Source organism: Humulus lupulus, chromosome 6 (genome assembly GCF_963169125.1).
Source record: "Humulus lupulus chromosome 6, drHumLupu1.1, whole genome shotgun sequence".
NCBI classification, from domain to species: Eukaryota; Viridiplantae; Streptophyta; class Magnoliopsida; order Rosales; family Cannabaceae; genus Humulus; species Humulus lupulus.
In genome coordinates, this window is record NC_084798.1 from 143,121,388 (window position 1) to 143,265,566 (window position 144,179).

At 40.0% G+C, this 144,179-nt stretch overlaps 2 protein-coding genes across 2 annotated transcripts; both read left to right on the plus strand.

Moving 5' to 3' along the window:
- Window positions 1–32,315: 32,315 nt before the first annotated feature.
- Window positions 32,316–54,321, plus strand: LOC133782573 (uncharacterized). The gene is made up of 6 exons (XM_062221902.1): window positions 32,316–32,336; window positions 48,187–48,238; window positions 49,366–49,434; window positions 53,317–53,707; window positions 53,791–54,114; window positions 54,200–54,321. Exons 4-5 carry the CDS (start codon window positions 53,321–53,323, stop codon window positions 54,064–54,066), a joined length of 663 nt encoding a protein of 220 aa, XP_062077886.1. The 5' UTR covers window positions 32,316–32,336; window positions 48,187–48,238; window positions 49,366–49,434; window positions 53,317–53,320; the 3' UTR covers window positions 54,067–54,114; window positions 54,200–54,321.
- Window positions 54,322–64,572: 10,251 nt separating this feature from the next.
- LOC133784221 (uncharacterized) lies at window positions 64,573–65,245 on the plus strand. Its single transcript, XM_062223663.1, has 3 exons — window positions 64,573–64,746; window positions 64,829–64,999; window positions 65,077–65,245. Exons 1-3 carry the CDS (start codon window positions 64,574–64,576, stop codon window positions 65,183–65,185), a joined length of 453 nt encoding a protein of 150 aa, XP_062079647.1. The 5' UTR covers window position 64,573; the 3' UTR covers window positions 65,186–65,245.
- The last annotated feature ends 78,934 nt before the right edge of the window (window positions 65,246–144,179 follow it).

The following is a 144,179-nucleotide window of genomic DNA, read 5'->3' on the forward strand; positions in this document are numbered from 1 at the left end:
GAGAATGAAAATGCTCATCCAAAAAGATCTTATACTCAGAAGCACAGAGTTAATTAATTGCGCCCTCCCCGCAAAAGATAGGTGACGACTCGCCCAAGTATGTAATTTCAACTGGATCTTTTTGATAATGATAGCACAGTCTCCAGCCTTCCATCTTGTTGTTCAAAGAAGAACTCCCAAATATTTTAGGGGGAAGGTTCCTTCAGAGAATCGGAGCCTCTCAAGCATTTGTTGAGTTTCTTTTTCAGCCACACCACCAAAATAGACCTGAGATTTGTCCATATTTGCAGCCAAACCAGAAGCACAACAGATCTCATTAAAACTATACCTTATAATCTGAACCGAGCTATTGACACCCTTGCAAAATATGACCAAATCGTCTGCAAAACAGAGATTGACAATCTTAAGGTGCTTGCATTTAGGATGAAACCGGAACCCCTTATCCATGGAAGCTTGACATAATAACCGGGTACAATACTCCATAGCTAGTACAAACAACAATGGAGAAATCGGGCCCCCTTGCCTAAGACCCTTCCGACCTCTAAACTCCCCTTGAACCTTCCCATTCATTAGTATCAAATAAGTTGGATCCTTCAAGCAAGCCATAACTCATTTGATGAATTTAGCCGGAAAACATAATTCAGTGAGAATGGCCTCCAAAAAATTCCAATCAAGCATATCATAGGCTTTGCTCAAATCAATTTTCAAAACACATCTAGGGGAAATTTTTTTCCTCTTATAACCTTTAATAATATCCTGAAGAATAAGAATATTATGCGCCAATAACCTATTTTTAACAAAGGCTCCTTGATTTTGATGAACAAGACTAGGAAGCACCATCGCCAATCTACCACAAAGCATTTTAGATATGCACTTGTAAATAGAATTGCAACACACAAAAGGCCAATAATCCGCTTCCCGAGTAGGAGTATCAGTCTTAGGAATCAAGGAAATAGTAGCCTTATTAACTTCCTCAGGCAGATTACCACACTCAAAGAAATCCATGATGGCTGCTGAGATTTCAGCCTCTAAATCACTCCACAATACTTTGAAAAAGCCTGAGCCAAACCCATCCGACCCCGGACTTTTAATAGAGTTAATGCTAAACAAAGCGTCTTTAACTTCCTTGGTAGTGAATGGCTTCACTAAACTAACCTGCTGGTCCAGAGTCAGTTTATGACCAAGACTAAAACAGGACCTCTGAATGGACCTTGAGGCCATGCTTTTGCTTCCCATAATTTCCTGGAAATGAGTCACAAAGTGATCTACAACATCATCAAATTTTTCAATACTCTTACCAGATTCAGTCACTACTGAAGTGATACAGTTAGAGGCTCTTCTTTGTTTTAAGCAAGCATGAAAATATGCCGTGTTGTCATCCCCATAATGCAGCCAGTCCACTTTACTTTTCTGTCTCAGGAAACTCTCATAAGTTCTGGCATGGTACTCAAACTTGCCACCTGCAGCAGCTTCTATTCTCTGAAGATCAACCAAGTGAGGATTACTCTGAAGGGATAACTGGGCAGCCTGAAACTTCTCCTTAGCCAACACATAATTCTGAGCAACATCGCCCATGATATGCTTATTGAAATTTCGAAGCACAATCTGAAGCCTGCTCAACTTTCTACAAATTCGATCCAGCCCAAACCCTTTGATAGGCTTGCACCAGCTTTGCAGGACAATAATCTTAAATTTTTCATGTTCTGTCCACATATTGAAGAACCTGAACAGTTTAACACCACAGTTCACAGTAGCTTCTGGTTTGATAATGCTGTAACAGTGGTCAGACAGCAATTGCCAGTTGAAAACAGCTTCAGATTGAGGAAAAATGTCCAACCAATCTTCATTCTTAAAAACTCTGTCCAATCTCGAGTAAATTCTTTCTTCATTTGCCTGTTTATTAGTCCAAGTAAAATGAGACCCTCTAGCACGCATCTCATCAACTAATCACAAGGCCCTCCAATTTTGAGCATCAGATAATTCAAGGGAAGAAATATCGCGACCACCAATTCTGTCCGCACCCTCAAAGATAGCATTAAAGTCCCCAGCTAACAGCCAAGGGGTAGCTGGGAAATAAAGACTAGACAGATCCCTCCAAAGAGGCACTCTTTCTTCAATCGAATTTCTACCATACACAAATGTCACACAAAATAATTTATTAGTCCTTAGACCATTAAAACAAACATGAAGTAACTGATCAGTCTCCTTAAGAACTTCTATAGACACCAAACTTTGCTGCTAATAAGCAGCAATCTACCTTCTGAAACTGAACCAGTAAAATAGTTCCAGCCTCTAAAAAAAGATTGCATCATATTCTTAATTTTATCACCACGAAGTTTAGTCTCCAACAAGGCACCTATAACAATTTTATTCACAAAACAAAAAGAACTCAGAGATTTCTGTTTCTCTCTCTTATTAATACCTCTAACATTCCAGCTAAGAATGTTGTGATTCTCCATGAAACAAACTTGTTGTTGTTAGTCCCAAGTTTGCAACCTCCATAACCTTATCTTGCAAAGCACTATAGGAATTCGTCAAAGTGTTCTTTGCCCTATGAGTAGCCTTCTTATTCCCTCCAACCCGTTTTGGGGTAACCCAGTCCAAATTACCTCTGTCATTGGACTTAGTATCTGGTGTAAGATTCTAGTTTACTGCAAATGACACTGGCTCAAGTTGCTTTGATATCTCCTGGGGCTTAGCCAACTCTTTAGTAACCACTTTATGAGTCTCAGCATCCATACTCCCATTCACTGCATCCTTGTCCTCTGAAAAAATCGTCTGAGCCACAGGGACTTGTCTAGCCTCATCCTCTCCAATCCGGCTTTTCTGTCTCCAAATCTCAGATGGCTTCTTATTACACATTCTGAGACCCTCTAGCACGAATTTTTACAGAAAAGAAAAATTGATCATCTTTTCCACACAAAAGATAAACTTTTCTCTCTAGCCTATAATCAAGAGTCTCATGTGTTGAGAATATTTTTTATTCACAAATATTGATTATTGTTCTCTATGTTCCCACCCACATCTTGAGGTGTAGAGAACGTCTTGGAAGATCTAGGTGTGAGTACTCTAGCATAGATAGGAAGATCGAAATATATACGAAAAGATCCAAGGATTCTAGATAGGCTATAAGAGGTAAATCATTTCGTATTATTTTTCCACATACATATTATATTGATTAATGTATTTCATATTAAAGGATCCTCATATAAAGTTGTTTATATGAAATTTTTTGTTGTATACAATACTACCATTACAGCAATTTTCGTTGCACACTAGGAACTATTCCTAATAATTGGTAGCAATGCCAGGTTTAATCCCTGCATGTGTTAAATACTGTGTGGGTATCATATGCATTTTTTATTATATGTGTAATATGTGAATGGATTGATGTTTATGTATGAATCGTTTATGTTCTCAAGGGGTTGTTTTCATGGTGTTTTTGAGTTACGAAAAGTTTTTAAATTTTCTAGATATACAAAAATTGTAAGCCATTTTGGGGCATAGGAATTTTGTAGTTTATTTTTTAAATTCTGGATAAATTTTTGTTGTGGCCTAAGCCCCGATCTCGAACCCTGAGGCCCGAGCCTGCACCGCGCACCAATGCGCTCCAGTGCGCCTGCACCCTCCGCCCATACGCCCCAGCGCACCTTCACCACCTCACTGCCTGCACCCCGCGCCCTTGCCAGCCACCCATGGCTTCCAGCTGCCACCCACCATTGACACACCCATTAGGGTTTGTGTCATACAAATCCTAATGGATGTGTAATTATCCATTTGGGAAATTCTAATCCCAATATAATTAAAAATGTTTTAATTATAATTTTTGAATTAATTATGGTGAGTCCAAATTCCAATTGGGCCTCAATAACTTGTTGAGTATTAAAATTTAAAGTTTGATTATTTTTAAATTGTTTAAAATAATTAAAAGGTTATTTATTTCATAATGGATAATTAAAACGGTAATGGCCCAAAGTCTAAAAGAGAAGGCCCAAGATCAAAGGAGTTTCTCTTAATTAGACCTTAGTTAGTTTAATTATTTTTAAGTTTTTTTTTTTTTTGCAAGTGTTGTAATTTTCTAGAAATACCCGAAGCACCCAACCCGCTTTTATTTATTTATTTATTTATTTGCTTGGACATGATTAAATTGTTTCATACTTTATCATGCATTATAAAATGTCATACATATTGCCCACACAGTACATATTAAGCAAGCATTTTTTTTAGAAACATGCTTAGGAAATTATGACAATAAGTTTCATGGTCTCCATTATTGGTTGAACACCGAGAGGCATAGGAAGGGTCTCGTGTCGCCTCCGTTTGCGGCCTCCCTAAGGAAAGGCTTCCGAATATGTTTATTTTATCTCAAGGTTGACTTATCATAAGAGAATGAGATCAATGATGCATTTCAAGTTTGACTGGCCCTAAGGCACACTCTTTAGTTAAGTCATTAATCGAAAAATAATGGGTTACACTCCGAAGATTTATCTAGGCTTTCGAGCACGACTAGTGCATCTTGACCAAATTAACGGTAATTCATAAGTCAAAAGCGAAAAGGAGTTTTTAAGGAGTTATGGAGTTGAGATCTTGTCTCAAGATTATTTGTTATTAGTCTAACATACCCTAAGGCGGTCCATTTATTTTCAAATTAATCTATCGTGGACTAGTAACTAATTTTTGTGTGTTATTTTATGTGTTGCATTCATGCATCATATTTAATATTCCAAATATAAATAGATATTTATAATATGCATTAATTCATTATATTTTATTTATTTAATTTTCAGCGATATGTTTAATTTAAACCCTGTAACTGCTTTACTTGCTAATGAGAAATTGACTGGTGATAACCACATGAAATGGAAATCAGACATGAACATTGTTTTGATATGAGAAAACCACGTGTTTGTCCTTAATGAGGAATGTCGTGAAGTTCCTGCTCTCACTACTGCCAAAACTACTAGAGAAAAGTATGACAATTGGATCTTAACTAACAATAAGTCCAAATGTTACATGCTTGCTAGTATGAGCGATGTGCTCAAAAAGAAGTTTGAAACTATTGAAACAGCCTATGAGATTCGGGAATCCCTACAGGGCATGCTTGGCCAGCAATCTGATATGTTCAGACATGATGCTACTAGAAGCTTCATGAATATGAAAATGAAGAAAAATGTTTATGTCAGAGAACATGTCCTAGACATGATCAACATATTGCATGATGCAGAAATCCATGGTTCGACCATTGATGAGAGAACTCAAGTAATTGTGATACTTGAATCTCTCACACCAGCTTTTGCAGCATTCACTACCAACTATGTTATGAACAAGTTGGAGTAAAACATGACCCAACTGTTAAATGAGTTGCAAACTTTTGAGTCTCTAAACAAAAGTTCCAGTAAGGTTGAGGAGGTAAATGTTTTTGAAACCAAGCCTTCCACTTAAAATTGTAATTCGAAGAAAAGGAAGGGTGGCCAAGGAAAGGACAAGAAAAGGGACAAACAACCAGAGAAGACCAACAAGTCTTCCAAGAAGAATAATTCTGCAAAGAAATCCAAAAAGAGGGCACCAAAAGGATCATGCTTTCATTGTGGGGTTGATGGTCATTGGAAAAGGAATTATCCTAAGTACCTAGCTGAACTGAAATACAAAAGCAATGGTAAATTTGATTCGCTTGTTTTAGAATCTTGTTTAGTTGAAGGTGATTTTTCATCTTGGATAGTTGATTATGGAGCAACTAATCATGTTTGTTTTTCTTCGCAAAGTCGTAGTACTTCGAGGAAGCTGGCTCATGGAGAGGTGACCATGAGAGGTTGAAGTGGACAGGAGATCTCGGTAGCTGAAGTTGGAAAAGCTCGCCTATTTTTTTATAATAATAACTTTATTGTATTGGAAAATATTTATTTTATTCCTGGATTTACAAGAAATTTGATTTACTTATCAAAACTGCATGAACAAGGTTTTAATATTTCTTTTAATAATAATTCGATTGTTATTTTGAAATATGATTTTGACATTTGTTCTGCAAAGTCTGAAGGTGGACTTTACAAGTTAGATTCCAACGTCGAGCATGATTACAATTCTGAATTATTTAAAACTGCAAATCCCAGATCTATTAAAAGACAAAAGACAGATTCTGATAGTGAAACATATCTGTGGCATTTGAGATTGTGACATATTGGTCTAGACAGAATTAACAGACTAACAAAGGATGTTCCATTAAGAGAAATATCTATTGGTTCTCTCCCAATATGTGAATCCTGGCTAGAAGGAAAAATGAGCAAGAGACCTTTCACTATTAAAGGTTCAAGAGCCACAGAACCACTTCAACTTGTACATACGGACGTTCGTGGTCCACTAAATGTCCAAGCTAGAGGAGGTTATGAATATTTTGTCATATTCATTGACGATTATTCAAGACACATGTGGATACCAAAAATCCACATTTTAAAAAAAATAAAATAAAATACATACACGATCCTGCATTGAGATGAGTAAGGGTTTACGAACATGAAGAAATTGACCCAACGAGCAACACAAGCTAAGTTATAGAGATCGGGCAAGCGTAGTGCCTAAGGCCTAAATGCTTACGTGAGGATAGGCCACGTTGCGCAAAATGACCTTTGTGGAAGCCAAAAGAAAACAAACCCAAGGTAGTCCCAAGAGGCCCCGGGTCAAATGATGGAACCTTCGATCCCTAAAATAATAGCTACATCCTAGACATGCCCATCTCGTGCAAATGCACCATGCCTCGCGAAGCCGCCCATGGACCTACTGGCCTTGCGCGGGTGCCATCTCATGTAGGCGCACCCACGGCCTCGCACCGCACACAGTCGCGGCCCCTGCCTCGCCTAGACATCGTCTCGCGCGCCTAGGGGCCTCGCCTGGGTGACATCTCGCGCAGGCACTCCAACAAGCCTCGCGCCCCACACAGCTGTGGCCCCTGCCTCACCCAGGCACCATCTCACGCACCTAGGGGCCTCGCGTGGGTGATGTCTCGCACAGGCGCTCCAACAGGCCTCGCTCAGGCGCCGTCTCACGCACCTAGGGGCCTCGCATGGATGACGCCTCACGGAGGCGCTACAACAGGCCTCGCTCCCCACGTAGCCACGACCCCTGCCTCGCCTGGGGGATGTCTTGCGCAGGCGCTCCAGCAGGCCTCGCGCCTCACGCAGCCACATCCCCTGCCTCGCCCAGGTGCCGTCTCGCGCACCAGTGATGCTAAGGGCCTCGGGGCCTCGCCTCGCGCACCAGCCACGACAAGGGCCTCGTGGCCTCAACTCACGCATCAACCATGCTAAGGGCCTAGTGGGCTCGCCTCGTGCACCGGCCACGCCAAGAGCCTCAAGGCTTCACCTCTCGCACCAGTCGCACCCTTAAGGGCCTCGCAAGACATAGCCTCCTCAAAGTGTCTCACGCCCTTAAGGGCCTCGCAAGACTTAGCCTCCTCGAAGTGTCTCGCGCCCTTAAGAGCCTCGCAAGACATAGCCCCCTCAAAGCGTCCCGTGCCCTTCGGGGCCTCGCGAGACATAGCCTCCACTAAACACCCCTCGGTCACATACCAAGGGCCTCGCGATGTGGGGCCTGCAAAGTGATGGTCTCGCAAGATGAGATCCTAATCTCATTCGTAGGCGTCATGTCTCATCACACACGCAGCAGGCCTCATTGAAGAGGCCTTACCATTCTTCCTGAGGTAAGTGCCACCAACGGGGCACCACTCCCCCTATGAGTCACATGAGATTAGGAGTCAAGGGTCTCTCGGACATGCAGTCGAGGAAAGTCAGAAGAGGCCTCACAATGATTTGACATGAAGTCAAGAGAGATACGGAATGAGCCAACAGACCAAGAAGAGTTAGAGTATAGATACAGTGTCCACGCCAGACGGGTAGTGGCAGTACAAGAATGGTACATGGTCAGGACTCCCTCAGCACGCTTATGAGGTCAGTACCCGACAAGTAGTGGAGGCATAATATGGTACCAAGACAAGAGCACTTTTGTAGGCCCCTGACACGTACTAGAGCAGACCACCACTCTTCCAACACCACTACCACCTGTACTGCTATCCTGACAGTGTACTCATGTACTATTTTGTCCTGAGGGACCACTATGTACAAAGGAGCCATTAGAGCTCCAATATAAATAGATGATCACCCTTCCAGAAAGGGGGTTGGAAAATTTATTGTATGCAGAGGCTATTAAGCAATATACATTTTTTACTCCATTTTTGATCTGTGTTTATCCTTCCATAAGTTCATTCCAAGTTCTTATCTAAACATCACCACACTTACCTTTGAGTTTTCCAATCTAATTTCATTGACGAGATTTCACCGCCAACAGTTTGGCGCCGTCTGTGGGAAGAACAAGCATCAAGACAGCGTTCTTCCATCACTTCCAACAAAGAAAGATGCTAAGACGTTCAAAACGCCTACGGCAAATATAAAAGGATGAGATACGCCGGGACGAAGTAGAGCGGAGGGCTTCCAAGAAAGACCCCCCTCCACCCAAGCATGGAGGTAGACCGGAAGAGCCTCTTCCCCCAAGGGAGGAGAAGGAAGCATCATCCCCGGCCATCTGGCCCGACGGCGGTCATTCAAAGCCGCCAGTTCATCCACTTCACTGTACCCCAGTGGCACCACGCTCAGGCCACCAAGACCCAGGTCCATGACGCACGGGCCAAGCAAGGGTCCTGGGGTACGCTCGGTAAGTTCCAGCTCAAGGACTCACTTCTACAGGGATGAGATTCAAGAGTTACATAAAAAGACTCAAAGGCTGGAAACCACGATAGAGAACATGCAGGAGGTCTTAAACAACTTACTGTAAGGAAAGTCGAGCACACCCCTTCCTAAGCGTAAAGAAAGGAGCATGAAAGAGGGGAAAACAATATCCCCATAGACGATGGGGGAACCCGACTCTCCATGAATAAAAGTTTCCCGACAAGGTCCCATGGGAAACCTAGGCCGACGAAATGCCCCCAGGAGCAAAGGCGGAAGGAAGACGATGGTCGCAAGAATGAAGCAGAAGTCACCTCAAAAGAAGCGCCCCCCGCGGTTCCCCCGAGGAGCACAACCAAAGCAAGGGTTCAGTCTGAGGACCTGCAAGACTCCTCAAGCAAAAAGAGGAGGGGACTAGACACTAAAATGCGAAGCCCTCGGGACAAGATTACCACTGCACTTGGGGGGCACAAAGATGATGAAGAATTTGACCATGATTCACCCTTCACAAGGGAGATCCAGGCTGAGCAAATGCCTACTGGCTTCAGAGAGCCTCGCATGACTCCATACAAGGGTACTACATACCCAAAATATCACTTAGACTCCTTCAATAACTTGATGAGGTTAAGAGGGGTCAACGACAGGGCAAAGTGCCATTGCTTTGTCGTTACGCTTAAAGGAGTGGCGTACAAGTGGTTCAAGAGGTTAAAGCCAGGAACAATCAAATCATGGCAGCAATTCTCTGATGAATTTCTTCAGCAACACCATGCAGCTTGTGATTACATCGTGCCAAGTACCAGCCTCGCTAACATAAAACAAGGCGAGGATGAAAGTCTGAAGAACTATATCCATAGGTTCAATATGGAAGCAACGAAGGTGGGAAGTTTAACCAAAGCAGAGCTCAAGATGGCTATTACAGCCGGAGTATGACCAGGAAGCAAGTTATGGGGTAACATGCTTAAAAGAGAAGTTTTGAATTTGGATGACTTCGAGAGAGAGCACAGAAGTACATACGTGTGGAAGAGGGCCATAAGAACTCCCATGTTGAAGAAAGCGAACCTTCCTCCAGTCGCCCTACTACCAATACGTCTAAAGATTCCATTTAGAAGGGGGCGTCGCGCTAGAGGGGTCGCTGGCCGAGTTTTAGATTGAACGAAGACCATCTAGCCATGAAAGTCCCGACTCGAGGGGAGATCACCTCAAAAATTGCAAAAAGGGTCTCAAAAGTAAACGCCTGTGAAAAAGGTCTCAAAATAGACGCCTGCAAAAAGGGTCTCCAAAGTAGACGCTTGCAAAAAGGGTCTCAAAAGAAGACCCTTGCATAAAGGGTCTCAAAACTAGGCGCCTCCAAAAAGGGTCTCAAAAGTAGACGCCTGCAAAAAAGGTCTCTAAAGTAGACGCTTGCAAAAAGGGTCTCAAAAGTAGACGCTAGCAAAAAGGGTCTCAAAGTAGACGCTTCCAAAAAGGGTCTCAAAGAAGACGCTTGCAAAAATAGTACTATGCCTAATGACGAGAAGGACGCTTCTTGCAAGAAATAATAAGTGGGCGCAAAAGTATGCAAAAGGATAACCAGAACCCAAGGGGTCAATATATCCTTATAGATACAATCGAGGTGCACCAAAGAGAGACCTATCGAACCCCCTTTCACGTGGGCTCCAAAGGACCTCAATCATAAAAATATATATGTAAAAAAAAATAAAAAGAAGGAGAAGAGTCTACAAAGACGTCTAAAGGTCTCCCTATAGACAGGGGGGCAAGTGTTGAAACCAAAAATCCACATTTAAAAAAAAAAATACATATACGATCCCGCATTGAGATGAGTAAGGGTTTGCGAACATGAAGAAATTGACCCAACGAGCAACACAAGATGAGATCCTAATCTCATTCGTAGGCGTCATGTCTCATCACACACGCAGCAGGCCTCGTTGAAGAGGCCTTACCATTCTTCCTGAGGTAAGTGCCACCAACGGGGCACCACTCCCCCTATGAGTCACATGAGATGAGGAGTCAAGGGTCTCTCGGACATGCAGTCGAGGAAAGTCAGAAGAGGCCTCACAATGATTTTACATGAAGTCAGGAGAGATACGGAATGAGCCAATAGACCAAGAAGAGTTAGAGTACGGATACAGTGTCCACGCCAGACGGGTAGTGGCAGTACAAGAATGGTACATGGTCAGGACTCCCTCAGCACGCTTATGATGTCAGTACCTGACAAGTAGTGGAGGCATAATATGATACCAAGACAAGAGCACTTTTGCAGGCCCCTGACACATAATAGAGCAGACCACCACTCTTCCAGCACCACTACCACCTGTACTGCTATCCTGACAAAGTACTCATATACTATTTTGTCCTGAGGGACCACTATGTGCAAAGGAGCCATTAGAGCTCCAATATAAATAGATGATCACCCCTCCAGAAAGGGGGTTGGAAATTCATTGTATGCAGAGGCTATTAAGCAATATACATTTTTTACTCCATTATTGATCTGTGTTTATCCTTCCATAAGTTCATTCTAAGTTCTTATCTAAACATCGCCACACTTACCTTTGAGTTTTCCAATCTAATTTCATTGATGAGATTTCACCGTCAACAATATGGGTACCTATACATAATGCAAAGGAAATCAGAAACCTATGGTATGTTTAAATAATTTCGAGCTGAAGCTTAAAAGCTATTAGGTAAATCACTAAAAGTACTTTCATCAAATCGAGGTGGAGAGTACATAGATTATGAATTTGAGGACTATTTACATGAGCATGGAATTCAATCCCAACTCACTGCACGTGGAACGCCACAACAAATTGGTGTTTCAAAAAGGCAGAACATAACCTTATTGGATATGGTTAGATTGATGATTAGTTTCTCATCATTTCCTTTGACATTATGAGGTTATGTAATAAAATGTGCTCTATACATACCCAATGTTGTTCCATCTAAACCTATTAAAAAAAAACCATAGGAATTACTGAATAGTACTAAACCTAGTTTACGCCATTTCTGTATATGGGTTGTCCTGCACACGTTCTTAAAGGAAAGACTGGGAAGTTGGAATCATCGACTGAAGTGTGCATGTTTGTAGGATATTCCAAAGAAATAAAAGGATGTATATTTTATATTCCTAAAGATAACAAAACGTTTGTATCTACAAATGCTACTTTTCTGGAGCATGCAATATAAATAACCACAAACCTCAAAGTAAAGTCATACTTGAGGGAATGGTCTCAAGTAAACAAGATCAATCACTAGCAGTGACAAATGAAAAATGGCTAGAGGATATCGCTAGTTCTAGTCAAAATAATAGAGAGCTACGTCGTAGTGGGAGGGTTGGTAAACAACGAGTATGCTATGAACATGAAGTTCAGATGCTTGTGTCTGACACAAACAAAGATGATCCATTGACATATAGAGATGTAATGGAAGATTTTGACGAAGAAAAATGGCCAAACGCCATGGACCTTGAAATGGAATCGATGTATTCCAATTCTGTTTGAACTCTTGAAGATCCACCTGAAAATGTTAAACTTATTGGTTGCAAATGGATATTCAAGAAGAAGAGAGGAGCATATGGGAAAGTAGAGACTTTCAAAGCAATACTAATGGCAAAAGGCTACACACTGAAAGAATGAATTGATTATGAAGAAAAAATTTCACATGTGGCCATGCTCAAATCTATCTACATACTCTTATCCATAATTGCTTGCATAAATTATTAGATTTGGCAAATGGGGTTAAAACAACTTTTCTGAATGGCTATCTTTACGAAACTATTTACATGTCTCAACCAAAAGGGTTCGAAGTTAAAGGTCAGGATCAAACAGTTTGCAAGCTTCTTAAGTCTATTTATGGAATTAAACAAGCTTCATGATCTTGGAATCTTAGATTTAATGAAACAATCAAAACGTTTGATTTTGAACAAAACGTTGATGAACCTTGTGTTTACAAAAAAATCAAAGATAAGATTGTGGTATTCCTCGTTCTTTATATTGATGATACTCTACTCATTGGGAATGGCATAGAAACATTATCAAAAGTAAAAAACGGTTAGCTAAGGAATTCCAAATGAAAGATTTGGGAGAAGCCAAATATGTTTTGAGAATTCAGATCTGTAGAGATCAAAAGAACAAAATTTTGGCACTATCTCAAGCAACTTATATTGATAAAGTGCTAGAATGCTTTGGCATGCAAAACTTTAAGAAAGGCACTATGCCTACCCGGTCAGGAGTTATATTGTCTAAAGAACAATGTCCCCAAACACCTCAGGAAGAGGAGGACATGAGACAATATCCCTATGCCTCTGCAGTAGGCAGTCTAATGTATCCAATGTTATGCACCAGACCTGACATCTGTTATGCAATAGGGATAGTCAGCCATCATCAATCTAATCTTGGATTGAGTCATTAGACAGCAGTAAAGAATACTCTCAATATCTCAGACATAATAGAGATTACATGCTTGTGTATTCAAATGGAGACCTGAACCTCACTGGATATACTGATTCTGATTTTCAATCAGACAAACATAGTCGAAAGTCGACATTTGGATAAGTTTTCACACTTGAAGGAGGTGTTGTAGTTTGGAGAAGTATTAAACAATCCAGTATTGCAGACTCCACCATGGAGACCGAATACATAACAGCTTGTGAAAGCTAAAAAGATTGTGTGGCTCAAGAAGTTCTATATTTATCTAGAAGTTGTTCCAAGCATGGATCAGCCACTTGTTCTGTACTGTGATAATAGTGGGGCCGTGGCTAACTCAAAGGAACCCAGAAGTCACAAGAGGGGAAAGCACATCGAGAGGAAATATCACTTAATCCGAGAGATAGTCAACCTAGGAGATGTTACTGTCTTGAAGATTACCTCTGAAGATAATCTTGCAGATCTGTTCACAAAGACATTATCTATTAAATCTTTTTAGGGTCATGTAAGAAGCATTGGGTTAAGGGAAATGCTTCATTTTCTTTAGGGCAAGTGGGAGATTGTTGGGATTTGTGCCCATAAAGCAATTGTAGTTGACAATGGTTTTAATGAAATAAATGAATGAATTGAATTATTGTATATATGTAGCGTATGTACTATATTATTGTAAATAATATTAAGTAAATATCATAAAATTCTCTAATTTCATCTATTTGGTCTCAATCTCATATTGTTATGAGAATATCAAGATTGAGATAATGGACTTAAATAGTTCGCAGTAAAATAAAGTTATGGAATCTTTAAATTAATTATTGTTAGTACGGTCCACTAGTATTGTAACATCCCAAATTCCCTAATATGGCTTAGTGCCTGAATTAGCGGGCCAGAAGGAAATAAGTGTTTTAATTGTGTTCTAATGTATTATGAGCATGTCATTATATGAGTTATATTATAATATAATTATGCTTTAATGTTTAGAAATATTAAATATGCGTGTGTGTGATTGATACAACATTATTATGTGGATATATTTGGGTTACTCGACGCAAGGCGATCCTGGTGAGCAAGTTAGCAGAAAAATCACAATAGGGTTAAATACCCGACTCTGGGTGAGCCTAGGAGTATTTTGGTACTTTAGTACATTACCGGGGTTTATCGGGTAATGGGAGATTAAATGGTTATTATTTTGAGATAGTTGGGGATTTAGAGGAACACTCGAGGATTTACAGGAAGTGGCAATTGACGGAATCGCCCTTGAGGTTGCTAGAGGATTTAAGTTAGTTGTAAAGGAATTTTGGAATTTTTGGCATAAAGGTTAAGTTGAGTCTTAGCTGAGACTTTAGAAACACTTAGAAGGAAGTAGAAGACTTTAGCACTCCCTCTCGATCTCACGGTTCTCTCTCTCCCTCTTCTTGAAGCTTGGAAGTTGTTGAATTCTGGGGAAATTCTAGGCCAAAGAATTGAAGAGTTAGACTTGTTGAACTTGGGGATTAGCTCAATGGTGAAAATATCTCAGAGGTAAGGATCTGAACTTGAATTTCTTTATGTCAATTCTGTTGTTTCTGTAGGAAGTTTAGAGTTTGCATGTGAGAGGGTTTAAAGATTGAATTTTTTATTTTGATGACTTTTCAATCATGTTGTGAGTTAGGTTTTATTGCTGGAGAGTTGTTAAATTGGTCATCGGAATTGAATTGAGGTTTTAGGTTTGTTTTGGAGTTGGGTTGGGTTTGGCTGAAGAGAAACCTTGTTCTTGGGGTGGCTCGGCCCTCTTGAACCCAGGGAGCCATTGAGGGCTCTATCGTGAGGGCGCGTCGCGGTGCCTGTTAAGCAGTGCTGCAACGCGTGTTTAGTAAAATGGGAGGTTGAGCCTCTGACTTAGGGTGGGCTGCAACGCAGGGGCATGGCGTCACAGCGCTTAAGGGGTTTTGGACCCCGATAGGGTTTTTGAGTGCGAGAACTCAACCCTAAGGGCTCGGGATCGATCTTACTACCTAGTTTAGTGGAATTCATGTCCCGGAGGCTAGGACTCGGTCCGGAAGCCTTTATTCACTCGTTTTGATGGGATTCTTTATCATAATTGTGACTAGGTCATCACTAGGTGCTCGGGTCAAGAATCGTACTCAAGGGTCGTTCATTGGTAGCTTTCACTTGGACCAAAGGTAAGAAAATTGCACCCAGAATATGATATACGTGATTAGGGCTTGGCCCGAATGCTAGACATATTCTTGAGTTAGGCATTGTCCATGTAAATGTGCATGATTATGATTATGCTTGCGTATATATGTTTTAATGTATTGCAATTCATTGTATCTATATGTGTGATAAAAATATTATGTGATTGTCTGCTATGGCTAGGAAGCTTCGTTTATAAGCCAAGGACCTGTTGTTGTATTTGGTTAAAGATTGACTTACTAGTTGAGGGCACACTTGCTTTGAGGGGCTCGACTTATAAGTCAAGGATCTCTGAGGCTCAACTTATAAGTCGAGGGTCTTTGAGGCTTGACTTATAAGTCGAGGATCTGCAAGACTCGGCTTATGAGCTGAGACCGACATTATGGGCGTTAAGCGCAGGCTATGGTTGGGCCACCTCGAGAATGCATTAAGCACTTGAGTGGCTCGGATGCCACATGAATATATTGAGAGTGCAACATGCACCTGAGCAACTCTATGGTTGCTGATCTGTATAGTGTTTATGCTTAGTTCCATGTATTAATGCTAAGTTTGCTGTACTATTCCGTGAATTGTCTCAAAATGTTTTCTTGCTGAGTCTTTTGGCTCATGGGTGCTTTGTGGTGCAGGTAAGGGTAACGAGAATCTTGGCCAGTCATGAGTTGGAGAGCGATAGCAGTAACGTGTACTTATGCAGTCTCTCGTCCGCCACGACCGAGATATTCAAGGAATCTAGGGTTGGACCCAGTTTTGCCTTTTGTAACCTCGGTGTTGTAAACGACTTTTAAACTTGTATCTTTGGGATCCCATGTAAAGACCAAAGTTTTTGTTTAATGAAAATTTTTATGACTTGACCAAATTTTTTAATACCTGAACCCTTAGTGGCTTAATCACATGTTTAGTCCAAATGACTCGTTTAGCGAGTCCATCACTAATTTTAAACACACTTGGTAATGGACCCTAATTAGCAGGGTTTACAAGTATTATGAATATATTTGATCTAGATCTGGGTTACTAGTGTATTAGGACACTTTAGTGGAGGTACTTTGCATGTTGAGAGTATGTAGAACTGGACCAGATGTGATTTCATAATACTTATTTAAATACAGTTTTATAGTATTATAAACCACATCAACTTATGATCATATACAAACTGATCTTAAGCCTGAAGTTACTATGAACTCATATATATGTCATTTGATCCTTTGATTCATGCGTTACTGTTTGTGAGAATGATCAGGCTAAGAACTATTTTTTTGGGGACTCAATGATGTATATGGCTGGGACATAGCTTAAAAGATATGGAATATATACCTTCTTATAAATTGAATGATGGTTCCTTATTGGGTTGGCTTTTGGAACTGAAAAGGTTATTGATGTCAAATTCATAATCAGATTATGAATTAACCTTCACTAGTAAAGTCAATGGTACACTAGGAATCAAGATATAATGAAAAGGGTAAAATGGTAATTTTATTCCCACTTAATTATGAATCATCAATAGATGATTAATTTGTATGTAATGATCATATCAATAGACACTTTATGGTTACAATAAAGTACTCAGTAAATATATGTCTTTAATTCTCAAGAGTGCAGTCTCATATTTATAGTGGAATAATCATGAGATTAATAAATATGATTATTGAATCAAAGAGTTTTGGTTAATAATCTTTTATTTAATGAAGCTTGGAATTATTGGTCCATAGGTCCACAGGGGGGCTCTATCAACACTATTCATGGTAAGAGTTAATATAAGAGTCAAACTATGAATGGGCTATTTAAGACAATATGTATTCTTCGGGATAAATATGAAATATTTTGATAATTGAAGTTGCACAATTTATTATTCCAATTGTGCAATTTTTTAAATTGTGTAGAAATAAAATAAATGGATTTTAATCAATTATTTTAAGTGTGAAAGGATAAATATGGATAGTCAAAATTGGTTTTTATTTTTATATTTATTTAATATAATAATAATAGTCAAAACTAATAAATAAGATGATAATGGAAATTCAAATTTTGAATTTTGAAATTTAAGTTGTTATCTTTTCCTTTAAAAGATGATACCTTATTTGAATTTCTAATTATTAATTAATTAAAATAAAAATGCATGAAAAAAATCAAATCCCATTTTTCAAGGAAGTGCTACACGCATGGGGCTTCTTGGACTGCCCTATGTGTGTACCACTTCTGACGGTGATCAGTTATTGGTTTTTTATTTTATTTTATTTAATTAATTAATAAAATATTTTGAAAAGGGATTTAATATGGAATGTAAGACTTTGTCTCTAATTATCATTTATTTTATCATTTTTAAAGATGATCAATTTTATTATTATTATTATTATTATTATGATAATGTCTATATATTCTATATGAGAGAAAATAAGAGATTCACAGTTTTTAAAGAAAATAACAACTGGTTATCTTTTCCACACAAAATATAAACTTTTCTCATTAGCCTATAAACAAGAGTCTCATGTGTTGAGAATACTTTTGATTCACAAATATTGATTCTTGTTCTCTATGTGTCCACCCACATCTTGAGGTGTAGAGAACGTCTTGGAAGATCTAGGTGTGAGTACTCTAGCGAGGATAGGAGGATCGAAATATATACGAAAAGATTCAATGATTCTTGATAGGCTACAAGAGGTAAATTATTTCGTATTATTTTTCAATATACATATTATATTGATTAACATATTTCATATTAAAGGATCCTCATATAAAATTGTTTATATGGAAATTTTTTTGTATACAATACTACCATTACTGCAATTTCCGTTGCGAACTAGGAACTGTTCCTAACAGTGGTACCTTCCTGGCTCAAAATTGTAGCCACCAATTCTGATTGGCCTTCCTGAAGACAACAGTAGTGGCCCTTCTTCGAAAACAACCCCTTTCTCGGTAGTGGACGCATGGTCTTGTCCCTCCACCACCACGGGTGGCGGTCGGCGCTTCTCATGGTTGTGCATAAATTGATCAAGGCGACAAACCAAAGTGGCCATCCCCTATTTAAGCGTAGGTAAATTTTTCTATCATCTCTTCCACTACTTCTACACTAGACTCCATCTTGGTCCCAATCGTGCCTATGGCTACCATTCCCTCTCCCGAAATTCTATAGAGGGTCATTGAGGTTGCCTTAAGATCGGCTACGGATAGCTCCATCTTTTCAAGGGTGGACCTGAATAACAGTTTACGGAGCTCCCATTATCGATCAGTATCCTTCACACTCTTTGATTGGTGAGCTAAATTGTTATTGTGGATACAAAAAATCCACCAAGAAAAAAAAAGTATGGTCCCTTATTGAAGTAAGCGGCTAAGGGTCACCGAAGGCACCAAGTACGCAATAGAGTCAAGAGGTTATTACGTGCCACCAAGAGGCCACGTATTTGCAAGGCCCTAGGCCTCACAAAGTCATTCCATGCCAATGAGAGACAAGACTTCCACACTGGTAGAAGGTCCCGAGCAATCAAGTATAAAGCCCGATAAGGCCCACTCGCATTGCAAGACCCTCACACAAGGCATCAAGTGCCTTGCGCCTGGGTCTCATGAAGGTGCCTTGGTCACGCCCAGTGCCTCGCACCTGGTCCTTGTGAAGATGCCTCGGCCATGCCCAGCGCCTCACGCCTGGGTCTCGTGAAGGTGCCTCGGCCATACCCAGCGCCTCCCGCCCTGGGCCTCATGAAGGTTCCTCGGTCTCGTGCACCTTGTAGGCCCTCGTCAGGAGCCTCGCATTCCAGCACCTCGTGCGCCTAGTAGGCCATCCCCGCGTGCCAGCGCCCGCGCACCCAGTGAACCTCGCGTGCCAACACCTCGCGCACCCAGTGAGCCTCGCGTGCCAACGCCTCATGCGCCTAATAGGGCCTCGTCAGGAGCCTTGCGTGCCAGCACCTCGCGTACCCAGCAGACCCTCATCAGGAGCCTCGCATGCCAGCGCCTCATGCACTCAGCAGGCCCTCATCAGGAGCCTTGCGTGCCAGTGCCTCGCGCACCCAGCAGGCCCTCATCAGGAGCCTCGCGTGCCAGGCCCTTGATGTTTGCATGACATTCCCCAAGATGTTTCTTTTGGAACTTAGAGCATTGCGGGTATTCTACATAACCTGACTTATTGCCTCCATCATTTGTCTGTGCTCTTTTATCACCATTGGGAAGCTTATCATCTGGATGCCTTCTCTTCTGAACATTACTATTGCTATGCTGACGGTTGTTGTTGTGATTGTTCCGACCATTCTGAGGTTGACCCTGCTATTTAGGCTCAGGCTTACTAGCCTTCTCCTTACTAATATTCGCCTGAAGCCTTTCTACTTCTATTGTCGTTTCTAGAACATCGGCATAGGTAGTATTTCTTGGGTTTGCTAGCTTAACTCCTAGCTCAATCTTTGGTCTAAGTCCTCTAACGAACTTGGTCACCCTCAGAAAGTCAGTTGGAACCATATCTGGTGCAAACTTGGCTAATTTTTCGAACTGCCGAGCATATTCTACTTTCGTCAAGTTGCCCTGCTTCAAACTAGCGAACTCCTCAACCCTTGTAACGATGACTGCCGAGTTGTAATACTTCTTGTGGAACAGCTCCACAAATCTTGTCCATGTCATGGTGACGACATAGTTAGTCTGCTGAACTAAGTCCCACCATATTCTAGCATCCTTCTTAAGCAGAGACGAAATGCAAGAAATGTGGCTCGCGTTGCCGAGATTCATAAGCACTAGGATTAGCTCTACATTTTTGAGCCATTCTTCTGCCTCAAAGGGGTCTGTTGTCCCTTCAAAGTTTGGAGTGTGTTGCTTACGAAACCGCTCATAGATTGGCTCCATGTGGTGAGCTGGGTATGGGACATGGTTCGCCATTGGCCATCCCCCATAAGGACCTACTTGATGGGGGTACTTGAGCCATTTGCTGAGGCTATGGTTGCTGCGGAGGCGGAGGTGGAGGCGGAGGCTGAGTCTGTTGTCGTTGTTGCTATAGTAATTCCTCCATTTGTTTTCATAGTCTTGCAATTTCTGCGGTGTTGTCAACTGGCAGCGGCTGCGGTGCGCTTCGGTTGGAGGTAGAATGCACTACCCTTCTGGGAACTGGAGGGGCTTCATTGCTCTCAGGAGCGGCGTTGGAAGCATCGACATTCGTGCGTGCAGACCTTCTGAGCGACATCTTCAACAAAGTTCTAATAGTCGAGAAAATATATTAGAACTTACCCTAATAAGCTCTAAGGCAAAACTTATTCTAAGCAAACATAACTCGGACCTATTAATTATGACTTCTTATGAAAAGAATTATATAAGCCTTCTTTGTAATTAGGGTGTGTTTCTAAACCTTATAAAAATAAGCCATCTTTATTATTTTCTAAGTGTGTTTCTAATCATCCTATATGACTTAATCCTCAGGCTCGAAACTCATCGTTGTTCCAAAGTTAACCATAATGAGGGAGGGCTGGGATCATTAAAATCGTCCCCACTACTATGGCCCCCTATCTCTCAATATGGAACTCGGTCCATTGATTTGTATCCACCCTCGCTGAACTTGGTCATTATTTATTAAATTTATTATTTATTATGATTGTAAAAAAAATCAAACTCATACATGTCATTCAAAAATAACAATGATATTTATTTGGAAAAAGGTTTTCACTAAGTACAATCATAAATGCAAAATCAAACAATAAACAAATAAATAACAATAAACTAACATAACTAAAAAAAATCAAGCTATTAAAATAAACATAAACATAATAAACATAAACATGATAACTATAACATAAACACTTACATTGGCGCTTAGATTCGGAGCTTGAGCGTGTGTATCAAGGAGAACTTCATGGATATGAACCGTTGCTCTGATACCAACTGTAATGACCCAACTATTTCTAAGACCTTGGACCATTAAAACTACGAGACATAGCTACTATTTTGATACAAACATAAGAAATAACATGCCTTTATTGAAAACCCAAAATATAAGAAATAGCATGTCTTTATTAAAAATGTAACATAAAATGTGATATGGTATGGGATCCCACTGTTTACAAAACATAAAACATAGCTTTAAAAACAAGTTCAAAAAAAATTTGAATACGAAATTACAAAAGAGACATATTTCAAAAGACTAAAATAAACGTCATCCTCGATCGACACGCAGCCCATCCATTCCATTCATCCTCAACACACATGCCATGCTACCAAGAATCCTTTCACCTCTGTATCTAGTTTCCTGCATCACACTAAAAAAAATAAAGGAATGAGCCTAATGCCCATCAAGGAAAATATGCTAACAACAAAACATACATCGAAAACATAAGCATAAGACTACATCAAATACTATAAAAAAACATAAGACTATCTAAAACATATATCATATATCATAAGCATACACTATAAAACATATGGCTATAAAAACATATATCAAATAGGATTACAATATTAATGGTCATTAACTCATTAACATGGCATGTGATAAACCATCTAGGTCCCCTATCTAATATCTGAGGTAGGTTAGATCACATGGTAGTATACGATAACCCATCTAGGTCCCCTGTCTAATATCTGAGGTAGGGTAAACCATAACTCTAAACCATGAAAATGATAAACACTAGGGCTTGCTAGCTAAGCAACTATGAGCCCTTGAGAACATAAAAAAAACATAACATAACATATGATAACATAAACTTATCATAACATATTATACATAACATGACATATAAGCATATAGAAACTATCCTATTTTCCTTACTAAAACCAGGATATTTGAGAACAAATGTGGGACTTAGAACACTCCTAAAACCAACAATAAGAATGGTGAGTATTTCTAAAGAATAAGGAATGAATGTGGGAACTAAACCATCAAGAAGAAACTTACCAACAAAGAACTTAAGTTTCAAGAACCTAATCAAGAACCAATAACGAAAGTTAGGATCTGAATAAAAGAAACAAAGAAAACTAAACAGTTTTAAAGAACTGGACTTAAAGAATAAGAATACCTTAGTTAACCTTATGGATTGGTCTAACTCCAATACTGAAATACACTAAACCTCACTTCACAAAGTGTTTTATAAAGCTTAAGAATGGCAAAGCCTTTTTCCCAACCCAAGTGTTTATCACTCTTAAGGTCTCACTAGCACCTTGGAGTCTGATCACAGCTAAAGAGTGAGGAGAAGGGATGGGTTCTAAGTCCTATTTATAGAGTTTTAGGAATAAAAATCTTCTTTTTGGCTTTGAATAAAAATAATGAATTTAATTGAAAATATTTGAATATTCGTTAGTCAAAGGCTAAGGAGTCAAAGCTTGTTTTAAAAATTAAAAATTAAAATTAAAAAAATAGAATCATAACTTCTATCTTCCTAAATCTCGGAACTCTAAACTCACATGTAGTAAAATCAACATAACTGGAGTTTTAGAACTCCGATTTAGACTATCTTTATACCGTTAGAAATCTAATTCAATTATCTACAACTTTCTAGAAATACTATTTTTCGAAATTCATAATATAACTAGTTCAAAAATAGGTTGGAAGTTACAGTATCCTAAAGTTACGGGAAAATCTATTTAATTATCTAAATAACAACCTAATCCACAAATTTCTTAACTAACCATAAAATAACAAACTCTAATTCCCTAATAATCATGCTTATGACAAGTGTCATATTCATATTGGCTCTATCTAAACCTTAGGTTATAATAAATAATACACCTAGGACAAACAATATTAATCAAACCTTATGTTATAATTAATATTCTTAAACTATAGGTTAAACTTATAAAATTCATAACTATTGCTATGAGTTTCCAACTAAGTCCCGACTTGAACCAAAATCCACGGAATCTAACATACTACAAACTAATACTAACTACTACTACTACTTGTAATGCCCCGAATTCTCCGATGTGTTTAATGGCGGGAATAGTAGGCCGGGAGGGCCATACTTGTTTAATTATGCCATTAAATGAATAGATGCATGTTTATGAGAATTATATTATAATATGATGTTAAATGCATGTGTGTGGGTCCACATTTGTTTACAGGGGTATTTTGGTAATTTGGCCCGTTGAGGGCATAATTGTATATTTTTTTGCATGTCAATGATATATTGTGAGGCCACATTCTAATGTGGATTGGTTCGAGTTATTCGGCATGAGACGATCTTTAAATGCAATTTATCGGTTTGGTCATAACAGGCTTAAGCTCGGGGCTCGGGGTGAGTCTCGGGGTGGCTTTTAATGATTAGAGCGTTACCGGGAATTATAGGATAACAGGATAAGAATATTTGGTATTTGAGAATATTGAGATTAGTGGGAATTGGAAAGTGTTAATTATGATTAACAAGATAGGGGAAAATACTGATTTTACCCTTGAGATGACTTTAGAAACCTTAAATGACCTAGGGGCATTTAGGTCATTTGGTTTGGATTTATATGAGGCTTTAGTTGGCTGTAGAAAATAGAACAAAACAGAACAAAGAATTCTCCTTCCCGTACATCACCTTCTCTTTGCCTTCCTTTGGGGTTTTTGAGCTCAAAGTGAGGAATCAAGCTAGGAAATCAAGGAGCTGAGTTCATAGGGTTGGTTCATTCGTTGAAGGGGGTTTAATCTCAAGTTTGAGGTGATTTTCAGCCATTGATTTCTGGTTTTACTCTGTTTTGGCTTTAAGTTTTTAGCTTGTAATTTCCTTATGGATGGTTGGAATTAATGGAAGCTAGGTTGGTGTTTAACTTGGGTTTTGATGAGGGTGAGTTGTAGATAAAGTTTAGGGGTTGAATTGGGTGTTAGGTTGATGATTGGAATTGGTTTGAAGGGTTGGTTTCAAGGAGAACGCAGGGGAGAAATTCTGGTTCTTTGCTGTTTTACGTAATGAGCCGCTGCATGGCTATGGTGAGTTGCGGCCCACGATGCTTGGCAGGGAAGGGCCACCTCTGTCTGGGGGGCAAGCCGTGACGTGGCTAGGGAGGGTCGCGGCCCATAAGTGCATTTTTTACTAGAAATGAATTTTTAGCTTGGGGATTCAAGCCTTATGCCTCGGGATCGATCCTACTAACCGGTTTAGTAGGATTCGATGTCTCGGGGGCTAGGTTTTTGTTTGGGAACCTTTGTTTCTCATTTTCATTGATGAATCCTATATTTTGGTTATGACCAGGTGACCGTCAAGGAATTAAAAGATTGATCATTCTCAAGGGTCGTTCTTATATTAATTTTCACTCAAACCAGAGGTAAGAAAATCGCACCCTGAGTATATGTGACATGCGTGTTTGTATTGAGGCATGTTGATTGATAAATGTGGACATGGATTGTATATTGAATGCTAGCAAATATTGTTTATCTGTATATGGCACTGACTAGTCAGGGACACTGACCTAAGAGTCAGAAATGGCATAGCGTCATGAACGTCAAGCCAAATGAAGATTAGATCTAATCGATATCAGCATTGAATGGCTCTATGGCATTAATGCTGGACCGACACCAAGGTCGATGAACTTATAAGCGCTTGGCTAGTCTAAGACTAGTTTAAATAAAACATATCATTTCCTTTTTACTGATTTTTTCACCTTAACCTGATAATAACACTTAGATCACGTTTTTAACCAAAGGACTCGGGTAGCGGGTCAAATTTCCAGTTCACTGTAACTGTTCTGGGGTAACCAGGGCGTTACACTACTGCTGCTGCTGCTGCTACTATCTAGCTAGTTAAGTAAATATTCTGGGACTCTACAACCACCATGATGATTGTTGAGTTAAAACTTGTGTGAGAATTCAACCTAATTTGCTCTCAATGAAAGCACCAATCTGTTTATGCAGTTTTTCGGCAACAGTGGATTTAGAAATCTGATAATAGAGAGACTAGGCTTTTGATAAACCGAATATAAATAAATGACAAAAACCAAGAACACAAAATACTCACACAATTTTATGTGGTTCAATGGTTAAAATCCACCTAGTCCACAAATCACTCTTATTGATCTATTTAGGACTCTTGATGAATTTTTTTATGACAATTGTAGTAGAGTTTGGGCATATAGAAAGTCGATCCTTTTTTCTATTCATTCCCTTTGTATTTATAGGAGATTATCATGGACAATTTTGGGTATCCGTACATTAATATGGTAACTTACAAATTTTGGTAACTTCTCATTTACATAAATACATAATTGCATATTAATTCTATACTGGTTATATCAGGTAATAAATACATAATAAAATGTAGGCATTTATTAGGCATACAAGGAATCTCTGAGTCTTCTGGGATCCTTCATTGTGTGTTATAGTTTGGCGTCCGCGAGCTGAACACACTCCTCGAGCTGGGTGTTATAGGACCAATACGAACTGGCTTGGGTCATGTTTGGAGTTTCACGAGGGCGATCTGGGCGATGTGCACCTCGAACTAAGTTGATGGCGTAAGAGGCAATCTAGAGACTCTCTTGTTGTCATAGGCTATCAAGTGTGCTCGAGTTGTTCACTCCAGAGTTAACAAGATACTCTTCATATATACATTTTCTTCATACGCTTGTCTGATAGCAGTACCTCATGCTAAGTAATTCAACTCGTATTTTTATGGTACAACACATATTATCAAATCGTATAAAATATAATTTGTATAAAAATACATATATACTAACATATTCCTATATAAATATAAATATGGGTCATTTGGTAAAATGACCTATTTTTTAAAGTCATTTTACACTCTAGCCTAGTTTTAATAATTATTTGCAAAATGACCTCTTATAATTTAGACAGTTAGTCGAAAATTTAAATAGGTGGTCGAAAAATTCAAACAGTCAGTCGAAATTTTTAGACAGTTGGTTGAAAAATTTAAACAACTGGTCGAATTTTAGACAGAGATCATTTTGCAAAAAATTATCAAAAGTAGGCCAGAGTACAAAATCACTTAAAAAAAATATGTCAATTTTATGAAATGCTCTATAAATATATATTAACCAAATAAATACAGAATTTCGTCAAAGAACAAACCATATCTTGGAATCCTTATATGAATTATATATATATATATATATATATATATAATATATTTTGTCATCATATAAAACAAAAACTTAACCAAAGTGTTTATAACCATTTATATAAATACTAGTAAAAAGAGGCACGTACATTTTGCACGTGCTAGTATCATTTAAGTTCTATTTATATATTAATATTTTATACTTAAAATATATATAATAATATTTTGTAATTAAAATTTACATAAACTATTTGCTCAAATGAAATTTACCTAAATTATTATTGTTTTTGTAAAAAAAAAAAAACTTAATATATTTTAAGATATTAAATCAACAATCTCATATTTACTTTGTTATTGAAAAATAAAAATACAAGAAAAAATAATTAAAAGATGATAGAAAGCATATATTAAAAATATAAAACAATGAGATTAACATTCTATAAAAATGTCACATTGAATGTATTAAGGAAATTTTAGTACATATCCAAATACTATATGCCAAATTTAAACTTTTTACATATTAAATTATCAAATCTTTAATAAAAATACAAAAAAAATATCAGAAAGAAAAATATGAGTGAATGAATATTGTATTTAATATTACTTTATTAACTATCTAAATGTAAATAATTTAAAGTAACATTTTAGACTATGGGATGGAGTACAAAATAAAGCTGAATATTAAAGTTGATAATTTACCAATAAGTTAACAATTGATATGAAAAAAAAAAAAAACTAACATCTCATTAGACCCACTTGCCCATGTTAACAATCATAAAAAGAATAAGAATAATTATTTTATATTTTTAAAATTTTTATGTAATATGTATTTAGTTACATATATTATTTAAATAAATATGTACCAATTATATTTATAATTGTGTATATATTTGTCAATATATTTGAAATAATTAAATTTTCTTTGAGAGTTATTAAAATTATAAATTATGTGATTTTATTAATACATCAAGTTTATATTCAATTTTAATAGTAAATAGCAGAAAAAATATAGAAAAAAACATATAACCATCATTAATAAATCTACTTGAACAAAAATTACTTAATATTTCATATATATATATACATAAAAAGCTCTAATAAAAAAAATATTCATAAACATTATTTTTTATTATCATAAATATTTTTGTTCCAAAATATAAAAAAAAATCATAGCATATTAAGTGAAGTAAAATCATAGTATTTTTTAAGGTCTTAATTGTTAAATTAGCATCTTTTTATAGTATATCATATGAAGTCAAATCATTATTTATTAAGGTTTTAATTGTTTTTGAGCGTTATGTGATTTTTTACTTAAGCTGATTTGTTACGTAGTCAAATTGTAAGAGTTGTGAAAACTAAAATGAACAGAAAAGAGAAAGAATGGGAGAAAAAAATTTGAAAAATCACAAAAAAAAACAAAAAAATATAAGAATATAATTGGATCAATATATATTAAGAAAACCTTTTTTTTTTTTTTTTTTTTGCAATAAGAATGCTTATTATTAATTACCCGTAATTCACTTTTTTTGGTGGCAGGGATTAAAATGACACATGTAGAAGTAAGGAAAAAATTACACTAATTACAGAAAGACAAAACACAAAAAAAAAAGCTAACAAAATTACACAATTAATCCTATTAAAGTTTAAAACTATATTATCTTATTGAATTATGAAAAGTAAAATTTATAAAATAGTTAGTACAAAAATGGAAAAAAAATATTGGTTGAAGACCAGCTTTATCCATGCTTCTTATATATAGGTATAGATATAGTAGTGAATGTCACGTGCCAAAAGCACGTACCAACACAGTATATTCTAACAAAATATATTGTTCATATCACTCACATCATCTTGTTTTACACGGTATTTTTTTTTTAACTTTTTATAACATAATTGTAGTTCACAATTATAACTACAATATTTTAAAGCAATTTGTATTACAAAATTAATATTAAAATAAATTTATCTTCTAATTCATATTCTAAATATATTTTAGTCATTTCATTCACTTAAAATAATAATAATAATTTAAACCTATTATACCTTATTTCACTTATTTTGAAATAGAATAATAATATTTGACTCATTTATTTGTTGCATTAATTCCTCTAATTGTCTTCTTTAGTGAAATGAATTTTTGTTTCAAAGAGCATTCCCAATTAAAGAAGTAAAATGTCTATTTTTTTATAATATAGAGAAAAAAATAGTTAAATTGTATTATAATAGATAATGTAAACTTATATTTGTTTACCTAAATAATTAGTATTTCTTTATATGTAGCAAAACACTATTTATCAAGCTATAAAATATTTTTTTATTTTTTTATGTATATAAGTGTGATACTATTATATTTAATTATACACTACTACAAAACTGTACTTAGATGACACACATGAATGACGGTTTTAGTAAACCTGTCTTCTTATGTTAAAAATAAACATATGACGACGGACTCTTTAGAATTGTCATGCCATGCACAACAAAACTTACATTAGACAACAGTTTTTAGAAGAATGTCGTCACGTGTTTATTTTTAACACAATTAGACAGTTCTACTTAGACTGTTGTCTTATGTGCGTCGTCTTATTATTTTTATTTTTTAAGGCTTATTGAGATTTTTTCCCCCGAACTATTACCAATCCAAATCGTGCCCCCCGAATTTTTTAACTAATTAAAAATTCCCCCTTAATTATTCACGTTATTGAAATGTGGAACTTCCTTCCAATTTCGCTAATGGAATGGTGATGTGGCAGTTTTGTGGCTGATGTGGTATTGCCACGTCAATGCTTCGTTTATAATATAAATAATAAATAGGATTCTTGCCCCCGAACTATTACCACTACTAAATTGTGCCCCCTGATTTTAAAACTTTACAATTAAACAATCTTTTGAATATTAAAAAAAATTAAAAAATCATTAAAATTAAAAAAAAAAATTGATGGTGACAAAAAATTGACTTGGGTGTTGGGCATGCGTCAGAATGAGGGTAGTGACATCGTCGACAGACTGGGTTCATGCGGGTTCCTTAACTTTGGTGTCGCCTTAAGTTTTTATTTTGTATGATTTAATTTTTAAAAAAATGATTTTTTAGTTTAATGTTTTTAATATTTTCTTTTAAATATTCAAAATATTGTTTAAATGTTAAATTGTAGAATTCGATGGGCATAATTTGGTAACTGTAATAGTTTGGGGGGGGGGGGGGGGGGGGCTACACATAGCAATCCACATCAGCACTCTAGTGTCGCCATATCACTATTCTGTTAGCAAAATTGGACGGAAGTCCCGCATTTCAATAACATGAATAGTTTCGGGGGAATTTTTAACAGGCCAAAAAATTCAAGAGGCACGATTTGGTAGTCGTAATAGTCCGGAGAAAAATCCTAATTAGCCTTTTTTTTAAAAGGGTATTAATATATTTAATATTATTGGATCACATATATATTTTAATATTTATAAAAAATATTGTCTAGACATATCTATTAATACTTTAATTAGTTGTTAAATTTTTATATATAATATTGTACTTTTAATTAATTATATTATATTAATAATACTTAAAACTTAAATCAAATAAAATCATTATATGTCTAATATTAAGATATGTTACTCATGCATATGTTTCTTATTTTTTTTAAACTAAAAATAATTTATATAAAAAAAAATTTAATCCACTTGTAAAAAAAAGATTATTCCTTAAAAAAGAAAAAAAAATGTTTGCATGTTTAATATGTGACATAATTTTTTATTTGAAAGTAATGAGTGACATAAATTAATTGTGTATTATAAAACAAATGAGATTGAAATACACAGCCACTTAGCCCCAAATGAAATTAACAAAACAAGAAAAATCCCTAATCTTTTAATTCTACCAGTTGGCTACTCTGAAACTCACTCAAAATCAGCCTCTCAATCGTTTTTGTCTCACGCTCACCCGCTCGATCTATTCTCTCTCACACTTAGCCCTCTCGATTCATTCTCTCACTCAGCCTCTGCAAGAACTTAGCTCTCGTCTTTCTCTCCATAACGTCAAGCTGCTCTCTTTCACACTCAGCCTCGGCAAGAACCAGGCAACCCCGCCGACGCAAGAACCAGGCCACCATGGGGTAAACTAGGCAGACCTCCAATTGTTTATGAGGTAATTTTTTTTTAAGATTCAATTTAATATGGAGAAAATACTTTAAATATAGTCACTGTATTTTTTTGTGTTGGAATTATTTTTAATTAAGAGAATCACTCTTCAACCGAGAGTTTTATGTATACATAAATGATTGAAGTGCTGGTTCTTGTTGAGTTTTAAAGTACTTGTTTGAAGAGTTGTTGTTCTTAAATCTTTCCTGTGCATACCAGTTGTTTGTTTCATTGTTTGTACTGAGTTCGAGTGCATAAATGTTTATTATTGGTGCTAAGGTGTCATTACAGGATCTTGATATTGTGTAGGAATTATTTTTGGGTGTTCAAGGGGTCATTATAGCTGAGAGTTGTCTTCACAACACCAAGATTCCTTTTTTTCTTCACTGTTTTGGAACAAATGTTTTTTTTCAAAAATTCAGAGCAAAGGGATCAAAGCTGATACAATAAGAGAGACAAACTTGTTCTTTTTGGATTTTAAGGCATTTGTTTTTAGCTCATGATTATAGACCATAGAGACAACCTTTATTCCTTTTGCAACATTTTCCCAATGATCATTACCACCTTTCATTTTCCATAGCAATTCAAATTATGCACTTTCTTACTTCATGGTTATTCAAGCCCTTGCCATTTTCTTTTTTCAAGTGTGAATATGTGATTATATGAAGCATACATTAGCAAGAAGGATATTCATTTGTAATTGAACAACATAAGGTTATCAATATGGCAGTAAATGAAAGTTGCACGCTTTGTATGAAGAATGCATAAATGTGATTTATGAGCACATAATAATAGTTTATGCATAATGGCATAGAATAGTAAAAGTGAGAACCATGCCCTCAGCTCTGTGGGGTAATGCATAGTATGACCATTTCCCTTCTTTTGTTCCCTCCATTGAGATAAAAGGATTCTTCCTGCCTTTGTCTTTCCAAAATTTCAAAACAAAAGTTGTTTTATGTGATATTTGCTTGAATTGGTTTAGTGTTCTGTCTTCTTTGTCATGACAAAAGACATTGATATTGTGAAGAACTTGAAGCAAAGACTTTTGAAGTTTGACTTCTAATGTAAATTCCTTTGCGTGTGAAACTCAAGTAAAGCTAATTAACTTAATTATTGCTATTATGTCAAGCATTTCAATTATTTTGTTAGTCTCTCAATTAAAAATCAGCAAATATGTACACATATTACTATAATAAGTGTCGCCTAATACTTTGTATCATTAGGGCCAATGAAAACAGATCAGGATCATGATTCATTTATTGGAATCAAATCATTACCAAGAATCTGTAATCTTGTAATATTGGGGCAGCCACAAGCTTAAGGTTTTTAATTATTTTATTATTTGAGTTGTTTTCTTTCACCCTTTTCTCTACATGGAATATTTATGTTTTCTATGAATTTTGAACATAATAAAAACCTCACCACAAATATGTATCAGTAATAAAAACTTGGCTTTTGTTTAAATCATAAAAGGGTAATTTTCTTTTCATTAGCTAAATCATCACGATAGTTATATTAAGAGGAAAAAAAGACAAATTAAAGACAATACAATAGCTACATTACCGTCCTTTCAAATTTCTACATCACAAATTTGTGGAAATGAATCAATTAAATCTACAAAAATCTACCAATTTTTACATATAAATCATCTTTCTTTTTTCCTACTGTTATTTCTTGATTCAAAACTAATTGAAACCACATCATATTGAGTTAGAAAAAAATATACCTTTACATGGTATTCCTTTGGAAAAAAGTATTCCTTTGGAAAACAAATGAAGTTTAGCTGATTTTTTATGATAGACATTTTCCTTTTTTCTTTTTCTATTTTTTTTGTTTGCTATCTTTGATGCCTTTTGTTTTGTGTTACTTTATTTGGTTTGGTTGTAATGTGCTTTGTTTTTTGTCATGACAGCTACTATAGTTAATTCATTGACTGAGTTTCGTCTCCTCTGCTGCTACCCCAGGTTTGTATATGCATGAATATCCTTTTGCAATGGCATCTTTAAGAGACTAAAATTAGATTAGAAGTGAGTACCATATAAAAAAGTAAGAGAATGAGAGTTGGTTTAGTGTTCTGACTTTCCTTGTCTCTAAAAGTTGTTTTACTTAAATTTTGCTAGAATTTTTAATGGTTGTGAGTAGATTAATATGATTACCATTAACATATGTATTTACATTTTCTTTCTTCTCATTGCTACATTATTAATCTGGCAGGTTCCATGTTACATTTCTCAGTTGTTTCAAGTGACTTTTAGTTATTGTTCTAAGAAAAACTGTTAATCATTCACTAGCTCACTTGAATTTGTGTTCTAACTTAGGATATTTGTTCACATGAATTACATGCATGAAACACAATTACTTTATGTATATGTGTTGTTACTCCAAAATACATCTATATTACTTTTCATCTGTCCACCGTTTGGTGGTTCCCAACCTAACCAACTTTTCATTCTTATCTTTTATAGTCTTTTTTTTAGATGATGTTTTCTACAGTCTTGACTTGAGCTTTATTTAATTGATTGTGTTTACCGAGTTTTTCGGAAACGAATACAAACAGAATAATAAAAAGATAAGAACTGTAAAAGTGCTGAAATATAACTAAACAAACAGTGTTTTTACGTGGTTCGGGCGTTAACAATCCCTAGTCCACGAGTCGATGTTATTATACTTGGAAAGGACTACAGTAAGGTGGCTGGTGTACAAGAACTTCACACACTCACAGTGTTTCTCTCGGGTTCTCTTGAAGAAGATGAAGCTAGAGAGATTTTTGTAGAGTTTTTGCTATGTGATCTGTTGGCCCTCCCTCTTCTTGTAAAATGAAGGGGTCTTTATAGCTAGGGTTTCGGATTAGGGTTTTTTCTCTACGTACATGAGTCTTAATTACACCAGCCATAAATAGGGGATACAATTACCGTAGTAGCATGGCTACAAGACTCTATGTGGGTATATTTACGTGAAAGTATGGGGAACACACAAAGTCAGCCGTCTTTTCCAAGTTGTCAGCGGAACAGTAGGCGAAAAGGTACCCTTAGGCGTGCTGGGATGTGTGCGGCTTTGACCTGACGGGCGTGTCAGGCAGGATCCTGTGTCAGGCGGATATCATTCCAAATATGCCTCCTCCAGGACTCGACCGTTTGGTTTTGTTCCGTACGAGGCACGGAACTGTTTCCGCGGAGACCACTCGAAGAGCTTCTCCTGGAAGGGGCTTCCCCAAAGGATACCCCTTCGGGAGTCCAGGAGAGTTGACGAGTTTCCGTGTTGTGTTTGCTTGGAAGAGTAATCCGGACACTAAACGGGAGAGGCGAAGCCTTTCTGTCCATCCGCGAGCTCTGGTCACCTACCGTGAAAGACATCGATAATTCTGTTTCCCCGAGGACATCAATCTAAACGCTATCCAGAAATCTGGATAACATTTACCCCCCAAGGTCACGGAGCTTTGAGAGATCCGGGAGCTTGTACAGTCCTCCGGGTATTTCGGTCTCTTAGATTAGGCTAGGGGCCACCTTCTGTGTTCCCGGAAGGGTTCCTTTTTCCCGCCTGAGTGTTAGTATGAAAAAGAAAGGGAATTTCTTCTATTTGAACTCAAGTACTCAAGTGCGGCAAGGACCACGTGTCATTCTGGGAATGGTTCTGCGACCAAGACGTGTGCGTGAGGCGACTGGTTGAGTATGCGTGCGTCAGTCATCTGAGTAATGATTTGACGGATTTTAATGGTACTCCGGGCCCGAGGTGGTGTAATGATGGGAAATAAATACTTTATTCCCATCCGAGGAGTCATAAATAGGATCGTCGCTTCATCTCCAGCCGTTGAATCTGATGCACACGGAATGGGAAGATCGGGACCGTCCATTTGATGAATTCGAAACGACTTCTTCCCTGCTATAAAAACGAGGGAAATGACCTTTCTTCCTCTTTACGCTTTCAAATTCTCTATCTTTCGGATTTTCAGATTTCCAAACCTTCGAACTCTCAGGCTTCCCAGCTTCCGCTCCTCCGAACTTGCCACTTCTTTTGGTAAGGATCTGGAAACTTTTCTTTTGATTTGGCAGTGGGTTTATTCGCCGAAGTTCCTGGTTTGAATCGCCGTTCGTCTTTGCAGCTTTTACTTCTCGCGATCGTGCTGTGCAGTGATCCAGTTACTCCTTCAACCTCCAACTACCCGAATATCAGTAAGTATTTCTACTTTGCTCTTTCCTCCCAAACCTTAGGTTGTTGGTAGTTGTTAGAGTAGAGGTTTCTGCCATTATCGCTTATGTGCATGCGTGAATAGGGCTTTGGTAGGCATGTAATTGATGTGAGTCGATAAGTAGCCTTTTTTGCATGCTTTGGCGATTTGCGTTTGGAAAGTCGTTCCTTGTTTTGCTGTTTTAGGGCATAAGCATGAACGCCTTCAGGGTGTCTTTCTCTGGAAAAACACTTCTTTTGGTGGGCTTAGGCTCGGAGTCTGAGTCTGGTTCCTTGCTGCCCTTCGGGTGGCATGGTGCCAATCCCTCGGTAAGCTCGGTGGGAGCCTCTCCAAGCAGTTTTCGGGGAGGGTCTCCCCGACGCCTTTGATACCACTAGGGTATGACAAAGGTGCTGACTGCTTAGAGTGTTTTCTTCTTTCTTTCTTTTGTCCAGTGACGAACATCTCAAAGGAACAACTCCTTGCTGTGGGGGAGGCTGATTCTGCCAAGGAGAAGGGTTCCCCTGTCGCTGGTGCAAAGGGGAAAGGAAAGGCGAAAGTGGTCGCGGCTAGCCCACCGACTTCCAATAGTTCCATCTGGGAGATGGACCAAAAGCCGAACCTTTTCAGGAATTATGGCATGCTGGAGCTGTATTCCTCCGAGGCAGGCCTGAAGAACATCCCAGGTCTGATGTGGCACCGTCTGTCGGTGCTGGGCGAGTCGGCTAGCCAGAGTCACGAGGGCTTTGGTGCCTGGAGCTGGGCACACATAATGTGTGGGGCGCACTTGCCCCTAAGGAGTTATTTTGCCAATTTCTGTGTGAAGGCGGGGATTGCCCCCTTCCAGTTGATTCCTCCCTGCTACAAGCTCCTAGCGGGGTGGTTCATCTTTTGCAAGTCCCGGAAACTGGAAGCTCCTACCCCGGAGGAGGTGCTGTACTTCTACGGGTTGAAGTCTCAGCCTATGAGGGGTCATTCAGACAAGGTGGGGTTTTACAGGCTGGAAAGGCACCCGGACGTGATGTGCCCCACCTGTCATACCGCGAGGGTTCCAGACCTCCGGGAGTACTGGTTCCTGACGACTGGCTTTCCGCTGAAGAGGGTGCCAGCCCTATCTTTGGACTTCAAAATCCCTGGTAAGTGCTCCTTCCTCTCCTATTCAACTTTGTTTCTTTGCGTTTGATTTGCCTCTTGGTAGGATCTCTAACGCTCGTATTTGAATTTTGCAGAAGTCGTTCCGCGGACACCTCGCTGCGCGGAGATGATAAGGAGGTCCAAGTTCTACGAAGGGCTTTCTGAGGAAGAGTTGAAAGTGGAGGGACTTGTGACCTCCGAATCGTTGAGGGAGTATGGGCTACTCGCCTCTTTCCAAAACATCAAGCCAGTGAGTGGCAGGGGGCAAAGTCAGGTGTTAGCTGACATCCGGGAGCAGATTGCCCTGGAGCTGTCCAAGGTGATCACCCAAGCAGCCCGGGACGAAAATACTTTATCTCCTAGTTGGGCGGAGAGGTTCCCCGACCCCCAGCCGGAGGAAGAGGAGATCGAGGCTCGCCACACCGCGGCTTACCCTAACGAAGGGGCTCCGGGGGCTAGTACCTCCGGGAGAGGTAAGACTAGTTTTCGATTGATCCACACCCCCAGCCTGTCTGAGGTTTCCCGGACCTCTCAGATGGGGTTTGATCCCCGTTTCCTTAGGCTAGATCCGCGTAGGATACCCTTCGACAGATATTGCGATAGGGTAGATGAGCTCCTCGGGTGTCTGAGTGACGGTAGTCTGCCAGAAGGTGTCATCATGGTTGACCCTTCTTCCCTCAGCATGTCATTCCCGGACTTCAAGGAGTACGGGAGCTTCCTGGAGCAGGAAGCGGTGTTTTGTTTTGCTCGGGGAAGGCCATCCACGTTTCTCGTGCATGGTCGTCCCTTTCAAACTTTTCTTTTTCTTGTTTCTTGTTCCCTGCTGGCGGGCTTGCTTGTGCTTTTATGTTGTTGATTGTCTTGTCTTCTGCTTATCTTCTTTCTCATTGCTTGTTGGTTCGTTAACCTTGCTTTGTACGTTTCTTGCAGAGTATCCAGATGCCAAGATGTTGGGGAGGGTTACTTTGCTCATTAAGAAGGCTGCCACCAGCCAAGACCCGTCCAAGGGGAAAGGACGGAAGACCAAGGCTGGTAGGGGAGGTAAAGCTGCCTCCCCCAAGAAGACAAGTGGCGAGGCGCAAGCGTCTCCGGGGGTAGAGAAGTCTCCTGCTGACGGGCCTTCCGAGACTATGATGGTCTCGAGTAGCAGCAGCGACGGGGAAGGGCTTGTGTTCCCCGTGAAGACAACTGGGGTGAGCAAGCGTCCCGGAGAAGATGCTGAGGGCGCTAAGAAGAAATGCCTTAGACACTCTTCTCCTGGTCGAAGGCAATGACAGCAACCACAACTACAACAACAGCAGCAACAAGAACAACAGAGACAATCACCAACGTCACAGCAGCAGCAACAACAACATCCAAACCAGCAGCAGCAACAAGGGCAATTACTTCCGCTGCCGCAGCAGCAAACGCAACAGACCGGGGCCTTAATACCCCGTCTGCCTCCTCCTCCAGCCCAAAGGGGGTCCACCCTTCCGGGGTCTCCTTCTTCTCAGACAACCAACCTTCCTCTGCCTGGCCTGAAGTTCCACTTCCCGCGGAAGCCAACCAGTTTCCCCGCTGCCCTCCTGGAGGGTGTAAGACGGGCCGATAGTTTTTTGAAGAGGCGGTTAGAGGCGGAGAAGGCTATTACTCAGGGAAGGGCAGATAACTTGTCTGCCGTGAAGAGAGCTGAGCTGGCCGAGGGGGTGAGATCCCTTCACCCAGCCGGAGCGGTTTTGGATGGCCCAACCTTGGAGAAGAGGCTGGTGCCTAGGCTCAAACGTGCATTGGCGCCGTTCGGAGCTGAGATGATGGAGGACATGGACCTGAGCTTGTGCGAGCTCAATTCTGAGAAATGGGCCATCAGTAGCAGTAAGGATCCGCTGTTGCTGACACACGCTGTGAAGAAGCAACTGTCTGGGGTAAGCCGTCAGTTGTTGTGTTTTGGGATCATCTGTCTTTTGGTCCGGCTTAACTCATTCTGTTGTCTTTCCTTGCATGCCTTTATGATCGCGGAACGCTCGTTCCGGGAGGTTGGTGCAGTTCTGGTTCAGCTGGAGGAGAGCCAGCTGGCTCGCCAGGCCTTGGAGGCGGAGAAGCAGAAACTGGCCCAACAGGCCTTGGGGGCCTCGGAGAAGATTGATCAGGCCCGGCGCACGGCTGAGGAAGAGGCGGACAAGAAATATCTTGCCAAATATCAAGAGTACCGGGCTAAGGCAGAGAATGAGTTTAGACAGCGGTCGGATGGGATGAAGGCCGAAAACTCCAAGCTCCGGGAAGAGCTGTCCCAAGCCAGGGTGGAGAAGGAAACCTTGGAAGCTCGCTTGCAATCAAAAAATGATCTCCTCCTTAAGCAGCAAGAGGAATACTCCACTCTTTCGAGTAAGCTGCACGAGGAGGAGCAACTCCATAAGAGGAGCAGGGATCTCGTGTCTATGCTGCAGTTGGGGCTCGCTGAGAAGGATAAAGAGATCGGGGCCTTGCAATTCACTGCCAGGGGGCATGTGACTGAGAAGCAATCCGTGCTGAACCAAAATAGGGAGCAGCGCAAGGAGATTGATTCTCTTAAGGGGGAGCGGGATGCCTCCAAGGCCGAAATGGAAAAATTGAGGGCTCAACTAACTGTCGCGGAGGCACAGCTGGCAACCTCCGAGGCGGAGCGCTTGAAGGAGAAGGAGGATGCTGAGGTGATACTGAACAGGACGATTAATATATCGCATGTGGTCCTCATGCATCAACTCTGGAAAGTGAACCCGGAGGTATTAGGCTATCTGGGAGATGATGCCGAAGCCATGAGGGAGAAGCTACTCGTGTGGGATCAAGGCCCAGAGGCGTACGTCCAAACTTTCAACATTGACGAACGTGCTGGAGCCCCTGAGGCGGGAGATTCTGGAGAGGCGGGGACCTCTGAACCTTCCCGTGACAAAGTTCCGCCTTCCAATGAGCCGACTCCGCCAGCCTCAGTTGAAGCCGATGCCCCCGAAGCCGCGGTCGTGGAAGCTGCAGGTACCCCCAATGCTTGAAGGGGTTTTATCTTTAATTATTTTTCATTTTGAGTTTTTCATTGCGGACATATTTGCCATACTTATAGCATTCTCTTTTCTTTTCTGCCGAGTTCTTTATTTATCTTTGCACTTAGGGTAGACTTTTATACGGTAGAAACTGTTGTAGGGGCGCATGAGGTTTTGGTTCCAACGGCCAAAACCTATGCACTTCCCACTTGACGCTCTAATGGATGATGTCTTTTCCCACGTAGTTTCTAGGTTACGAAGGTTTCCTGGTTCCAACGGCCAGGCTCCTTTCACCGTATTTTAGCTTTCCTAAGGCAAATAGCCAATCCCGGGACTTGTAGTTATACTGTTCGCTGGGATTGCTACGGTGAGCCGTTCCATTGTTTGGAACGGGAGTTCTTTTGGTGAACGTCGCTAGACTTATGGTTAGATCTTTGCGAAGCAAAACTAACTGTTGTTGCGAACCTCATGGTGGCTGACTTCAGGGACCTGGCATGGAGCCCTGCGAGGCAAGGCTCGTTGCTGTCGGGGAAATCGCCACGCCCACCAGGTGTGATCCCGGAGCAGGGGCTTTGCGAAGCAAGGCCTGCTGTGAGTGGGGGATCGACCATGTCTGCTCCCGGAGCTGAAACATGCAATGGTCGAGGAACTCGCCATGCATTATTTTGTGAGATCCGGAGCTGGAGCCTGCGAAGCAAGGCTTACAACGGTCGCGGATCTTGCCATCTATCGCCTTGCGGGACCCGGAGCTAGAGCTTGCGAAGCAGAGCTCTACAGTGATCACGGATCTTGCCATTTTTCGCCTTGCGGGACCCGGAGCTGGAGTTTGCGAAGCAAAGCTTTACAGCGATCGCGGATCTTGCCATCTTTCGCCTTGCGGGACCCGGAGCTGGAGCTTGCGAAGCAGAGCTCTACAGCGATCGCGGAATATTCTGCAAAGGACTTGTCAGGGAGTTGGGGGTGTTTTGGCGTAGCTCTATGAACGTGCCTCAACCCCCAGTCCTGTCCATTGCTGGGCTACACAGGAGATAATTTTCATGATACATAATGGCAGGCATTTCCATGGCAATTTTCACATAAGCACATAATGCACATATGACACGTAATGCAAGCATGTTCATGGCAACAAATAAACCTAAGCTTAACAATTTAAACATTTCAAACAATTTAAAATTTTCAAATACAATGCTAGCACATAAGTGGTGTTCTGTGTACGTTTTGTTCAAGGGGCGTATGGCTATGCCTTAGCCATGTATACCCCCCCAAGTGAGCGTGTGGTCCAGACGTCTCCGGACCGCGTGGTCACTTTAATACGCAGCTTTGAACACAAGGATAAAAAGTGCAGTAAAAGCGGAGTAAATCTCTCCGTGTTTCATTAAATTAGCCTGCTAGGCGTGAGTTTACAACAGGGAGGATTATTTCCACATTTTTCACTTTTGCTAATTTCACCAAGGACTTCCGACTAGATGGTCCAGGGCCTACTGGTAGTAACGGCGGAGGTGCTCCGCGTTCCAGGTGCGCGGGACTTTAGATCCGTCGAGTCTCTTTAAGTGATACGTCCCATGGCCCACTTTTTCTTGGACTTCGTAGGGGCCTTCCCAGTTGGGTCCGAGGACTCCCACTCCCGGATCCTGCGTAGCAGGAAATACTCTCCGTAGGACAAGATCCCCAACTTCGAATGTACGGCTCTTGACTCTCGTGTTAAAGTGTCGGGCTATCTTGCCTTGGTACATTTTTAGTTGGACCTGCGACTGCTCCCGGAGCTCTTCGATCATGTCCAAGGACTCCTGGAGAAGGGCATGGTTCCGGGTAGGGTCGTAGGTATCTTGCCTGTGAGAGGGGATTATAGTTTCTACTCGGATGACGGCCTCGCAACCGAAGGTCATGGAATAAGGCGTGTGCCCCGTCGAAGTTCTCTCTGTTGTGCGATAGGCCCAAAGTACTCGCGGAAGTTCTTCCGGCCAGTGAGCCTTGCAGGCTTGGAGTTTTTTCTTCAACGTGGTCTTTAATATTTTGTTTACAGCCTCCACTTGCCCATTAGCCTGGGGTCTGGCGACTGCGGAAAAGCTTTTAATAATTCCATGCGAAGCACAGAAGTTCGTGAAGTGTTCACTGTCAAATTGCTTTCCGTTGTCGGACACAATTTTTCGTGGAAGCCCAAAACGACACACTATATTCCTGATGACAAAGTCCAGTGCTTTTTTAGATGTGACCGTGTTCATAGGTTCAGCTTCAGCCCATTTGGTGAAGTAGTCTATCGCGACTATGGCATACTTCACTCCACCCTTTCCAGTTAGGAGGGAACCTACTAGGTCAATTCCCCAAACGGCGAACGGCCAGGGGCTGGTCATTAGGGTAATTTCTGTAGGCGGCGCTCGCGGAACCTTGGCGTACCTCTGGCACTGCTCACATTTCCTGACATAATCCACACAATCCTTCTTCATGGTGGGCCAGAAGTATCCTTGTCGAAGGATCTTTTTGGAGAGGCTCAGCCCGGAGGTATGATCGCCACAGAATCCTCCGTGAACCTCATGGATGATGGTGCTGACTTCGGTTCCAGCAACACACCTAAGGAAGGGTATGGACAACCCCCTGCGGTAAAGCTTTCCATCCATAACCACGTATCGGGGAGCTTGATATTGGAGCTTCCTTGCGTCAGCTTTATCAGTGGGGAGCTATCCGGTGGTGAGAAATCTGAGAATGGGTCCTATCCAGGAGTGGGAATGGTCGATGATGGCGTTTATCCTTCGTGTCTCAGTACTGGGGGCTTCTAAGTGCCCGATGGGGACTAAGCCATACTGTTCAATCTCCGGGTCCGTTGCAAGCTTGGCCAGCGTGTCCGCGAGTGAGTTCTGGTCCCGGGTGACCTGGCGGATTTGGTAGCCTTTGAAATGCTGCAGTAGGTCACGGGAGAGAGACACGTAGGCAGCCATTCTTTCGCCTTTCGTCTGGTATTCCCCGGATATTTGGTTTACCACAAGTAGGGAGTCGCTGTATACTTCGATTTTTTGGGCTCCGACTTCTCTGGCCAGTCGTAATCCAGCTAACATGGCTTCGTGTTCTGCCTCGTTGTTGGATGCTGGGAACGCCAAACGGATGGCGCTCTGGAGCTGGTGCCCTTGGGGAGATATTAGGATGACCCCTGCTCCAGCTCCTTTTTCATTTGAGGCTCCGTCTACATAGACCTTCCAGATGGGAAGTTCCGGGACAGGATCTTCCGGGAGGTCATTCATTCCCGAGCATTCCACAATAAAGTCCGCGAGAGCTTGACCTTTTATGGAAACACGTGGTTGGTAGTGGACGTCGAACTGGCTCAGTTCCATGGCCCACTTAAGCAATCTGCCAGAAGACTCGGGCTTCTGCAAGACTTATCGGAGAGGGTGGTTGGTGAGTACTTTGATGGTGTGCGCCTCGAAATATGGCCTCAGCTTCCGTGAAGCAATTAGCAAGCAGAGGGAGAGTTTCTCGATCATTGAATATCTGGACTCGGCGTCCAATAACCTCTTGCTTACGTAATACACAGGGAGCTGGATACGGCCATCTTCCCGGACGAGAGCGGCACTCACTGCGTGCTCAGTCACAGCTAAGTATAAGAACAACGCCTCTCCTTCGACAGGTTTGGATAGAATGGGAGCTCGGGTTAAATGTTCTTTGAGGTGTTGGAAGGCTGCTTCGCATTCGGGGGTCCACTCGAACTTCTTGTTTCCTCGCAACACATTGAAGAAGGGGATACACTTGTCAGTGGCCTTGGATACGAAGCGGCTGAGAGCAGCTATCCTTCCGGTAACGCTCTGGACATCCTTATGTTTCCGGGGGGAAGGCATATCTATGAACGCCTTTATTTTCTCAGGGTTGGCTTCCACTCCACGGGAGCTGACCTTGAAGCCGAGGAACTTCCCAGACGAGACCCCGAAAGTACATTTCTTTGGATTCAGTTTCATCCCGTACTTTCGGATCACGGCGAAAGCTTCCTCAAGGTCGTCACTGTGGTCCCCGGAGGTCTTGGACTTTACCAACATGTCATCCACGTACACCTCCATGTTCCTCCCCAGTTGGTCCTTGAACATTCTGTTTACTAGACGCTGGTACGTCGCCCCAGCATTCTTCAAACCGAAAGGCATGACCACGTAACAGTAGACACCCTTGTCCGTGAGGAAGCTGGTGTGTTCCTGGTCCGCGACATGCATCTTGATCTGGTTGTATCCGGAGTACGCATCCATGAAGGATAAGAGTTCGTACCCGGAAGTAGCGTCTACCATCTGATCGATTCGCGGAAGAGGGAAACAATCTTTCGGGCAGGCCTTGTTTAGGTCCGTGAAGTCAATGCACATTCTCCAGGACCTATCGGGTTTCGGGACCAGAACTGGGTTGGCCAACCACACGGGATAGTGCGACTCCTGGAGAAAGCCTATGGACATCAACTTGTCCACTTCAGCTTTGACGGCTTCGGCCCTCACTGGGTCTAACGGCCTCCTCTTTTGGCGAATTGGAGTTGCAGATGGGTCTATGTTGAGTGCATGGCACGCAACATTAGGATTAATCCCCGTCATATCAGCGTGGCACCATGCCAGGACATCCTGATTATTCTTCACAGTGGCCACGATTTTATCTCGAATGGCCGATGGCAGGTTTTTCCCCACCTGAATGACTTTGGTGGGTTCTCCCGGGTTGAGGATCACCTCTTCGACTTCCTCCATCGGCTCTATTGCTTTCTCGATTCCCACTCTTGGGTCGAGTTCGTCAAAGTATGCCTCCTGAGCACCCCCAGTTTCTGGTAATTCTTCTGCCAAAGGAATGGCAGCAAACGTCTCCTGGACCGTGTAGACGGATCGGACGGAGACGTTATAACAGCTCCGTGCACTTCGTTGGTCTCCTCGGAGGGTGCCAATACGCCCATCGTCGCATGGAAACTTCAAGCATAAGTGGCGTATCGAGGTTATGGCCCCACAATCGATTAGGGCCGGTCGGCCTAAGATGGCATTATACGTCGTGGGGCAGTCGACCACCACGAATGTGCTGTGCTTGAAGGCACAAGCGTCGCTTTCTCCTCTGAGGGTGACTGGAAGTTGAATTTTGCCTAATGGCATGAGTGCGTCCCCATTGAACCCTTGAAGCTGGATGGGGCATGGGGCCAGGTCTGTCTCGGTTAATCCGATCGCGTGGAAGGCCGCTTTGAAGAGGATGTTTACGGAGCTTCCGTTATCGACCAAGATCCGTGAGACCTTCTTATTGGCAATCTGGGCTTCCACCACGAGGGGATCGTTGTGGGGGAAGTGCACATGTCGAGCGTCGTCCTCCATGAAGGTGATGGGGAGGTCCATCATTCGGGGACGTTGAGCAGGTGATTGAACCAAGGCGCACATCTCCCCGGTGTGTTCTAACTCCCTCAAGTACCTCTTCTGGGAGTTGCGGGTGCTTCCGGCAAGGTGCGGTCCTCCGGAAATGGTGGCTACGTGTCCGTCAACGGGTGGCGGAGCAAGGCCGGGCGGATATGGGTTGCCCGGTCCTGGAGCCAACAAGGCAATTGGTGCCGGAGCGGGTGGAGCAGGAAGCGCTGGGAACTGAGACCCAGGAGCTTGGGGGTGACCGGCTCCAGGAGCGCTAGCGGTCCCCCTCTGTCCCGGGGAATATGCAGCTCCGTGAACTACCCCCTGTCCGGGATAGATAATGGGTATCCTCACCCACTGACCGAGGTGTCCCGCTCTTGCCAGGGACTCGATCTCATCCTTCAGCTGAAGGCACTCGTTCGTGGTGTGCCCCACGTCTCCGTGGAACTCACACCTTTTATTGGAGTCTCGTGGACGCCTTCCTCCGTGAGACACTTTCGGGGGCTTCCTGTAGTTGACCATATTACAGGTCGCCCGATAGACATTCTCTCGTGAGTCTATCAAACTGGTATATTCCGTGAACTTGGGCTCATAGTCCTTCCGGGGCTTCTTTGAATGGTCTCCCCGGTTGGAGTTTCTTCCGCTTCGTTTGCTCCGCGATTGGCTCAAATTTCGTTATGGGGCTTCCGCTTGCGGCTGCGGCATGCCAGGAGCGATACTACATCCGGTTTGTACAGCTCCGTACCCAGAGAAATGGGTTTGACTCGGCGTCTGAGCAGACGCGGAAGGCCCATACACACTTGGAGTGAATTGGGCTCCTGGAAGCGTGAGGGCTAGTGCGGGAGCTTGCGAAGCAAAGCTCGGCGCAGTCACGGAAGGCGTTGGAGCTGGGGGAACTCCAAAGGCCTGCTGGTAGGCATCCTCAAGGTTGATGATTCCCTGAGCCTTTGACATGAATTCGGACAGCGTTTCTGCCCGTCTCCTTTGCATTTCCCCCCATAGCAGGGAGCCGACAGTAAGGCCCGATTGAAGGGCGATCAGCTTCATGTCATCGCTGACCTTGGTCTTTGTAGCAGCTTCCATCATTCTCTGAATGAAAGCTTTTAGGTTCTCATTGGGTTGCTGCTTGATGTTGGTTAAGGAACCAACTTCCAAGTTGTGGTCGCGGGCAGCAATGAACTGCCTCCTAAACGCGGACTGTAGCTCCTTCCAACTATGGATTGATCCGGGAGCTAATCTTTTCCACCAGTCCTCCGCGGACTTGGTAAGGGTGAGTGAGAAGCACATGCATTTGGCGTCCTCACTGACACGCGCGACTTGCATCATTTTGTTGTATTTAGCTAGGTGGGTACGCGGGTCTGTCCTCCCATCATATAATTCTATGTGAGGCATTTTGAAGTTATCCGGGAGGGACGTTTCCGCGATCCTCCGAATGCATGGTTCCGGGTCTTCCTCCTCAGAGTCTGACAGGGCCCCACTTTGCTTCCGGACCAGCTTGGTCAAGGCAGCAATCTGTTCCTCGAGCCTCTTCGTATCACTCTCCAGGAGGTCACGTCCCCGGAGCTTGTCATTAATATGATTTCGGAGGTCATCTCCGCGAGGCCGGGCCTTTTCTCCTTTGGCCTTTTCATACTTGGCCTCCAACCTTCTTCTTAGGTCCACCGTGGACCAGCTATCTTCGGAGTGCGAGTTCGCAGCCCGACCGTCCTGGTTGACGGAATCACTGGGGCGGTTGTTCCTTCCCCTAGGCCTGGGTGTCTTAGCACCGGGCCCTTTAGGCACGGAGTGCCCCCTTGGGGCTGAAGGACGTCTGGGCTTAGGAGCGCCAGAGACCTTCTGCGCGCGGGGGGGGGGGGGGGGGGGCAGTCGGCCTGGTGATTCACGCCTTTAGGAGGTGCAGGGGCGTCAGCGCGTACAGGCTCTCCAACTTTTTCTTTGCCCTTGTTAGGGGCGGCTTTGGATGGTCCAGCAGCGGCTGGATCCGGCATAGCGACATCAGCACCACCTAAAACAGAGGCATCCTCGTCCGAGTCGCCTAGGTCTCCGAACTTGCTTTGGAGGCGCTCCATCATGCGCTGCATTTTTTCGGAGAGGCGCTCCTGCTCAGCAAGCTTGGCTTTGGTGACCTCCAGTTCTTCGGCTACTTGGACCAGTTCTGGGTCCTTCTCATAGTTGCAGCCGTCCTTGTAATAACTGTCTTGGACATACTCTTCTTCGTCTTCTAAGTATGTCGTATCTTCAGTACTAACCCGATCCTGGCGGGACGTCGGGCCTTCACCTTGGTAGTCCAAGGGTTCGTTTTGTACCGCATCTTCCATCACGGTATCGGGGTTGACCGTAGCATTTTTGTCAACAGCGGATTTTCTCGTAGTCACCATCTCTTTAGCACGAAGTGAATACAAAAAACGTACACAGAAAAAGAGCTGACTAACAACTTCCTACAGCTCTCAATGAAAGCACCAAAATGTTTACCGAGTTTTTCGGAAACGAATACAAACAGAATAATAAAAAGATAAGAACTGTAAAAGTGCTGAAATATAACTAAACAAACAGTGTTTTTACGTGGTTCGGGCGTTAACAAGCCCTAGTCCACGAGTCGATGTTATTATACTTGGAAAGGACTACAGTAAGGTGGCTGGTGTACAAGAACTTCACACACTCACAGTGTTTCTCTCGGGTTCTCTTGAAGAAGATGAAGCTAGAGAGATTTTTGTAGAGTTTTTGCTATGTGATCTGTTGGCCCTCCCTCTTCTTGTAAAATGAAGGGGTCTTTATAGCTAGGGTTTCGGATTAGGGTTTTTTCTCTACGTACATGAGTCTTAATTACACCAGCCATAAATAGGGGATACAATTACTGTAGTAGCATGGCTACAAGACTCTATGTGGGTATATTTACGTGAAAGTATGGGGAACACACAAAGTCAGCCGTCTTTTCCAAGTTGTCAGCGGAACAGTAGGCGAAAAGGTACCCTTAGGCGTGCTGGGATGTGTGCGGCTTTGACCTGACGGGCGTGTCAGGCGGGATCCTGTGTCAGGCGGATATCATTCCAAATATGCCTCCTCCAGGACTCGACCGTTTGGTTTTGTTCCGTGCGAGGCACGAAACTGTTTCCGCGGAGACCACTCGAAGAGCTTCTCCTGAAGGGGCTTCCCCGAAGGATACCCCTTCGGGAGTCCGGGAGAGTTGACGAGTTTCCGTGTTGTGTTTGCTTGGAAGAGTAATCCGGACACTAAACGGGAGAGGCGAAGCCTTTCTGTCCATCCGCGAGCTCTGGTCACCTACCGTGAAAGACATCGATAATTCTGCTTCCCCGAGGACATCAATCTAAACGCTATCCGGAAATCTGGATAACAGATTGCATTTATGGGTATTCCATTCTAATTTATTTTTTTCTATCTTAGGATTTTGTAGATTGTTTATTCATTTATGTATTTCTCCATCACATTTAAGTATATATATGTATAAATGAGCTTTTTGGTATTAGAGGTTGCAAGACTTATTAATATCAATATTTATAACAAATTTCTTGAACATATACATGATTATGCGGGTGTTAAATACGTATTTTATTTTGTATTTTACTTTTACATGAGATGGTTTTAGCATATTTTTTTTTATATGTAATAGATAAAAGTCATCTTTCTTTAGACATCACCAATTTCAATTGAATTGAATTATACGAAGACATGATTAGTCGTGTTATTAAGCTTTATGCATATATTTGTTAAAAAAAATATCCATATATTTATATACTATAAAAGAAACAAGATTTTTCATATTTGGTTTGGGGTATATTTCTTTTGTTTATATATATACATATATATATATATATCTTTTTTCTTTTATCTTTTTCAAGCCATGTGATTGTGAATAACTTGATTGAATAAAATTGTAAGGCTTTGTATGAGTGAACTAAATTTGTTTTATTGGCCAATATTTACATATAAATCATCTTTCTTTTTTCCTACTGTTATTTCTTGATGCAAAACTAATTGAAACCACATCATATTGAGTTAGAAAAAAATGTACTTTCACATGGTATTCCTTTGAAAAACAAATGAAGTTTAGCTGATTTTTTTTTATGGACATTTTCCTTTTTTCTTTTTCTATTTTTTCTGTTTGCTATCTTTGATGCCTTTTGTTATGTGTTACTTTATTTGGTTTGGTTGTAATGTACTTTGTTTTTTGTCATGACAGCTACTATAGTTAATTCAGTGAATGAGTTTCGTCTCCTCTGCTACTACCTCAGGTTTGTATATGCATGAATATCCTTTTGCAATGGCATCTTTAAGAGACTAAAATTAGATTAGAAGTGGGTACCATATAAAAAAGTAAGAGAATGAGAATTGGTTTAGTGTTCTGACTTTCCTTGTCTCTAAAAGTTGTATTACTTAAATTTTCCTAGAATTTTTAATGGTTGTGAGTAGATTAATATGATTACCATTACCATGTGTATTTACATTTTCTTTCTTCTCATTGCTACATTATTAATCTGGCAGGTTCCATGTTACATTTCTGTGACCTTTAGTTATTGTTCTAAGAAAAATTGTTAATTATTCACTAGCTCACTTGATGTGATTTCTCTTTTTGTTTCTCAGACATTCAAGAAATGAGGTCAATTCCATGTTCAAAAGATTCTTAATGCATTAATACATGTTTCAACCATTTTATTTGAGATAGTTTGGATTATATGTATGGAGGAGAGATTTTATATCTAAAAATTGTATTTCTTATTTTCATTTGGTATTATTATTGTGGAAGACGAGTGAACATGTTCTTGTGAACCTAAGTTTATTGTTATTTTAATGGAAAATCTAAGTTAGTTATTTGATGATATCAAACTGGTATTTTTGGCTCTGTTTGTGCTTGTTATAGCATTATGTTGTGTAGATGCTTACTGCTTTAACGATACAATAAAGAAAAATTATAAGTGTTATCAAAACTAATATATTATAATAATTCAAACTCTTATAAGCATAAAATTGTGTTATGCAAACTATTTTTATAGAATGTAGAAAATGTGTTATTATAAAGTGTACAATAATACTGTTTTATTAGTACAAAAAAAGGGTTATATAATTTATTATAAAAAACATATTGAAGCACTTGTCTATTTATTAATGTAATACTACAAGTATATTTTTGCAGTAATTTCTTTATTTTAGCACATTCAAAACAGCAGTCTTATGTGATAAGACATGGTTTTAATGATGGATAAATTGTATGACTGTTGTAACATACTTTCTTTTATTAATTGTGATTTTTTTTCTACAATGGGTGGAAGTGTTTATAGAATATCTATTTTAGTTATACATAAAATGACTTATATAGTTGAATTATTTGTAACATCTAATTTATGGTTCATGTTTAATATAGTGAGGTTGAGACAAAAGCTTGTATTGAAGATTGGTTTGGGCATAGAAGAATAAAACTAGCATTCTTTTGGTAAGTTTACTAAACTATGAATTTACTTTGATTTTATTTAAGGTGCACATTATGTATGGTTTTGGGAATTTTACTTTTAATACTTGATTATATTATGTATTGTTCTGGGAATTTTCTGTGTGCAGGAAGTTTTTATAAAATATGTATAGGGGAGATGATGCCTAATTATTAAATTAGTTGATGATCATTATGGTGATATGTTGTAATTGAACATGTGTCCTGGGAATTTTATGCGTGTAAGAAGGTTTTAGTCAAACTTATAGAAGAGGTTTCGCCCAAATTTTCAAAAAATGAGTAGGAGTTGGATGGCGAAAGATAGGTTATCAAAAGAATATGAAGATGGAGTTGAGAGTTTTATTGAAATAGCCTTGAAAAATACAATGGATCCTAAGAGAGTTCATTGTCCATGTCAAAAGTGTTCTAATTTGAAAAAATTGGATATAAAGGAAATAAAAAATCATTTGTATTTCAATGGAATAGATGAAACTTATGTTAAATGGATATGGCATGGAGAACAAGTTGAGTCTACCCCCAAATTACACAATGAAAATGAAGAATTTTCTCAAGTGTTTGATGACCCTATAGAGATGGTGAGAGATGCAAATGATCGATTTGTGGATAGGCCAGAAGAATTTGTAAAGTTCTTAGGAGATGCAGAGAAACTAATTTTTCCAGGGTCACCTATGTCAAAGTTGGTTGTTTTGGTAAAATTATACAATTTAAAATCTGGTAGTGGTTGGAGTGACATAAGTTTCACAAATTTGCTTGATTTGATGAAGGAGATTTTACCAAAAGACAATGAGATGCCTTCTTCCCTTTATGAGGCGAAAAAAACTTTGTGCACTTTAGGAATGGATTATAAAAAGATACATGTCTGTCCTAATGATTGTGTTTTATACCGCAACAATTTAGAAAATGCAACCGAGTGCCCTACGTGCAAGACATCGAGATGGAAGAGAGGTAAAGAAGGAAAAGAAGGTAAGAAAGGGATTCCAGCTAAAGTATTATGGTATTTGCCACCGATACCAAGATTTATACGTTTGTTTCGGAATCCAGAACATGCTAAAAGTTTAAGATGGCATGAGGATGGAATGATCAAAGATGATAAACTACGACATACAACAGATTCATTAGCTTGGAAAACTATCGATGAGAAATGGCCTGTAATAAAAAAGGATCCTAGGAATCTTCGACTTGGTCTTTCAGCTGATGGCATCAATCCATTTAGCAATATGAGCTCATCTTACAGTTGCTGGCCAGTGATATTATGTATTTACAACCTCCCTCCCCACCTTTGCATGAAAAGAAGATTCACAATGCTACTTTGTTAATTTCAGGAAGTAAACAACCCAGAAATGATATAGACGTCTATTTGGCACCGTTGATAGATGATTTAAAGTTGTTGTGGGATGGAGTTGATTGTTATGATTCTTTTAGTAAAGAAAGTTTTATACCGAGAGGGTTACTTTTATAGACAATTAATGATTTTCCAGCTTATGGAAACTTGTCGGAGTGTTATGTTAAGGGTTATAAAGGATGTCCGATATGTGGGGAACAAACAAGTGCAACAAGATTGAAGTTTTGTAAAAAGACTTGTTACATAGGGCATAGAAGGTTTCTACCTGCAAAGCATTATCTTCGTAATCAAATGAAAGCCTTTAATGGTAAGCAAGAACTACGAGGACCTCTACCAATAATGACTGGTGAAGAGATTTATGAAGAGATTCGTTTGATAAAAAATAGATTCGAAAAACCAGTCACAAATACCGAAGAATGTGAAGACATTTAAAGTAGGGTCAAATCAAAGGGTAAAAGTAAGATGAGTAAGAAACGAAAACGTAGCAAGAAACATCAAGTGAGCAATGATGATTCTTTGAATACTACATGTTGGAAAAAGAAATCAATTTTTTTTAATTGGAGTATTGGAGACATTTGTTAGTCAGACACAATCTCGATGTCATGCATATTGAGAAAAACATATGTGATGGTTTGATAGGAACTTTACTCAATATTCCTGGAAAAACTAAAGATAGTATATCTGCTCGTCGTGATCTCATTCTAATGTCTGAATCGAAAAAAGAGTTGGCTCCTAAAGTAGAAGAGAATCGAACATATTTACCTCCAGCATGTTACACATTAAAAAAAGATGAGAAACACCAATTTTGTGAAACATTGGCAAAGATTAAGGTGCCAGATGGTTTTTCATCGAATATTCGAAATTTGGTTTCCTTGAAAGATTGTAGACTACAGGGTCTAAAGTCTCATGACTGTCATGTGTTAATGCAACAAATGCTTCCAATAGCTATTCGAGGCTTATTAGAAAACCCCGTGAGAAATGCTGTAACCAGAATGTGTTTCTTCTTTAATGCCCTTTGCTCTAAAGTTATTGACGTATCAAAGTTGGAGGTTATTCAGTTGGAAATTGTGAAGACTTTGTGCTTGTTCGAACAATATTTTCCTCCATCTTTCTTTGATATAATGGTTCATTTGGCAGTTCATCTAGTTAGAGAAGTCACCTTGTGTGGGCCAGTTTGTTTTCTATGGATGTACCCTTTCGAGAGGTTGATGAAAGTTTACAAGGGTTATGTGCGAAATCGAAGTCGTCCAGAGGGTTGTATAGTTGAATCTTATATAACTGAAGAAGCAGTTGAATTCTGTTCTGAGTATATGGTCAATGTTGACTCAATTTGAATTCCAATAAGGGCAAGAGAGGGAGTTGTAGAAAATAAGGGTATCAACAATGGAAAACCTACTTTAATGGAAAAAGAAGATTGGGAGGTTGCTCATCAAAATGTCTTGGAGAATAGAGTTAAGGTTCAACCTTATATAGAGTAAGTACATTATTTAAATTAATTTTCTTAACTTAAACAAATATTTTTAGTGATTATTATGTTTTAGTAACAATATTATTCAATGCAAAGAATATTTACAATATCTAAATAAGGAAAATCGAACAAAATCTAGAAAGCAGATTCAAGATGAGCATCATCGTACCTTTCGACATTGGTTTCTTGATAAGGTGATGTTTTACTTTAAAATGAAAACTCCAATATAAACCATTTTTAACGATTGTTTGCAAAATGTAATTAAGGTATTATTCATTAATGTAGATTCATAAAGAGTTGACCGATGAATTGCATGAAGTTACCGAAACTTTGAGATGGCTTTCATTAGGTCCGACTCAATTGGCAATTAAGCACGATGTATTTATAATTAATGGTTGTAGGTTCAACACTAAAGCTCGTGATGATGTTAGGGTCACCCAAAATAGTGGTGTAAGTATTGTAGCTCAAACCTTGCAAGTCTCTAGTGCACGTGACAAGAACCCTATATATGGTGAGATGAAATTTTATGGTGTCATTTAAGAAATATGGGAGCTTGATTATCGTGAATTTAGGATGCCGATGTTCAAGTGTGATTGGGTAGACAGCAAAAATGGTGTGGAGAAAGAAAAGTTAGGTTTCATTAAAGTTGATTTGAATAAAATAGGACATAAAAAAGACTCATTTATAATGGCAAGTCAAGCTAAACAAGTGTTTTATGTTGAGGATCCTACTTCATCAAAATGGTCAATAGTTCTTGCTTCACAACCAAGAGACTAAGTGCATGATGACGATCAACAACATGACTTTGGTGAATTACAAACTTCAGAAAAAGAGTGTGGTTTTATCCCTGAGTTTGAGGGAGTTGAACCAACTGTTGGGCCATATGTACGAAAAGATGGTGATGGAATTTGGATAGTAAGATTTCATCTTTATGAATGACATATAATATTATCTTTTACTATAAATTTTCTTAGTTGATCTTAATATTTTTTTTACTTAAAAATTTACTTCATTGATTTTTACATTTTCTAATAATTTGTGTTTCATAAGTTGACAGGATCATGGACCCATTTGATGAGCACCTTGAGGAGTACCTAGAGGGTGATGATGAGCAAGTTGATGTTGATTCCATCGATGAGCAGACTGATGGTGGTTCCATGGATGTTGACCACGAGGAGGAGGATAATAATAAAGAGAACGCGGAAGATAAAAAGAAAACACATAAGCGAACACGAGGCATAGTGCGATTGACGAAGATCATTGCAGATAAAATTAAAGGAATCAAACGCCATTTGAGGTTCAATAGCAGGGGGCAATCGATCGGGACCCCAAACAGAGAGCTTCAATGTTATTTAGGAATGCAAGCCAAAAGTATGGTGCCAATTGACATTGACAATTGGCGCGAAGTTCCTAAATCTATATTGGACAGCTTATGGAAGGATGTCAATGTAATACATTTTACTATGTTTTGAAATAAATTGACGAGTTTTATATTTTCTTTTGCTTACAAAGTTTCTTAAACTATTTGCAGCTAGCTTTCCACCTAGATGAGAATATGCGAAATAATATTATTGGCTCAGTGGGTAATAAGTGGAGGCAATTCAAATGTAATTTGAACAAGAAGTTTATAGTCCCTTACCTTAATGACCCATCTCTTTTGGAAGCAAAGCCTCGTGGTCTCGATAAACCTCCACCAAGCTATCATATAGAAGAAACACATTGGAAAGAATTTGTCAAGAGAAGGACATCCAAAGAGTTTCAAGATTTTAGAAAATTACAACAAGAAAGGCGTAATCATTTAAAATAGCCTCCTAGGACTTCACGCCATAGCTATACTGAATTGGAAGCTGATTTAGTAAGTACATATATAGAATGTATTATGCCTGATTTTATGTTTTCTTCATTTGATGTTAAAATTGACCTAATTCTATTACATGCAGCAAGCTAAGTGGGGCACAATAGAGCAAATAGATCGATCTATACTCTGGAAGGAGGCCAGAAAAGATTCTTCTGGCAATTATGTCACCGAGCGTGACAAGGTCAAGGGAGAGGCCATCGTAAGTTGTAAAATGTTAAATGACTTTTGGTAATTGTTTTATATTTTAGTAACAAACATATAATTGATTAAATTTTGTACATGCTTGAGCAAAGAAAAGAGGGCAAACTGATTGAAATTGGAACAAATGACATCCTAACACAAGTGTTAGGTACTGCTGAGTGTGGCGTGCTGCCCCTTTGGCACACCCACATGGGGCCATTTTGTAATGAGCATGCCTTGGTGCTTGATCATTAGTCAAGTCTTGCACCAAGCAACCTCATGGGATAGGGTAGTGGCAGTTTTGTAATATTGCATATGTCTCCCAAACAAAAATCATATATGTTCCTGGGAAGACTTTATTTCCCTAGAAGGCTCCTTAGGGGGAGGTGACCTGGTGACTTAGGGAAGCACCATGGCCATCAGCAGATAGGGGCCAAAGCTGTGTACTCCCTTGCCCTATCAAGGCTATATATTAACGAAATAACATTTATCCATACTTGCCCCTGTGTACTTCCTTGTTGCTTATGTGTTACTTGTTTGATACCTTCGTTGGGCCTTTGTGTGCCACTTGCCTTGTTGTGTGCTTTGTGTTGTGTGGACGTTCCTAGGAATGACTTGCTTTGTGCTTGCTCATACTTCATTATTGCCCGTTGCATGTCCGAGATGTGTATGTGGCTAACCGCTGAGTTTGTTTGCCTGTAGGTGTGTGTTGTAGGCTGACTTGCAAGCTTGAAGAGTCTGCAAGTGCCGCACGTTCCGTCTAGTTGGAATCCCCAAATAGCTGGCCCGTGACAGTTGGTATCAGAGCCAAGTTAGAAAGCGCTTGGCAAAAACACACTATGGTGAGCAACACTCAGAGGATCGAAGCTCTTGAGAAGCGAGTTGGGGAACTAGATGGCCTGGACGAGAGGGTCAGGGATCTTTCCTTTGCAAGTCAGGACTCGGGACCGTCTGATGCAAACAATCGCATAGCTGCGTTGGAGAAGGAGAATGATGTTCTTCTATCCAGAATTATTGCGTTGGAGAAAAGAAACACTCCAACAAGTACTTCTGTTTCCCCGCGGTGGGAAGAGCGCATCGCGGCAGTGGAGCGCATGCTAAAGGAACAAGAAGTTTCAATAAATGACACAACGGAAGATTGCAGGGAGGCAGTCGGTGTGCTCAGAGAAGAAATGGCTGAGCTATCTGCCAAGGTAAACCTGACCATGCGAGCGGTTGGGAATGCCCCTGCAACAGGGCCGATAGGTATGGAATATGGCCGAGCCAAAGTACCCGAGCCGAGGCCCTATAATGGGGCCAGAGACGCAAAGGATTTGGAGAATTTCCTCTTTGACATGGAACATTACTTTAGAGTCGTGCGGGCCGATTCGGAAGATGGAAAGGTCGCCATGGCTACCATGTATTTGTCGGGGGATGCCAAGGTGTGGTGGAGGACCAAGTATGATGATATAGAGAATGGCAGGTGTACCATCACATCTTGGGCGGACCTGAAGAGGGAATTAAAGACGCAGTTTCTGCCAGAAAATGTAGCTTACATAGCTCGTCGCCAGTTACGAGAGCTTAAACAAGTCGGGACAGTCCGAGAGTATGTAAAGAGATTTTCGGGACTGATGCTCGATATTAAAGACATGTCCGAAGTGGACAGGCTCTTCTGCTTCCTCGAGGGATTGAAACCATGGGCCAAGCAAGAACTTCAAAGACAGCGGGTGACTGATCTAGCCACCGCTCAAGTTGCTGCCGAACGCTTAACAGACTACACTCCGGAGAGTAGCCTGCCGAAAAGGGCTACCCCTCCAGCCAGCTCAAGTAGCGCCGGGAGTAAGAAGTCTGGGAAGTCCTGGCAGGGTAAGAGTGGGGGAGAGAAGAGGATAGCTGAGTCCAATTCTTCCAGTGGGACAGATGCTGCAGTAGGGAAGAAGTCGCTAGCTTGTTGGATTTGCAAAGGCCCACACAAGTAGGCAGTTTGCCAATTCCGGGGCAAGATAAATGCCCTCATTGGCCAAGAACAACAGGGTGAAGGAGAAGAGGAAGAAGAAGAGTACGCGCACATGGGCGCTGTCCGCCTGTTGAACGCTCTCAAGAAGCATGGCGAGAAAGGGAAGAAGACCCTGGGGAAAGGGCTAATGTTCGTGGATGTTGCTATCAATGGCAAGCCTGCCAAAAGCGTGATGATTGATACTGGCGCCACCCACAACTTCGTCTCTGAACTCGAAGCAAAGCGACTGGGACTAAAGCTGGAGAAAGATGCAGGCCGCATGAAGGCGGTCAACTCCAAAGCCTTGGCCACATCTGGCGTGGCTAGAGGGGTAAAAGTGAAGATCGACACGTGGGAAGGGCAGACTGATTTGGTAGTCGTCCATATGGACGACTTTGATGTAGTTTTGGGAATGGACTTTCTAACCGAGAAAGGTGCCATTCCAATTCCTGCCACTGGAAGCTTACTCATAATGGGAGAGACTCCTTCAATGGTACCTGCAAAGGTGAAGCCACCCCCTGCTGTGAAGCTTCTATCAGCTTTACAGTTCAAGAAGGGTGTGAGAAAGCAGGAGCCGACTTATGTAGCTGTACCCACCGTGTTCGAAGAAGTAGTGGAAGAAATTGTTCCACTAGAAATTACGAGGGTCTTGAAGGTGTATGGGGATGTGATGCCAGATAAACTCCCCAAAGCCTTGCCACCAAAGAGGGGGATTGATCACCAGATAGAGCTGGTGCCTGGAGCGAAACCTCCAACAAAAGCGCCATACAGAATGGCACTCCCTGAGCTAGAAGAATTGAGGAAGCAATTAAAAGAGCTATTGGAGGCAGGCTTCATCAGACCGTCGAAGGCGCCATATGGCGCACCGGTGCTATTCCAGAAGAAGCACGATGGGAGCTTGAGACTGTGCATCGACTATAGGGCTCTCAATATGGTGACAGTTCGCAACACATACCCCATTCCTCTAATCGCTGATTTGTTCGACCAGCTAAGTGGAGCCAAATACTTCACAAAGTTGGACTTGAGATCGGGCTATTATCAGGTGCGGATTGCAGATGGGGATGAACCAAAGACTACGTGTGTTACTCGATTCGGAGCATTTGAGTTTCGAGTAATGCCGTTTGGGTTGGCAAATGCACCTGCTACCTTCTGTACACTAATGAACCAAGTATTCCACGAGTATCTAGATAAGTTCGTGGTGGTGTACTTGGATGACATCGTGGTTTATAGCGCCTCGATTGAAGAGAATCAAGAACACTTGGCTCAAGTGTTTCAGAAGTTGAGAGAGAACCAGCTATATGTGAAGCGAGAGAAGTGCTCGTTCGCACAGGAGAGCATCAAGTTCTTAGGCCACGTGGTGGAACGTGGCCGTATTCGTATGGATCTGGAGAAGGTGAGGGCAATCCAGGAATGGAAAGCCCCCACAAACGTGAAAGAACTCTGCTCCTTCTTGGGTCTAGCCAACTACTATAGACGATTTTTGGACGGCTACTCAAGAAGGGCGACACCCTTGACCGAGCTTCTGAAAAAGGGTGTGATTTGGGCGTGGACTGACAAGTGTGCTGAAGCGTTCAGGAGTTTGAAAGAAGCCATGATGAAGGATCCTGTTCTTGCCTTGCCAACTATTAGCAAGCCCTTCGAAGTACAGACGGATGCATCAGATTATGCTCTGGGAGGGGTACTAGTACAAGAGGACCACCCGGTCGCATACGAAAGTCACAAGCTGTCTGAAGCTGAGAGGAGGTATACTGCCCAGGAGAAGGAGCTCCTCGCAGTTATACATTGCTTGCGAGTGTGGAGGCATTACTTGCTGGGGTCAAAGTTCGTGGTGAAGACGGATAATGCAGCTGTGAGTCATTTCCTTACTCAGCCGAAGCTGACCCCTAAGCAGGCTCGATGGCAGGAGTTTGTGGCGGAATTCGACTTCCGTTTTGAGCACAGGGCAGGACGCTTGAACCAGGCAGCTGACGCCTTGAGTCGTAAAGCGGAGTTGGCGACTCTAAAGATCATGGCTAGTTTATCGGCTAGCGTGGTGAACACTCCACTCAAGGAACGCATTAAAGAAAACCTGGAGAAAGACCCAGTTGTCAGGACCATCCTGAAGCTCGTAAAAGAAGGCAAGACTCGCCAGTTCTGGGTGGAGGATGATCTTCTGTGGGCTAAAGGGGGGCGCTTGTATGTTCCGAAAGCTGGAGATTTGCGAAGGACATTACTAAGCGAGTGTCATGACACTCTGTGGGCAGGTCATCCAGGGTGGCAGAGAACCCATGCCCTCTTGAAGCAGGGATACTACTGGCCACAAATGCGAGACGATGTAGTGGAGTACACCAAGACCTGTCTAGTCTGCCAGCAAGACAAGGTCGATAGGAACAAGACACCTGGGTTGTTGGAGCCCTTGCGAGTCCCAAGCCGACCATGGGAGAGTGTGTCGCTTGACTTTATCACCAGTCTTCCGAAGACAGGAGATTTAAGTGTGATCTTGGTGGTCGTGGATAGATTCTCGAAGTATGCAACTTTCATCCAAGTGTCGAAGTACTGTTCGGCAGAAGAGACAGCCAGACAATTTTTCAAACACATTGTCAAATATTGGGGAGTGCCCCAGAATATTGTTAGTGACCGAGATGGAAGATTCACTGGGACCTTTTGGTCCGAACTGTTCAATCTCTTGGGGTCACAACTGAACATTTCCTCAAGCTACCATCCGCAACTACTCGATGTAGCTCAATTTTGTTTCAACTCTCAAAAGAGTTCTTCGTCGAATAAGAGCCCTTTTGAAGTTGTTAATGGACAGCAGCCACTGTTACCCCACACAGTGGATGAATATCGCGGTCGAAACCCGCGAGCCTTTCACTTCACAAAAGACTGGAAGAAAACGACAGAGATTGCCCGAGCTTATTTAGAAAAAGCATCGAAAAGAATGAAGAAGTGGGCTGATCAGAAGCGCAGACCACTGGAGTTCAAAGCAGGTGACTTAGTGTTAATCAAGCTGAGGCCCGAACAGTTGAGATTCCGAGGGGACAAAGACATCAGACTCGTCCGCAAGTACGAGGGTCCGGTCTCAATCATCTCAAAAGTTGGCCTAACATCATACAAAGTCGAACTACCAGCCTGGATGAAGATACACCCGGTCCTTCATGTCAGCAACTTGAAGCCGTATCACGAAGATCCAGCAAATCCAGCGCGCAACCAGTCAACCAGAGGAGGAGTCATCATTCAGCCAAGGAGCAAGCGTCAACCTGAAGAAATCCTGGCAGAAAGGACGGTCACCACTGACCGTAAAAAGCATAAAGAATATCTGGTAAAATGGAAGGGGCTCGCTGACGACGAGATCAGCTGGGAAAGGGCGGAAGACTTGAAGAAGCTCACGCAGAAGATTGAAGATCTACAAGCTACTTCGTCGAGGGCGCCGAAGGATTGAGTGGGGGAGAGTGTGGCGTGCTGCCCCTTTGGCACACCCACATGGGGCCATTTTGTAATGAGCATGCCTTGGTGCTTGATCATTAGTCAAGTCTTGCACCAAGCAACCTCATGGGATAGGGTAGTGGCAGTTTTGTAATATTGCATATGTCTCCCAGACAAAAATCATATATGTTCCTGGGAAGACTTTATTTCCCTAGAAGGCTCCTTAGGGGGAGGTGACCTGGTGACTTAGGGAAGCACCATGGCCATCAGCAGATAGGGGCCAAAGCTGTGTACTCCCTTGCCCTATCAAGGCTATATATTAATGAAATAACATTTATCCATACTTGCCCCTGTGTACTTCCTTGTTGCTTATGTGTTACTTGTTTGTTACCTTCGTTGGGCCTTTGTGTGCCACTTGCCTTGTTGTGTGCTTTGTGTTGTGTGGACGTTCCTAGGAATGACTTGCTTTGTGCTTGCTCATACTTCGTTATTGCCCGTTGCATGTCCGAGATGTGTATGTGGCTAACCGGTGAGTTTGTTTGCCTGTAGGTGTGTGTTGTAGGCTGACTTGCTAGCTTGAAGAGTCTGCAAGTGCCGCACGTTCCGTCTAGTTGGAATCCCCAAATAGCCGGCCCGTGACACTGAGCACCCCGGTCGAGTTCGAGGCCAGAGTCGAGGTGTCACACAAAGAGACTACTTTCATAAGCCTGTTGGGGGGGAGGTCTAAGAGGCTTGCAGAAAAAACAAATTGAGTTCGAACGACAATCCAACATACGACATAGGGAAGAGATTGAAAAGTTGAAAGAATCGTTCATGTCCAAGCTTGAAGAATTATCAACCAAGATGGCACATATGCAAGCTAACTTTGGTAGTCATTCTAGCTTTGGTAGCCATTTTAGAGTCAATACAATAGAAGTTGAGGCACCAATTGACATTTCTCCAGAAGTTGAGGCACCGATGGACACTACTCCAGATGTTGAGGGACCAATTGACACTACTCTAGAAGTTGAGGTACTGATGGACACTACTCCAGGAGTTGAGGCACCTGTTGACACTAGTACTTTGTATGAGACATGTAACGCCCCAACTCCTGGGACCGTTACGGTGTGCCTTGTAAACAGTGCTAAACTCGCTAATCGAGTCATTTGGCCAAAATCGTGAACTAAGTGTGATTAGCGGTTTAGGGATCAAACATTTTGGTTAAGATGTAACGTTTCACTAAAACGTTTACTGTATACATTGGGATCCCAAAAATATAATTTCAGAGTTTATTACATAAAATATTTACAACAGGCCGTTCTAAGCGGCAAAACAGGGTTCAACCCTAGTTCCACTTTAAACCTCGGTCGTGGCGGTCGAGCAGCTGCATATGTACACGTCATCACCTAAGCTCTCCAACTCAAGGATGGTCCAGCTTCCTCTTGCCTTTACCTGCACCACATAGCACCCGTGAGCCGAAGCCCAGCAAGAAAACATAATACTTTTCACATATATTATCAAATGATTATCATTATAATCACACTGAACATAAAGCTTTCAAACCAATGGGTGCACATCACATGATTCTAGCGGGAGAGTGGCTGCTAAGTAAGCCACTAGCCTCCAAGCTCTCTTTTCTAGCAGGAGAGTGGCTGCTAGGTAAGCCACTAGCCTCCAGGCTCTGTTTTGTAGCGGGAGAGTGGCTGCTAGGTAAGCCACTAGCCTCCAGGCTCTGTTTGTTCATCGACCCTCAGGGTCGTTCAGGCATTAATGCTCCTTGAGTCATTCAATGCTAGTGGTCGATTAGATCCAGTCTTACTGGCTTGCGTGATACACGCTAAGGCCGTCCTGACTAATAAGTCAGCTCAACGTGATCAGTGCCCAGTACCACTGCCGAACCTGACTAATAAGCCACAGCTTCACAGTTGATACTAGCACCCTTGCCAAACCTGACTAATAAGTCAGTACCATGCACAGGTAAGCAATGCTATCAATGTGTATCATATGCCAATTAACCAAGAATAGGGCATTCAGCATGCTTACTTAACAATTGCTGGCATAATTATAATCATGCACAAACTCAGAGACTCAAGCTCTGACCAATCTCATATACATCATTCACGGCATGCCCTAATCACATGTTTCTCATGCATCACATGCATCACACTTAACCAACCAGCATGCCTCAATAATATTCATATGCAAAGGGGAAAAACTGCCAAGCATTCATTACGTTAACAATGTTCACATTCAACATCCAACATGCATCAATCATAGCCATGCATGTCACATATGGGGTGCAGTTTTCTTACCTTGGGTTCGAGCGAGAATTAATAAAATAAACGACCTTTGAGAACGATCACTTCTAGTCCATTAGCGGTCACCTAGTCATAACCAAATATAAAACCTCATCAAAATGAGTAATTAAATACTTCCAAACCCAACCCAAGCCTCCGGAACATCGAATCCCACTCAACTAGGTAGTAGGATCGATCCTAGGCCCTTAGAGTTAAGTTCCCATCACAAAAACCACCATTTAGTATTTTTTTTCCCTTAAGGGCCGCGACCCTACATGGACCATGCCGCGGCGCGCCCCCCAGACAGAGCCTCCACCACCTTCTTCAAGCTAGGGTCGCGGCACCCAAGAACAGGGCCGCGACCCAACTTCGCACCAGCCATTTTTCTTCGTTTTTCCACTTCTAAAACCTTCAAAAAACCCATCTAAACATCTCCAAATCATCAAATCAATATTACCAAATTTCTCAATGGTCCAAAACCACCAAAACCTGAAGCTCAAACCAACCAAAAACTCAACAATTCACAAAGTCCAATCCTAAGCTTAAAATCTTAAGAAACTCAAAACTTAACTCAAAAAAACAGAGCACACCTTAAAATATAAGATTGGAACTCACCTCAAACCAGCTTTGAACCTTCCTCAATGGTTAAACCAAGTCCACAACCTCAGCTCTTGAATTCCCTAGCTTGAAACCCCACTTGGAACTCAAAACCCCAAAGGAGAAAATGGAGAAAAGTAGTGTACGGGAAGAAGAAAGAAACGTCTCTGTTTTGCTCTGTTTTAATATCAATCCACAGCCTTCTAAAATTCCTAAAGCTGATATAAATCCTTAAGGTCAAAAGACCATAATGCCCCTAGACCAATTTAAAAGCTTCTAAATACTCCCAAGGGTAAATTCGTCATTTCCAACCTATACCGTTAATTATAATTAACGCTCACCAATTCCCGCTAATCTCAACATTCCCAAATACAAATAAATCATATCCCATTACCCTTTAATTCCCGGTAATGCTCTAATCATTAACATCACCCCGAGACTCACCCCGAGCCCCGAACTTAAGCCCGTTATGACTCGACCGAACACTTTCATCTCATGATCGTCTCATGTCGATAAGCTCGAACCAAACCACATACAATGTGGTAAAATTAAAATTAATCTCAACCATGCACCCAAAATATACAATTACGCCCACAGTGGCCAAATTACCAAAATGCCCTTGCATTTAAAATATGAGCCCACATGCATGCATTCACCATCATATAATAATATAATTCACATAAACATGCATATAATCATTAAATATCATAATAAATTAATTATGGCCCTCCCGGCCTCCTAATCAAAGTTCCTAAACCTTATTAGGAAATTTGGGGCATTACAAGACACCTACACCTTCACCTTCTATTCATCCTGAGCCACTAAAGGTAAATTCTCTTATATTTTTTAAGAAATGATTATTTAACTTATACTAACTATAACATCATTGCAGAAAGATGTTAAGTGCAAATTATACATTGGGCAAGGTGGTGATGTTGTGGCTCTTGGACGGGTGGTGGCTACCAAAGGCAATGTACATGGGAAAATTTTAGCACCTGGTAACTATCGCGTGGTTGTTGATAGATGTCTAGATGGGAGTGAAAAACTACCTGTCTCAGTTGGGGATGAGATGACTCTTGTGGTTCATGCGGTCAACAGTTATGTTGCTTGGCCATCGCATCTGATCATTACTTATGATCATGAACAGGTAACTTTTAGTGTGCTGTAAAAAATTTCATCTTGAAAGATCCATAAAAGTTTAATTTCATGGAGAGAGAGAGTAAATTGTGTAATAGATGGGGATTTTGACAAAGAAATATATGGTGTGGTACTGGTGAGGAGCCATGTGCCAAAGGAATTGACATAGCATACTTAATTAGTCTCTTAAATTATATATTTACATTATTTGTTTTGGTTGAAATACAACCTATAAATTGCAAGTGCTGCTGCAGACAGATAATAAAATAGTGTGTTAGAAACTTCTCTTTTGCGATATTTTCAAAATGTCTTTCTCATTATATACATACCCCATATATATGTATTATTACAAGTATAATATTAATATCTATAATTCTTTCCCATGGCATTGACAATGGATAAATATAAATATAATACGTTCAATTCTGTGATAAATTGGCTTTTATTTTTATTTTCTTAATGACCATTTCTTGGTCTTGGCGTGGTTATGCCTCCCATGTACAACCATATATGTTCACACTCCTAAATTTTTACATTTTTTAATACATTTGTTCTCACCTACTACAACTAAAAGAATTATAGCCCTCCATGAAGAATATTATATATATATTTATACATGTATATATGAAAGGAAGAGATTAATTTTGGACGGGCATTTGCATTGATAATAAATTGAATGTATTTTGTGATTTTTTTATCTAACTTTTCTATGTTAATTGTGAAGGAACCCAAGAGACTAAAGAGAAAGAGGATTTCAGCAGCATGTCCGCCAACACAAGACCTAAAACATCCTCCACAACATCTTCCCACTACTCAAGAAGAGGCAGGATCAAGTATGGCCAGTAAGTCACCGATTATCTTCAAGGTTCCCATTGGACTTCCCATGTTTATGAAGATACTTCTAGGTTCAGTTAAGTACGTAGAACCAGGATTCATGATTGACATTCTTATGGAGACCAATATTATGGGCGAACAATATACCTTATATATCTCACATGAGGATATAGTACACTTTGGACTTATGGAAGAAATCGGCGCATCTTGCATTTCATTCTATATCAGGTAAATTTTAAATTAATAAACATTATATATTTTAGTTTCTTTTTAAGTATAACTATAATATCATTAACTTTCATGTATGTAGTATAATATATTCCGAGTTGTGCGATAGAGAGATATCACACTTTTTTGGTTTCATTGAGCCATCGTGGTCATCGAGAATTGGGACAAATATGGATAATCGGGCTGAAATTATCTCAGAGCGTATCAATAACACAGTAATGGGTCAAACTTGGTTAATGCCATACCATTTCTTGTAAGTAAATTTTTCATTTAATATTTATTTTACTTATACCTTATGATGTTTATTTTAATAACTTTGTTTAAATGCAGACGTCACTGGATGTTAGTGATCATTGATCCAGATGACCATACATGTTACTATCTTGATCCACTTACAAAATCTCCTCCAAATGATTTGAAGAACCTTATGAACAAGTAATACATTTGAAACTCATTTTAGAATATAATATGGTTATTTGATATGGAAATAAAAAATTAATATGCTCTTCATATTGATGTATATATAGTGTATCTTCACACATTAGGCGAAAGACATGAAAGAATGAAAAAAATTACAAGTGGAAAATAGTCAATTGCCCTCGTCAAACATCGTCAATAGAATGCAGCTTTTATATCATAAGGATGATGAATGACTATTGCTTGAATGAGACACCAATGCGATGACTAACTAGTAATGTAAGTGTATTTATTATTATTGAACTACAATTCTATTGGATTTAATTTCTGACTTAGTTTTTTATTTTGTATTTTGTAGTGTGGTGGAAAGAATACATATACACTTGGCGAAATTAATGAAACTCGAAATGAATGGGCAGCCAAGCTTCTTGAGCGGATGAGTCATAGCTAGAGTAACTTTTGAAATCAAAATTAAAAAAATATACTAATTGTAGTATTTAGTTAGTACTTACATAGTTATTCCAAGTGTATATTTTGATATTGTAATTTTTAGATTTGGAACATACTGAGCTCTATTGATTTTGTCTGCCTATTGATTATGTCTAAACTATGTTGTAATTACACAGGAAATTATGAATGAATATAGTGGTTGAAAATAGAGAAATGAAAAATTTCTCATATTCTACATGGGACGTCGGTCTCCACGAACTTGTCGTCTTATGTATTGTAGGGGACGATGCTTGCACATAAATTGTCATCTCATGTACTGCAGGAAGATGACGCTTTAGTAGGAACTGTCGTCTCATTTATTACAGTGGATGGCGCTTGCACAGAAATTGTCGTCTCATGTACCACAAGAGACAACGTTTGTATAGGACCCATCATCTCATGTACGACAAGAGATGACATTTTTATTTCAACTGTCGTTTTATGCTTTACATGGCATGACATTGCATGGAACGACGGTATTAGAACCGACGTATGAGAGTCCATACGACGGTTTAAAACCTTCGTCCCATGTCAATTTTGTAGTAGTGTTATTTTATTTCTTAAAATGAATAAAATATTTTTAAAAAATATAATATTTAAATGATGTAAAGAAAAAATAGAAAAGCTGGTGGTATAAAAAAAATATGTTTTGGTGATGTATTTTGTAATACACTTTTTCTATATAATATTTAGCTAAAACTCACAAAAACATATTTCATCACCTCATTTATACATATATTTAGAATAGCTATGTACAAACTCCAATTAATTCATATCTACATTTACATAACATTTACATATCTTTTATATAATATTTTAATATTATTATTTTTCTTTATAAGCTTTCTCTCTCCCATTTAGTATATATTTATTATTTCTTTTTTCTTTTTCAATTATTTTATTTTACTTTAATTAATAAAATATGTTTAAAGATATAATATTTAAATGATATAGAGAAATATATAGAGAAGTTGATGTATGGTATAATGTAAAACTTAGAGATAAAATAGAAAAATGTATGTTTTGATGAGGTATTTTAAAAGATGGAGTAGAGCATCAATTGTGAGTGCTCTTAGATAAATAGATTTTTATATATATATATATATATTAAAATTATAATATGATGTTTTTAATAGAATAGAAAAAAAATTAGTTATGTTTGGACTAATTTATAAATATATAAAGTTCAATTCACAAATTTTCAATAGCACGTTTAATCTTTTATTATTAGAAACCTAAAGATAATTTTTTTTAATGAAGAAAAACTATACACTAAATCTATTCTTTTAGGGGTAAAATCTAACCAACTAAAAAAACATAACAACTATGATCATATCAAAGAAATGATATTTCTTAAATAAAAATGTCAAAGACTTGAATCCCAACAAATTATTATTGAATAATAATTTTTTTTGCTGAATATTTGAATAATAATGTTTAATGTTTAAAGGTATATTCTATGTATGTTACTATAATTGTGTGACTTATTTACTTAGATGTGGCAGAAGTAAGGACAAAAAAGTAGTGATGACACTAAACACTTTATTAAGTGGGTGTACTCTTTACCTCTCAGATAAACATAACAGCATATAAATACAAAATAACAAGGACTCTATTAGAAACGACAAAAAAAAGAGGAATAATTAATGAAACTTATTCACATGTGCATATAGAGTATAGATATATTGGAGGATTTTATGGTATGGCTTCAACATTGAGTTCTTTTGTATTTCTGATTTGTGAATAATTTTCGGTAATTTTTTTTTTTATGATTGTGTATATTGTAGTTATTTAGAGTATTCTATAAATTTTTAGAAAATTCTGAATAATTTACAGTACCGAAAACTAACGGTAGTTTTTCACGTGCATAAAAAAAATTAGTCACAGGTGCAACAATATATTTTTAAACTAGTTTTCAACATTATAAATTATTTAAAATTTCTAAAAAAATTTTAGGATGGTCTAAAAAAAAACAATAATATATACCAACATACAAAAAAAAAAATTATGTAAAAAACTATTTATAGATTGATAATACAAAAAACTCTTAATGGTAGGGCTTTTTCTAAGCCCGAACCGTAGAAATTTCGATAATCTATATATTCAACAAATAAAAGCTGAAGAATCTAACAGGCATAAAACAATAAATAATAATTTTATAAGGAAACTCTTGTAGCAATATATACATACATCATACATATAGCATTAAAAAGAAAACTGGGCTGGGCTTGATTTCTTTAGTAACGAAGAAACAAATATCCTAATTATTAGAAGAAATTAAATTTTAATACATTGTTAAAAAATATAGCTTTTTTGTAAAATAAAAAAAAGTTAATCAATGACATTTTTTTAAAATTTTTACTTTTATGTGTTTATATTTCTGTATTTTTCTTAAAAGTTGGTTTATACTTAACTAAGTTTAATTAATTTAGAAGGGTATGTTTGTAATTTGATTATTATTTTTTTAGCTTATTTGTTTTTTTATATTATTTTTATTTAATTAATTTTATATTAAATTTTTCTTTGGTTGTTTTACAATTTTTTAGTATGAATTAAGTTTATTATCATTTTTTATTTAGTATAAATATTATTTTTCATTGTTTTTAGATTGTACGTTTCTTTATTCAAATTCTGAGCAAGGTAACGAGTTACTTGATTGATATTTGAAAGTTATGTACGAAAAATCATTGAGCTAGGTCAAATAACATGTACCATAAGGGGTATCCAGTTATCTTGAGAGGAGTAACATTCTACCATTAGAGGAGTAACCAGTTACCATAAGAGGGGTGGTGAGTTACTCATATTAAATATGAAAAGAAACATCAAATTTGAAGGAAAATAAGAACACTTTATTAAAGAATGAAGAAGAAGTAATTATGATTTTAGTAACATAGGTAACTAGTTACCATAAAGAACACAGAAATAGACCCACACATCAGAATGTGAAGATAACAAGTTAACCCCATAAATATACACACAAAGAACGAGAATGTAACCAGTTACCTCAAAAAATATACACACAAAGAATGGGAAGGTAACTAGTTACCACAAACCTGAAGATAGACAATAAAATCAAATCCACCCCTATCTCTCTCTCCCATCTTCTTCTCTTCCTCACCAAGAACCTTAGCTGCCGCCTGCCTTTCTGCTGCCTGGGTTTGTGTCTAAGCCATCTCTCTGCATCACCTTCGACCACGAACCACCTTCCTCCTTCGCCTCTGACCACCACTAGAACCTCATATCCCATTCACGTGAGCCCCGTCGTTTTGGATCTGGGTGCACATCGACACCACGATCAGAGCTGGAGGTGGTTCGCTGTGGAGATGGTGGTGCCACACCTGGGCCCGGGCTCAGATGGGGCTCTTGAACGGGGTTGGGGTCTCTGAAGGGTGGGGCTTGGGCGGAGCTGGAATCTCGAACAGTTGGAGTTGGGTTCAGATGGTGGGGTCGGGTGGAGCTGGGGTCTCGAACGGTTGGGGTCGCGCAGAGCTGAAAGGGATTGTTGCGACTGGAGCTGGAGGGGATGGTGCGCTTGGATTTTGGAGAGAGAATAAGTTTGCGTGGCTGGGTTGGGAGAGAGAAAGGGTTTATGTGACTGGGATTTGAGAGAGAGAGATGATTGGAATGCTAATTTTACAATAGTACTCCTATTTGGATGATGTGTTTTGGTTTTAAATTTAGCTTCCATATTTAGTTAGCTAATAACTGTGTTTCCAATACTTTGTTTTTTTCTTTAATAAATTTTCCCATAAAAATTAACAAAAGTATAATCACCATATTTTTGCACAATGATGACACAAAAGCCATATTTTTGAAAAATTCCCTAATTTTTACAACAATGATCAATTTTATCAAACATCAAACAGAGAAATTTGCCACTGCCGATTACAAATATAAGAAATTGAATCACCAAAAAATAATCTCAATGGCTCCTTAAATAACATATCAATTAACCTAAATCTTGAATGCAAATATTATCAATAGATGCCAAAAAATATATATAAAGAAAGGTCAAAACCCTAACTTTAGAAGAAAACCCCAAATTTCTTGAATAAAATAATCAATTCTTCAATTAATTCAGCAAAGGTGGCTCTGGTGCCACTTGTTAGGATTATAAGACACTCAAGCAACATGCATAAATATCAATATTTTTACATAATCCAAGTTCCTAATCATGTTACAAAAAGTGTATTAATATGTAAAAAAAAAAACCCTAAATCATGTTTCTATAGAACCTTTGCTAAATCAAAAAAGAGGATGACACATGAAAGCAAAACACTAACCTAAAGTCATTGTTGGAAATTGCACAGAGGGTTTATATTATTCTATATAATATTTATCTCTATGAGAGAAGAGCCTCTATTTTCTTCTCTGTTAATGAAATTGCATACATAATATAGAATGATACATATATATAGGGGACCACAACCCTAATTTATAATTAATCATTTCCAATTTTGTTCGTTATAAAATTAAAAATTCACTTTCTTATTTCTTTGTTCGTTATGAAAGTATTAGAAATTAAAAATACTTTCTTATTTTCTTATTTCTTTTTGTTAAGAATGTTTTTAGGACTCGCATTGTGAGTCCTAAAAAGTTTTATTATTAAATTTAAAAAAATGAATTGGTAGCCAAAGCTCCCGCTGGAGCTCCGGTGACAGCGGCGGCGCCACCACCCTACGACGGTGGTTCGAGAAAATAGTGATTAGCTTTCGAAGCCTAAGGCTCGGGGAACGTCGTGGTGGTGGTGGTTCTTCATGGAACGGAATGTGGTGGCCGGATTGGAGGTAAAAAGTTTCGTACTCCATAGATTCCGACGAATACCAAAAATGAAATCCCGCGACTTCTAACCCGATCCTTGGTTGGGTTTTGCTCGCATGAAAGTGTTAGGAACGAGTTTCCTAATACACAGCAGAACGGTGGTGTAGTTGGCCCAGTGTACAACAAAAAATTTGTAACATATTTAAACTACCTTTAAATGTGCAGATCCATTAATATACATACATTAATCATAAACAAGATAAGGATAGAGTTCATACCTCTTGAAGCCTATCAAGTATCCTCGCTATCTTTTCGTATTTAGAACGATCTTCCTATCCAAGCCGCTCCCACGTACTCACACCAAGATCTTCCAAAGTGTTCTCTACACCTCAAGAAATGTGTGGGCACTTAGAGAATGAAGGATAGTTTATTTGTGATTCTACTTGATGTACTAAACTCATGAGATCAAGAGAATAGGCCTGAGAATTAGTTCTTTATTTTCAAGGAGAGAAAACTATCGTTCTATTTTTCACAGAGCGAATGTTCAGAGTTGTCTCACTCACTTATCTGAATAATTTTCTGATTAGTCATACTTAAAAGAAAATATTCAAAATTTAAAAAATAAATCTGTAACCATTTTACAATTTACTTTTTAATTAATTAATTAATTATTCTATTAATGAAAAAATCCAAAAACCAATTTTTGAATTATCCATTAATTAATTAATTAATTAAATAAAAATGAAAAAACTCATCCTTGAAAATGCCCTACACGCCACACACAGTCCATGGACTGTGTGTGCACGTGTAGCTTCCCTAATTTTAGGGATGTTGGTTTTTCAATTTTTATTTAATTATTTATTCAAATTACTTTGTCAGATAAGATCTAACAACCTGATAACTAATTCAAATTTGAATTCAAATTAATTATCTTTTTAATTAATTATCAATTATAATTAATTATTTGAATAAATATTAATCTTTTAAATTCAAATCCAATTTGAACTTATCAGATTATTATCTCCCACTCAAATAAAGATATTTAATTAATTCTACCAATTAATTAAATCCAAAATTTTCGAAAATAAATTGTCAAAAATCTGCCAAGAAAAAAAGTCTCTAAGTCCATGGTTGGAACACATGGTTAAAGGTTACTTAGTCACGTTATTAGACTCGGGCCCGTAAGTCTTATGGAACCGGGAGGTCGTCCCAAGGGAAGCTTCACCATATGAGCCATGAAGTATGGTCTTGCTAGGCTAAGGGGCCAAACGGTGCATTGCAAAAGGGTAGGTGCATGAAGGCCTTGCACAGCAAGGCCTTGCTTGTCTTGAGCCATATGCTTCTACCACACGCGCAACCTCGCACCACGCCGAAGCCTGCACCATGGTCTCACTCCAAGGGACCCGTGCGTGCGTAGCCTTGTGACACCACTAGGGGCGCGGGTCAGGGGTCGAGCATCGTGGCCTTGCTCCAAGGGGCCTCGCCCCCATGGTCGTCTCGCACGCCGAGGTCCTCGCGCCTCGCTCACCTCAAGGGGCTTCATCCCCATGACCATCTCACGCGCCAAGGGCCTCGCGCCACGCTCGCTCCAAGGGGCTTCGCCCCCATGACCATCTCGCGCGCCAAGGGCCTTGCGCCTCGCTCGCACCAAGGGGCCTCGCCCCCACGGCCGTCTCGTGTGCCAAGGGCTTCACGCCTCGCTCACCTCAAGGGGCCTCGCCCCCATGACCGTCTCACGCAGCCGTAGCCTCGCGCCTCGGACAACAAATTCCACCAGCGTGCCTCGCACCCCACACCACGCCTTGCCTCGCCTAAGTGCCCAAGCGCCTCGCACCTACAACCTCGCATAGCGAGGCCATGTGCCTCGTGCCATAAGTCTAGCGCCAAGTGAGGCGCACCTCGCCACAGCTGTGTGCCTTGCGCCAAACAAGAGGCACCGTGCACCATGGCCACGCACATGGCGCTTCATCCCAAGCGACCCATAACCTCCTCCATGTGCCTCGCACCAAGGGTCTCACGGCATGGGTCTTGCACCAAGCACCCCTTGGCCTTGCACCAAGGGACCTGCGACGTGGGTCTCACGTCAAGCACCCCTTGGCCTCGTGCCAAGGGCCTCACGTATGACGACAAAAGTGATAAGGAGTGAGCCTACATACTAAGAATAGTTAGAGTACAGATACGGTGTCCACGCCAGACAGGTAGTGGCAGTACAAGAATGGTACATAGTCAGGACTCCCTTAGCATGCTTAGGAGATCCGTACCCCACAAGTAGTGGAGGCATAATATGGTACCAAGCCAGGAGTACTTTTGCAGATCCCTGACACATACTAGAGCAGACCACCACTCTTCCAACACCACTACCATATGTGCTACTATCCTGACAGTGTACTCATGTACTATTTTGTCCTGAGGGACCACTATGTACAAAGGAGCCATTAGAGCTCCAATATAAATAGATGATGACCCCTCCAGGAAAAGGGGTTGGAAAATTCATTGTATGCAGAGGCTATTGAGAAATATACAAAGGCTTGCTCCATATTTGGTCTGGGTTGACTTTTCCTTAAAGTTTATTCTAAGTTATTATATAAACATCACCTGACTTACCTTTGAGTTTTCCGATCTAATTTCGTTGACGAGATTTCACCGTCAACAGTTTGGCACCGTTTGTGGGAAGAACAAGCATCAAGCCACTGTTCTTCCATCACTTCCAACAAAGAAAGATGCTAAGACGTTCAAAATGCCTACGACAAATACAAGAGGATGAGGTTCGCTGAGACGAAGTCGAGCGGAGGGCTTCCAGGAAAGACCCCCCTCCGCCCAAGCATGGAGGTGGACCGGAAGAACCTCTTCCCCCAGGGGAGGAGAGGGAAGCATCGTCCCCAGCTATCCAGCCCGACGGAGGTCGTTCAGAGCCACTAGTGTATCCACTTAACCGGCCCCTGTTGACACCGCGCTCAGGCCACTAGAACCCCAGTCCCTCGACACACTGGCCAGGCAAGGGTCCCGGGGTACGCTCGGTAAGTTCCAGCTCAAGGACTCGCTTCTACAAGGAGGAGATTCACGAGTTGCATAAAAAGACTCGAAGGCTGGAAACCATGATAGGTAACATGCAGGAGGTTTTAAACGACCTATTGCAAGGGAAGTCAAGCATACCCCTCCCTAAGCGTAAATGGAAGGAGCATGAAAAAGGGGGAAGCATTGTCCCCATAGACGATGGGGGAACTCAACTTTCCACCAGTAAAACCCCCCAGACAAAGTACCAGGGGGGACCTAGGCCGACGAAATGTCCCCAGGAGCAAAGGCGGAGGGAAGGTGATGGTCGTAAAAACGAGGACGAAGTCCCCTCAAAAGAGGCACCCCCTGGCCTAAGGAAAGAGCTCCATGGGAAGAGGTCAGAAGTAAGAAACGCACCCCCCGCGGTTCCCCCGAGGAACATAACCAAGGCAAGGGATCAGCCCGAGAACCCGCAAAACTCCTTATGCAAAAAGAGGAGGGGACTAGACACCAAAATGCGAAGCCCTTGAGGCAAGATCACCACTGCACTTGGGGGGCATATGGATGACGAAGAATTCGGCTGTGATTCACCCTTCACAAGGGAGATTCAGGCTGAGCAAATGCCCACTGGCTTCAGAGAGCCTCGCATGACTCCGTATAAGGGTACTACAGACCCAAAATATCACTTAGACTCCTTCAATAACTTGATGAGGTTAAGAGGGGTCAACAACATGGCAAAGTGTTATTGCTTCATCATTACACTTAAAGGAGTGGCGTATAAGTGGTTCAAGAGATTAAGGCCAGGAACAATCGAGTCATGGCAACAATTCTCTGATGAATTTCTTCAGCAACACCATGCAGCCTGTGATTACGTCATGCCAACTACTAGCCTCGCTAACATAAAGCAAGGTGAGAATGAAAGTCTGAAGGACTACATCCATAGGTTCAGTATAGAAGCAACAAAGGTGGGATGTTTAATCAAAGCGGAGCACAAGATGGATATTACAGCCGGAGTTCGTCCAGGAAGCAAGTTGTGGGGTAACATGCTCAAAAGAGAAGTTTCGAATTTGGATGACTTCGAGAGAGAGCACAGAGTACATACGTGTGGAAGAGGGCCATAAGAACTTCTATGTGGAAAAAAGCGAACATTCCTCCAGTTGCCCTACTACCAATACGTCTGAAGATTCCATATAGAAGGGGGCGTCGTTCTAGAGGGGTCGCTGACGAAGTATGAGATTAAACGAAGACCATCTAGCCATGAAAGTCTCGACCCGAGGGGAGATCACCACAAAAATTGCAAAAAGGGTCTAAAAAATAGACGCTTGAGAAAAGGGTCTCCAAAGTAGACGCTTGAGAAAAGGGTCTCCAAAGTAGACACTGGAGAAAAGTGTAACGCCTTACTACCTTAGAGCCGTTACTAAGTGAGTTTAAAATGTGCAATTAACTCGCTAAGCGAGGTTTTTAGAACAAAAGTGTGATTTAAACAAAAAGACAAGGCTGTAATATTTAAAAGTACTTCATTTCACTAAGAGTTCCAGTTATTTAACATTTGGGATCCCAAAACAAGGTTTGTAAACTATTTACAACTCAAAATAGATACACAGTGGATAGATTATCAAAAACAGAGTTTAGTACAACCATTTCTCAAAAATTCCCCCAACCAAAGCAGTCGGGTAGGCCAAACATGTACGCGCCGCCCCCACGCTCTCCGTACTCATGGCTGGTTGACTTTCTCTTTGCTCTTACCTGCAACACAGAGCACTCATGAGCCGAAGCCCAGCAAGAAAACTCAAACAGTACATAACATATGCATAATATACATTCATTACAGCAGATAACTCATATCTAGTCAGACAGTCCATAAAATCTAACACATATACGGCCATACTGTCCCAGAAGCGTTACCAAAGCCTGGGATCTCGGTCTACACCGTAAGGATAACCCATGTATCCATTGGGGTCTCACCCTATCCACGAGCACTCCATGTGCCAAGTGGTATTCCCGGCCCCACTGCCATTCTCGGCCCTTTGCCGTCCATTCTGCCTTTGACCACATTTAGCATTCTTAAATAACAACCAAATAGACAATCATTCATTTTAAACTATATCCTAACAATGATACAATCTAGGGCCGCGCCCTGCAACAATTCAATGGGCCCAAGCCCTACAACACGGGTGCTACAGTTTTCTTACCTGTACCCCGAGCCTTCTGATGCACCAAGATCACAAGCACGGTCCTCTATCCCGAGCCTCTCCGAAAACCTAGTCACAACACATATGAAACACCCTTTAATGCTAACCAATCCAAAACCACTTTCCGGGACCAATCCCACACTCTCGGAACCCCCAAACCCCTAAAACAATACATCGAAGACATCCCCCGAACCCCCGGAGCAAAGGTTCAAAATTGCAAAATCTCATGTTCTGAAAATGGCCTAGTGCCGCGGCGCTGCCCTAGAGGGCCGTGGCGCCCAGCAAGTCAGAGAGCTTCCTCTCCCCAGACACAGCCTCACACCGCGGCGCCCAAGAACAGGGCCGCGGCGCTCCTTCGCGAACCCAGAATTCTGGGTTTTCCCCTGCACTTTCCCCGAGCCAAAACACTCCCAATTCATTCCCAACATATACCCAAACCCCAAAATCAGTTTAAAACCCCAAACAAACCATTTAACAAACTATAAACCTCAACAACAAGCTCAATTACTCACTTACACTCAAGATCCACACTTGAGTTAAAGATTTCAGAAATTCAAACCATAACTCTTAAGACCTAAACCAAAGCTTGAAAAGTATAAACCATGCCTCTAACATCTCAAACCAAACCAGATACGAAACTCAAACATGATAAACTCTTACCTCAGTCAAGAACCTAGCTTGAATTCTCCTCAACTCTAGCTTCAAGTCACCTTCCTTTTGATTATCCCAACTCTGAATTCCATACAAAACCAGCCACCATCCTCTTTCAATTTCATGCTTATTCTCTAAAAACCAGACTTGAAACTTAAACAAAACAGAGACAAATCCTTACCTCTGAATAATCTTGGCTTATGCTCAACTTAGTTGCCTTGAACCACCAAAAACTCTCCTCCTAGGTCTCCCAACTTCAGCCTTCCTCTTCTTCTCTTTTCTTCTGGATTTTCCTCAAATTTCAGCATAAACCCAATTGCCCAAGTGAAAATAACGTAAATGATCTTTCTCCCAGCTGAAGGTTCTTTATCTTGCCAAATTACTATCCTACCCTCCCAAAGTTATCCTCTCCTAACTAAACCTCAAGGGCACTCTTGTCCTTTCACCTATATTACAATTCTACCATTTCTTTCATCCAAACTTGTTACTCACAGCGGTTACTAATGGTTCATAATTAATCGGGAATAAAATTACCAGTTTACCCTTTTAATTATCTCTTGTTTCCTTAAGTACCATTGACTCTACTAGTGAAGGTTAATTCATAACTAAATTATGAATTTGAGCTCAATAACCTTTCAGTCCCAAAAGTCAACCCTTAAGAGAACCATCATTCAATCTCTTGCGAGAAGGCATAGATTCCATATCTGTATACTATGTCCCCAGCCATCTACATTAATGAGTTCCCAAAACAAAAGTTTCTAGCCTGATCATTCTGACAGACCCTAACAAGTGAATCAAAGAACTCATATAACATAAACAGGAGTTCATAGTAACTTCAGGATTAAGATCTATTTGTATATGATCATCAGTTGATATATATAATTAATACTTTGAAACGGTATTTAACTAAGTATTAATAAACATATCTGGTCCAGTTCTATATATTCTCTAATATATAAAGCACCTCCACTAAAGTGTCATACCACACTAGTGATCCGAATCTAGATCACATGTATTCATAATACTAGTGGACCGTACTTGCAGTAATTAATCTAAAGATTCCATAACTTTATTTTACTATGAACTATTCAAGTTCATTTATCTCAAACACAATCCTCCCGTACCAATACGTGTTTGAGATCACATATATGAACTTAGGAAATTTCCTGATATTTACATAATATTATCATATAATAATATAGTCCATAAAATATATGCATAACAAATTCAATTTATTTATTTATTTCATTAAAACAATGTCTACTACATATGCTTTCAGGGCACATTTCCAACAGAAAGTGTTGAGTGCGATTGTGGTGGTGGCTCGACTCACAATGACCCAAGGTGGTCGGAATCTCGTCGGAAACTTTGGGAAAACCCAAAACCGATCTCTCTGTTGTCCGTCTTAGGTGGTGCGTGAGGGCTCGAGCTCAAGTCCTAAAAAGTCCAGGAGATTGGATGAAATTTGTGATTTTTTAAAGGGTTTATACCTTTTTGGACCCTGTGTTTTTTCCCATTATGTGTTTGGACCCTGTGTTTTGACAAATTATTTTTTGGACCCTATGTTTTGTAAAATAGTTAAAATAGAACCCTAAACCCGATTTTGGTCAATGGTTTCTCAACTAAAATCACAAATAGTTTACCAAATTAACAATTCAGAACAAAAATAAAATAATTCTGCTTAAAAACTGTGTTGTTATATTCAATTTTTTTCTTCATCAAAATTGAGTTTAGGGTTCTATTTTAACAATTTTACAAAACATAGGGTCCAAAAAGTAATTTGTCAAAACGCAGGGTCCAAACAGGTAATAGGAAAAAACACAGGGTCCAAAAAGGTATAAACCCTTTTTTAAAATTCAAATTTTTAGGAGTCACAAATTTTTAGGATTCGCAATGAGTGTCCTAAAAAGATTCTTTAAGGACTCGCAATGCGAGTCCTAAAAAGTCCAGGAGATGTTTTGTTAAAAAAAATCAAACTTTTTTGGAACACACAGAGTTTTTAAGACTCGCTTTGCGAGCCCTAAGAGATATTCTTTAAGGATTTGCAACGCGAGTCCTAAAAAGTCCAAGAGCTGTTTTTAGGACTTGCATATATGTGAGTGTCCTAAAATAGTGTTTTTGTAGTTGTGATTAAATCCATGACACTTTAATACCCTATCAAACTTATAACATAATTAGTCACTTATTTTATATCACACTTTATAATAATATTATACTTTATACATATCTGCTCATAAAATAAAATTTTAATCCATCGTATAAAACTATATGCAAATGCAAATCATTTTATCATATTAAAGTGGTATTAGGCTTAATTTTGTTTCACTTCATTATTATTGAAGTGGTAGTAGTTTAATTCATAAACGTTACTCATATGTCAATCAAACACATCAACATCATGCTATTAAATTACCTTAGCTTTTCTCTCTCTTTGGTCAAAGCATTACACATGGTCATCATTTTATTTATTTCATAAAAGCTGAAGATAGCACTACGTACCAGTTGATAAAGTAATGAGAAAGCAACCATATTTTTATGATAATGATAGTCATAGTCACAATTCCCATTTACAGCGATTAAAAACAAAAGGACAAATAATTTAGTTTAGTACTATATCACAAAAATTAATGCTTTTAATTCACAAAAAGTTAACTTAAACATCACGGCAAGCAATTGTTTTAATAAGGGTGATATATTTCAATTCAAATAGAATAGAAAAATAATAAAGAAAAGAAAACGTCCATTAACTTTGAGCAGAAAAAACAGAAACAAATTATACTAATCATCATTGATTTTAAACACATCGATTTATCATGTTATGAGTTCTAAACATTATAAATTGTGTTAATGTGAATACTCAATGGCATATTCTAGCGTGTGGTTAAAGGAATATATATAAAGGTACAGAACAACACACGTTAATTTTACATATAATGACGTAATTTTCCTTTACTGGATTATAGTCAAATTTCCTAGAATGAACATCAATGTATTCCTCAGAGCAAAAAATTGGAATTAAATTGTGGGTCCATTAAATTAATGAGAAACATGATTTACATGTGCACGTGTTTAGGTATGAAATGCATCACGGATCTACTAGGTGTATATTTACATGTACACATATATTAGTTATCATTTCTTAAAAAGAAATCATCATTCATTTGTTTTACTAATGTAATTTGTCGACTATATATAAGTAGTACGGTACTATCTATAATACGGTCCTAAATAACCATATTTTGTTGGAAGACTATTTTGAAAATTTGTACGTAGAAATTGGATTAACTAAAATTGGCTATATATATATATACAAGTGTGTACTTTAAAGAAAGGAAGAGTGAAGGAAACTGCATCGAACGTTCCTTTGTTGGACTCACATCGATAGATTCAATAAGATTCACATACACCATCATGATTGATTTTACCTTTTAGTCTCGTCCTCTTCTTTTCAAACTTAAATTTGTTATAACAAAATCAAATCTCATCTAATTTTGGTTATGGATTCCATTCTACTTTTGTACGAAATTAAGATGAATTCCAACTCATGGTTGGTCAAACTTTTTCTTTCCTTTACCTGTACCAATTAGCACATGTGAGCCAATGCTCAGCAAGAAAACATAAACATGCTTATAAGCATTACATTATCAGATCGCAGAATCATAACTAGCATGTCAGCGGTAAGAACTCTACTCATGCATGCAATTAACTCAAATAAGTGACTATAGAGCCATGCCAGGGCTCAATGCCCATCTCTCACATAACCAGCCTTAGGGCTGGGCAAGCAGGTTTGATGCTTAACATTCGAGACGACCCTAGAGTCATTCAAGCGTGTATCTCACTTCCAGATTGGCTTAATCCTATTAGCCAGCATTCAGCACACTATTACCGCCCTCGACTTCTAAGCCGAGCCTCTAAACTCTCGACTCATAAGCTGAGTCCTTTATCCTTCAACTAATAGGTTGAGTCTATCGAATCTTCGACTGATAAGTCGAGTCTTAACCTTCGACTGATAAGTCGAGTCTTATCATACGACTGATAAGTCTAGTCTTAACCTTCGACTGATAAGTTGAGTCCCTTAAAACCGATTATACCCTTGACTATTAAATCAAGCCCTTCATCAGATAACACAGATAAACCTTCAGCTTATAAGTTGAGCTTCCTCAATTAGATATACAGACCAACAGTTATTACATCACATAGGCAAACACAATGCATTCAATATGTCTAATAAAACATTCTCAATATAACGTTAATCTCATACTATAATCGAGCCAAGCCCTAACATAGTCTGGGTGCAGTTTTCTTACCTTAGGTCCGAGTGCAAAAGTATTAAGAATGACCCTTGAGCATGATCCTGGTTCCGAGCTCCTAGCGATAACTTTGTCACAACCAATAGAGAATCTCATCAAAACGAGCGAAGAAAGGCTTCTGGACCAAGTCCTAGCCTCCGGGACGTTGAATTCTACTAAATCGGGTAGTAGGATCGATCCCGAGCCCTTTGGTTTGAGTTCCCCCACTCAAAAACCCTCCCGGGGCTCAAAACCCTTTAAACGTCGCGACTCAAAACAAAGGAGTTGCGACCCACCCCAAGTTAGAGAGTCGAAACTCTCCTTTGCTTCAATCTGCGCCGCGGAGCTCCCTAGCAGGCGTTGCGGCTCAAATGGCCCGAAGGCACCAGCTTCTCCCAACATTCAAGAGAGTCACAATGCCACAAGAACAGGGCTGTGGCTCGACATGAAAACCCTGTTTTTTCTCCGTTTTCTTCAAGCCAAATCCTTCCAAAAGCCTATCCTAACATAGCTAAAACTCAAAAGTAAAGCCCCCAATCAACTCAGTAGCTTGAACCCAACAAAACCCAAGCAAAAGCTTGGCCAAAACCTCTTCAAATCCAAAAATTAGAACTGAGTTTTCTAAATTCCAAAATCTCAACTGAAAACCATAGAACACAGAGATTTAGGGTTGGAAATTATTACCTTTGCTACCCCAATCTATGGTGAGTCTTTCCTCAAGCAATCCTGAGCCTAAACTAGCCTCGATTCTCCTTAAATTGCAAGAATTCACAAGAAGTTTAAGAAGGAAATTGTGTAGCCAAGAGAGAAAAGAGAGAACGCATTTCTTTGTTTTTTTGGTGTTTGTGTAATTGTGAGGTTACTTAGGCTCTAAGTAACTCTAAGTAGATCCCGAGGCTCAGGGTACCAAAAATGTTTCTGATGGCAAAATGGTTAAAACTTCCAGAATTCCCTCCTATTATCGCTAACTCCAAATATATCATCGAATATTCATTCCCATTACCCGATATCTCGGTAATGTGCTAATTATCCAAAATACACCTTGACTCACCTCGAGTCGGGTATTAGGTCCCGTTGTGGCTTTCCCGCTAACTTGCTCCCTAGGATTGTCTCGTGCCGAATAACCCAAATATATCCACATAATAATGTGGTCTCACATATATATCACATATATGCCAAATATACACATAACGGGCTAAATTTCGAAAAAATTTCCCTCCTAATAAGAAACGGGCCCACATGCATATTTAATACACATAAACATGCATATCTAGTCATATTATCATATAACTCACATAATCACATAATTACATGCATACACACATCACATACACATATAATTCATTTTATTAATATTATCACCAATCTATCAATAGTAACAAAATTGTCTCAATTGGCTATAATACTCTCTTTTTGAGACTTTGCAATAAGATCCTCAAAGTTTCTTCTATTTCTTTTCTCACAAAATATCAATAAATAATTTAACATTATTTATTTGCATTGAACTAGTCAATATGATATTTTTATAAGTAATAATTAAATTTATTATTCAAGACTACTAGGTTCATTTTGATAAGAGATGACATGGGGACCATGGATCCATGAACTCAAGCTCCAATAAGTTACCGTGAGTTTATTTATAACAAATAATCTCACTACCTTATTAACTCCTCGTGACTCCACTATAGAATCAGAATTGCACTCTTGAATTCATAGAACGTTTTACACCAAATGTAAATGCGTTATCCATTGTTATAACCATAACTGTCATTCAATCCTCTATAGATGGTCTACTAATGAGACATGTGCAAATTACCGTTTTACCCCGCATTGGTATTTTATCCTTAACTCCCACTAAGTTCCTTATAAATGATATTTTCATAAATTTAATTACAGAAATGAGTACTCTATCATTTAATACTTGAACCAAGCTATAAGGAAATCATCGTTTCACTTCTTAAACAGAAGCTATAGATTTCGTATCTATGATAAATACTCCCACTAAATTATACTACAAAATCTCCAATATGTAAGTATGAGCTAGTCTGTAGGGTAAGCTGGTAACGAACAAATCAAAAGACTTGAATAATACAATTAGCATAATATTAATCACTAAGAATTAAGATTGAATTAACCTATGGTCAACGATGTGATATGATTAGATTAGATAATAACGATACTTACTTATCTTGTCAATAATCAATATTGGTCCAGTCCAATGTAAAAAAATACATCCGATCTTATCTACTTGGTCAATGTCCTAGATATGACATCACACCAGATGTGTAAGTAGATCTTATCGTAGATTACCCAATCAGTAAAAATCCAGTGCACTGACTTAATATTAGGACTTGTTCTTTTGAACATATAATTACAATTATAATCCACTGTGACCTAGTCACTAAAATTGTAATTATCTATATGTTCGAGATTTTATAAATGTTTGTATTATTCCAATAATCATGTAATAAAACAAGAAAGCAACAAGATTGTCAAACTAAATAATTTATACTTCTTTTGTTGACAATATAAAATCATGTTATATGTCCGACATGGTTTTATAAGGGCATAAAACCCAACAATTTTGTTAGTATATAATTTTGTATCAAGGTATAGACATTATAATGGCAGTATATAATTTTGTAAGCTTGGTGTTGACGCAGTTTTTCGTCAACTTGAATTTGAAGAGCACTAAACAATATTTCAGGAAAGAAGAAAAGAACAACAGAACTTTTACGTGGTTAGCAGTTAAAATCTGCCTAGTCCACGAATCAATATTATTGATCTTAATACTCTCTCAAAGCTTTCTCAGAGCAATTTAATAGAGTATTCTCAGTACAAATTTGTGCCTCTCCTCAAATGAAAATTACCAGGCTATTTATAAACCTGGTTGGGAGAATATCTTTCCCTAATTCAGGGAAGTTACAACCAATTATTCTAATTTGAAAGAAATTTAAATAAATACATTAAATACATAATATCCCATGATAATTGGGATTTGTGCATCCTAATTTCAGCACGAGTCCTTTATTCAGCTCGAGTACAACTAGCAAGTAAAGGCATAGAAAAAAATGGCCAATGAATCCGTGTATTCTCCACGAAGACGGCACGGTCCCCAAAGTGATGATACGAGATGGGGTGTATAAAGCGATAGGCACAAACTTATAATATGTATAAGGCATAGCATCAATGGCACGAGCTCATGGTATATTCAGCTTGGGGCACGCTAAAGATCTTGCGTGTCTTTCGATCCTTGAAAACCTGGACACGTTATATAATCGTGCATGGCCAGACATGGCATGTCCGTGAATCCCTGAAAACCTGGACACATAATATAATCGTGCATGATCAGGCAGGGCATGTCCCTGAGGATCCAGGATCAGTTTTATTTCCTGATCAGACCATACCTTAGGATAAATTGGAATATTTATAATAAGTGTAATATAGATAAAAATAGGTGTTAAGTCACGTGATGACCTGAAGACCTGTCCAAGGATTTTCTCTATAAATACTGAGATCTTAGATAGAAGGAGGGGGGAATTTTTCTGTAATACTAAAACTCTGTCAAAATTCAGAGAGAAAGACAATAATAACATAGACTCGTGGACTAGGTGGATTTAATCACTGAACCACGTAAAAAAGACAAGTGTTCTTGGGAATCTCCTTTCGAGAATTCTTGAGAGTCCTTTTCTTATTACGGTTTATCATTAAGCACTAATTCATCCCAGTTATTCTCTTAATTCACTGTTGGTGAAAAACTGCGTCAACAGTTTGGTGCTTCATTGAGAGCTGCAGATTAGTGCTTTCGTCAAAATCCCAATCAAAGTTCATCATGGTGGTCATTCAATCGAGACACGACAATGAGATGGAACAGCTTGGTGGGCAGGAGGCTCACCATGCCGCTGTTTCCAGTGAGCATAGCCCTGAAATCCAGCAACAGTCAGGAAAGCAACTGATGGGCCACTGCGACAATGGGAGTTCGGCGTCATTGCCGCCGAATCCGAACCCAGATTACTTGACTGCGGTAGAATTGAAAACATGCAGTTAAGAAGCTATTTGGCCAAAGCAAACAAGAAAATCGAGGAGGTTTTGGCCCAGCTACCCCCTCTTGCAACCGACGTTAATATTGGAAAGAGGCAAAGTGGGTCTCATAAGTCCCGCAGGAATGACCCATCCAAACCAAGTCGATTAGGAATAACTGCCACCTCAAGTTCTACGCCCATGGCACAAGATCACCAAAATGCTTAGCCTAATGGCCCTCGCAGGGGTCATCGAAAAGTCAGCTGGTCAGTTAGGACCTCCACCCCATGTTCAGTACCACTGTCGTATGCGCCTGGAAACGCCCATGGTAACCTACGGGGAAGGTCCGGGGCAAGCTCGTAAAGACAGCATGTTCCAGCCAACCCTCCTGCATCACGATCAGATCGCCAGATGCAGAGAGTTAGAAATGGTGGGGCAGAACGACCGCAGGCTAATTTGGTTCGTCCTGACAGGACAAGAATAGCCTCGTCAGTTAGGCATCCCCCATCACCCATAAGACATCCAACACTGCCTCGTTTTGTGCGAAATGTTCCTGCTTATGGGGACAGCAGGAGAAATCCTCCTCCCGCTGCCCCTACTTATGCCCCGCGGACGTGTGTCAATGATCCAGTTCCTCAGCCTCAACCACAAGCACTGAGTTTCACTAATGGGAGTTATTGGACTGGGATCCATCGAAGTGGCAGATCCAATGCGGACCTGAGAAATCACCTGAGTTTGGCTCAGATCCCTCGGTTTGATCCACAGCATGATCTCCGAGATCGCCTAAACTAACAGAGGAGAAATTCAGTCAAAAGCGAAGGAGCTAGTTACACTCGTCAAGAGGGAGGTCCTTCCAAAGTACGTGATAACAGGAATGTCCCACCAAACCAAGCTTGAACTTGGAGGGACAACAACCCACTGAACGCGTACGGTAGGACGGGAGCTGTTGAACAGCCCCAGATAACCAAGGAATCAAAGACCAAACCCTCGAAAGGTTAGCCCAGATGGAGGAGCTGATGAAAAGACTCTTATCAAAAAAGGAAAAAGATGAATATGATTCAGGGGATGAGCTCGAGCTTTTTGCCCCAAATATTGCGGCAACTGCATACCCACCAGGTTTCAGGATGCTCCATTTATAAAAAATTGGTGGAGATGGAGATCCATCTGACCATTTGGGGATGTTCAACACCCTGATGATTGCCCACAACATCGGGCCTGAGCTAAGGTGCCTAATATTCCCCTCGACTTTGATCGGGGCGGCTAGGCAATGGTTCAAATAGTACAAAATACACTATATCAGCTCGTGGAAGAATTTCTCTGCTGATTTCAAGAGAGCTTTCAGGGCTTCTCAGACAGCTCGGATTAAGGCCGACTCCATTGCAAATGTAATGCAGCAGCCCGGAGAACCTTTGAAACCATACCTGAGTAGGTTGGCCAACGTTGCCGCATGAGCTAGAGACGCTGACGAGAGTTCTAAGCTCATGGCAATGAGGACGGGAATCCTTGTGGGAGGTGACCTATGGCAGGAACTACAGCGAAAGGGAGTTAACACTGTGGATGAGTTCCTAAACCAAGCTCAAAGGTGGATTAACCTAGAAGAGGTGCGAGATTCTGTTGCAGGAACCAACCAAGCCCCTATTCAACCTGCCGGAGCGACAACAAATGTGGCTGGTGCTGCAGCTCAAACCGTTGCCCAGAATAACCAAGGGGGTAATAAAAGAAAGGGAAATGATGAGGGCGACCATAGCGGGTTAAAGAAACGAAAATCTGTGGAGAAGTTTAAAATGGTCTATGCAACTTATAGCGACCTCATGGATACTAGAAAGCGCATCTTCTTGCCAAATTATGGTCGCCTTCCGTGGAAGAAACCAGAGCCGTTAAAGAATCAAAGGGAGAAAAGAGATCCCTTGAAATTTTGTCAATTCCACAATGATATCGGTCATAATACTGATGACTGCAGACAACTAAAGGATGATATCGAGACTCTCATCAGGGCAGGACCCTTGGCTCAGTACGCCCGGAATCGAGTGACTTCCAGACAGCCCGGTGGACAAAAAATTCCATTAGCTCCGGAGGCACCAATGAATCAAAATGGAGATCAGGTGAATCAAGACAACCCTCCTCTGATAACGGGAGGAGATATAACAACCATTTCTGGAGGTCCTCATCTGGCAGGCATGAGTAGACTTGCCCAGAAGAGGTATATGAACGAGCTAAAATCCCAAAATGGAGTGGAATTTGTTCCGGGGCCGCGATCATCAAAGCATCAGCGATTGGAAAAGCAACCAATCACTTTTACGGAGGAAGATGCCAGTCATGTCCAGTTCCCACATAACGACCCTCTGGTCGTAACGGTCCAGCTCGCCAACCGGAGAGTTAGGAGGACACTAGTAGATAATAGGAGTTCTGTGAATCTACTCTTTAGGTCTACCTTAGAAAAAATGGGGCTGTCTTTAAAAGACCTAAAGGAAACTTCCATGATTCTGTATGGATTCTCTGGTATGGGGTCAGCGGCCATTGGGACAATCGAGCTAGTGGTAACGCTGGGTGAAGGTCCATGAACTATCCCCAAGCTCCTGGAATTCGTGGTCATCGATTGTCCATCGGCCTATAATGCGATCTTAGGCAGACCTGTGTTGATGGCATTTGAAGCAGTAACCTCTAACCGTCACCTAGCAATTAAATTCCCCTCCTCTGCGGGAACATGCACTGTTAGGGGCGATCAGCTCACTGCCAGGGAATGCTATATCATTTCCACTAAGGGAAAGTCATAACCCGGGTAGCCGCCAATGACAGTAAGCGACGATGGCAAGGAGTCCCAGGAGATGGAAGCTACTCCCGGGACGGAAGAACCTCAAAAAGCCAAGGGTAGAGACATCACTCCAAGTGATGATATCGACCCCCGAATAGGCGAGGACAATTCAGAGCTCCAGGCTATCGAGGAGCTCGAGGAGGTAAATATAGATCCCAAGGACGCCTCAAGAATCGTTAAAATTGGGGAAAATCTTGATGATGGTAGAAAAAAGGAGCTTGTAAAATTCGTGTAGGAGAATCTAGATGTATTCGCCTGGTCTCATGTGGACATGCTGGGGATCAGCCCGAGCGTGATCATGCACACCTTGAATTTGGATAAAAGCATGCCCGCCGGATCCCAAAAACAGAGGCGTTTGGGAACAGTTCGAGTAAGTCGTTGGAGGAAGAAGTAGCTCGGTTATTAAAGTGCGGGTTCATTCGTGAAGCAAAATATCCAATTTGGGTCGTTAATCCTGTCCTTGTCCCGAAGCCAAATGGAAAGTGGCGGACCTGCATCAATTTCTTTGACCTAAACAAAGCTTGTCCTAAGGATTGCTTTTCATTGCCGAAAATTGATTAGTTGGTAGATGCCACTGCGGGGCACGAGCTTATGTCCTTCATGGATGCGTATTCTGGATATAACAAGATCGTAATGAATCCTGTGGACCAAGAGCATACTAGCTTTATGACTCCAACAAATGTATACTATTATAAAGTTATGCCCTTTGGACTAAAGAATGCCGAGGCTACCTACCAATGGTTAGTTAACAGAATGTTCGTTGGCCAAATCAGAAAAAATATGGAAGCATATGTCGACGACATGCTATTCAAGTCCAAGACTGCCAACGGCCATGTTTCTGACCTAAATGAATGTTTCGAGATCCTGAGGAAATACAATATGAGGTTGAATCCCCATAAGTGTACTTTTGGAGTGGCGTCGGGAAAGTTTATGGGATTCATAGTCAATACAATGGGGATAGAGGAAAATCCAGATAAAATCAGGTCGCAATTGGAAATGCCTTCACCCAGATTGCGTAAAGAAGTCCAAAGCCTGACTGGAAGGGTGGCAGCCCTAAATCGGTTCATTTCAAAATCCACTGACAAGTGCTTACCATTCTATAACTTGCTCTGAGGAAATAAAAAATTCGAATGGACTGAGTGTGAACAGGCATTTCTCGATCTAAAAAAACATTTGGCCGAGCCCCCAGTATTGTCTAAGCCAGTGGCAGGGGAGCCCCTATTCCTTTATTTGGCTGTGACAGAAAATGCAGCCAGCGCCGTGTTGGTTCGGGAAGAAGACCAGGTTCAAAAACTGGTGTATTATATAAGCAAAAGACTTCTTGGAGTTGAATCACGATATCCCCTGATGGAAAAGATGGCATTCTGCCTGATATTAGCCTCTAGGAAGCTTAGGCCATACTTCTAGTCCCATTCAGTTCACGTCATGACTGACCAACCTCTAAGGCATGTATTGCAAAAACCTGAAGCGTCGGGACGTCTCTAAAAATGGGCAGTCGAGCTCAGCCTGCTCGAGATACTGTATGTACCACAGACCTCGATCAAAAGCCAGACCCTTGCTGATTTCATGGCTGAATGCACCGGATTTCAAGAAGATCTCTTGAAAGAACCGATGCAGGAGTTGTGGAGAATATTCGTGGACGACTCCTCTAACGAGAACGGGTCTGGAGCTGGAATCGTACTGATCTCTCTGGAGAGGCATCAATTCCATGCCACGCTACGATTAGGATTCGAAGCATCAAAAAACGAAGCTGAGTACAAGGCTTTGTTAGCTGGGCTTAGAGTGGCAAAAGAATTGAAAGCAAGGGTCTTCCAATGTTATAGTGATTCCCAGCTCGTGGTCAATCAAGTTTTAGGGGAATACCAAGTGCAGGGTACTAAGATGGCAACTTACCTAGCCAAGGTGAAGAAAGAGCTATCAGAATTTGAAGGTGGCACTGTCGAACAGATCCCTCACGAGCAGAACGCTAACGTAGATGCTTTGGCGAGGCTTGCCACCTTCAAGGAAGCTGAGACTTTGAACGTAGTACCAGTGGAATTCTTGGAAAGTCCAAGCATGGCAGGAAACGCGATGCAGGTCGAGATGATTGACACTAGGCCGACCTGGATGACCCCTATGATGGAGTATCTTACAATAGGCAAGCTACCTGAAGAGAGAAAATACGCAAGAAGGATACTCTATCAAGCTCCAAGATATGTAAGAGTGGATGGAATATTGTACCAACGTGGCCATTCCTTGCCTCTTCTGTGGTGTGTTCTGCCAGAAGAGGCTAAAACCATTATGCAAGAGGTGCATGAAGGCTTCTATGGGGATCATGCTGGGGGGCAAAACCTAGCCTTAAAAATATTAAGGTAGGGTTATTTTTGGCCCACTTTAACAAAAGATTCCATTTCCCATGTTTAGAAGTACGACAAATGGGAACGCTTCGCCACAATCGCACGAGCTTCGTCAGTCAAGCTAAGGATGATCTCATCCCCATGGCCATTTGCAGTATGGGGAATTGATTTAATAGGAGCTTTACCTACAGGAAAGAGAGGAGTTCGTTATGCGGTGGTGGCCATTGATTATTTCACGAAGTGGGTAGAGGTCGAGCCTCTGGCAACCATCACCTCAAAGAGAGTCCTCGACTTTGTGGTTAAGAGTATTGTGTGCCAGTTTGGGCTTCCCAAGAAGATCGTGTCAGATAATGGAACTCAGTTTGATAGTGATCTCTTCACTGATTTTTGTGAAAAGCACAACATAATTAAAAGTTTCTCTTCGGTTGCGTACCCATAGGCCAATGGGCAGGTCGAGGCTATGAATAAGACCCTCAAAGCAAGTCTTAAGAAAAGGTTAGACGAGGCCAAGGGAGTCTGGCCTAAGTAGTTCCTGCAGGTACTATGGGCGTACTGGACCTCCCACCGGACCTCCACGGGACACACCCCTTTCTCCCTGACTTTCGGGAGTGAGGTCGTCCTTCCCGTCGAAGCAAAAGTAGCCACACACAGGCTACAGACATTCAGCTAGGAGCAGAATGACGAGTTGCTTAATGTATCTCTCAACCTGATTGATGAGAAACGAGAGGATTCACAACTACAGCTCTCACATTACCAACATAAAATCACTCGTTATTTTAATTCCAAGGTCAGAAGACGTAGATTTGGTTTGGGAGAACTGGTTCTCCGAAGGGTCTTTTTGGTGAACAAGGACCCTAAAGACGACGCTTTAGGTCTAAACTGGGAAGGGCTCTATAAGATTGTGGAAGTCATGCATGAAGGAACTTTCAAATTAGCTCGACTTAGTGGAGAAACAGTCCCACGGACCTGGAATGTCGTGCACCTAAAGAAGTATTATCAATAGTGATGCCATCCATCTATGTAAGGCTTAGTTATAAAAGCCATTTAACTGAGAAATGAAGGGATCGTCATGTATTTCTTGTTTTTCGTATAGTTTTAAGCTTTTCCCTTCGCAAGATTATTTATATATCAGTTCGTGTGATAACGTTTGTCTAAGTAACTGAGAAAGTTCACATTCTGGTTACTTGGGGGGCATATAACCTGAGATAGATTAAAATTAGAATATACGAATTAAGGATGAATTTGAAACATTTAAAATCCTGGATATCACCAGGTATAAAACTATCCTAGATACAACCAGGTCCAAAACTTAGAAGTTAGTAAAATTGATTAACTGATGTTTTTTGTTTAAGAAAAACACGAGGTGTCAATAAACCTAGCACAAACTAAGTTTAAATCATTTAAAACCCTGGATACAACCAGGTCCAAAACTTATAAGTTAGCAAAATTGAAAATTCGATGGCTTTCCTAGAAGCTCAAGATATCAGTAAACCTAACGTGAATTAAGTTTGAAATATTTAAAATCCCGGATATAACCGGGTCTGAGGCTTGGCACTTAACAGGTATGATATAAATAAACACATCAGATTCGAATGTATCCAAATTCAAAATATCTATCCCGATCTAATAGTCGAGTCCTAAAATCTCAAATGTGCAAATATAAGAAAGCATAAACATGAGAGAATTAAGTAAAAGATTAAAATTAGATATACGAATTAAAAAAAAACCTCGAACTGGCCCAAAGGAAATCGTTTACAAAAACTTGTATATATATATAACAACAACAAATTGGAGCTCCGCATCAGACTCCTCCTGCTCGCCCACAACAGAGGCTTCTCCCGTCTCCAATGGCTCTTGTAGGATCCGAGCCTTGAATTTCTCAAGATAGGGATCGCACAGCTCGGGAGCCATTAAAGAAAAGTTTCCATCTTTGTTGAATGCCCAGCAATGGTACAACATATCTTCCATGGAGGACAGGGAGGCCGCCTTCTCCACCTGTACCATAGACTTGGCCTCTTGCAGCTTTGCCTTGGCCTCAGTGACCTGGACCTGAAGAGTGGCCAAGGCGGCGTTCGCGGCCTGCTCACTTTCTTGGGATGATGCAAGGGCGGTCTTGGCATCGTGCTCGCCTTTTTTTGCGACTGCAAGGGTAGCTTTGGCAGCTTGCTCGCCTTCTTGAGCTGCAGTCAAGACAGTCTTTACGGTCTGGAGCTTGGTTTGAAGCTCATCGTTCCTAGCTCGAGCTCGGGCAATGCTGCAGTTTTGAGCTAGGGCCGCTTGCAAAGTACAAAGAGGATAGTTAGGCGCATACTGAGGGGGAAAATTGAGAAGGAAAAATTTCACTAACTTAAAGGAAAAGATCTTACAATGAGGATCATCCCCAAAGCTAACTCTAGGATGTTCTTCGGGCTGTGCTCCTCTATCATCATGAGGTCCCTTGGGTTAGCTTTGTAGACATGCTCCACCGTGTGATTCGCAGTCTCATAAAGGGTCCCCCTGAAGGTGTCGGGGATTTTCTCCAGGTCGGGGGGATCCACGGGAATACAAATGGTGGCGGCAGGGGCAGTAGGAGCTGGGGGATCAGCTTGTATGACTTGAACCTGAGTAGGTGCAAACCGAGGAGGAGGAGGAGGAGGGGGAATCCTTTTCTCCGTCACAGTGGAGGCCGAAGCTGTTGAGCTCGTACCTTTCCCCTTAGCAGGGGACTTGGTGTTTGGATAGCTTATACAGGATCTTTATTTATTTTCATGTATATCTAATATTAAACAAATTAATACGAGATAGCCTAAAACATGTATCTAAAACTGAATTCAAAGAGAAACGAATAATATAATACTTATAGTATACGCAGAGGAATTAAGAGTCCTTCCTTCAGTTTCTCTAACTCTTGTATCCTCTCTGTCGCAGAGTATTATCAAGAAACTGAACTGATCTTCTATTTTCTTCACAATCTTCCAATGTATCCTTAGAACCACCTAGACTAGTGTGGGAAATTCTCAACACATGAGATAGATATAGAGAGAAGAAAAGAAAATAACAAAGAGGTTTAGAAAAGGACTTGTGTTTAGAGAGAATATAAAACTATCAGAAAATCTGACTTGAGACTTATCAAACTTCTCCTACTGACCTCTCTCTAAGCACTCCTTTTATAGACTTAATTAGGCCATTTAATTTAATTAAAAAATCAATAAAATAATAGCCATTTTGAAGCCCTAGGTCGAAATTATCATGGGCTATAGGCCCGTGAAATTTCCCATTTGATTATAAGCCCATTGGACTTAAAATCAAGGCCTGTATTATTTTCTATTGATTTAATTAATTAAATAATTATTTAAATCCTTTATCAAATTAATTATTTATAATTTGAACCTTGATTTAAACTTATTTATTAATTTAGATACCAATTTATCTTAATTAATAAATCTGCCATAATTTCTCTTTTCTTCTCAAAATTACACAACTCTGTGAAACTATCCAAAATTGACTTGGTCAACTTTGATAATTCTAATTGATGATTAAATCAATTAATTGAGACTATCTAGATGATTTTATCCAAGGTACAATGGGGACCATGGGCCTATGAAATCAAGCTCCAATAAGTTATCATAAATCTAACAAATAAATTTACTAACTTATTAATTCCTCGTGACTCCACTATAGACTCGGAATTGCACTCTTGAATTCATAGAACGCTCTATAACAAATATAGATACGCTATTAATTATCCATTGTTACAACCATAATTGTCACTCAATCCTCTATAGACGGTCTACAATGAGATGGGACTAAAATACCGTTTTACCCCTCATTGTATTTTATCCTTAAAACACTTAGTTCCTTGTAAATGATATTTCAGTAAACTAATTTAATTACTGAAATGAGATCTCTATCATTTAACACCTTGAACCAAACTAAAAGGAAACCATCGTTTCACTTCTTCATCAGAAGCTATAGATGTTCATATCTATGATTAATATTCCCACTCAATTATACTACTGAGTTCCCAAAATGTAAGTATGGGCTAGTCCGTAGGGTAAGCTGGTAACGAACAAGTCAAAGAACTCAAATAATACAATCAGTTAGAATACTAACCACTCAGAATTGAGAATGAATTGACCTATGGTCAACTATATGATATGACTAGAATAGATAATAACGGTATGTTTACTTATCTTATCAACTGTCAATATCGGTCCTGTCCGATGTAACAAATACATCCGATATTATCTACTTTGCTAATGTTTTGGAAAGAACATAACACTGTAATGTGTAAGTAGATGATATCGTAGATTGGCAAGTCAGTGTAAATCCAGTGCACTGACTAATCTTAGGACTAACTTATTTTGAACATATAATCATATTTATATTCCACTGTGATTACGTCACTATAAATAAGATTAGCTATATGCTCGGGATTTAATAGAAGTTTATATTAAACAAATAATCATGAAAATAAAACATGTGAGCAAAGTGATTGACCAAGTCAAAAAATGATTTCTATTCTTTTATTGATAATAAAATGAGATTACAAAGAATTTGGGTTTTAATTAGGGCATAAAACCCCAACACTTGGATGTGGTTCCTGCCACAGGAGGTGTTTTCTTTGTATATCGGGGCCTCTTTACGGTAGAACCCGAGCTGGAATTCCCGCCCTGGAAAGCGGAGCGGAGATCGGGAGCCCCGGGTTTTTCCATTTCTTCGTCTGAAAAGAATAAGAAGGGAGTTAGAACATGGATAAATTCATAAATTTAAAATATATATATGTATATACAGTATAATAAAAAGTCATACCCTCCGGGTTGGGGGAGGAGTCTATTGTCACCACCTTCGGCCTCAAGACTACTTGGGGAGACGGGGAACCTACGTCTTAATTTCCTGAATCAGAGGAGGTTCAGGCTCAGGTTCTATTTTGGGGTTGGACTCCTCTACGTACTGCCTAAGTCTAGGGGCAAGGGTACCCTGGAGCAGAGAGGGCCACAACCTAAGATTGGTCCCATACTCTTAAAAAAAGACCGACCTAAAGGACAGGGTATTATCTTCGATAACGGTGCCCTTAGGATAGCCCATCTCATGGCATAACACTTAGTGGTCCACGCACTGGAGTAGGGTTATATTACCGTCTGGATCGTTAGGGTGGTGATGGACGAGCTGGTTTGGATTAAACCTAGCTAACCTAAGGTCGGCGACAATTCTATGTAATTCCCTATAGGGGTATGGGTTACCTTGGCTAGAGGGGTCGGCTGCTGCCCCCGATGAAGGTCGCTCTAACTCAGGGTCCCAAGCAGCCTCGGGAGCCCGCCTCTTCCGCACGAGAGGCACTTCCTCTTCTTCTTGCTCCTCGCCTTCAACGGCCTCGCTTCCCCTTCATGGGTAGGTGGGAGCTCACGGGCCACCGGAAGAATAGCCCGTGTTCTTCTCAAGGCTAGAGTCTGCCCTTTAGCAATTAACTTACATGCTAGCATTGTGTCATCGATCACGAGCTGGCGGTAGTCCTTCTCACTAGGCAGAAGCCTAGACAGCGTATCGTATTGACCCCCGAGGGTCACAGATTTGTCCTTCCTCGCGAATATGGCTGCACAAAAATAATACTCAATTAGTATATACATGAGGAGTAGGTCCAGACACAAAGAAAATGATTTCACGAGCTAAGAAAGGAAAGGAGACTTATGAGGATGGTTGAAGTATCGATGTTCGCAGTTGCGGAACCCATTCGACATAAAGAATTGATCTTTATAGTCGTTGGGGTGGCTGGGGAGCTTGATGACTGAGGGCGAGTTCGAGAATCGGGTCAAGTAATAGAACCCGTCACCTCGCCCTCGTTGCTCCATGTAGTATCCCAGAATATTTACTTAGCTAGTTAGACAGTAGTAGTAGTTATTATTAGATAGTAGTATGTTAGTTTTCATGGATTTAGGTTCAAGTCGGGACTTAGTTGGAAACTCATAGCAACATTTATGGATTTCATAAGTTTAACCTATAGTTTAAGAATATTAATTATAACATAAGGTTTGATTAATATTGCTGGTGATAGATATATTATTTATTATAACCTAAGGTTTAGATAGAGCCATTAAGAGCATGACACTTGTCATAATCATGATTATTAAGGAAATAAGTATTTTTGATGGATAGTTTTAATAAAAGAAAGATCTAGAAGCTCTAGAACCTACCAAAAACTATTAGGATCGTATTATGACTCAGTCAAAGATGTTATCCAATTCAAATTATGCTGAAAAAGTGCAATTTCGTGTTGAATATATTAACGTATGCCGATATATCGCAGCATAGGGGCCGATATATCGCCTAATGGAAGATACGGAAAACACGTCGACTTTGCACGAACGTACGAACAGGGGCTCGGGATTAGGGTAGAGCCGATATATCACCTATAGGAGGGCGATATATCGCCCTTTGTGATATATTTTTGAAGTTTGACTTTTTGAATTTTCAAAATACCCTTAACCACTTAGATCTGCCTTTGAACGATTTTGACCGAATTCTGTGCGTCAGTTGAACGAAAATTTAAATCTTTTTCATTTTATAATCATTTATTTATTCAAATTAAAAGGGGTTAGTTTCACTCCTTGAACTCTATAAACATGACCTAGTGCTCAGCCATTTTCTTCATTCTTCAAGCATTTGAGCAGAGCCTCCAAGGTGCTACTATTACTATAGAGAGATACACTTGGATTTTGGGTTAAAGATTTATCATTCTAAGCTTTTATAAACACTTGGGAAGTGAGAAATAGTGTGATTTCAGTACTAAGGTTTAGGCCAATCCATAAGGTTATTCAAGGTATTCCTATTCCATAAGTCCAGTTCTATATAATTCTTTAGTTTGTTTTATTCAGATCCTAACTCTTGTTATTGATTCTTGATTAGGTATTTAAGTTCTTGAAACTTAAGGTCTTTCTTGGTAAGTTTCTTTTTGATGGTTTAGTTTTCATATTCATCTTTATTCTTAGAGATTCTCACCATTTCTACTGTTGGTTTATAAGAGTGTTCTAAATCCTGTTCTTGTTCCCAAATATCCCGACTTTTGGTAAGGAAAATAGGATAGATTTTTATGTTATGAAATGTTTATGTTATGAAATGTTTATGTTATGATATATATGAATATTTCTTGTAGTCCTTGGGGCTTATAGTTGCTTAGCTAGCAAACCTCAATGCTTTTATGTCGCTTGAGGCTTATAGTTGTTTAGCTAGCAAACCCCAATGTTTTTATGTTGCTTGGGGCTTATAGTTGCTTAGATAGCAAACCCCAAGATTACCATTTTCATGGGTTAGAGTTATGATATATGTTTTATAGTATGTGATTATGATATAGTCTTATGCTTTTGATTTATGATGTATGTTGTTAGTAGATTATCCTTGCTGGGCATTAGGCTCACTCCTTTATTTTTTTAGTGTGATGCAAGAAAATGATATGCAAGGTGGGAGGATTCTTGGTAGCTTGGCTTGTGCGTTGAGGATGAATGGAATTAATGGACTGCGTGTCGATCGAGGATGACGTTATTTATTTTTAGTCTTTTAAATTATGTTTTCTTAATGTATTTATGCAATTAGTATTTAAAATTATGTTTTATGTTTTGAAAACAATGGGATCCCATACCATATCACATTTTATTTTATACTTTTATGTTATTGATACAATATTTATTTTAGAGTTTTAATAAAGTTATGATTATTTCTTATGTATGTTTTCTCCAAAAGTAGTAGCTATGTCTAGTAGTTTTTAATGTACCAAGGTCTTAGAAATAGTTGGGTCATTACACTCTGGGCTGGCCTTGAGGCAGAAAAAATAAAGGATGTCCGCCGGAGTAGGGACCTCCCACTCGTGCTTTAGAAAAAGATACTTCAACCCTGCCAACAGTTGGTAGAGCTCGAGGGGAGCACGAACGGCGCCAACTTCCGTAGTTGAGGAAGTCGGCGAAGTACTGGTCCAGAGGAAGGAAGGCCTCCGCCTTTAGGTGCTCGTTGCCGCAAAGTCATCCTAGAGAGGCGCACAACTCCTTTCCCCTTCATACGAAGGTCGGGCGATGAGGCCCCCAGACCCGACCTCAATGTTGTGGGACAACATTATCTTATTGACCCTTCCTTGGGTCGTGATCTTGGAGACGATCATCTCCGTCTCGTAGAAAGCATTGGGGTCCAACACGATCTCCCTTTCCACCACAGGGCCGAAGTGGGGAAGGGGAGACTCAGAGGCGATCGCCTTCCCCTTGTTGGTTTGCTGGACAGACAGACCAGGAGCGTCTTTCTTTGGTACGTTCTTCTTTGGTGCGCTTTTCTTGGGCGCCATTAGATCGCCTAACGAACAAGAAGGATGAATCACTTAGTAGGTGACCTAATATTTTATAAATTTTATGACTCGAATGAGTGGGGAAGAAGGGTATCCGTGATATACGAGCTGATTTGGTCTCAGCTCATTGCGTGATAACATGCGCTACCCTACGCTACGTGCCTCGGTTTCCCAACAGACCCCTGATATTTCGGGATTCGTGTGTCAGAGAACGCGGCCACTATTGACCTTAGGAGGCGGTTTAGAAAAAAGACCACCCAAGGAGTGTGTTCCCTAAGCAATCTAATTTTTGAACCCTAAACTTTCATCTTCTACATCTCAAATGGGTATTTCCTAAAAAACTTACCATGAACTACCCAAATGTACCCAGAAAATCCCCAGTTTCGTAATATCATTGTTTTGGGAGGGGTTCTAAACCTTCTCTATAAGCCTAAGGTTGGAGCCTATATGCCAAAAAGATCAAGGAAACACCTTAGTAGTGACTACTGAGAAGCATAAGTGGACATGGTAAATAGAACTCAGAAGTCGATAAAAAGTTTAGGTAAAACAATAAAACTGACAGTGTGGACGCCGATGAGAGAAGTGTATTCCGCAAGGATGGGAGTGCTCACTCTTGAGTAGTTGTATGACTTGGTGTTGAGAAGATATCGCAACAAATATTTTTGGGGGTTTTCATTTCTCTGAGAAAGAAGGAGGTTTGAAGATGGAAGACAGAGAAAATTTTCGAATAAAAGGTGATGAACTGTAGGAATTTTCTATCCCTTTTATACGTAAATGGAATAAACCAACTTGAGCCACCCGATTTGGCCAATGCAAAATCCGAGGGTCGTGGTTCAAAAGACGAAACAACGGCAAAAAGTTAACAAGACAATAAATGCAGTCCTCGGAACCTGAATGGACGCCAATTGTAATGTTCCATGTGTCCAGTACTCGAGTAGTGGGCAAACATGGGTAATTGCAATGGAAGTCTAAAAGTCCCTACTATGTAGGTCCGAAAATGACATCATAAAACACGAGCAGGGACTTGGGGGGCAAATGTGCATCCTTATTTCAGCACGAGTCCTTTATTTAGCTCGAGTACAACTAGCAAGTAAATGCACGAAAAAAATGGCCAATGAATCCATGTATTCTCCACGAAGACAGCACAGTACCCAAGGTAATGGCTTGAGCTGGGGTGTATAAAGTGATAGGCACGAACTTATAATATGTATAAGGCACAGCATTAATGGCACGAGCTCATGGTATATTCAGCTCGGGGCACGCTAAAGATCTGGCGTGTCCTTGGATCCCTGAAAACCCGAACATATTATATAATCGTGCATGGCTAGACATGGCATATCCGTAGATCCCTGAAAACCCGGCACGTAATATAATCGTGCATGGTCAGGCAGGGCATGTTTGCATGTCCCTGAGGATCCAGGATTAGTTTTATTTCCTTATTAGACCATACCTTAGGATAAATTGGAATATTTATAATAAGTGTAATACAGATAAAAATAGGTGTTAAGTCACGTGATGACCTGAAGACCTGTCCAAGGATTTTCTCTATAAATACTAAGATCTTGGATAGAAGGAGGGGGAATTTTTCTGTAATACTAAAACTCTGTCAAAATTCAGAGAAAAAGACAATAATAACATAGACTCTTGGACTAGGTAGATTTAATCATTGAACCACGTAAAAAAGACGAGTGTTCTTGGGAATCTCCTTTAGAGAATTCTTGAGAGTCCTTTTCTTATTACGGTTTATCATTAAGCACTAATTCATCTTAGTTATTCTCTTAATTCATTGTTGGCGAAAAACCGCATCAACAAGATTTATTATCAGATAAAAACAAATCCCTAAGGAAGAGGGATCTCCTAATAGCTGTTGTGTGCAAAACACGTTGCTGACCTCGAACGCATGTTAACGCGCTTTCGAGATTGTCCAATATTTTGAGCTTGTTCTTCCAGTCAACCTCCTCCTTAGGTAGTGATTTCATCGAAATCAATCTTCGGAGATCAATATCTTCAAGCTTACACTTAAGGCTCGAATAACACCCATATGTGTTAGAGAAGATTCATTCTTTTGAGCTTGAAAATTAAGCTCAAACCTTTTAATCTTATGCTCGATCGCAAACAAGAACAAGTCAGGAATCATGCATATTTATACAAGTGTTTAGCCGCTGCTTGTTATTTTTGAGAACCATTTATTCATCCACGAAATTTGGGTGTAACATTTTACCCCCCCTCAAAAGTGTTGGTTCGAATCCTAAGAGAATGAAACTTTTGAACTCCACTTTCGAAAATCGTGTCACCTACCACACTTGAGTGCGGACACACATCACTCGGGGATTGAATAACCGAGTACTTGAGTACTCTCTTTTTCTGCGTACGTCCCTTCCAATTCTTTTTGCTGCCATATTTCTGGAATCAAACATGATCCCTTGGATATTCTTCTAATGCAAACCAACGGTCCAGATCAATTCGACTGTTGAAATGCTGACTGGGGCATATATATACCCCTTCTCCATCTTTTTCATTTCCACTTTTGTTCTTCAGAGAGCACGAACCAAAGAAAAAATAAAGAAAGTACCGGAGCTTTCTTTGCATGTTTTCTAAACCGAAGAAACAAAGCAACTCCAATACCTTCGGCTCTGTGGGATCGTTCCTACTTCCCATCCTCCAGTTGACAATCTTTTCATTTCCACGAACCAATTTGTGTAAGTTCTCTATGAGCTTTTTTTCTCTTGTTTTTATGCTTCTTTCGTTCGTGAAGATGGCTTTCTGGTTTTTGCCAAATATTATGGCTCATTTCTTACATTAAGCAAGTTTTTTTTTTTTTTTAAAAAAAGAGTAGATTTGGCATGATTAGGATCATGGTTGAAACCAAAAAAATTTATGGTAAAAACAAGTAAAAATGGAGTTTTTCTAGTAATGGGGTTTTTCGGTCATAGGTTTTGGGTAGCTTAAGAAATAGGGTTTTGGTTTAGGGTTTTAATGCACAAATCCCAAAAATATAGCCTTTTCGGGTAACTGCCAACTTTTTCCCTGGAAATCCATAATTCTAATAAATTGGCAATAACCATCCCACTCCCGCGTGGGTGCACTCTTGATGCTCGAACTTTATAATAGTCCAGGATAGACATCTGAGTTAATCTCGCCTTTTCCAGCCTTCAGGCTCGATTAGGGTAACCTCGTTATCTTGAGCTTTCGAGCTCAAGTTATCAAAATTCTAACCCTTTCCACTTTTATTATTTTTTATATAATGAGCCCTCACCTTTTTCTTCCTTGCTAGATGTCGCAGTACTTTGAGAATCAGTGGGGGCCCAAGTTTGCTATCCCTTACCACCCATCAACTCTTAAATCGCCTTTCACCCGAAACCAACGATTGATCCACGAGCACAAAGAACGGTGCGAGCAAGATGATATACGAGACCAATTTCGACGTCAGATCGACAAGGTCGAAGAGAGAAAAAGGAAGAGACTCCGAGTGGCAGCCTATCCTGACCTATACCCCGAGATCCGACCTATTTCATTAGACCTCAAACTCAAAGTTACCATAGCCTTTCCACCTAGTGAGTTCATATTCAGTCTTATGGAGGGTCCTTCTAACCAATTTCCTAAATCTCCCAAATCCCTTTCTATCCCAGTCTCGAAGAATTCTTTCTTCAAGGTCAAACACTATCAAATTTCCATAACCTCGACTCGACAAATTTCCGAGCTCCTCTCTTGTCACGGGTTGAAGCTCTCTGAAAAGTTAGTCTGTCGCCATGCCAACTTCGATGAGAGTAGCTGCTCTGCACCTAGAGAAGACTATCTAGATAGAAAATTTAAGCTCACGGCTTGGATTCGTGAGCACTTACGAGATGGGGCCTTATTGCTTCTAAAGGATTACTTCCGGAGCTTTCTGGACTATGCTGGCATAGCCCCGTTCCAACTCCAAACGAACTCATATAGGGTTCTATCTATGTTGAAGTCACTGTACAAGGAGATGAAGTGGCAAGAGCCCACATCACATGAGATCTTGTACCTTTGTTGCCTCAAAAGCAACCCTTCTTGCGCTCATGGTGGGGATGGGTTCTACTATCTGTCCAGCTACCCGAAGGACAAGCGACTGTTTGAAGATATTCTGAACCATCATTCAAACTTCAAGACCGCCTTCTTCTGGACTGACGATCTCGTTCCCTCCCAATTCTACTCCTTTTCCCGACATAGGGAAGCCATCTTCAAGCTCCCCTATGGTCCACAATCCATCTCTTATCTTCTTCATGAGGACAAGCTTCGGCTTTGCAACCTTCTAGAAGAAGGCGAGACCATTGACGACTCCGGCAACCGCAAATATTCAAGATGGGAGGATGTGCCCATGCCTTCCACCAAGCTCCTTGTGAGAGGCAAGCACGCAGGTCAAAGCTCTCGATCCCATAGACCTCGCCCCTTCGAACTCTCATGCTCGGGAAATGAGGCACAAGATGAGGCCTCAGCAAGCTCGTCAGGAGGTAAAGTTGTGTTCGACTCATGCATGTGGTTTCTGTCATTACTTAAGCACGAGCCCTATGTAATGATCCTCTTCGAGGACCCCAGGGATAACTTCTTAGCATGGTCGAGGGTAGACCGTAGAGTCTGTAGGTTTGATAGTTGGCTAAGAAAATACCAAACCATGTATAGTCTAAACGAGGTTTGGGATGGAGTAGCAGTACAATACAACACAAACGATTATAGAGACCTCTCGAAGAGGTCCCCCAACTTTAGGGAGGGGACACCCATAGCGTCGTCAGAAGACATGGGAATTTCTTGGTCCCCAAGTTCGAGCTCTAGTGACTCTTCCTGTTAGGTTCTTGACACTTGTAAACATTTTTTTTACTTATAAAAACGTGTATGACTTTTTTCTTTCTCAGCATACTAATATACCTCGTGCTTTTCATGTGACATGGAGTCAGATTTGGACTGCCTCTTGGGATAGTCCCCTACGCTCCGTGGAACCAAACGAGGTCGCGTAACCTCAAAGAAAGGGGCCACCTCGAAGTCAGCCAAGACTGCTGAGGGCTCCTCTCCCTCGAAGCCCACCTCTTCTGAGCCCAAAGCCCAGGCTCCAAAATCCACGGACGTGGTTTCTGACACAGCCCTCTCAACCTCAATAGTCGCCACCACCAAACCTCAGGAGACCATTCCACCTGCCCAACATGCTGGAGACAAAGGCAAACAAGTCGTGCCTCCGACTCTCAAACCTATGGGTGCCCCAACCATGGTCCGCAAGTTTGTGACATCATCCCACATGTAGGAATACCCTCTAGTGAACATTGCGAGATCACTGGGAGCCAACCTTTACTCGTACTTGTTGTCCCGAACAGGCTAAGCCTGTAGCAATCTCGATGCCCATGTTTGGTGGTGTTTGAGGGGGGACAATCCCACACACCTCATCGACCAAATAATGGAGCTCGGGGTTTCGGTAAGTCTGTTCCTCGCGACTTTTACTTTCTTTAGTCATCTATTTATTTTCTAACCCTTGTAAACATTTTTTGTTCCAGGGATGTTCTTGGTGTTCTTCGCCAGAGTTCGGTGTTCTCCTCGAAGATGGTGGTGGCAGAAACCTTGGTTTACAAAATAAACCAGGCTTGCATCAAAGCTAAAGATGGTTTGAAGGAAGCCCAGGTCAAAGATGAGGAGGCCCGAGCAAGGCCGAGGAAACCCTCAGGCTTCTTCAAGCTAAACTTGATTCCTCTGAGGTTACTGCCAACAACTTAAAGGCAGAACTCGACACCAAGACAACAGATTTCAACTCACCTAGGGCCAAGATTGATCACCTTAAGGCCTAAACAAGTGCTGCCAAGGCCGAGGTTGAATTCCTAAAGGTGGAGAAGGATTCCGCCTTCAGAATTCTTGAAGACGAGAAGAAGCGCCTCACCGAGTTCAAGACCAAGAAGGATTGGGCTACAGACCGAGCTATGTACATGATATGGTCTCTGGACCCCCACATAGACAATTTAATCCTTTAGGATAAAGAAGAGGAGTTCATCTTCAAATGGAAGGCCCGGTTGGCCGAGGAGGAGGTCACATCCACTTCCTAGGATGGCGGGAACGGGGATGACAAAGGCGAGGAGGGCGAGTCTGGTTCAGTCGACCAACACTGAGCTGTCTCGAACAGGGCTACATCCCTTATAATTTTTGTAACTACATATTTTTTGTGCCCTTGGGGCAAAGACAATTTACAGCTTGAGTTTGGGCTATTTTGATTATCTTGTGAATGTTATATTTTAATAGTAGTTTTTATGCTTTCAACTTTCTAGCTCGAAAATCCTTTTGCACATTATCTACCTTTAGCTTTTTGGCTTAATATTTTACATCATATTTCTGGATCGAAATATTTCGAGCATGTTATTATTAAGGACATGCTTTTATACTTGTTTATTCATACAAATATACATTGGGCTTAAGTTCTAATTTCAATACATTCATGCATAGTTTATTTGAAATGCCCATGTTCGACTTCGTTTTTGTCAAGGTCGAATTTTACTTTTACCACGTATTTAAGAAATACTCAAATAGTATTTAACTTTGTTAGTCTAGTTATATCTTGTTTTTCCAGTTACTTTTCTTCATCCTCGAGTACGACCTCGAGGTTGCGAGGTCGAAACTCTTTTGCAAAAATTTCCAGCCCTAGTCTCGACTTATGTTTTTGGGTTGGTTTATCTAGAATTCCAACTTTTGACTGTATCGATTAAGTCTTGTTGGTTTGTTCTAGTCTTGTTTAATTCGCGTTTGGTTAATGATCCATACACTTATTGTTTTCATCATGTTAGGTTAACAATCCATACATTCCTATTTAGAGTTTATTTTTATTTATGTTATATTTTATCGAGCCTATGGTATGATTGTATACCACTTATGCCCCCTTAGTATCCTAAGATTGTAGTCTTAGGTTATTGAATTTTGAGGGCTTGCGAAAAAGTATAACAATAAAAATACAAAATTTGAATGAAATTCAGTACTTTATTAACAAAAAGCAAAAATTAAATACACGCTTGGTTAAAATGAATAAACATCATTCCTATATTACTTATAATAAGGTCGTAGATGTTCAACATTCCAAGCTCACGGAACAAATCCTCCATTCAGCCTTGCTAGTTTATAAACTCTAGGTCGAATAATGGACTCGATCTGATAGGGTCCCTCTCAATTAGGCCCGACAACTCCAGCGGATGGGTCTCATGTGGCTAGAAACACGTGCCTTAACACTAATTCTCGCAATCTGAATTTCTATCTCAGACCCTTTTGTTAAAATCTCTTATTGCCCTTTGCTAGTATGCAACATTTTTCAGCTGGGTTTCGTCTCATCTTTCTTCGATAAGGTCCAAACTTTGTTCGAGTTGGGATTGGTTCGAGATTTGATCATATGTGTCACGCCTTATAGTTGGGATTTTGACCTTGATAGGCAACATGGCCTTGCATCTATAAGCCAGGGAGAAGGGGATATGCCTCGTAGAGGTTCTCACCATTGTTCTGTATGCCCATAAGACTTGAGGTAGTTCCTCCAGCCATCTCCCCTTAGCTTCTTCTAATCTTTTCTTCATAGAACTCTTTAGAGTCTTATTTACTGCTTCGACTTAGGCATTTGCTTGTGGATGGGACATGGAGGAAAAGCTTTTAATTATCCCATTTTTCGCAGAAGTGTGTGAACAAATCACTGTCAAATTGGGTCCCATTATTCGACACAATCTTTTTGGGCATCCCTTATCTATAGATGATATTTTTTACTATGAAATCTAGGACTTTCTTCGAGGTAATAGTAGCTAAGGGTTCGGCTTTGGTTCACTTTGTAAAATAGTCGATGACAACTACAACATATTTTACTCCACCTTTTCCAGTTGGCAAGGAGCCTATGAGGTCAATTCCCCAACCTGCGAATGGCCATGAGGAGCTCATCTTGGTAAGCTTGGCAGGTGGGGCTCGCATTATCGAATTGTTGACACTTATCTCAACGTACTCGAATGATTCTGCCTTGACTGTTGGCAAGAAATATCCTTGCCTAATCACCTTCTTTGACAGGCTATGCCCCTAAGTGTGGTCTCCGCAAAATCCTTCATGGATTTCTTCTAAAATCTTCTTTGCATCGGGGGGAGTTACACACCTAAGTAGTGGCATGGAGTATCCCCTTCTGTACAATTTTCCTTCTAAGATGGTGTATCTTGGTATTTTGTACATAAGCTTTCTAGCCTCATTGCAGTTTTCTGGGAGACTTCCGGTTTCGAGGTAGTCAACTATCGGGGTTATCTAGGTGGGTTGCGAGTCAATCATGTTTACATTTTCTTCCTCAGGCTTGGTTATGCTCAAAACTAGTAGGAATTTTACTAGAACCACGTTGAGTGTGTCAGCCTCTTTGGTCGTGGCGAGTCTAGCCAATGCACCTACATTCGAATTTTTTTCCCTTGGAACTTGTTCTATAGCGTAGAACTCAAACTCCCCAAATGCAGCCTTAACTTTCTCCAGATAGGCTGCCATTTTTATGCCACGAGCCTGCTAGTCACCTAGGACCTGGTTAACAACCAATTAAGAATCATTGTAGCAGTGGATGGCCTTTGCTTTGAGCTCGGAAGCTATTCAAAGACCTGCTAATAACACCTCGTATTCAGCCTCGTTATTCAATGCGTCAAAGCCAGACCTTAATGCTGAATGGAAGCGATTTCCCGCCAGGGTGATCAAAATGATTCCTGCCCCCAACCCATTTTCATTAGAGGATCCATCGATGTAAAGATCCATAGCTCGCGAGCTGGGGTTACGACTTCCTCGTTGGAGATTCCTGTACATTCGACAATGAAGTCTGCCAAAGCTTGCCCTTTGATCGTTGTTCTAGGATGATAGGTGATCTCAAACTGTCCGAGCTTGACAGCCCATTTCAACAATCTCCCGGATGCTTCGGGTTCGGATAATACTTGCCTTAACGGCTGATCAGTAAACATATGAAAAGGATGTGCTTGGAAATAGGGTCGAAGCTTTCGAGATGCATGTATTAAGCACAAATCCAGTTTTTCCATTAGTGGGTATCTCGATTCTATCCCCAGTAACCTTTTGCTGACGTAATAAATGATTTTTTGTACCTTCTTATCCTCCCAAACAACTACTGCACTAATGGTATTCTCGGTTGTGGCGAAGTACAAGTACAAGACTTCCTCTATGATTGGAATAGACAAGATTTGTGGGTCAGCGAGATGTTTCTTAAGGCTCTGGAATCCGAGTTCACTCTTGTCTGACCATGCAAACTTCTTCCCCCCTCTCAAAAGATTAAAGAATGGAAGACACCGATCTATAGATTTTGAGATAAACCTACTTAAGGTCGCCATTCGTCTAGTTAGGATCTGAACATCTTTATGTTTTTGAGGTGAGGGCATGTCAATTAACGCTTTAATATTGTCAGGATTAGCCTCTATACCCTGAGCATTCACTATGAATCCGAGAAACTTTCCTAAGGATACTTCGAATGAGCATTTTTATGGGTTAAGTCTCATACGGTATTGTCGGAGCACAACGAAACATTCAACGAGATCATCCACATGGTTATAGTTATGTTTGGACTTGACTAACATATGCTCCACATAAACTTCCATGTTATTCCCTATCTTCTCAGTGAACATCCTATTCACTAGTCTTTGGTATGTGGCTCCTGTGTTCTTGAGCTCGAAAGGCATTACATTGTAGCAATACAAGCCCTTAGTTATTCTCTTCATTTTTCTTTCTTTTTGAAGGGTTATCTCTTGAGGGTCGAGATGTTGATGGTCAGTTTTAATGCTGACCTCGCCTCTTCTACATTGACGAATCTCTGAGCCCTTTTGTTGAACTCGGTTATTGTTCTTATCGGTTTTCTCTGCATATCATCCCAAAGGGGACTTCCTGGCAATATTCCAGCTCCAACGACCATAAGATGGCCACTATCATCAACATTACGGGCTCACACCACCTCTATGTTAAACCTCACAAAGTAGCTTTTTAATGATTCTCCTGGCTGTTGCTTGACATTGGTTAAGGTTGTGGCCTCGGGCCTAACACCTACCATGGCCTTGAATTGTTTTTTAAATTCCTTTCCCAATTGATCCCATGAAGAGATTGAATGTCTTCTAAATTTATCAAACCAGTTTTTTGCTGGTCCTGTCAAAGTAGTTGGATATAACATGCATCTGAGCTTGTAGCCAACGTTGTTCACTCGCATGATGGTGTTAAATGTGCTCAGATGGTTGTATGGGTCTGAGTTCCCATCAAAAGGAGCTACATGGAGTATCTTGAACCCGTAAGGGAATGGTGTGTTTGATATTTGTGGAGCAAAAGGCTAAAACTTTTGGTTGCACAGGCTGGAGCAAAAGAAGCTACTGGCTGCACAGGTTCCTTTCGGTTGTCCAGATGTTCACGTAAATCTGGGTTCGAGGGATTGCCTTGCCCTCGGTTTTGGTTCAGATGATCTTGAAGATTAGGATTATTGTCATAATTCCCAGTATTCCTGGGTTCGGTATTATATAAGCTTACAAACCTAGTGAGTTCCAAACTCCCACCCATAAAACTAACATTTCTTTCTGGTTGAGGGGCTCGATGGTTGCGAGGTGGATCTTCCAACGACCCTCTTGCTCCAATTGTCTGTGATCTCGACTTGTGGCTTCCTTCTGGTTGGGCTGCCCTATGTCCTCGGGTTGTCTCTCGCTCGCCCCCATGTCCGGGTCGAGTTCGACGATTCCTGTCTCGACTGCCACTTCGAGATGGCCTTTGTGGTTCATGCTCCCCTTCTCGGTTACTATTTGGAGCAGGTTGGGGTGCTTCTCGGATTGGTGATGGGTGCCTTGTGGGGGATGGTGGATGCCTTATTGGCGATAGTGGAGGCCTTCCATTGTTGGGCCTGGAAGGTCAAGAATTGGCCCGGAATGGCTCCGAGTTATTTATGATAGACTAAGGGTTAGTGCTCTGAGCTGCTGGGGGAGCTCGGTTATTCCCTGTTCCTGCATTTACCTTTACTGTAGGATTACCAGCAATATTAGCTTGAGTATTCCTCCATGGGCGATTGTCGCCAATTTTTGCCTTGGGCCTTGGCTGGGTCTTTTGGGCCCATTGTTTGACCCTCCTGGTGACCGTGCTCCCGCGAAGACGCCTTCTTGGCCTCCAGAGTGGCGCTTAGATCTTGACGGCCTGCCTAGCCAACTCTTCATTGCGCCGCGTGCCTTCTGCCAATTATTGGCGCAGTTGGCGATTCCCCAGTTCCACAATGGGAATGTTCCTCTCAATATTATAATAGAGGTTCTCATCGGGCTTGGGAGCAGGAAACCCCCTAGAGTCAGATGATGTACTCCCCTCGTCTGGGCCGTGATCTGTCATTGGTTATTTTCCAGGCCTCCGGGGATAATTCTTAGTTTGAGGAGTCTTCTCCTCAGGTATTTGGGGAAATGGTCGCCCACCAGCTCCTGGGTTGTTCGCGGTAGCCATTGATGCAATGCAGGAGGTTTCTGATTAAACAATACAAAAATTTGCTTAATGCTCAATGAAAGCACCAAACTGTTGACGTTATTTTTCGTCAACTTAAATTTAAAGAGTACTAAGAAATATTTCAGGAAAGAAGAAAAGAACAACAGAACTTTTATGTGGTTCAGCAGTTAAAATCTGCCTAGTCCACGACTCAATATTATTTATCTTGATACTATCTCAAAGCTTTCTCAGAGCAATTCAACAGAGTATTCTCAGTACAAATTTGTGACTCTCCTAAAATGAAAATACCTAGGCAATTTATAAACCTTGTTAAGAGAATATCTTCCCCTGATTCAGGGAAGTTATAACCAACTATTCCAATATGAAATAAATGTAAATAAATACATTAAATACATAATATCACATAACAACAAGTCCCTAAGGAATAGGGATCTCCTAACAGCTGTTGTGTACAAATGCGTTGCTAACCACGAACGCAAGGTTAACGCGCTTTCGAGATCGTCCAATACTTTGAGGTCGTTATTCCAGTCATACTCCTCCTTAGCTAGTGATTTCATCGAAATCAATCTTCGGAGACCAATATCTTTGAGCTTGGTTTAATAACACCCATATGTATCAAAGAAGATTCTTTCTTTCGAGCTTGAAGCTTAAGCTCAAACCTTTTAAACTTGTGCTCTATCGCCAACAAGAACAAGTCAGTAATCATGCATATTTATACAAGTGTTTAGCCGATACTTGTTATTTTCGAGGCTCATTTATTCATCCTTGAAATTTGGGTGTAACACATAGTATATACATTTTTGAGTAATAATTTTGTAAGTTTTGTTGCTACACTACAACAATTTTGACATTCAATGACTCCCTACAATGTCTTACACCATTGGTGTAAGACATTAAAAAATAGGGGGGATTTTAAATGTCTTATGTTGGGAGACATTGGAAATTTTCATTAATTGCTAAAATTGTAAGACATTAAAAGTGCAGGAAGACGTTGAAAATTTTTGGTCTAAACACGTGTCCAGAGGGGACACCCAACACCTCCCACTGGGAGACGAGCCACGTCTCCCACGTCTCCTAGTGGGAGACGTTGGAAGTCATGTACTTCCAACATCTCCGATTTGGAGATGTGGGACAAGTGGCACTTATCCCAGTGGGAGACGTTAGAAGTCCTCCTTGGCTATTACCCTCGACTTCTTCTCTTCTAGAGGTGTGATACACAGAGGCCAGCATAGACGAATTGGGGCAGAATTCTCGCGATTTTTAGGCTTCAAAACCTACGAAAATCTCTCCATTTTCAAGTTTTGAGGTAAATTTCTTGAAAAAATTATAGGTTTTGTTTCAAGATGATATTTATATGCAATTTTGTGTTAGTTTTTTTTTTATGATTATTAGTTTTTTCATTAGAATTTTTAGGATTTTCTCAGAGAATATTGGAGGTGTGAGAACATGAGATTTTGACTCAAAATTTCTATTTCAAGCACACATTTGAGGTAAATTTTTAAAATTATAAGTATAAATCATTGTTAAAATGACATTTAGTGATCTTTTTCTTTATTTGTTGTGATTATTTGGAGATTTTGAGTAAGTTTCTAAGAAAATAACTTTGTTGACAATGTAAAAAATCATTTTAATTTTACATATCACATTGTGTATAGATTTGATTCAAGTATATGTTTATGGTTTTTTAAAATTTTTATTATTATTTAATTTGAAAATTATGTATATTTTATATATTTTTTTTATTATTAACATTGTAGCTAGGTTGATTATATATAGTTATGTTAAAATAATTTTTGTAAATAATTTGAAAAATTAGAGATATATGAAAAGTTATATGTTTTTGTTGATTATTGAGTTATTAGTGACTTAGTTGTTAGAGTTTATAAATCTAAGCTCTATATATACCGCATTTTTTGTTTATGTTAATTAGTGTCTCATTGGAAATTATTTAGTGATATTTGTTTGGTAATTTTTTATATATTAATTAAATTAATTATGTAGGTCATAGTTTTGTTGGAGTGAGATTTTATGGTATTTTTTGCCTGAAAAATTATATTTCAAGCACACATTTGAAGTAATTGAGTTTCTAAAATTATAAGAATAAGTTATATATTGTTAGATATTTAATATTTTATTTATTAATTATTAATTTAATTTTGTTGGTTATTGATTTATTAGCAAAGTGAATTGTTAAGTGAAGTAATTTTGCTAGATGGATTATTAATTGCAAGAGGTACACATATATATTTTCTTACTTCTACTTTTAATATTATTAAACAAATGTTAGAGGAGTTTGAATATCTTAAATATTCACCCATAGTGAAGTAGGTTCTGAGATTAAAATTGTGTGTTGCGGTGATAATGGAAGGTTGAGAACTTTATGTATTTTAGTGAAATAGATTTTGAGAAATTTTGTTGTGTGATGCAGAGCTATAAATAAGAAACTTATTGTATGTTGTTTGAATTGCTTGTTTTGCTATTCTTATATCACTATTATAAAGGAAATGCTACCCGATTTTATGTTGGATTATGTTTTTTTTTCTTGTTTTCAAATTATGTTGTGCTTGCATGCTTGATTTAATTAAATCGATAGATGACTAGGTTAATAATATATGGGGAATGCTGCCCAAATTTACAAACAATTAACTTTATATAGATATAAGATCAATATTGTGCTTATTTAGTGTTTTTTTTATTGAACATGGGAGTCCAGGACATTACTTGATAACGATATTATCATTTAAAGTTTACAAATTATTTTTGAAACCATATATATGTATATAAATGTAATCAAATAATTAATTAATATATTTTACTTTATATTTTTTGCAGCAAACAAATACGTCATATACAGATGTACAAATTGATGAGTTGTGACAAGAATGAGCGACATATATGTGACCGATAATCCAAAGCTTCCGACCTCGTTGTTAGGTTTTCTTACTTTTTACTTCATTCTTCACATATATATATAGTACAATATTTCTTAATTTTGCATATGTGTAACAAATATTGCTTATATAGTAAAACAATCCAATTTTGCATTAATGAATATTTGCAATTTCATTTTGAGTAATTATATAAATGTCAATTTAATTAATTATTAATTCAAATTTATTTTAATTAATTATTAAAATGAATTTTATTTTAATTAATTATTAAATAATTTAGAATTTATATTGATTATTAGATAATTTAAATTTATATTGATTATTAAATCATATTCATTTTAATTTATTATTAAATTAATTTAAATTAACATTAATTATATTTTTATTTAATTAATTTATTTAAAAAAAAACTAGAAAACTTTTCGTATCTCCCACTGGATGTAAAAATTCATTTAATTAAAGTCTCGATCACAACGTCTAAAATTAGTGTAGATAATAGATAAACTTAATTATAATTTATTACTAGTAATATCTGATAACTTGAATTACACTTATATATCTTTTGCTTGAAATAATATCAACTAAAGGTACATTCAGAGAATTAAAAGCTAGTCAATTACACCCTTGACATGATATATGCTGATAGTGCTAGCTTTAACCAATTTACCATCAAGTCAAAACATTATTTAATTGGATCTTGACAACTTTAAATCTAACACTATTACATGATATCATAATTAATTCATAATCAATAGAAACTTCTACATTTATAAGACTCGTAATATATTAATTGAGAAAATAAAAAGTACAATTAATGAAATAACACCAATATAGACTAGCAAAGTTGGATCGATTCATGAATCTCTCGTATCCAAATATATAATAAAAGAGGAAGCATGTAATAATAACATAATATATAATGATATCACACTTTAATCGCGAGTGTGAAAATGCATCAAAAAATTGCTTGAACTAACTAGGTATATATATATGTACTGTAGTACTTTACTTACATTCGAATTGGTGATAATATTTCTATAATTTAGTATATACATTATATATTGACTTAATCTCTTTCTTTTTCTTTTTCTTCTATTAATAAATCGTGATGATACATGATTCTCTGATAAGTCGTAATCACATGGTCCTAATTACCAATTCGACTGCAACATTTTCAATCTCTACGGCCCTACGGCTTCTTGGCTAATTATGGTCACGTCAAAGCAACTAATAATGACTTTTGAAATGAGGAGCTTTTTTTTTTTTTTTTTTTTTGAAAAAAAATAAAACTTAATTGAGGGGACAGCATTTATAAATTATAAGGGGTACATGCATTGCAAAGACCTAGTAATAGCTTGAGATAGAGATTGTGAATTTTGTTAATCATTTAGAGCATTATATAACGTTGCCAAAAAAATTTAAATATTAATATTTTTGTATTATTTTTTTTCCACCTAATAAAAAATAATTATATTAAAATAAAAAATAAAATCACAATGTTGCCAACTTTTGACAATCTTTATCAGTAATAATCTAATATAGAGACTCACATTCTGATTTGGGACCCACAAATAACTATGGCACAACCCTCTAAGCATTAACATTTGAGTTAATTTTAGTAGTTGAGTAGATATGGAAATATACAATTTTGATTATTTCTTTTTGACAATTTTAATATTATAATATATATGTAACGTGCATAGTTTTATTTAGAAAATTTATTAATTATTTTTATTATGTTTTTATGATTGTCATATAAATTTTAGATAAATACAATATTATATATAAAAAATGACATAAACATATTAAAAAAAATTAAACCAAAATATTATTTATGATTTAAAAAAAATAAATGATAACTTTTTAGATCATAAACTACCATGATCGGAGAATAAACTTCTTTATTTTTGATAGAAGATATATATTATTTTATTTTTTTATTTAATTACACAATCATACTATTTATACACGACAATTATATAATGTATTTGTTATGTATTATATATTATTGTAATAATAATTTTTTATAACATTTCAATTTATATTAATATAATTATTCAATATCTTTTTTGTAATATTATTATAATAATAATATTTTATAATGTTTGAATTTATATTAAAATAATTACTAAATATTTTTTCTTGCAAAATTTTATAAAAAATAGAATTATATATTATATGTTATATATTATTATTATAATAATAATAATATTTTATAACATTTAAATTAATATTAATATAAAAATTAAATATCTAGTATTAAATATTAATATAATAATGATATTTTATAACATTTGAGTTTATTTTAATATAATTAATAAATATCTAACACAATCATACTATTTTTACACATATGACATTTATATATAATGTATTTATTATGTATTATATATTATTGTAATACTAATATTTTATAACATGTGAATTTATATTAATATAATTATTAAATATCTAGTTTTGTATTAAATATTATTATAATAATAATAATAACTATTGTATGTGTTTTCCCCATCCGACAGGTGGCAATTAGGAGTAATTAACGACAAGACAAGTCACGGATGTCTTCTAGTGAGGCCCAGCCCTGAGGTCTGACTTCGACTCGAGGATGTCTCCAGGTGAGGTCACGTCCCAAGCGCATCCCGAGTGTAACGCCTTGGATAACCAAGACCGTTACACTGTGTGTTTAAAATTGTACTTAACCTACTAACTAAGTCTTTTGAAGTTAAATGTATAATTGAAGTCTAAGTCAAGGTCAAGTAATAAAAGATTTGGTCAACAAAATGATTATTTTTCATTAAAATATTAAGTTCGTACAAGGAATCCCAGAAATCAGTTTACAAATTGGTAAAAGATAAACATATACAATTTAGCCGTCCTAAGCGGCAAAAACATGGTTTAACCCTAGTTCCTCCCAAGCTACCCAGACAGTGGAGATCGAGCAGGCTGCATATGTGCACACCGCCCCTGAGCTCTCCAACTTATGGCTGGTCCAACTATCAACTCCCTTACTTGCACCACGTAGCACCCGTGAAGCCAAGACCCAACAAGAAAACTAAAAACAACATGCACAACTAGGCAACAATATAAAGACAGTAAATATAATTCACCAGATTCAACTGTCAATAGATTATAGGTAACAATCCCAATAAAAGAGCAACAATAGCATTTAATCGACCACGACCCAACCAGTCCAATTATTCAACAAAGTACAAGCGTTAAGCTAAACAATGACAAACATATATTCTCCAGCATACATCTCAATCAGTAATACAAATATTCAGGGTTAGCGCCTTTAGGCCGAGCCCCCTGTTTACTCAGCTGACCTTGGCTCACTTAAGCCGAGTCCTCTGATTATTTAGGTGACCCCGAATCACATTGGCCGAGTTGCGTCTAATACACTTATCATCAACCCCGACACCCTTAGGCCATACTTTCTTATCCCATATAACAGATATATATCTTACAGAATGCATATATTCAAATACAGGGAATCTTGGCCCCAACAACAACCACATGGGTGTAGTTTTCTTACCTCGGATTCTGAGCAACAAGCGTATAATGGCCCTGAGAATGATCCTTAATTCCTGAACCCTTGCGGTAAAACCTAGTCAAACTGTGATAATGGATAACCATAAGATTCTAAACCATTTACAACTTTTGATTCAAATACTAGCCTCCAAGACCTCAATTTTTACTAAACCGGGTAGTAGAAATCATCACGAACACTTAAGTTTGAATCCCCAAGCCTCCCCAAGCTTAAAAAATAGCCCTAGTAAAAAACTGCCTAGGCGGGCCGCAACTTGGCCCTAAGGGTTGCGACGCGCCTCAAGTCAGAGGCACGACCTCTTGCATCAGGGGGAGGTGGGCCGCGACTTGCCCCTTAGAGTCGCAGCGCGCCCTACAAATAGTAGCCCTCCCATGGCCATCTGGGGCACGCGGGTCGCGGCACCCATGAATTGGGTCGCGACGTGCCCTTGTGAACCTAGAATTCCTTGGTTTTCCAGCATTTTACCCCATCCATATCCTCAAAATTCAAACTCAACCATCTACCAAACTCATAATTAAGTCTAGAATCTTTATTCTTATAGCCTAACCATCATAACTGATCTATAAACAATTTCCTTACATAATCAAACACCCAAAATCAGACTTGGTAATCATGTTCATGCAAGCTCTAAGTTCTAGCATTATTTCAACAGAATTTCAGCAATAACATCTAAAATCTTACCTCAATTGTTAGCCTAACCACCTCAGAAATCCTTGACTGATTCTAGATTTTATTCTCCAGACCTTCCCATCTAAATTTCCAGATTAATTGCTTGAGTCTTCTCCTCCAATACTTCAAAGCTTCCTTCGGCTCTAGAGAGGAAATGAGAGAATGTGAGAGAAGAAAGGGAGAGAGAGTGTTTGAGGTTATCCTCTTAATTCTAGTAGGTTCTAGTTACTCTTAGAGCTTCATCTGAGTGCATCCTTTAACTAGAAAGGACTAAAATACCCCTTAGTTAACACAACCTCTCCTTTTTTCCCCTAAGGGCGATATGGTCATTCTCCTCAATTCTCATTAATTTCTCGAGTCGTCCTATAAATTCCCGATTAATCCTGACATGCCCATTTAATTACTAAATACCTACTTGTTACTCAATAAACCTCAAATATACATTAACTTCCCAAAATACCCCCAGGCTCGCCCCGAGCCGGGTATTAATCCCCGTTGTGACTATGCCGCCAATGCGCTCACTAGGATCGCCTCGAGCCGCATACTACAAATGTACCCACATAATAATGTGGTCTCAATCATTTAACACATATAACCACATTTATGCTCGCTACTAGCCAATATTGCAAATATGCCCTTATAAACAATAACGGGCCCACATGCATATTTAATACTTATAAACGTGCATATAATTACACGATAACACAAATAATTTTCATAGGCTCTATGATTTTTTCATATAGTTATGATTAATCGTGTCATAATCGTGTTATCCTTTCGTGTCGTGTTGACCCGTTTAATAATCGAGTTGTGTTCGTATTTTTGACATGTATAATAATCGTGTCGTGTTTGTGTTTACCTTAATCATGTCGTGTCATAATCGTGTCGATACGAATCTGACACGTTTACAAGAATTGCCAGCCCTACATATAATCATACTCTTATTATCATTTATATCATGCATGCCACATAGTCACACATTTACTCAGTTAATCACACATATATCCAGCTATGCCCTCCCCGCATGCTAATCAAGGCACTAAAACCTATTAACATTTTTGGGAGGTTACAATTATCCCCTCCTTATTGAAATTTTTTCCTCGAAATTTATTCAAACACTTCGGAACACAAATCCCATAAACTTGACTGTATTCACCGAGTCCAGTCATTTACCCTTTTATCCTTTGGTAACACTCTTATTAGAGTGACATTCTTAATCCATAAAACCTTATCTCATTTATCATAATTCTATTAACTTTTCTTTGTGAAGTAACTCCTGATGGAATCCTAAGGTCTCCTTACCTCATCAATGGTGATATCATTCATTTCTTTCCTCGATATTGGCACCAGTAACATTCATAAGCCTCCACCTATACTAGGGTAAGGCTAACTTGCAGGCCTCCGACCTAGTCCTTAGTATGATCTCAGAACCCTTATTAAATCAGGAGTCAAAACCCCTCTTTCTTTCCCAAAATATCATATTCTTTCTTGTCTGCAATATTCAGAGAAATACAAGTCTCCCCAAGCTTGAAACGTGCAAACTCTTATGTCCTTTTAGATAGGTAGATACTTTTGCCCTAATAATCCTAATAAATTCATTGGTTAGTATTGAATCACAATATTCTTTGTCTTTCATTTCATTACTTAGAAAAAGTACTTCTTGCTCTCTACCTTACTATATCTCATGTTGAGTCACCCTAGCCGTTGACCGACATTCACCACTGTGACTATTCCATCAAGGGACCATACTTGTCTTGATTCCCCAAACACTTGCTCATTCGATGCATAATTTTTCAAAATCTGAATCACTTCTTCAGATTGCCAGTCTATCTGAAGGTAATCAATAATTCTAGGTTTCAATCTTATACTCTTTGTTTCTATACCCTTTTACAGAACATGGAAAATAAAGGGCCTCAACCCGACACTATCAACTTCGATGTTCCACGGGGACATACATCCTCCTGTTGCCCGAATGCCTTATTGTGTCACCCCTTCACACGAATCAAAGTGTGTTAACTCAATCTATTGAGTCACAACCTTTCGTGTCCAACCTTCTTACTTGTCGTCTAATGTGGTCCACTACTATACATTTTCACCTTCTAATATATAGATTTTAGATCTTAACATCCACTTAAACTTCCTGGTTACAATATCCATAAGGAGGTAGTACAATATTCATCTATAATCTCCACCTCAACATCGAGTTCCATTGAATCACTCATTCGATATTCATATCTTAATTTGTTCATACTAAAATAGTAGGATTCTGAACCATTCTTACAAGATCTTCTCTTTGAATTCCATTGTCCATAGAGGTATATCTATCTACTATCAGCTGCAGATACTATATCGATCTTGATCATTACCTCGTCTGACTTTAATATAATCTGTGGCATCCTATCCAACTGGCACAAATCATACCAACTTAGGAGGTCAACTTCCATATCAATTTTCCCTTATGCAATTAAGGGTTTCCAATATGAATCACTCACTAGTTCCCACTAGGTCTTGGTCTCAAGGTTATTCTTCTACAAATGACCAAACACTCAAATATTTTGCGCTAATACATTCACTTCTATTCCGTGAGTGCCAACACTGCATCTTTACTGTGGCTATCTAGCGTTACCGTCAAATTAATGCTCTATATATAACATTTGTGTTCTTATTCTTTCATCTACTATGAAACACGAAATGCACTACCTTACAGTTTCATGTCTTAAACAAAGATAATATCCTTCATGTTGTCCTTCCGTATCCATCCATTGTATACATATTCTAATACCATAGGGTGCTACCAATCCTTATTCTTTTTTTTTTCTTTCTTTTTGAAAATCTGATACAAAACTATCCATACAATCCAACTTTAGGTTTTTGTGTCATTCCAATCTCGTGTGTAGCTGTCTTCGAAGATGCTTCAAGTAGTAGATGACATGTCTACCGGTCTCACTGTACTTCTTACCCCTCAGGTGTTCATCATCAATTTCTTTGTGGCTTCTGACTAGATTCCTTCATACTTGATCATATCACTCCCTATAATGTGACCTTGATTACATTAGGAGAAATTGAGGCATACACTTTCTGGAGCCTTACTTGAAACCTTGCTTTATCAGTCTTGGTATTATCAACATAGTAGTCATTTGCATTCTAATTCCAACTAGGAGTAGACCAAAACATTCCTAACCAATCTGGATATGACTCATCCATGTCATTTATGTATTCTCTGTTTGTCGAACCTACCTATGTTGTTGAAGCATTGGTCAGTTAAGAACCTTCACTGATAACCCATCACATCACACTTGGTGAAAGAAGTAATTTCAAGAATGTCTTTTTCCTTGATCCTCAGTTGGTAAAAACCAGATCGAAGATCAATTCCTGAGAACATTGTCCTATCTTGCAATTGGGAAATTGAACCCTTCAATCTCAACAGACGATGTCAACGTGTCCCACGATATGACGCTCTGTCTAATTCATCCTTAAATTAGATACTTTCTTCAACTGAACCACTAATTCTTTCTACTAGGCTAATATCATTCTTCACGATGTGCCTGATACCGAGTCTATCCACACCCAAAGCCCGTAGTGTACTAAACAATTCTTTGAGCACCCATCTAAAATCTTAATGGCTAATCCAGTTTCCATTTAGTCTAACCGATATATTCCAGGTGTTATCTACCCCAACGTCCAGGCATCTCGTAGATGCAATCGGGTCCTTCCCTTCCAAATCTAGACATTATTACCATCTCCTATAATCCATGGTTGTTCCTTATTTAACAAATTAGCTCTTACTCAGGCTCATATTAAAACTCTTATATGATGAGCTCATCCACCATTACTATAAACATTTTACCACTTGTATTCCAATTCTTCCCTTGAAAGTTACCAATTCTTCCCCAGTAGGCACTAATATCTCTGGCCCTGTTGTATAACAACCTTGAGGCATGTACTTCATATCTAAATATTTTCTAGAAGATACGCAACATCGAATTCTGCCAGCTCATTATATAACAGAGAATGAGGACTAACTAATCAACCGGTCGCCTTCGAGGGACTAGTCTCTTGCTCTGACTGTAACAGGGCAGACCAGTCCTCCCTTCTCCAATCTCAGGAAATCTGCCCTAACGTGCTTAACTATTCAATGTAGAAAACATGCCTTCACTTAGCGTCCTCCCAGGTGGCATCTCCCGCATCTGGCGCATACTAAATAACTTTACTAGGCCTCATCGCCACCCTGGTGGCTAACCTATAAACTATAACCCTTCTTGTCAAAACCAGGAGTAGTAGAACTATCAGGGGTCCTTCTTTTCTGGTTACCTGGCATCTGCCCTTACTTAATCCCACAAATGGGAATACCATTGCCTGCGCTTCTTGCCCTACGACTTTCACACTCCATATCTTATCTCTTATGTCTTTAATAACAAGGCCTTCTGTATTGCTCAAGCATAGATGAAAATCTCATACACTATAGCGACCCTGATGCTCCAGGCCATCCCAGAGTTCAGTATTTAAATAAATCATTTTTTTGGGGCTACATCGGCTCGTACCAAACCTCCAAGTGGATTGACCAACCCATCGAATTCATCAACATACACTGTCATTGTCTTACCATTATGGACCGAGTTAATAAACTCATTAGTCTTCAAAGTTCAAACTGCATCACAGTAGTTTCTTTTATCAAATCACTGTCTGGATTCCTCCAAATCCATCATGACAACATTCCGGGTTTGGGGTACTATTCCCCACCATATTCGGGCATCCCCCTGCCGCATGTGCATGGCGCAACTACTCTATCCTGGCCTACCATTCTCATAACATCAAGGACAAAGTTAATCACGCCCATCCATTAATCAGTTCCTGAGCAGACCCAAACCTTCCTTGAAAATAAGAGGATAATGCTTCGAAAGCCATCCATCCAACAACTCTTATTTGTTTCCATCCTCATGTTGAACCAACACTAATGCCCTTACTATCAAGATATACGAATTAACTTTTCCCCAATGAAAACCACTGTCTCAACCATCTAATCTCCTTATCCTGATCTAGCAGCCTTACTCGCATACCAACAAACGTCTGCTGCGAATTCCAGGGACAGATGGAGGGTTCCGACCCTAACCAACATCTACAGTCCCTATTCTAACAATACCAAGTCCAATTAACCATCTTGAGTTCATACATTCTGAATCAGTCCACAATCACCGACTAAACCCCTCAGCCCTGATGTTCATATCTACAATCATCCCACGTGTATGTCCAAACAATCACAATACTCACACACATAATAAGCATATCAAAGCACCAATCTAAATTACTCATGCATTAATTATCAAATCCCATTACTACCAAATATATTCATACACATCATGCTTTCTATACTAACACGTAGACAAGACACATAGGTTTAATTTAAATAATTAACCACATATTCAAGTTATTAAGTACCTAACCGTGAGTCGAGCTTATCTTTAGCAGCGATTGTACATGCCAGATAGACTTCAGGAACCCTTAAACCTAGACGAATCTGATACCAAGTTGTAATGCCCTGGATAACTAATACCGTTACACTGTGTGTTAAAATGGTGCTTAACCTGCTAAGCAAGTCGTTTGAAATTAAATTTATAATTGAAGTCTAAGTCAAGGTCAAGTAATAAAGGATTTGGTCAACAAAATGATTATTTTTCATTAAAATATTAAGTGCGTACACGAGATCCCAAAAATCAGTTTATAGATTGGTAAAAGATAAACAGATACAATTTAGTTGTCCTAAGCGACAAAAACAGGGTTTAACCATAGTTCCTCCAAAGCTACCTCGACCATGGTTATCGAGCAGGTTGCATATGTACACATTGCCCTTGAAGCTCTCCAACTCATGGTTGGTCAAGCTATCAACTCCCTTACCTGCACCACGTAGCACTCATGAGGAAAGACTTAACAAGAAAACTTAAAACAACATGCACAACCAGGCAACAGTATAATGACAGTAAATATAATTCACTTGATTCAACTGTCAATAGATTATAGGTAACAATCCCAATAAAAGAGCAACAGTAGCATTTAATCGACCTCGACCCAACCAGTCCAATTATTCAACAGAGTAAAAACATTATGCTAAACAATGAAAAAAGTATATTCTCCAGCATACATCTCAATCAGTAATACAAATATTCAAGACCGACGTCCTTAGGCGAAGCCCCCTGTTTACTTAGCTGACCCAGACTCGCTTAGGCTGAGTTCTCTGATTATTTAGCTTACCTCGGCTCACATTGGCCGAGCTGCGACCAATATGCATATCATCAACCCTAACACCCTTAGGCCATACTTTCTTATCCCATATAACAAATATATATCTTACAAAATGCATATATTCAAATATAGAGAATCTCGACCCCCCCAACAACAACCACATGCGTACAGTTTTCTTACCTTGGATTCCAAGCAGCAAGCATATAATGGCCCGGAGCATGATCCTTAATTTCTTAACCCTTGCGGTAAAACCTAGTCACACTGCGATAATAGATAAGCATAAGATTCTAAACCATTTATAACTTTGGATTAAAATACTAGCCTTTAGGACCTTGATTTCTACTAAACCGGGTAGTAGAAATTTTCCCGAACACTTAAGTTTGACTCCCCAAGCCTCCCCAAGCTCAAAAATAGTCATAGTAAAAAACTGCCTAGGCGGGCCGCGACCTGGCCCTAAGGGTCGCGGCGCACCTCAAGTCAAAGGCACAACCTCTAGCATCAGGGGGAGGCGGGCCGCGATTTGCCTCTTTGAGTCACGACGCGCCCTACAATCAGCAGCCCTCCCAGGGCCATCTAGGGCACCCGGGCTGCAACGCCCATGAACTAGGTCGCGGCGCGCCCTCGTGAACACATAAGTCCCTGGGTTTTCCACCGTTTTACTCCAGCCATATCCTCAAAATTCAAACTGAACCTTCCACCAAACTCAGAATTAAGTGTAGAATATTTATTCTTATAGCCTAACCATCAAAACTAATCTATAAACAATTTCCTTACATCATCAAACACCAAAAATCAGATTTGGTAATCATGTTCATGCCAGCTCTATGTTCTAGCATTATTTCAACAAAATTTCAGCAATAACATCTAACATCTTACCTCAATTGTTAGCCTAACCACCTCAGAAATCCTTGACTGATTCTAGCTTTGATTCTCCAGATTTCCAGCTTAATTGCTTGAGTTTTCTCCTCCAATACTTCAAAGCTTCCTTAGGCTCTAGAGAGGAAATGAGAGAACATGAGAGAAGAAAGGGAGAGAGAGTGTTAGAGGTTATCCTCTTAATTTTGGTGTGTTATAGTTCCTTTTAGAGCTTCAGCTGAGTGCATCCTTTAACTAGAAAGGACTAAAATACCCCTTAGTTAACACAACCTCTCCTTTTTGCCCCTAAGGGCGATATTGTCATTCTGCCCAATTCCCGTTAATTCCTCGAGTCATCCTATAAATTCCCGATTAATCCTGACATGCCCATTTAATAACCAAATACCTACTCATTACTCAATAAACCTCAAATATACATTAACTTCCCGATATACCGCTAGGCTCGCCTTGAGCCGGGTATTAATCCTCGTTTTGACTATTCCGCCAATCCGCTCCCTAGGATCGCCTCAAGCCGCATACTACAAATTCATCCACATAATAATGTGGTTACAATCATTTAACAAATATAATCACATTTATGCCCGCTATGGGCCAATATTATAAATATGCCCTTATAAACAATAACGGGCCTACATGCATATTTAATACTAATAAACATGCAGATAATCATACTCTTATTATCATATATATCATGCATGCTACATAGTCACGCATTTAATCAATTAATCACATGTATATCTAGTTATGCCCTCCCTGCACGCTAATCAAGGCACTAAACTCTATTAGCATTTTTGGGACGTTACACGGAGCTAATCTCGAAGTCATGGATATCTCCAACTGAGGCCACGCCCCAAAGCCAGTCCTGGAGGCGAAGAGGTCTTCAGGTAAGAACATGTCCCGAGATGCTTTCTTCACTCGCCTGTCTCCCAGGTCTAGGATTCTGGTCCTCGGACCTGAAGTAGCTGCCAAGTGTCAGTCGCTGCAGGTATGAGCCACCAGAAGATCATCTGACAACTTTTGGTGGGCCTCGATTAGTGGTGTCGAGTTCGTACCCTCGACAATCGACATTTCCTACAACGTTGCCTGACATGGGCAAACGTGCATCGCACCCTGACAGTTAGAGACATGTTCCCCATAAAGTTGGTATGCAACTTTTTGCGATGGGCCTCGTGCAATCCGCTTGGGTAATAGTCTCCATTTAGTGCAACCCTTTTTGTATTAATTAAACATTAATAACCCAGAATGGGGGGAATTTGTATTAATGATAGATCATTAACATTAATGACCACAGCCTTTATAAATATGGATGCGATATCTCCTTATAAAGGGTTTGAATTTTTAGAGGGAGAAACTTTGTAACTCAGTGCAATATATATGCTGCCTGAAAACTACCATTGAAGCTTGCAAACAAGCTTCAAGCTCACAAAATAACAGAGACTCGTGGACTAGGGCTCTTTTATAGCCTAAACCACGTAAAACCCTTGTGTTTTGTTATATTATTTTCTTTAATCTCTCAGATTAGGTTGATAGCGAAAACGACAGTCAACATTTTGGTGCTTTCATTCAGAGCCTGAAGAAAGCTTGAAGAACATAGCCATGGTGACCACTCGGAGAAATGTACCAAAAGATGCAGCTCCTCTAGTCGGAGTTGAGGGAGGAGAAAACAATCGTCCACCACCGCCAGACCTCCCTGAGATGGTGGAAGACTACGACGAAAATGTCGAATACGACGGCGTAGATGATGAGTATTATTGGGAGGAATATCCTCAGCCCATGGACACGTAGGAGATGCCAGAAGTGGTAGCGCTTCGTGTTCAGGTGGCCACTCAGCAGCAGAAACTTGAAACCTGGGAGGGTAATATCGCTGCCCTACATGAGATGGTTAACGTCATGAGGGCTACTATGGCGGCCCAAGGGCTGCGAGTGGACCCCCATCGTGAAGTACCAACTAGGCAGGCAGCTGGTGTGCCACGTATGCACCCAGCTTAAGTGCCACCTGTTGACCTAGCTGGTGTACCTCCAAAGCACCCGGCTGATGTGGCGCGAGATCCGCCAGCTGGCATTCTCTCCATGCACCCAGCTGGAGTTGGAGCCCCATTTGTGCCGCAAGATCGTGGCAAGGGTAAGGTCGACAACAACCCTGCTCCCAGGCAGAAGAAAGCTCTTCAGAACCCCGAAGACAACCAGGCCCCGAGGCCCGCTAATAAGGGTAAAGGCCTAGAATCTTGAGGATACTGCCAGGAAATCAGCGCTCGGGCAGCAGGCATTCTGCCAGGCGCACCAACACGGACCGCGCTAGTCCTGGAGGTGGTATCCCCCCAGCACCTCACCATCACCATAGAAGCAATGGCCAAGGGGCCAACATGAAAAACATCTTCGTTAACCGAGAACGCGTCATCAACATCTCAGCTAACAATGAAAACATTGAGTTTGACAAGGAAATAGAAGTAGCATACCCGAGGGCAGTGGTGCATTCTGAGGCCAAAGTAACCTGCGAGAAGGCCTTCACCAGTATGCTCAGGATGGAGAATGCCAAGTTTAGGCCTCGATCACGTTAACTCTCGTGTAGCCTGTAGCTCCCTTACTTTGGGTACGGTGCCAGCAGCTCTGCAACAATAGATAGTCCACGGACCTCCCCCAGTGAATGTGTGAGTGGGGACCATCTCTGGAGGACCCCACTTGGGGGGCACATCTCGAGGCTCGCAGAATAGGTACATGCGAGCCTTAAACCATGACGATGAGGTGTTGGCATTAGCTCAATTGCAAGCCTAGATGCCAAGGATGATAGACCAAGTCATCACATTCTCCGAGGACGATGCTCGAAGAGTGCACTTTCCATACCACGATTCTTTGGTGATCGAGAGCTAGGTTTCCAATAAGATGGTGGCTTGGATTCTGGTGGAAAATGGGAGTTCAGTGAACATCCAGTTCTAGTCAGCCTATGAGAAGATCGGGTTGACCACAAGCAACTTATTCCCATGCAACTCAAATTTATATGGGTCCTCGGGAGAAGGTCTCATACCGATGGCCAAGATCAAGCTGCCTGTGGCGCTTGGAGAGGTGCTACACCAAGCTTTTAAGTACTGCACCTTCGTAGTGGTGGATTGCTCCTCGGTGTATAACACCATCTTGGGGCATCCTGCCTTATTGGAATTCGGGGCGGCCACCTCCATCCGACACCTGTGCATGAAGTTCCCCATGGATTTGGGGATTGTCATAGTCCAAGGAGATAAAAAAGAGGTGAGGCAATGTTACAATGTGTCCCTCAGACAACCATTAATAGTAGTTGAGGCGTTGGCCCCTGAACAACCCTTCCCGAAGAGGTGGAGGTGCAAGCTGTTCAAGCTGATGAAATCAACAAGTTGGACCCATGGGTTCAATAAGAGAGGGTTATCGAGCCCATGGAGTAAGTTGAGGAAATGGCCCTCGATGCCTCTATCCCCGAAAGGAAGACCAAGGTCGGGAAGAATCTGAAGGTAGAAGTTCGAGAAGAATTGGTGAGCTTTCTTCATGAAAATTAGGATGTTTTTGCTGGTCTCACTCCGAAATGACTGGAAATGACCTGAACATCATTTTTCATGCCTAGAACGTCGATCCCAACGTCGATCCAATTCAGCAGAAGCAGAGAACATTTGGCCAGACTAGGGCAAAATCCTTAAAGGCGGAGGTGGACAAGCTACTAGCAAGCATATTCATTCAGGATGCCCAATATCCCAAGTGGGTATCCAATCTAGTCAAATGATACATGGAGGACATGCATAGACTTCTCCGACCTTAACAAGGCTTTCCCTAAAGACTTTTTCCCATTGCCGAAAATAGATCAGATGGTCGATGCCACCTCCATGTATGAGCTCTTGTCATTTATGGACGCGTACTTGGGCTATAACTAGATTTCCATGCATGCTGCGAACCAAGAACACACTAGCTTTTGAATAGATAAAGGAGTCTATTGCTATAAAGTGATTCCCTTTGGGCTGAAGAATGCTGGTGCCACCTACCAAAGGCTCGTGAACCGTATGTTCAAGGAGCAGTTGGGATGGAACATGGAGGTTTATGTAGACGACATGCTGGTTAAGTCTATAATAGCCCTCAACCACGAAAATGATCTAGCAGAGGTGTTTTCAATACTTCTCAGGTTTGGGATGAAATTGAATACCTAGAAGTGCACTTTCGGAGTTGCCTCTGGGTAGTTCTTAGGCTTTATTGTCAGTGCTCGAGGGATAGAGGCAATCCCCGAGAAGATCAAAGCCATGGTTGACGTGCCAGCTCCCTGAAAGCATAAGGATGTTTGGAGCCTCACTATAAAGATAGCTGCCCTGAGTTGCTTTGTTTCCAAGGAAACAAACAAGTGCATCCCATTCTTCAACATACTCCGAGGGGGTCAGAGTTTTAAAGGGACGGAGGGTGCGAACAAGCATTCTAGCACTTGAAAGCGCACATGGAAAACCCTCCTATCTTGTCAAAGCCTGTAGAAAGATAGCCCCTCCTACTCTACATGGTTGTCTCAAAGAATGCCATCAGTGCCGCCTTAGTACACGAGGAAAGATGCGTCCAACTTCCTGTTTATTATGTGAGAAAGAGACTCCTCGAAGCGGAGTCCAGATACCTGCTCATGGAGAAGCAGACCTTTTTCCTAATGGTAGCTTCTTGGAAGCTAAGACCTTATTTCCAGGCACATCCCATCAAATTCCTCACAAACCATCCCTTACGCCAGGTCCTCCAAAAGCCAGAGTCATTTGGGAGACTCCTGAAGTGGTCGGTGGAACTTAGTCAGTTTGACATCACTTATCACCTGAGGACTGCCATAAAGGGATAGACGCTGGCATATTTCATCACCGAGTGCACGGGAAACCACAAGAGACCTGGTGATGCCCTAGTGGTTGGGCCCACGTGGAGGCTATACGTAGATGGGTCATCGTATGAGAATGGTGCCAGAGCATGCCTTATTTTGGTATCCCCTGATGAGAACAGGGTTCACAGCGCCCTAAGATTTGGGTTTGACGCCTCAAACAATGAAGTAGAGTATCAGGTGCTTATTGCTGACTCCAAGTAGCGCTTGAGCTGAAGGCCAAGAGCCTTAAGATTTTAAGTGAGTCATAGCTCATTGTTAATCATGTACTCGGGGCATACCAGGCTTGGGGGACAAAAATGACCACTTACTTGGCGAGGGCACAAGAAATGCTACACATCTTCAAAAAATTCACCATTCGACAAGTGCCACGGGAACAAAACTCTAACACTAATGCCCTGGCCAAGCTTGCAACCTCCAGGGATGTTGAACTAATCAATGTAGTCTCTATTTACTACTTGGTTGCTCCGAGCATCTCGGCTCCTGAGAAAGTTGAAGCAGTCCAACCACAGGATGGTTGGATGGAGTCCACAGTGAAATATCTTGTCACCGGTGAGTTACCGTAGAACAAGAAATGAGCTCAGAAGCTGTTTTATCAGGAACCTCAGTATGTCATCATGAACAACAAACTATAGAGGCGAGGATATTCACTACCCTTGCTCCGATGTGTGTCCATGCAAGAAGTCGGTCTGATACTCCGAGGAGTGAACGAGGGCTTTTGTGGGGACCACACTGGGGGGAAGAGCCTCGCCATGAAGATCTTGAGACAAGGATACTTTTGGCCCACCATTTATGGAGACGTGATGGACTATGTCAAGAAATGTGACGAGTGCCAACACTTCCCTAATACACCTAAGCTCCTCCAAATGAGCTCACCCAGATGACTAGTCCTTGGCTCTTTGTGGTCTGGGGAATTGACCTTATTGGGTCATTGCCCAGGGGAAAATAAGGAGTGAAGTATTCAATATTGGCGATCAATTACTTCAAGAAGTTGGTCGAGGTTGAGCCACTCGCTACAATAAATTCTAAGAAGGAAATGTACTTCGTCATCAAAAACATCATTTGCCACTACGGGCTCCCGAGGAAGATAGTCTCTGACAACGGCTTGCAATTTGATAGCGAGGTCTTCACGGACTTCTGTTAGCGACACAGAGTTATGAAGAGCTTTTCCTCTGTGGCCCACCCACAGGAAAACAGGCAGGTGGAAGAAGTCAATAAGACGCTCAAAGGCACCTTGAAGAAAAGGCTTGAACAGGAAAAAGACTTTATTCCCGAGGAACTGCCTAGGGAATTGTGGAGTTACCGCACCACATCCAGGACCTCCAGTGGCCACTCGCCATTCTCTATGGCGTATGGGTATGAGGCCATGCTCCTGGTTGAAACAGCAATAACCACACAACATGGGGATACATATGATCCAACCACAAACCACGCTGTAGCGTCCCAAATTTGCTAATAAGGCTTAGGGCCTTGATTAGCGTGCCTCGAGGGCAATAATTGATTTATTATATTAATATGTGAATTTGCTGAGCATGTGATTAGAAATGCATGTTTAGGTGAATTAAATATGCATGTGGGCCCCATTTGGTTGTTAGGGGCATGTTTGTAATTTTAGCTCGTTGTGGGCCATAAATGCAATATTTGTGTATATTGTGATTGACACCACGTGTGAGTGGTGATATATTTGTGATGCACGATCCGAGACAATCCTAGGGAGCGGTTTAGCTAAAAAGTCACAACAGGGGCCTGAGGGGTATTTTGGGTATATATTATGTGTTTGGAATTTATTAAGTAACAGGTAGTGATGTGGTAGTTATTTGGTTATGTTGGGACTTAATGGGGATTTATAGGAATATTTGGGGAATTAGCGGGATTTGGGTAAATGACGGAATTGCCCTTGAGATTAGTATAAGAGTTTTATTAGAAGAAGGGGCAAAGTGGTAAATTGGCCTTAAGAGTGGGTAGACTTGGTTGAAGAGAAGTCATTCACGTTACTCACACTTAGGCATACACTTGAGTCTTTTGGAAGTTTTAGAGGAAACCAGAAGCAAGGAAAATAAGAAGAAGAAAAGCTGTTCTCTTTAGGATCAAGGGAGGAACTCAAGGCTAGAGTTTGGAAGGCTAACAATTTGTAACTTTGGGAATAAATTCAGAGACTTAGTAGCTCAAGGGTAAGCTTTTTAAACTCAATTCTTTTTGTTGAATTCTCCTAGAAGTAATATGCATGTGAGCTGAATTGAGATTACTCTTGGTTATTTGGGTGAGTTTTGGGATTAGTTTTCTGTTGGGTTTTGTTGTTGGGAACATAATAGAGTTGTTGTACTGATTGATTTATGTTATTGGGATGATTTTGGGTTAAATTGGATGGGATTTGGCTGCTACAAAATGGAGGTTTTCTGGGTTCGAAGGGGTCGGGCCATGACTCTGTTCTAGGTGTGTTGCGGCCCTCTAGAACAAATGGGAGCCAAGGTAGGCTCTATTGCATGGGCGGGCTGCGTCGCCACTATGGATGGGCCGCGACGCATGTCTGAGGCTTAGGGAGGCTAGGCCTCTGGTTGAGGCGGGCCACGGCACAAGGGCATGGGGTCGCGACTCTTAGGTGGTTTTTGGACCCTGAGAAGGTTTTTGGCTCAAGAATCCAAAAGTTAAGGCTTGGGATGGATTATATCGCCCGGATTGATAGAATTCAAGGTCCCGGACACTAGAATTATATCCCAAAGTAATTTAATGGATTATAGCTTGATGGATAGCTTTTTTCAATGCGTTGTGACTAGGTTTTCAGTGAGGTTCAGACTAGAGGACTGTGCTCGGGATTTCAGTGCTCAGGAAGCTTGGGACACAGGTAAGAAAACTGTTGTACCCGTAGAGCAGGGCATGGCCCTATAGTTTGTATTGTAGGGCACGACCCTATGTGATTGAATTGCAGGGTGTATCCCTAATGTCTATGTTTGTATTTGTTGATTACATGCTATTTATTACATATTTGTGAATGAACGGCGAAGGCCAGGAACGGCTAAGGCCAAGAACGGCTAAGGACGAGAACTGCTAAGGCCGAGAACGGCTAAGGCCGAGAACGGCTAAGGCCGAGAACGGCTAAGGCCGAGAACGGCTAAGGCCGAGAACGGCTAAGGCCGAGAACGGCAGGAAGCCAGGTACGACAAGGGGCCAGGAACATCATTAAGCACGTGGAGTGCAAGACCAAGTATAGGAAGGGGCCGGGAGCGGCGTTGAGCACGCGGAGTGCAAGCTGCTAGGTTGAGACCCTTCACGGATGCATGAGTCATCCTCATGGTGTAGACCGTAAACCCAGGGCATGGTAAAGCGCCTGGGACGGCATGGCCGCTATGTGTTTAGCTTGTTGGCTGCTTTGTTATATGCTGATTGATAGATATGCATATGTTAATTGTTTGTGTTGAGTTTTCTTGTTGGGATTCGGCTCACGGGTACTCTATGGTGCAGGTAAGGGCAAGGGAAAGGTCGACCAACCATGAGTAAGGAGAGTGTTAAGCGACGTTTACATGTTCGGCCTGCCTGGCTACCACGACCAGGGGTATTTTTGGGATATGTGATGCATTAACCTTAATTTTGTCGCTTAGACGACCCTAAATGTATTTTGAGTTGTAAATATTTGGTAAACAATATTTTGGGATCCCAACTGTAAAACTTTTTGACATTTTCAAAGAGTATCTAAATATTTAGTTATTTAATGACTGGAATGAGTTTTTATCTCAACTTAGCTACACTTTCAACCTAAAACCTCGATTAGCGAGTGATTAGCACATTTTAAACTCACTTAGTAACGACTCTAAGGAAGTAGGGCATTACACACGCTTTACTCCGAGAGTCCTTGGACCATGTGGAGGAGCTCCATGAAGCTTCTCAACTTCGAGTAGCATCCTACCAACAGAAATTAGCCAGGTATTTCAATTATAAAGTGAAGAATAAAAAGTTTGGGGTCGGAGATATGGTGTTGCAAAGAGTCTTCTTAGCCACCCCGAGACTCCAGTGCAGGAGTGCTTAGACTTAACTGGGAAGGCCCATACCAAGTTGAGAGCATTGTATGTCCGGGGATATACAAATTAGCCCGATTGAATGGCGAATTTTGATACCCCACGCCTGGAATGTCGAGCATCTTTGCTGGTATTACCAGTGTTATGAGCAGTAAATTTATTAATTTTTGTAATCTCCTTGTAGCCTTTAGGCACAGTTAATAGAAACTGTCTAAAGAAAACACGACAAAATTGTCTGAGATTCTGCTTATATTTGTTTCCTTTATTCTGTATGTACTACTCATAGTGCACCCGCTAGCTGGTCTGGACAATTGAACACAGACTAGTCTCTGATCACTTAGGGGGCATGGAGTTAGGGCAACCTCACAGAGTACCACGCCTCGTGGAGGATGGCCAAGGAAACTAAGTAGCCTTCAGTCTATGACCTAAGAAACTAAGCTTGTTCAGAGCGGAGTACGCTTATCGTCTAGAGACTAATGACTAAGAATCCTAGTAGCAAGAGAACATACCTAGGTCATCTCCCATGGATGTTGTGCCCGAGGAGCATTGACTAATTCCCTAGATCTCGAGATGGGAACGGAAGACCGAGTCCTATGTATTCGGTCCTAAGGTATGGACTTAGGTCACCTCCCAAGGACACTGGGCCCGAGGAGCACTGACCAAGTCCTTGGTAAGCCGCAAGAAAAAATAGCATTGGGAAGTCGATAACCTGACAAGCTAGGATAGTCAATGAGTGTAGAGCCACTAATGTCATATGACCCCATAACTAAGTGGCATGGGAAAAAACTTAGTGCCGAAGAGATCCAAGTAACGTGAGAGTGGAATTGGCATATTCTCCCGAAGATAGCATGCGCTCGAGGAGTAATAACAAAATCCCAATCCTCAAGATGTGAATGAAAGCTTGAGTCATCCGTACTTGGGCACGAGCCTAAGTTATCTGACTTAAAAATCCAAGTAGCGTTAGTACGGACGGAGGTTACCTCCCGAGGACATCGGCCTGGGAGAAACGACCTAGTACTATGATCTCGAGATGTGAATGGAAGCCTGAGCCATTGAAACTCGGAGCTAGACCTCGAGTGCTAAAAACCTAGTCTAAGGGCGTGAACTAGATTACCTAAGCCTAGGATGATGAGGCTGACAAGCTCAGTTCTGTCGTTGGCTTCCTGAAGTTGCTCCTGAGGCTGGGAAGTCTCCCGGTCTCCCCAGGAAACCTCTACCATTTCCTTCTTGACCACCTCCTTGGCCATTCACAGCTCTTTAGCGGTCTAGAGGGCGGCCTCCTTAAGCTCCCAAGAGTTGTTATCACCCAGCTAGGAAAAGCTGCAGACGGTTAACTCACACATTGTTCAGCTAACCCCCTAGAGGAGCTCGACTGCAAGAGGAGCAACAACTTCCCCTAGCTTGGCGGAGAAAAGAGTCTCCAGCTCAGCCCAACCTATCGGAGGCATGATAGGTCGCTCTCTCGAAGGCCTTAGTTGGTATAGGGCCTCTGCAGTTTCATGAATGAGTCTGTTACCCTCCCCCATCCTCGCATCAAAATGTTGGAGCATTAATTGGTATTACTTTAGTAGGTCCCCCTTATACCTTTTGGGGTATACCAGGAGTTGCAGACGAGAAGCCAACTCCTGGTTTTCTGAGCTTTGGACCACTTAACCAGCCTTGGAAGACGGAGAATCCTCAAAGATTGGGGGCAAGTCTGCCATGGGAACATTCGCGGGAGGAGGGGAAACCCTCTACCTCTTGGCTGGTGTAGAAGAGTCGGGATCCTCCCAACAACGCGATGGTTCTCTGGCGGCCAAGGAGCTTGGGGATGCTCCCAGCCTTAGGGCTGATCGGGCAATGTTAGCTATCCCCGTGTGATCTGCAAGAACAAATAAATTGTTTGCACAAATTCCAAAACAGGAACATAAAGCAGTACTATAGGCTTCTCAGAAGCCCACCATAAGTTATGTCTTGGTGCAAGCATTGGAAGTGTCTAACTTTGTCTCCTATCTCACAACTCAAGTTAGCGCCATAATGAAAAAACTAGTTGGAGATGAAGGATGTCACATGGTTTATGGGTATAAAGCTCCGAGGAGGTAATTGTCTCCTCGGGCTGTGGAGATAGATTTTTATCACATCTAAGTAATCCTGAAACTCTTCCATAGTTCAATGTCCATGGGAAATCTGGCCATAGTGAAGAAGTGTGGGAGAAACCCAAACATGCTCGGGACTTACCGTATCCCCTACGTGTGTGGCATGGTATAGAGTAAGGAGAGATGTACTTGGGGCAAGGTAGGAAACCTCAATCCCCGCCTAGAGCTCCTCCTCGAGCGACTTCTGCGGTCCGGATGTACTCCAGCCCCTCCTCATGTAGCTGCTAGTTCAACATTTCCAAAGCGTTCCCATTAATATAATCGTTGTGTTGGGATGCTAGCTCCCGGGACTTCTTGGATTGGCGGTACTTGGTTAGCTCAAGACTAAGTCCATCATATTTAAACTCCACATATCAATGTATATTTAGTATTTTCCAACTCAAGAGTAATTTAGTATTTTCCACCCATAATATCTTGAAACTCCACATTCAACACTAAATCCATCATATATAACATGTTTCTTCTGTTGGGGTTTTATGCCCTAATTAAAACCTAATTTCTGTGTAATCTCATTTATTATCAATAAAAGAATTGAAATCATTTTATTGACTTGGTCAATCACTTTGCTCACATGTTTTATTTTCACGATTATTTGTTTAATATAAACTTCTATTAAATCCCAAGCATATAGCTAATCATATTTATAGTGACATGATCACAGTGGAATATAAATATGATTATATGTTCAAAATAAGTTAGTCCTAAGATTAGTCAGTGCACAGGATTTACACTGACTTGCCAATCTACGATATTATCTACTTACACATCACAGTGTTATGTTCTTTCCAGAACATTAGCAAAGTAGATAAGAGCGGATGTATTTGTTACATCGGACTGTACCGATATTGACAGTTGACAGGATAAGTAAGCATACCGTTATTATCTATTCTAGTCATATCATATAGTTGACCATAGGTCAATTCAATCTCAATTCTAAGTGGTTAGTATTCTAACTGATTGTATTATTTGAGTTCTTTGACTTGTTCATTACCAGCTTACCCAACGGACTAGCCCATACTTACATCTTGGGAACTCGATAGTATAATTGAGTGGGAGTGTTAATCATAGATATGAACATCTATAGCTTCTGATGAAAAAGTGAAATGACAGTTTCCTTTTAGTTTGGTTCAAGGTGCTAAATGATAGAGATCTCATTTCAGTAATTAATATTCATTTACTAAAATATCATTTACAAGGAACTAAGTGTTTTAAGGATAAAATACAATGAGGGGTAAAATGGTATTTTAGTTCCATCTCATTGTAGATCGTCTATAGAGGATTGAGTGACAATTATGGTTGTAACAATGAATAATTAATAATGTATATATATTGCTTATAGAGCGTTCTATGAATTCAAGAGTGCAATTCCGAGTCTTTAGGGGAGTCACGAGGAATTAATAAGTTAGTAAATTTATTTGTTAGATTTATGATAACTTATTGGAGCTTGATTTCATACGCCCATGGTCCCCATTATACCTTGAATAAAATCATCTAGATAGTCTTAATTAATTGATTTAATTATTAATTAGAATTATCAAAGTTGACCAGATCAATTTTAGATAGTGTCACAGAGTTATGTAATTTAGAGAAGAAAAGAGAAATTATGACAGATTTATTAATTAAGATAAATTGGTATCTAAATTAATAAATAAGTTTAAATCAATGTTTAAATTATAAATAGTTAATTTGATAAAGGATTTGAATAATTATTTAATTAATTAATCAATAGAAAATAATACAGACCTTGATTTTAAGTCCAACATGCTTATAATTAAATGGGAAATTTCATGGGCCTAAAGCCCATGGTAATTTCGACCAAGGGCTGATATTATCTATTATTTTATTTATTTTTTAATTAAATTAAATGGCCTAATTGAGTCTATAAAAGGAATGCTAAGTGAGAGTTGAAATCAGATTTTTGAAAAACAAGTTTCTGTGAAGATCAAAAGATCTAGTAGGTTTTAGATTCTCTCTACAAACATAAATCCTTTTCAAACCCTCATTATTCTTTTATCTTCTTCTCTCTGTATCTATCTCATGTGTTGAGAAATATCAACCCTAGTCTATGTAATTCTAAGGATACTTTGGAAGGCTGTGAAGAAAATTGAAGAATGGTTTAGTTTCATGGTAATACTCTGCGACAGAAAGGATACAAGGGTTAGAGAAACTGAAGGAATGACTCAATCATTCCGCTGCACAATAATGTAGGTGTTCTTATCACTATCTCTGTATGAATTCAATTTTAGAAACATGTTCTAGGTTTTCTTATATTAATATGTTTAATATAAGATTTACATAAAAATAAACAAAATTATGTATAAGTTTTTCCCAACATCTTCTCATTTCACTGTATATTATCTACTTGACCATTATAACCTGAAACAAGAATAAAACAAGCGTAAATCTGCACAAATTAAAGTGAAAACACTAAAATAACATCTTCACTTACTCTCTAAAACTAACCTAAAATCAACCTAACACAAAGTAATTAATAAATGGGCACTATATTTATACAACAAGAAAATGGGTCTATTGCAACTATAACGATGTCATCATAATTGAGCACCCCAAAATTACTCGCTATACAATTTTTTTCAGAAAGAAATAGCATTTTGGAATTGTACTATTTAGCCCAAAATTGGATATGTTGATGTGGATTATAAAGATGACTCGTGGCAGTATATAATTGGCAAGGACTGGTCGAAATACATGAGCTGCTCGAGTGTGCTCTATCAACATGAAGGGAGCTATTCACCTTGAGAAGATTGAAATTACACAAACATTTCTGGTCAAACATAATACCTTACTCAAATGTCTATTGACCACTTAAAGCTGCTCGAAGATGGATCTTGCTTGTAGGACGTGTCAGATAACAAGATTGATCCTAATTTCAAGGGATATTTATGTAACATATATTTAAATATATCTTTTATATTATTTTAAATATGTAATCAGCCGTAACAATCTCACACTACACGTGCATGGCCTAGATAATGTTTGTAAGGCCCATGGCCCACTAAGGGACTCTATAAATAGAGATCTCTCACAGTCATAATTTTCTTATGCGCACTTTACATACAAAATCCCTATCGAATTGTATTCTCTCTGAAGCTTAGGAACACTACAAAAAGTTTTACTTTCAATGACTTCATACAATGTCTTACACCATTGGTGTAAGACATTAAAAATTAGGAGGGGTTTTTAATGTCTTATGTTGAGAGACATTGAAATTTTTTATTAATGACTAAAATTGTAAGACATTAAACTAGTGAGAAGACATTGAAAAACCCTTGCCTAACACTTGTCCAGGAGGGACATCCAACATCTCCCACTGGGAGACGTGCCACGTGTCCCACGTCTCCCAGTGGGAGACATTAGAAGCACATGAATTCCAACGTCTCCCACTGGAAGACGTTGGATGTCTCCACTTCATATACGTATACCCACACAACTTCTTCTTTGTTTCTCCTTCTTTGTGCACGATTACACAGAGGCATTTGGGGAAAATTTATGCGATTTTAGGGCTTGAAAGTTACAAAATTCTCTTCATTTTCAAGCTTTTAAGGTAAATTTTCTTGAAAAAAATATGGGTTTAGTATTTAGATGATATATATATATATGCGACTTTGTGTTAGATTTTTATGATGATGAGTTTTTTCAATGGATTTGTAGGATTTTCTTGGAGAGTATAAGAGGTGTGGAAACTTGAGATTTTGACTCAAATTTTCTATTTCAAGCACACATTTGAGGTAAGTTTTAAAAATTATATATATAAATCATTTTTAAAATGATATTTAGTGAGATTTTTCTTTATTAGTAGATTTTGAGGTGGTTTCTAAGAAAATTAACTTTGTTGACAATGTAAAAATAATTTTAATTGTAATTTTACATATCACATAGCATAGATTTGATTCAAGTATTCAAGTATATATGTTTATGATTTAAAATTTTTTTTTTATTATGAATTAATTTGAAAATTATGTATAATTGTATATATATATTTTAATTTTTTTTTATTAACATTCTAGAAAGATTGATTATATGTAGTTATGGTAAAAAAATTTTTTTAAAATAATTTTAAAAACTAGAGACATATGGAAAGTTATATGTTTTTGTTGATTATTGAGTTTTTAGTGACTTAGTTGTTAGAGTTTATAAGTCTAAGCTCTATATATACCACATTTTATGTATAGGTTAATTAGTGACTCGTTGGAATTTTTTTTTATTTGTTTAGTAATCATATATTAATTAATTAATTTTAATTTTGTAGGTTGATGTTTTATTGTAGTGAGATTTTATGTTGATGTTTGCCTCGAAATTTCTATTTCAAACACACATTTGAGGTAATCAAGTTTATAAAATTACAAGAATAAGTTATATATTGTTATATATTTAGTGATATTTTATTTATTATTTATTAATTTAATTTTGTTGGTTGTGGATTTAATAGCAAAGTTGATTGCTAGGTGAAGTAATTTTGCTAGCTTGGTTTATTAATTGCAAGAGGTACATATATATATATTCTCTTACTTCTACTTTTAATTTTATTAAACAAATGTTAGAGGAGTTTGAATATCTTAAATATTCACCTAGAGTGAAGTAGGTTATGAGATTAAAATTGTGTGCTTTGGTGATAAGGGAAGGTTGAGAACTTGTGTGTTTTAGTGAAGTAGGTTATAGAAAATTTGGTTATGTGATGCAGAGCTATAAGGAAGAAACTTATTGTATGCTCTTTAAATTGTTTGTTTTGCTATTCACATGCAGTTGGTTAGATCACTATTATAGAGGAAATGCTGCTCAATTTTATCTAGGATTATGTATTTTTTTTATTTTATTTAAACTATGTTGTGCTTGCTTGATTGATTTTATTAAATCGATAGATTGTTATGTTAATAATATAGGGGGAATACTGCCAAAATTTACGACATGATGAGGATGTTGAAGGATTTGATTGAACATGCGAGTCCAATATATTACTTAAGAACAAGATTATTAAGTAACGTTTAAAAAGTATTTTTGAAACCATATATATAACTGTAATAAAATAATTAATTAATATATTTTACTTTATATTTTTTGCAGCTAACAAGTACGCCATATACAGAGACACAAAGTGATGAGTTGCGACAAGAATTGACGACATATATGTTACCAATAATCCAAAGTTACCAACCTCGTTATTAGGTATTATTACTTTTTACCATTTTCTTCATATATAATGCAATATTTGTTAATTTTGCATATGTCTAACAAATATTGTTTATCTTGTAAAACAAAATTATAATTTTTCATTAGTGTAGATTTGCAATTTTATTTTAATTAATTATATAAATTTCAATATAATTAATTATATCGATTTCAATTCAATTAATTATATTAATTACAATTTAATTGATTATTAAGTCAAATTCATTTTTATTAATTATTAAATCAATGTAAATTAATATTAAATAGATTTTAATTTAATTAATTTGTTTTTTTAAAAAAATGGGAGACGTTTCAATGTATCCCATGGGGAGACGTGAGAGACATCCCACATCTTCCAGTGGGAGACATTGAAAGTCCACGTTTTTCGGTACCTTTCAATGTCTCTCACTTGGAGACGTGGGGTGTCTCTCACCTCTCCCAATGGGGGACGTGAGATGTGCACCTACAATGACCCCACTTACGATGTCTCCTCCAACGAGAGACATTGTATACTTTTAATGTCTCCCAAATAAAGTCATAAAACCCTTATATTGTTGTAGTCGAAACTCAATGGAACCTTGTTCTTCTTGATCTTGAGTTTGAGACCTTCTTGTTTAATAAAAGTGCAACTGGACGTAGGTCATTACCAACTCGGGGCCAAACCACTATAAATTATTTGTGTCGTTTTACTTGAATTTATCCCTTTAAATTATCTACTGTCGTTCATATTGACTCAGTTTGGTCAACATATTTGTACTTTCATTGAGAGCTGAAATCCAAGAATCACAACTCACCAATCTATCTGAATCAATGGCTATCACTACTAGAAGCCAAAACTAGGAACCACAAGGGGGAAACATCAATACTGGACCACAAGATGACCTTCCGAGCAGTCAAATTCCCCATCTTCACCTTGCTCAGCAGGTTCCTCTACCTGGAAACCTACCTGCACGAGGATCATTTGGGCATGACGAGCCCCACGTGGACTTATGGCAAGACCTCGGCCCTAATATTGAGAAATTGAAGGAAGTTGTGAAACAAATGCAAGAGCAGTTTGTTGCCATGCGTGAGAATCAAGTCGTAGCCCAAGAAGCAATAGTTGAGGCCTTGAACAAACATAGCCAAGTATTTCAGGCCTGGATGGATTAGTGGCAACGAGCTCTTGAAGTTTGACAAGAAGCTGGTCGTCGTAATACTGAACCAGCAAGGATGCCGGAAGCCGTCTTGCAGGAAACCCAAGCTGTAAGAACTCGACCAGTGAACCCTCAAACTTAGAACACTGGCCAACCAAATGCTGAAAAACAGATGCCAGGTGGCCGAGTTCTAGATCTTGCCCGACTAGCAAGGTCCTGAGACCAAGTAGTTCCACATGGGCAGACACGTAGTAATAACTCGAATAGAGGAACTCAACCAAGAATATTTCGTCAACTCCACCATAATGAATTAGTGTTGCCCAATCGTCACTAAGGTCAAGGGTACGGTAGACAAGTATCTAGAGATGGAAGGCCAGCTGATAGGCAACCAAGGTGATCAAACTCAATAGGAGGACAACCTCTTAAAAACCTCAACATAATCGGTAAGCTGGGTACAATCATGGTCATCCACTAAGAAGGTATAGGCGGAGAAACAACCAAGAAGCAAGTAGTGTCTATCAAACATCCTACCATGATGGTTATGATGATGCTAAAGGAGATAGTCGATACTGCCAACCCCATGCTAACCAATATTACGATGGTCATCATAATGACAGGAATCCAAGAGGACGATTTGTTCTGCCAAGGCCGCCTGGGCTTCAAAACATCCATGCTTCAGATAATATGCAGCCTGAAGGATTGTTTGTCCCACCAAGACAACACGAGCCAACAAATTGTCCTGCCAGACCACTTCCTAGTGCTCCTCGAGCAGATAGCCAGAATGTTGGGGGACAACCTAGAGGAAATAGTGTCTTTAATTTAATAGGCTTGGAAACCGAGGACGTGACTTGCGAGATGTCCTCGAACAACTATGGGAAGGTAATGGGTCTAATGTTGTGGGACCTGTTGCACCAGTAATCCCTCCAGCACCACAAAATGAAGCTGCAACACTCCTAGACGATGCCCTAGCAACTGTTCCACTAATCGCACCTCCTATTCAAGAACAACTTGATGCTTTAACTCAAATGGTTTGGGAGTTAACAAACCCGAAAACCAACTGACATCGATTTAGAGAGAAGGAAAGACTCTCCTTTCTATGATCGGAACAATGATCTTGCTTTCCCTTTCAAGTTCAAGATGCAACCTTGGAAGAAGTATAGTGCTAAAGAGAACCTCGTCTCCCATGTGAATTTTTTTAGATACAGACGGATCTCCAAGGGGTTCGAAATGATGTTCGTCGTAGGATTTTTTCTGCTACTCTCACTGACATTGCACAATAATGTTTCTTCAAAATAGAGTTTGAAACCATAAATTCCTGGGAAGCATTTGTGAGGCTCTTCTACTCATAATATTTTTCTGCTCGAACTCTGCTAGCCGAGCTCAATGACCTTGTTGGCATTAAACAAGGACCCAACGAGCCCTTAAAAGATTATGTGCAGTGTTTCATGCAAGAAGTTGCTCGCTCTAAGATAGTAAGTGATGATGGAAAAGTGGTGGCCATCATGGCTGGAATCCAAGTCAAAGGTCCCTCTGGACCAACCTTAGAAGAAAAACTGTCTACTTGACTAGAGAGTTTCTTGATCGAGCAGATAAGTTTATAAAACTTAAAGAAGCTATTTGGAAGGCTGACCAAGTTAACCAAGCTAGAACTAGTGTTGCTCCAACAAAAAACTCAGGTGCAACTTACCAAAACCAGAAAACCAATGGTAATGGTAACAAGAATAAACCGAACAGTGGTAAACGGAACAACAATTCTAGCAGTGGCAATAATAACGAAATAAATGAGCAAAGACCAGTGATAAGCCATGAGAATATGTGCCTCATTTTACCACCTACTATGCACTCTTCGGGTCATGAGTAGTGGTATTTCAAGCTACACAAGTCGAAGTACCCTGTAGGAAACTTGATCCAATCAGGAAAAAATTAAGCATGACAGAGACCAACAAATTATGCTACTTCCATAACGATTGACATGACACTAATGAGTTTAATCAACTTAAGGATGAAATCAAGTTTCTGATTTGTCAAAACCATCAGGCGATCAATAGATATGTTTGTCGCCTAGTCGAGCAGAATCCACATGCCACAGGAACTCTTGATGCACCAGCACAACCACTACAACAAGCCCCTGTAGTAGGTCGATTACACAAGATTTGCAGTGGACTGCACTTGGTTGACGATAACAGAAATGCCCTAGAATGACATGTCCAAATGCTACGCCATGAACCAGGAGAAGAGGTGTTAGTCGTTGAGGAGCGTACTCCCAAAACACCTCGGTACTAGTGTAAGCCTATTACGTTCACCGAGGATAATGCCACACATGCCAGGTTCTCGCATAACGATCCTTTGGAAATAGAAGCCAAAATTACCAATATGATCATTGCACGAACCACGATGGATCTTGGTTCTTCCATTAACATCCTTTTTAATACGACTCTTGAAAGGATGAAACTCTCTATTTGAAATCTTGAGCCCTGCACGTAGACCTTATATGGTTTTACCAGAGAGGTAATGAATTTAGTAAGGATGATTAGACTAGAAGTAACTGTTGAAGCTGCACCAACAAACAACAAGGTCATGGCCACTTTTGTTGTGGTCGATCTTCCATCGGCTTTCAACATTTTTCTTGGAAGACCAACACTTATCGATATGTGAGCTATCACGTCCATTTTTCATCTAACAATTGATTTCCCATCCAATGCTTGAATTGGGTGTGTTAATGGGAATCAACAAGAAGCTTGAGAATGCTACAACTCTTCCATTAAAATTCCTAGAAAAGGCTTAGTAATGACCAACATGATTTTTGCTGGATTAGCAGGAAACAAGCCAACACCATTAATGGAAGTTAGCATCTCAGATGGACAGAAGCAGGTTTCCTCTAACGAGCAAAATTCCTCCAAGTAGGGCTCTGCCGAAAGTGAGGAAGTGGACTTTGATCCTCTCTTTGGGGATTATGACACTAGATTAGGACCAATTGAGGACCTCGAGGAGGTTCTGCTCGACCAAGAAGAGCTTAACCAGAATTGTTAAAATTGGAAAAAACTTAGCTAAAAAGGTCAAACTTGACCTCATAAGAATTTTAAAACACAACCAAGATGTCTTTGCCTTGTCACACAAAAACATGGTGGGTATCAACCCTATTGTGATTAGCCATGCCTTGAATATCGACAAGGAAAATTTCAAACCTATTTAGCAGAAAAGGA

Excerpts from the sequence above, each read along its gene's own strand:
- LOC133784221 (XM_062223663.1), top strand. The coding sequence starts at position 64,574 with ATGAAGATACTTCTAGGTTCAGTTAAGTACGTAGAACCAGGATTCATG. Across the intron at positions 64,747-64,828 it reads TGCATTTCATTCTATATCAG|TATAATATATTCCGAGTTGT; the intron begins GTAAATTTTAAA and ends TCATGTATGTAG. Across the intron at positions 65,000-65,076 it reads TTAATGCCATACCATTTCTT|ACGTCACTGGATGTTAGTGA; the intron begins GTAAGTAAATTT and ends GTTTAAATGCAG.
- LOC133782573 (XM_062221902.1), top strand. The coding sequence starts at position 53,321 with ATGGACCCATTTGATGAGCACCTTGAGGAGTACCTAGAGGGTGATGAT. Across the intron at positions 53,708-53,790 it reads GCTTATGGAAGGATGTCAAT|CTAGCTTTCCACCTAGATGA; the intron begins GTAATACATTTT and ends AACTATTTGCAG.